The 132,417-nt window shown below is 43.5% G+C and overlaps 4 protein-coding genes across 6 annotated transcripts; 2 read left to right on the plus strand and 2 right to left on the minus strand.

Annotated features, from left to right (window-relative positions):
• The first annotated feature begins 1,801 nt into the window (after positions 1–1,801).
• NIPSNAP1 (nipsnap homolog 1) lies at positions 1,802–28,444 on the plus strand. Of its 2 annotated transcripts, none has more exons than XM_066603798.1 (10): positions 1,802–1,950; positions 7,603–7,733; positions 10,040–10,085; positions 12,242–12,336; positions 12,404–12,474; positions 12,660–12,800; positions 18,482–18,513; positions 19,806–19,900; positions 22,350–22,433; positions 27,742–28,444. In XM_066603798.1, exons 1-10 carry the CDS (start codon positions 1,868–1,870, stop codon positions 27,804–27,806), a joined length of 843 nt encoding a protein of 280 aa, XP_066459895.1. In that variant the 5' UTR covers positions 1,802–1,867; the 3' UTR covers positions 27,807–28,444. The 2 variants fall into 2 exon arrangements, with proteins under 2 accessions (XP_066459895.1, XP_066459896.1); XM_066603799.1 differs by having other exon boundaries at positions 1,806–1,950; positions 7,606–7,733.
• Positions 28,445–33,939: 5,495 nt separating this feature from the next.
• Positions 33,940–58,516, plus strand: THOC5 (THO complex subunit 5). Of its 2 annotated transcripts, XM_066603802.1 has the most exons (21): positions 33,940–34,029; positions 34,185–34,283; positions 36,437–36,580; positions 37,306–37,419; positions 39,916–40,013; positions 40,507–40,653; positions 40,812–40,926; positions 41,963–42,095; positions 43,034–43,069; positions 43,555–43,632; positions 44,026–44,066; positions 49,869–49,968; positions 50,076–50,184; positions 50,273–50,374; positions 51,061–51,157; positions 51,241–51,355; positions 51,433–51,536; positions 54,760–54,847; positions 56,186–56,301; positions 56,776–56,966; positions 58,277–58,516. In XM_066603802.1, exons 2-21 carry the CDS (start codon positions 34,206–34,208, stop codon positions 58,338–58,340), a joined length of 2,070 nt encoding a protein of 689 aa, XP_066459899.1. In that variant the 5' UTR covers positions 33,940–34,029; positions 34,185–34,205; the 3' UTR covers positions 58,341–58,516. The 2 variants fall into 2 exon arrangements, with proteins under 2 accessions (XP_066459899.1, XP_066459900.1); XM_066603803.1 differs by lacking the exon at positions 43,034–43,069.
• Positions 58,517–62,103: 3,587 nt separating this feature from the next.
• NEFH (neurofilament heavy chain) lies at positions 62,104–77,898 on the minus strand. The gene is made up of 6 exons (XM_066603801.1): positions 77,127–77,898; positions 75,836–76,035; positions 68,039–68,163; positions 65,493–65,844; positions 65,022–65,276; positions 62,104–64,400 (listed from the first exon to the last, which is right to left on the minus strand). The coding sequence occupies exons 1-6, from the start codon at positions 77,896–77,898 to the stop codon at positions 63,396–63,398; spliced, it is 2,709 nt and encodes a 902-aa protein (XP_066459898.1). The 3' UTR covers positions 62,104–63,395.
• LOC136627199 (nucleolar protein 58-like) lies at positions 64,407–64,906 on the minus strand (the record flags this gene model as incomplete). The annotated part of the gene is made up of 2 exons (XM_066602130.1): positions 64,838–64,906; positions 64,407–64,781 (listed from the first exon to the last, which is right to left on the minus strand). Coding segments are annotated over exons 1-2 (444 nt in total), but the record flags the coding sequence as incomplete, so codon positions are not given.
• Positions 77,899–132,417: the final 54,519 nt, after the last annotated feature.

Raw genomic sequence — 132,417 nt, forward strand, 5'->3', positions numbered from 1 at the left:
TTGATTTATGCTTTGATCGCTCCTGCAGTATGATGTAATGCTATAGCATTACGTCATACTGCCATTTAACAGGCAGTCTATCAAGCCACCCCATGGGGTTGACCTTTCAGAAGGCCCCCGGCTGCCATGACACCTGCACGCATATTTGTAGTTTACGCTTAGGTTAAGCAGCGCTGCTGATTAGAGCCACCTGATTGGCTCTTCGGCACCACGTGACTACACAGCGTGCACGCGCATTGCCTTCAGCAGCCGTGCACTACACACTACACTTAAGCAGCACGGGGTTAGGGTTTAGGGTTAGGTGTAGGGTTAGTTTTAGTGTTTACGGTTAGTGTTTAGGGTTAGGTTTAGGGTTAGGGTTGGGGTTAGGGTTAGGTTTAGGTAATCCTAACCCTAAACCTAACCGTAAACCTAACCCTAAACCTAACCCCGTGCTGCTTAAAGGGGTTGTCCCGCGAAAGCAAGTGGGGGTATACACTTCTGTATGGCCATATTAATGCACTTTGTAATCTCCATTGTGCATTAATTCTGAGCCATACAGAAGTTATTCACTTACCTGTTCCGTTGCTAGCGTCCTCTTTTCCATGGAGCCGTCTAATTTTCAGCGCCTAATCGCCGGATTAGACGCGCTTGCGCAGTCCGGTCTTCTTCTTTTCTGAATGGGGCCGCTCGTGCCGGAGAGCGGCTCCTCGTAGCTCCGCCCCGTCACGTGCTGATTCCAGCCAATCAGGAGGCTGAGATCGGCAATGGACCGCACAGAAGCCCTGCGGTCCACCGAGGGTGAAGATCCCGGTGGCCATCTTCACCAGGTAAGTAAGAAGTCACCGGAGCGCGGGGATTCAGGTAAGCACTCTCCGGTTTTCTTTTTTAACCCCTGCATCGGGTTTGTCTCGCGCCGAACGGGGGGGCTATTGAAAAAAAAACCCGTTTCGGCGCGGGACAACCCCTTTAAGTGTAGTGTGTAGTGCACGTCTGCTTAACTGTAGTGTGTAGTGCACGTCTGCTTAACTGTAGTGTGTAGTGCACGGCTGCTGAAGGCAATGCGCGTGCACGCTGTGTAGTCACGTGGTGCCGAAGAGCCAATCAGGTGGCTCTAATCAGCAGCGCTGCTTAACCTAAGCGGAAACTACAAATATGCCACCTGCACGGCTCTCCTGATCTCACCGCGCGGGGGGGGGGGGGGCCGTGCTGTTAGAATTGACAGCGGCATTTAAATGGTTAATAGCCGCAATAGGCCGAACGGCGGATAGCGGCTATTGCCTGCGGGTGTCCGCTGTAACAAACAGCAGACGCCCGCACTGTATGAAGAGAGGTTGCCCCGCGACCTCTCTTCATACATACCCCGATGCTCCAGGACGTACCGGTACGTCATGGAGAGGGAAGGGGTTAATCTTTTAAATGCCGCTGTCACATACCGCATACACACGGCCACATGCTTGTACACCACACATACAGCATACACACGATCACACCACATGTACTGTATACCAACACAACACATACACGCAAACTACATACAGCCATGCCCACATGCTAGCACACCACCACGCAGTAGTCTACACACATACCTGCATACACACATATCTGCATACACACATATCTGCATACACACATACCTGCATACACACATATCCACACACTAATACGCGCTCCGATTACTGACGGCTCAGCACGAGCTCCTCGTGCACATCTCTGTAACTCTATCCTCGTGCACATCCAGCCAACCCGAACAACCAATCAGGTGGCTGGAATTACTGATTAGGGCAGAAGTGGGGTGGAAGAAGTTAATCAGCCTCCGGGGACGCGGTCAGTGGGCGCGCACGTACACAACCCACCTGAGCTCCATCCTTCGTGTCACACTGAGGACATGCTGCCACGGAGGTACCTGATCCCCGGGCTGAGCCGCAGCCATGGGCTCCGAGGAGAAGGCATGGCCGGGCTAACCCGCTGGTAAGGACAGCTGGCTGCTTCTCTACGGGACGTCATCATAAGCTGACATAGCTGCAGTCACCCTGCTGTTACATACACTGCAGGACTTACCGGAGTGCATTAACCCCTTGTGCTCCGGTGCAGGCATTGGTTGGGGGTGAAAAGTGGGACTTTTATTGTGTGCTAGTAGCAGGATTATTGGGGGGGTGTGATCTGCCGCTGTGCGGAGGGGAGCGTTAATAGGGGTGACAGCAGAACTTTATGGGGATCAGTTAGGAATAATCAATGGATTTTTTTTTATTTTTTTTATTTTTTTACATAATTGCACAAAAATAAGTCCTGCTTTGAGAGGGAAAAATTGCTCCTTTTAAATACACCTGTTCAAAGTGAGTTCTTTTCACGTGCGACTTCCATGCCTCTGGCAGCGCACACCTGTAGTCCGGTCTAGCACCACTGGATTTAAATGGCAGATTCTGCGATCCGCGGATGATCCGGGTAAAACACGGGCATTGAAAGGCATGCATTTTCCTTCCCACTTGAAGATACGAATTGTGTATCCCGCAAGCAGAAGAAAAATCACAGCATGCTCTCTTTCACCGTGCAGACTGCTTCCATTGACATCGATGCAGGTGTGCAACCCGCAGCCCATACGCAATTAACATTACATATGGGCTCTGGGCACCCGCGTCTTAAGTGACGGCACAGGAAAAACAAACCTGTACTTGCACATGACCGCCTGCGAACCTACGGTCATACGCAATACAGCAAAGTACTGTACGCAGGGTCACTGGTCGGGCTCACAGCCGGAATCCAATTGGCATGTGAGCCCAGCCTTAGTGTGGCATCAGACACATCGTGTGTTTCCAGCAGATCTCACCCTGGAGGCTCAGCGCTGCCATGGGGCAAAGTCTGTTCTTCTTGGATCATTTGCGGCGCACAACTTGGATGCCGCGCCTCATTTTTATTGATCCCTTTTCAAGTGTAAACATAAATGGCGCAGTCTGAGCTCATTCTTTTCAGTGCAAAACCCCCCATACTTGTATTGCTGAGCCCCCTGGGGGTGCACAATGGGTTCAGATGTCTTGGGGTAACGCCAGAGCCGTGCCGCTGGTTGTCCCTATACTACTTGCCACCTCGTCTACAAGAGTGTGTGATGTCTCTGATGTTGGTGAGGGGTTGTGCACAATATTGCATAATTCATTTACAGGGGCCGGCAGTACTGTGTGCCGTGTTGTGCAACCGTCGTCACGTGTCCCCTCAGCAGTGCGCACGCTGCGAGGCCTGGGGATGAGGAGGGTAAAGGTTGTCTGTTTTACGGCCTGGGAGACATTATTTCGCTATCGTCACACTGTGTAAACAAGTTCAGCTGTTTGTCTTTCTGCCCTTATTTTGTGATTTTCAGCAGCACAGTGTATCAGTATCCCGAAGACTAGTGAGCGCAGCTCCGAGGGCACAAACACACGGGTGCATGCATTAATACGCTTGCCACTACAGAGCTTTTGTTTTGTTTTTTGGATTACACAAAGTCCGCGCTATTGCGCGCAATTTTGAAAAGGGGAAAAAATGGGGGTGGGAGTGGCTCCTGTCTTATCTTTCTCACACGTAGGAAAACTACATGCAAGAAAGATAGGGCAAGTCCTGTCTTTTCTCGCACGCAGTAACGTGCGAGAATCCCGATAGTGAAAACAAAACCATTGAAATCGATGGTCTTGCTCCGTCCTGTTTTGCGGCTGCGACTGTCACGGCCGCAAAACAGGACAAAATGCACCAGGACTAGGCTGTTTTGTACCTTAAGGCTACTTGCAGACGGCCGGATTAGCATTGCGGAATCCGTGGCAGGTGTCTGCCTCCGGATTCCGCAGCAAATACCGCCCCAGCATGCTATGGAAAATCAATTTCTCTCGCGGGGGAAAAATCGCAGCACGCTCTGTTTGAAGGCGAATTCCATGCAGACGGATTCCATTGAATCGTCATTGCAGAAAGGTCGCGGGATCCACATCATAGTGTACCGGCGGTGCAGCATAGTCTATACACTTCATGTGCACTGGCACATCCACAGTACAGAAAAGAAGAACCCGCACAGGCACATGGGGATCACCGGCCGGGCACAGCGTCGGATTGAGCTGCGGCTTATGGACCAAACATTTTTTAGGAGTTTTAGCCATGTGGTGGTTTTGCTGCACTGTTTTTTTTTGGTTTTTTTTTTTCCTTCAGCTACCAAAATTATTTCTGCTGCGTTTTTTTTATTTTTTTTCCCTTGACATATAGGGCTATTTTTTTTTAAATATCTTTTTTTTTTTTTTTTTTTTGGGGTAAAAGTCTGAATTAAAATTATTTTTTCAAAACATTTATAGTTCTGTTTTTTTTTTTTGTTTTTTAGTTAATATATTTACGCTAAAATTAAAGGGGTTGTCCCGAGGCAGCAAGTGGGTCTATACACTTCTGTTTGGCAATAATAATGCACTTTGTAATATACATTGTGCATTAATTATGAGCCATACAGAAGTTATAAAAAGTTTTTTACTTACCTGCTCCGTTGCTGGCGTCCTCGTTCCCATGGAGCCGACTAATTTTCGCCCTCCGATGGCCAAATTAGCCGCGCTTGCGCAGTCCGGGTCTTCTGCAGTCTTCTATGGAGCCGCTCGTGCAGAATGCAGGCTCCGTGTAGCTCCGCTTCGTCACGTGCCGATTCCAGCCAATCAGGAGGCTGGAATCGGCATTGGACCGCACAGAAGAGCTGCGGTCCACGGAGACAGAGGATCCCGGCGGCCATCTTCAGCGGTAAGTATTGAAGTCACCGGAGCGCGGGGATTAAGGTAAGCGCTCCGGTAAGCTTTCTTTACCTCCCTGCATCGGGGTTGTCTCGCGCCGACCGGGGGGGGGGGGGGGGGTTGAAAAAAAAAAAAACCCGTTTCGGCGCGGGACAACCCCTTTAAGTATGGGAACGTGTTCCTCATTTTGTTTGACACTTTGATATGTAATATATATGGTTTCGCATTACAGGGCGCATACAGCGACGGCTCTGGTCATTTTCTTTTCTATGTATATTTTTTAATTCTATTTAATTTTATTCTTATTTATTTTTGTAACTATTTTTTTTACCATCTATGTCCCACATGACGTCATATAAGACATCTGGGGGTCATTTACATTGGCTTGTTTTTTTATTTAACACATTGGAGCCTCCCCCTGTAGTGACAATGGCCACTGGCAGAGCTGATCAAGGTCTGTAGGACCCTGCAGCTGTGCTATTACAGGGGGACCTGGAGGTCACGTGATCGCTGGGTCACGTAGTGGAAGAAACCCTTTCACTTTTTAGTACATAGCACTCATTGAGTGCTATGTACCTGGGAAAGAAGAAGACAGAAGTGGTTAAAAACTGTTTCTCCCTTCTCCTCCCTGTCCTCTGCTGTGACTAACAGCTGAGAACCCGATCTGCTCCTGCAGGAGCAGGGGCTTTAGTCCCGCACCGTATTTCTGCAATCGGGCGGGATTAACCCCTTAAGGACATGGCTTAAGGACGCAACGATTTTTGGCGGATTTTCATCTTCATTTTTCAAAAGCCATAACTTTTTGACTTTTCCTTCGACGCGGCCGTATGAGGGCTTATTTTTTGCGTGGAGAACTGTAGTTTTTATCGGTGCCATTTTTGGGTACATAGACTAAAACTTTTATTCATATTTTTTATGATAGCAGAGAGGGAAAAAACATAAATTCTGCCATAGATTTTTTGGGGGGTTTTATTTACAGCGCAAATCATACAGCATAAATGACACAATAGATTTTTGTTTTTCCTGTGGGTCAGTACGATTACAACGATACCAAAATTCTTATTTTTTTATTTTTTTTTAGGTTTTTCCACTTTTCTGCAATAAGAACCCTTGTTTCGGAAATCTTTTTTTTTTCTTCTAAATTGATGCTTTCAAAGTCCTATAACTTTTATTTTTCCATGAACGGAGCTTGAAGAGGGCTTATTTTTTGCGAGACAAGCTGTAGTTTTTATTGGTACCATTTTGGGGTACATATGGCTTTTTTGATCCCTTTTTTATTGCGTTTTTTGAGAGGTAAAATGCTAAAAATCAGCATTTTGCCTCAGTTTTTTAGCGTTTTACGCTTTTTGCTGTGCAGGATAAAAACTGTGTTCAGCTTATTGTACGTGTTCTTACGGACATGACAATACCAAATATGTGAGATCTTATTTTATTTTTTTATGCTAATATGAGAAAAAAAGCACAAAAAGAGTTTTTTGTTTATTGTTTTGTTTTTTTCTTTTTACATTTTTCTTTCTTGTACATTATTTTTTTTTACACCATTTGTATCCCTCTGGGGGGCTTGCATAATGGCACCGATGATCTCTATAATATGGCATTGCAGGACTTCTCTCCTGCAATGCCTTATCGCTTGTTATAGCGACCATAGGCAGTGGTAATGCAGGATACCTGTAGGTGGCATCCTGTTACCATGGCAACCAGCCGGGCTCTCTGCAATTACATCGCTCCCTCTGTGAACCCCTCCCATGCCGCGATCTACACAGATTGCGCAAGGGAAGGGGTTAACAGCAGGGGTTGCATATCCAAATCCCCCCCCCCCCTTCCCGATCTTGCGCTATCTACAGGATGTGAGGGTACGTCCAGTTGCTAGAAGTACCCCGCTGCCAGGAGGTTCCCTTATGTCCCGTGGAGGGAAGGGGTTAAAGCCCAGGAATTTGCAGTGCTTGGTCCTTAAAGGTTAAGCTCTGAGGCTGCCTTCACATTGGCGAGAAAATCGTGTGAGATTTGTGCATTGCGAGACGCACAAATGTGAAGCCCATTCTTTTGAATGGGGTCATACACATTAGTGATGTTTTTCCACATGGCACTGCGATGTAATGCGGGAAACCCATCACTGTACGTCCTATCCTTCTGCAAGATCGCCCATTAATTTCAGTGGGTCCAGCGGCAGCCCCATTGAAAGCAAAGGGAGAACTCCGTGAGGCTGTTTTTATATGGAAACGCCTTGCATCCAAGGGGCTTTCACATGGTGGCAAGTGTGATATCGGGCCGTGAATCACAGTGTGATACAGAATAATGCAGGCACAGCTGGAGCGCCCTCTTCTGCTATGCTGGTAGCTGAAGACGGATTTCCTTAGTAACTTCCTTGCAATGTCTTTACCGAGCTGCATAGCAAAGGGGATATTGATAGACATGGATCATGTCTCCTAAGTTGTCCATAATCCCTTCAGTTATTGAGAAATTTTTCTTTAAAAATGAAAATCCCCATCATAGTTTAAGGACAGCATAGTATTGGACCACCCACTGGACAATGCCATGACCCGGACCTAACGAGAGCCTGTTCAGAAACACAAAAATGAAGTCCGTGGAGTGGCAGCTGCTGAGCTATGCAGCTAGCCCCACCACATTTATCACATGGGTTCTTTCATGTATAAGCATATATGCAGGGGGTTGGAGATCTGTTTCGTACCTCAAAAAAAAAGCTGTCCGCTATGAAGATGGATCAAGAAAATAATCGTGCATTCTTGAATCCACTGACGTTCAAACCCAAAATGAGATGGTGTTCGTGTTGGCACTCGCCAATATCATACCTTTGCTAATGTGATGGCACCATTGTACTGGTTTTCTGCGTTGCGCAGCTGCCTAATGGCGTATCCTAACCTTTCATCCATCCTTCTCCCAGCAGGTACTCGTCTGACTCCAAGGAAAGCAGCTGGCTGCGCTCCCTCTTTGTACGGAAGGTGGATCCACGCAAAGATGCTCATTCTAATTTGCTATCCAAAAAGGAGACTAGTAGCCTGTACAAAATACAATGTAAGAGCACAACTTAAAGATTTATGAAGATTCTGCTGAATTGTCTGTTTTAGAGAATCCCCTTTAACTTATCACGTAGGTGCCATATCCGGTAACCTTATTAGCTCTGAGGACCACAGCACCCATGGACATTGATCTCCACGATGACTGTCTAGCAGGATGATGTGATCGGCATGTTTAAAGTGGGCGTCCCACAAAAAGAACTTATCTCCTTTCTACAGGCTAGGGAATGACTATCTGAACAGTGGATGTCCTAGTGGACTTAGGTGTGTGAATCTGGGGGAGGGGGAGAGCATCTTGGATGTTGGTCAGTAGTAGCTGAAATGCATTGTGAACCCTAAGGCTGGGGTCACACGGGTCGTATTCTTGGTGGAAATCTCGCGGTTTTCCCATGGCACTTAGCCGTGGGTTTTGGAGCGGCTTTGCCACATGCTTTTCTGTTGCGGCCGGCTCTCCCATAGAGAGGAGTGCGGTCACAGCAGAAAAAAAAAAAGAATTGCTATGCTGCATCCCGGGAATCCACACCGTGGCATCGTTCACATGGCTGGCTAATCCCGGGACTAGCGGCCGCAGGCAGATTTGCTGAGTGAAATCCGCTCCATGTGACCCCAGCCTTAAAGGGGTTGTCCCGAGGCAGCAAGTGGGTCTATACACTTCTGTATGGCCATAATAATGCACTTTGTAATGTACATTGTGCATTAATTATGAGCCATACAGAAGTTATAAAAAGTTTTATACTTACCTGCTCCGTTGCTAGCGTCCTCGTCTCCATGGTGCCGACTAATTTTCGCCCTCCGATGGCCAAATTAGCCGCGCTTGCGCAGTCCGGGTCTTCTCCTCTTCTCTATGGGGCTCCGTGTAGCTCCGTGTAGCTCCGCCCCGTCACGTGCCGATTCCAGCCAATCAGGAGGCTGGAATCGGCAATGGACCGCACAGAAGCCCTGCGGTCCATGGAGACAGAGGATCCCGGCGGCCATCTTCAGCAGGTGAGTATGAAGACGCCGGACCGCCGGGATTCAGGTAAGCGCTGTGGGGGTTGTTTTTTTAACCCCTGCATCGGGGTTGTCTCGCGCCGAACGGGGGGGGGGGGTTTAAAAAAAAAAAAAAACCCGTTTCGGCGCGGGACAACCCCTTTAAGGATTTCTCATCCCCGTCTTCACCCAGCTGCATAGCAGAAGAAGGGTTTTGTAAGAAAATTGTACAGAATAGCCTGATAAAACTTACTGCAATAAATTAGCTGCTTAGCATTACCTGCTGTATACATTTAAAAAAAAAGTGCAGGTACTCTTTAAGGCTGGGTTCACACAGGTCAGATTTGCCGCGGAAATTCCGCTGGGGCAGGTCCGCCAGCGGCCGCTAATCCAGGTATTAGCCAGCCATGTGGACGAGATTTGTGGAAAATCTCGTCCACCCGGGATGGCCAATCCGTCGCGGCAAAATCGGCAGAAGCCGGCGCTGTGGCACGGATTCCCCGGCCGCAGCATGTCTATTTTTTAAATTTTTTTTCCCCGTTGCGACTGTGCTCTCCTCTATGGGAGTGCCAGCCGCAACAAAAAAAGCGTGCTAAGTGTCGTGGGTTTTGAAGCAGCGCTTCCCCGGCAGAAATCTTGCTGTTTTTCACTGTGGCCAATCCCCAAGATTTCCGCCGGGAATACTTCCTGTCAGTAGAAATAGGAAAGTCCCGCAGCACACCTAACACATGCACTTCAGTGCAGAGGTTCCAGTCTGTATATGCCAAGCCACCTGTGGGGTCATGAACCAAACCCCAAATAAATGCAATGGTATCCAAGGAGGCGGCAGCATCAACGGTGTAGAGATTATAAAAAAAGGGTTTTATTGCTCCATAAAATGGCGACGTTTCGACTTAATCTAAGTTTAAAGACTTAGATTAAGTCGAAACGTCGACATTTTATGGAGCAATAAAACCCTTTTCTTATAATCTCTACACCGTTGATGCTGCCGCCTCCGGGAATACTTCCTGTGTGACCCAAGCCTAAGGGGGAGTTCACACGCAGCGAAATTGCTGCAGAGTGCAATTGGTGAAGTGATTGGTGCAATTTTTTTGTAATGCATAATGTTATGGCTAATTCTTTGTGATTTGGCACATTGGTATTGGATAACTGTTGATTACTGTACCTGACAAGAAGGACAACTCGCATCTAGTTGGCCACCCCTGTTCTGTTAGCTTGTATTATGCATAAACATTAAGTAGATTGAACCAGAGCAAGCTTGATCCGAATGTGTTCTAATCTAAAGATCAAACCACCACTAAAGGTTCTTGTTTTTTCTTTTTCCTTCCGCTGCAGTTCATAACGTGAAGCCAGAATGCCTGGAGTCTTATAACAAATTAACGTGAGTGCCATCTATATATTTACTATTTAAGTGGGCGCAGTTCTTGTGCTTCTCTTTGTATACACACACAGCCTAAGGCCCCATGTCCATGAGGAAATATCCACAGCGGATCAACTGCACGCGTGATCCGCGCCCCATAGGGATCCATTGGACACCCGCAGGTAATTAAATACCTGCGGATGTCATTTTCCCCTGAGGCGTGGATTTCATGTGTGGGAAAACAACTGGAGCATGCTCCACTTTAGTGCGGGTCTCCCGTACGGACGGCTCCTGCAGGCTCGTATGGAAGCTGTCCGGATCCACGGCACACCCGCAGCTGCCAGGATGCCTATGAATGCAGCCCACATTGGCCAGCCACTGCGATTCATTATACAGTGGGCCGGCCGCTATCACTGGCAACTTAAATACATGCGGCCAGCCCTGAGTATAAGAAGCGTGGTGGCCTGCTTGCCCAACTACTACTTTGTGTGACCTGAAGTAACGGTGGCATGCAAGGGGGAGGAGCCTGTCCATGGATACTTACAGTTCAGCCGCTGCTGCTTATTCTGCTCCAAGTTGTAGAAGAATTGCTGCAGAGAGAGAAAAGCCAATAGGAAGCCGTGCTGGCCGAGTCTAAGCCAGCGAGCCGCTTCATTGGTCCAGTGCTTAGTTGTCCCGCCTCTATGGGCATGCTGATCATGTGGCACACTGCCGGCCTAGAGCCATTATCAGCTCTGCTTCTTCCTACCCCTTCTCCAGTTATTTCTCGGGCTGCAGTAGGCAGCACCCAGTAGCAGTACTATGAGTAAACCTGTGTGAGTTAATGAGCGGCTAGCCCAATGCAGGCAGTAGTTGGTAGACTAGCAGGTCGGCCACCCCAGCTGCATTCACTCACAAGTCATCGGGTCACTGCTGCCTGCCTGTGTGTCTTAGGTGGGTTTTGATTATCTGAACCCTAAGGGCTCATGTCCACGGGGAAAATAGGATTTAGGATCCGCAGCGGATTTCCTGCATGCGGATCCGCACCCCATAGGGATGCATTGACCACCCGCGGGTACATAAATACCCGCGGATCGTCAATAAAAGTGATTTAAAAAAAAATGGAGCATGAAAAAATCTGGACCATGCTCCATTTTCATGCGGGTCTCCCGCGGGGACGGCTCCCGCGGGCTTCTATTGAAGCCTATGGAAGCCGTCCGGATCCGCGGGACACAAAAATCATATTTTACTTACCCGCTCCGTTTCTTCTCTTCGGCGCCGCGCCATCTTCTCTCAGCCGCGGCCGGATAATTTTGCTTCGGACCGGCGCATGCGCGGGGCACGTCACCGACGTCATCGTGCACATCCGCCGGGCCGAAGAATGAAGATCCGGCCGCGACGAGAGAAGATGACGCCGCCGCGAAGAGCAGAAACGGAGCGGATCGGAGGTGAGTTTATTCTCATTTATTCTCCTTTTCGGCGCTCATGTCCGCGGGGCAGGAGGGACCCGCTGCAGATTCTACATGGAGAATCCGTAGCGGGCCCGATTTTCCCCGTGGACATGAGGCCTAAGGATACATTCACACGGCAGAATTTTACTGAAAAGATTTGGGTGCCGGCGGGGGAGAGCGGGGAGGAACGGGGGGAGATCTCTCACTCTTCTCTCTCTCCCCCCCCCCCCCCCTCTCACTACCGCAACTCACCGCTCCCCGCCGGCACCCGACTCTTTTGAGACGAGCGGGCAGGTACTCGCATAAGGTACTACTCGCTTGAGTAGTTTGCCTTAGTGGAGATGAGCAAGCGTACCCACTAACGAAACATGTCAAGGCAGTTTTTAGAGGTGGAATTCATCTCCTCTCTATTCGTTAGTGTTTGTGTATTCAATGTGTGTTCTTAGACATTTCTTCTATCTATATGGTCCAGAGGCACCGAAAGGTTGTGGACCCCCCAGCTTTACACGTTTGTCTCGTTAGAAAGTTAGAAATGCCATTTTTCAAATTTTCATGCATTTTACAATACTAATTCAGCAGCTCTCCAATTCTGGTTCATATAGGTGTGTAACATACAGAATATACCCTTCCTCTATGATATCCATATGATGTATTAGGGCTTATGCAAAAGGGGTGCTTCAAGAGACCACTCCTATAACGTACATGACTTTCTAATATGCTTATCTCTTACTTTGTATATCTGTGTAGAGAAGAAGTGCTGCCTAAATTGCACCAGGACCCAGATTACCCATGTGACTTGGTGGGTAATTGGAATACGTGGTATGGGGAGCAGGACCAAGCAGGTGGGTACAAACCTTTCTCAGCAGGGTATCTGCACTTTTGCTGGTTAAATGCTGGTTTTTATTTCAGTTCATCTATGGCGATTCTCGGGGGGATATCCCGCACTCATGGACAGTATGAATAAGTTGAGAAATAACAAGGTAATGAGGAAAGACAATGCTACAAAGTAATCTAGTAGACGTACTATTTACAGCGCAGTTTTCATTTACTTTAGGCAGTCATTTATTTATTTTTTCTTCCACACCAAGTATAGTTTTTCGCATAAAGAAGAATGCATACCACTTGCGGGTTCTACTAGTACAGCATATCCTCCCTTCTTCCGCAGGAATACATGGCTTTCCGCGAGGAGCGCAGTCGCATGTTGCTCTCCCGTAGAAACCAACTGCTTCTAGAGTTCAGCTTTTGGAATGAACCAGCACCACGCGAAGGTCCTAACATCTATGAATTGCGTACATACAGATTAAAGGTCTGTACTAAACCAGAATTCCTGATTACAGTCTGTACATATCTATATCACAACTGTGTAAAGTCTTATAATTAACTGTTCACAAAAAGGTTTACATGAGTAGATCCACACCTAATGATAAAAGCCATCAGGTGATACGTTTGCCAACAGGTGTTTGAGTCCACAGGATTTTCTGCATGTCATTCAAACAAGTAGTCTTGTAGAAATCTTAGGCCGTATACATACTGCAGATATTCTCACACAAGTTCTGCCCAAGTCTGAGATGGACTGAACTCGCATGGAAAATTAACCCGTTCATGTGAAAAGGTTTATTCACACGAGCAGGTTTTTTGTTTTGTTTCTCACTCAAACCAATGATCCAAGTTTGAAAAATCATTGTTCTTATTTCATGCAAATTTCACACAAAAATGGGACATATAATGTTCAATGTGTGGGACACTGCACATCACACGGATGGGGTATCGAAGTGCTGTGTGATGTAAGTTGTAGCCAAGAAGCGTAAAAAGAGGTCCATTACACACAAGTAGCCCCTGAGAACCTTTTTATTGGCCAAGAATGGAACCACTTTTAGGGCTACAAGCAGCAAGACCGTTCATTTAATCACCCCACAACTCTAATTCTCTGCATATCTGCCTGAGATGGAACTGTATGCTGAGTTTTGCTACAAATTGACTAGAGAGTGCATATAACTTATTAGAAACTCGTATACGTAAAGACTTTGATAAAGCCTCATCCAAGTGCAAAGGGGGATCTCCCTAACCTTCATGATGTCTTTTTGGAAGAAGACTCTGGGTCAGGTGCTGCTGGTGCCAGTGTAGTGTTTGTTTTTTGTTCTTCTTTCTCTGTAGTATTCTTATTATGTTTCTATAGTGAGACCATATTTACTGTAGCGGTTGTGTTCGCTCTCCCAGCGTATGGATAACTCTATTCAGACCAATTGCCAAATGTATCTTAGACTCTGATTTGTCTGCCACTTGACTGGCAGTTTGTGAGTCGTCTTGTCACTCTGTACTGAACAGTCTTGTGTCTTGTTAATTTGCTTATTGAAAATCAAAAATAAAGCTTTTTAAAAACTTTCATTACTGCTCCCTGGAATTGTTCAATATGATAATGTGGCGCTCAGGCCAGGAAAGGTTGTGCGGTATTACCTTGTCACCACCAGAATAATGGGTGGAGATCTAAAGTGACAGCTTAATGCTAGGATACGCCCTCAAAGGTCCTGATTGGCCGCCTTTAGGAAGGTCCTAGCGGCGTGGGGAGTGAGTTTTGCCTTGGATGGAGGGTTAGGGTGAGGGTGAGGGTTTGTTTAGGTGTTAGGCTTACATTATTAGCTGTAAATGGTCCAAAATGGAAGCATTTACAGCTAGTAATTGAACCATAACACTTAAACAAACCCTAACCCTCCATCCAAGCCAAAGTTCAGTCCCCATGCTGCTAGGACTTGCAATGTGTCTGCTAGTTGCTGTCAGTCTCTGACAGTGTCCCCGCCGGCGGCCTCACAGCGGTGTTGCAGGGAAAAATCATCTGTCAGCGCTGATGTGAGGTCGGCACTGGGGAACTGCACAGTGGTGGAGCAGAGAGGGGAGAAGGCAGACCACCCAACAAGTGAAAGCAGCAGGCATAGAGACGGAGAGTGGAAGAGCGGGCAGCAAGCGAAGCAGCGGAGGAGGTGAGCTTCGGGCTGGGAAAAGGGAGACTGACAGGGAGAGGCAGGGTCAGTGATAGCAGGGAGCTTACTGGGAAAAGGGAGACTGACGGGAGAGCAAAGGACAGTGACAGCAGCAGTGGGGAGGTTACATCAGAACCTGGGAAGTCATGAACAGCGGTGAGGTGAAATTGGGTCTGGGAGCAGAGAATCAGTGCAGCGCTGAGTGACAGCGCAGGGAGACCGTGGGAAGGTTAGTGGGTTGCCAGGACCTGCACGGGAGCCAGCTCTGTAGCCAATCAGTAACGGGGCGTCACCGGCCTGTCAATCTGGTCTCCACCACTACTTTATGATGGTGACATGATACAAGAGTACCAGGTTGTGCGTCCCAGACTAAAGTTTTGCCACAGGAATTTTCTCTTAAATCACCTCTTTGCTAATTAGGATAGACATGTATTATGTTACATATTTGCCTTTGTGGGGGTGCTTTTCTTTCTACTAAAGTGGTGAGATGATGAGCAGTGATGTGAATGTTTACTGGCATCTGGATTGCAGAATTTTATATTTTCTTCCTTCATCTTTGGTGACTTTGTAAACTTAAGTGTAATAAAAGGCATAAGTGGGAAGTACGAATTCTGCACATCTTTTATTTTTAGAAGATGGAGTAGTCTAAGGGTATGTTCACAGGAAATGCTGCAAAAACTGTGTCAAAAGCCACACCAACTTATTCGGCCGATTTCAGCCTGCACATGACAGCGCTTCTCTCGCCTACGAGTACTGAGTGCTCACTGCTCATCTAAGTCGGCGTCTTGGCAACCCCTACCTTGCACCACCATGTTTCCCTGGTGACTGGCAGCCCACTTCGGTGCTCAGTAGTGGTTTTCGGGTGACTGTGTGTGCTGTGCACTTGGTGCTGGCGGTGAGTGCTTAGTATTCGGAGGTGAGAGCAGCGTCATTAAGTGCAGCCTGATATCTGTTGCGGATCTGCAGCTGATAAGAGTCAAAATCTGCACTAATGGAGCCGATGTGGACATTGCAGAAAATGGGCAGCATTTCTGCTTCGTGTGAACCTTTAGCCTTGGGTAATCTGTGAACCGCAAGCATTAATTTTAAAGCTCTTTACTTTTTTAAAAGCTGTTACTCTTTGATGCAAAGTGTCCATGAGTGTAAAGTGCTGGGTGGCTAATTTCAGGAAAATGAGTTTGGGGGTAATATGTTCACACATGACTGCACCAGTGAGAAGTGCAGGACAGCAAGCCTAGAGCAAATAAAAAGTCAACACTAACTTCTTCCTTCAGTGGTTTCCCTGGGGCAGGCGTCTTGTACAGCCACATGGATCTCCTTTTTATAGTGGACTGATCAGCTTTGTGTCGCAGTGCAGAGTCTCTATTATAGGCCCAAGCGCAAAGTCTGGTGAGACCAGTAAGGGCCCAGTCATTCCTCCTAGTAGGAGTCGTAAGACTGGCTGTGTGTGTGTGTGTGTGTGTGTGTGTGTGTGTGTGTGTGTGTGTGTGTGTGTGTGTGTGTGTGTGTACACAAAAAAGCCACTTGTTTCTCCATCAGACATAGTCGGTAAAGGTTGTCTCTGGGCAAACGTTTTAGGTAAGACTGTTCCGATTATCACATAAAGAATGGAATGGGGAAGCCATGAGGTGCGATTTCAGGGCTGGTGCTCGAATACCGCGGAGTAAGACCATTTAACTGGAAAAAGGCTGCTTAATAGCTACCCGAGTTGCTTGTCGAAGAAGTGGTGCCCTTATACTTAGAAAGACATTAAACCTAACTAAGTTGATATATATAGGTGGCTAATTTGCAGATCTAACTGCCAGTTTAAGTTCCAAATATCAACTTTCTTGTTAGCCTTATTTTTTAGATCCAAACAAGTTTTTAATTCTATAGTCTGTCTTACAACATTAAAGTGCTCCTTAAAGGGGTTTTCCAGGCAGCACCAACTGTCAGTGCCTGGATACACTGGGGTCGGGGTGGAAGCGGCTGCCACCATCCCCGTGTAGTGGCTGGTGCTCATAATTTCAGGCGCAGCCCTCATTGACTTTCAGGCCTCGGGCGTCACACGGGCATTTTTTCGCACGATTTGCGGACCGCATAACGGATGCGCATCCGCAAATCGCGTAACCCGAGGCCAACGGTTCGCCGAAAAATCTGCACCTAGCAGCGTTTTCAGTGAAATGGCCCGATCAAACGAGTGCTGCCCGCTATCCTCTGCCACATCTGTGGCACAGCTGTGGCAGAGGAGAAAGATGTTCGCCCATTGAATTCAATGGAGCCGGCAATACAGCCGGTTCCATTGAAGGCAATGGGCTGCCGGCAAGCGCTGTATGAATTTTTGGGGAAGGGCTTAAAATATAAGCCCTTCCCTGAAAAGTATCCTGAAAATGTGTTAAAAAAAAAAAAAAAATTTATACTCACCTTTTTACTGCAGCCGGAGTTCAGCCGCGTCCGTCTGGCAGTTTTCCTGACCTGCTTTCTGTAGTATTCAGCAGCTATCATTCAATAGCTGAGAGCTGCCTCTGATTGGTCCCTGCGCTCAGCCAATCAGAGGCAGCACTCACTCACCCATTCATGAATTCACACTACAGAATACTACAGAAAGCAGTTCATGAGAGCTGCAGGCCGGACGTGGCTGAACTCCAGCTGCAGCATTATATTTTAAGCCCTTCCCCGAAAATTCATACAGCGCTTGCCGGCAGCCCATTGCTTTCAATGGAGCCGGCTGTATTGCCGGCTCCATTGAATTCAATGGGCGAACATCGTTCTTCTCTGCCACAGCTGTTACAGCTGTGGCTGAGGAGAACGATCTTTAGTATATGTTCTCAATGGGGTCGGCGCTGCTGCCGCTGGCCCCATTGAGCGCATATATAGAACACCGATTTGCACAGAACGCAGATAGGCGCGTTCTGCGAATCGTTGCGTCCTATAATTTAATCACACATTCGCATACAAAACGCACATGTGCCCGCTCCCATTGCAATGCATTGGGTCTATATATCTGCAGATCGCAAGCGCGTCTGCAGATCGGACCAAAAAACGTCCGTGTGACCGAGGCCTCAATGAGCACTTTGCCTGCAATTACAACCGCCGGCCACTGCACTGCTTGGAATAGTGGCTTTTGCCCTGACCCCAATGTATCCCGGCAGGCGCTGGCAGAAAAACTCCTTCAATGCACTAACCAGGTCCTTGGTTGAACAGCTGATGAAGGACCAGCTCACATCTGTGTCAGAGGTTTCATTCGGTAATAAATTCATGCCTCAGCACTCGTACACACTTACTATCTGCATAAAAATGCACAGCTAACCCCATTCTTAGTTCCCCTTTTTTATGTATTGCATTTGTGCAGGAGTGGCCCCTACAAGTGTTGTGCACTGTTTAGCCATATGTCCCGGGTGGGTCAGTGAGAGTATACAGCCAGGTGTCTACGTTTCCTATTCGTATGGAGGCTTTTTATCCCAAAAAGAGGTGTCTTTAGAACTAGGTACCCATTCATTAAAGCGAAGCAGTGGGCGACCAGTACTGATGAGTTTAGCCTAGTTAATTATTTACATTAAATTCGTTATACACAAAGCCCTTCAGTAATTTGACTTTGAAGCACCCATGACGGCACCCCTCATTCCCTTCCTCGGGTTGTAGATGGTTATGGGGATTTTCTGTCTTAATGCGGTGCACTCAGACAAAAACATAATTTGTGTGTGTGTGTGTGTGTGTGTGTTACACACACACACACATATATAATGTGTACGCACGGCCCTGGGATTCCCTGAAGGAGGAAGTAGTTGTTCCCTTTTTATTTGCTGTAGGCTTCCTGTCCGGCTGTAGAGAATATAAAGTCCAGTATATGCTTAGTATGTTTTTTTGGGGGTTTTTTTCACATAATGTTGCAGAAATAAAAATCTGCATGTCAAGTGGGAAAATTATCCTGGTAGTGAAAGGGTTGATAACGTTCAAATATAACTTAATTGCACACTCATTTGAATTTTGATTGCAGTTTAAGATAATACTAATGTAAGGTATTTCCTTCCAGCCAGGAACCATGATTGAATGGGGAAATAACTGGTAAGTTAGAAGGATTTTGTAAGCCAACCGATTCTAGAGCATTTTTTTACGTGTGTGTGCACTCAAATATTGTGCAAAACTTTTAGGCAGGTGAGGAAAAATGCTGCAAAGTAAGAATGTCTTTAAAAACAAAAGCGTTCGGTTTTTCTGTCAATGAACAAAATGCAAAGCGAATGAACAAAAGGGAAATGTAAATCAAATCAATATTTGATGCGAGCACACTTTGCCTTTAAAACAGTATCCATTCTTCCAAGTACTCTTGCACACAGTTTTTGAAGGAACTCTGCAGAGAAGTTGTTTCAAACATTTTGGAGAACTAACCACAGATCTTCTATGACTGTAGGCTTGCTCAAATCTGTCTCCATGTAGTGTCAGAGAGACTCGATGTTGAGATCAGGGCTCTGTGGGGGCTATATCATCACTTACAGGACTTCCCCTATTCTTTACCACTAATGACATTGGCTGGATATTTGGGGTTGTTCTACTAACGGAAAATATTTTGAAGTCAGTCACTTCCTGTTTTTGAAGTAAAATCTCACTTTGCAGCATTTTCTCACAACTGCCTAAAACTATTGCGCAGTGCGTGTGTGTGTGTGTGTGTGTGTGCGTGTGTGCGTGTGCGCGTGTATAAAAATCTCTTAAAATGATATGTGGCACTACAGACGCACTAAACAGCGCCTGATTGCCTATATGACTTTCTTCTGTTGTAGCACAGCTACTTGACTGTTTTTTAGGCCTCTTTCACATGGGCAACAGCGATATAACCACGAGAAAATCGCAACAATATCGCATTTGTCTTCTGTGCAATTTTGCTACTTTTTCTCGCAGCGATATCACGGTTTTTGTAGCGCTCTTTTGCCTGGATTTTTTGGGGAGGCTTGAAATATAAGCCCTACCCCGAAACTAAGCCCTGGCTACATTAAAAAAAAAACAAAACATCACCTAACAGCCGCTGTCAGGTCCGCCGCACGTCTCCTCTTCAGCTCCGGCAGACTTGCTTGTAATTTTTAGCAAGCGTTTCCTGGTTTGGAGGTTCAAAATCTCCGCCTCCAGGAAGCGCTGGCTGTGATTGGTTCTCGGGCACCACGGCTCAGCTGATCAGAGCCAGTGCTCGATGAACCAATCACAGCCATTCAGTGTATTTCAGCACTTGTGAAATGTTAAATTTCCCAAATTTTTTCAAAGTTATTTTGGAATGTTTCATTGAGAAGCTTGTACTGTATGTTCTCATTCTGCTTGGTTAATTTTACAGCAAGACTGTTACCTCCATAACTGTTTATCATTGCATTAAGGGCTCGTGCGATCAAGTATCGCCAGGAGAATCAGGAAGCCGTGGGAGGATTTTTTTCTCAGATTGGAGAGCTCTATGTAGTGCATCACCTATGGGGTAAGGATTTTGGAACATTATGAGCACATGCTTCCACTAACGTGGATTTTACATTGACAGCGATGAAAATCGATGGAAGCCGTCCGTGCGGTTCCTGCACGCATATGGAGCATGCTGCGATTTTTCTTCCACTTGCAGAAACCGCACTTGGTTTCCACAAGTGTGCAGGAAGAATAGATTTCCCATAGCATGCTATGGGTGGCATTTGCTGCAGATCCACGGTGCGGGCGTTCGCCGCAGATTCCACGGCAAATATCCGTCCGTGGGCAGGAGCCATAACTGTTATCGTGCAAACCGCTAGTTAGCTTGAACTGTTTGCATGGTGATCGTGCCCGTGTAAAAAAAAAAAACAAAAAAACCTGGTATGATAGAAAGGGCTAACTGGGCACAAAGCAGCCAATATATCAAGTCACAATTGTTTCAGAGCGCTTTGTTTTTATGTGTCTGATAGCTTGTAAAACAGCGGTGTATTAGTGTGGCAGTGTAACCATGCCCAGGGGAGGTTTATTGTACATCATTAATCCAGCCGCGGTGTACCAGTAAGTGGAGCGATAACTGTGTCTGCTAACAGCCCGTGCCTGATTCATGGGGCCGTTCCTCAGCTGGTGACCTTATCTTGCGGTTGTCACAAACAAACAAGTACAAATCATTTGTTAAACCTTCAGTGGCAAATTACCTCCTTTAATCATGTGTCTGATGGTTGGCAGAACTGTCAGCGCCAATGCTACTACTGAGGCTGCGGGTACCCGGGTTCTGTACCTTTCTGTAATTGCTGTTAATTAAGAGAAAACATGGCCAGGGATGGATGATTTTAAAAGAGTTAATGAAAGTCTGATTTGGGCTACTCACTAGCCGTAAGTGCATCTTGTGCCCACTAGACTAGGGCACACTCACGTTGACCAGTACGCAGTCACCAGTCTATGTGCTGTTCAATATACCCAGACAGGCATTGGCATGTCCTACTTCTTGCCCATGAAACTGACAGCTATAGTACTTGTAGTAAGTTTTTTTTGTATGTGGACCATGTGAAAAGAATTTCCATGTGTTTCCCCTCATAGGCTATAATTGGGCTGTGTGCTGTCCGTGGAATTACACCAACAGTACACAGCCCCAAAGTACTCTAACGTGCCAGAGGACCTCTAGAAGATATTCCATGCAGTCAAGCGTCAGAACAATCAACGTTGGTTATTTTAATATTTGAAATAAGGCATTAAACAGATCTTTTTAAATGTTTATTACTCAGAACCTTTATACAGTAATGCCAATCTGCACATACTTATTATTCTTGTTGTTATACCGTGTTTCCCCCAAAATAAAACACTGTCTTATAGTAATTTTTGCCCCAAAAGAGTCAGTGTCTTATTTTCAGGGGGAGGCTTATACTCACCTGGTCCACGGCATCCCGGTGCCTCGCGCTGCTGCAGGCTGCAGTGTCCTCCGCGTTGAGATACCCTCTTCTTTCTGGTGACAGGGCTTTGAATATCCCACCTCCAGCAAAGCGAGTGCTGTGATTGGGTCGAGCGCCAGCCGATAGGGGCCAGCGCTCGATGAACCAATCACAGCCATTCAGTGATGTCATCAATCACAGCGCTTTCTTTGCTGGAGGTGGGGTAATTAAAGCCCTGTCACCAGAAAGAAGAGGATATCTCAGCGCGGAGGACATGGCAGTTTGCCGCAGCGTCGGGGGACCATCGCGAGGGATTCAGATGCCGCGGTCCAGGTGAGTATTGATGTTTTGTTTTTTTTCATGTACTTTAGCTAGGGCTTCTATTTCAAGCCTCCCACCAGGGTAGGGCTTACTTTCAGGGGAAAACGGTACTCTTATTTTAGGTCAGACAATATAACTGAACCTTAAGGCTGGGTTCACACAGGGCTGATTTCCAGCAGAATGTCTGCAGCAGGCAGTCTACTGCAGATCAGCCGCGGGATGCCTGCCTCCACTCCTGTACCATCTGGTGTGGGTTTTGAAGCAGGTTTCATCACGAATTCCTGATCAGAATTCACCCCCTTTATTGAGAGGGGGTGAGTTTCGCAGCGGAGACGGCGTCATAATTGTTTTCCACGCCGCAAGAAAGTTTCCATAGGGAATCATTGGGGAAAGGGATAGGGGGGGAGGAATAGTTCAGTCCCTGTATATACTCGCTTGTCATTCATTCGCTGCTTTGTTTAGACCGAAAGATTATTGTTCACTTTTGCACGAACGATAATTCGTTCCGTTTAGACGCGGCTTTACTGTGTTGCTTCTCTAAAATAAGACAGACCATGATTACCAGTTTGGGAAGATATAGAGAGGAGGAGTACAAATGGTTTACAGCGATGCTGCACATAAAGATCTGAGGGCACTGACCGTCTTTACGTTACTGCAGGCAGACGTTGAAGAATGTTATATACTGTTTTACATGGGGTCTAATTAATATACATCCCTGAATAACCATATTAATTTTGTCAGCTTACAGAGATCTACAGGCCAGAGAAGAAACTAGGAAATCTGCCTGGAGCAAAAGAGGCTGGGATGAAAATGTTTATTACACAGGTACTGTAAGTCAGTAGTATCTCAGCTACTCCTTTCTGATGCTACCTTACACCTTTAGAGAGATACTAATAATGTATAAAATAGAGAGCCATGCCATTTTAATGAGTTGAACTCTTGGTTATATACACTGCTGTCCAAAATTGTGAAAACCCTGTACATATACACTGTCCTATACACATGTACTATCAATAACTACCTCGTAGATGTCTGGACGTATCGTACACTGTCCTATACACATGTGCTATCAATAACTACCTCGTAGATGTCTGGACGTATCGTACACTGTCCTATACACATGTGCTATCAATAACTACCTCGTATGTCTGTACATATCGTACACTGTCCTATACACATGTACTATCAATAACTACCTCGTATATGTCTGTACATATCGTACACTGTCCTATACACATGTACTATCAATAACTACCTCGTATATGTCTGTACATATCGTACACTGTCCTATACACATGTACTATCAATAACTACCTCCTATATGTCTGTACATATCGTACACTGTCCTATACACATGTACTATCAATAACTACCTCGTATATGTCTGTACGTATCGTACACTGTCCTATACACATGTGCTATCAATAACTACCTCGTAGATGTCTGGACGTATCGTACACTGTCCTATACACATGTGCTATCAATAACTACCTCGTAGATGTCTGGACGTATCGTACACTGTCCTATACACATGTGCTATCAATAACTACCTCGTAGATGTCTGGACGTATCGTACACTGTCCTATACACATGTGCTATCAATAACTACCTCGTAGATGTCTGGACGTATCGTACACTGTCCTATACACATGTGCTATCAATAACTACCTCGTAGATGTCTGGACGTATCGTACACTGTCCTATACACATGTGCTATCAATAACTACCTCGTAGATGTCTGGACGTATCGTACACTGTCCTATACACATGTGCTATCAATAACTACCTCGTAGATGTCTGGACGTATCGTACACTGTCCTATACACATGTGCTATCAATAACTACCTCGTAGATGTCTGGACGTATCGTACACTGTCCTATACACATGTGCTATCAATAACTACCTCGTAGATGTCTGGACGTATCGTACACTGTCCTATACACATGTGCTATCAATAACTACCTCGTAGATGTCTGGACGTATCGTACACTGTCCTATACACATGTGCTATTAACCCTTTCCAATCCACTGTCTGACCTCTGAAGACCTCATGATTTAAGGCTGTACAGGTCCGATGTTGGAAGACATCCGTCGGGGTTCTCTTACTGTATATTGCCAGCCTCTCTGCTGTCAGAGCCTATCCAATGTGTCACCTCATGCAGTACTGGCTTTAGCCAGCATATAGCGCCATTGTTAACGGCAGAAAAAGAGTAAGCCCTCTAGGAAAACCAGGATACAAATTGGATTGGAAAGGGTTAAAAAACTACCTCATATACACAGTGCTTGGGAGCTTGAGTCTGGAGCTCTGAGGTAGGCCCGGCTGTAGCCTCGGGGATGATCATTCGTCAGCTCGGAGGTGGGCGCAGCTGTATCGCTCTGGATAAAACAAGATGGCGGCAAGAGGCAGCAAGAACAGGCTCCTGGAGAAAGTAATGGGGACTTAGGCAGGGTATTAGGGAGTGAAGGGAGGATGGGAATATAATCTTCAGTTCACCACAGGGGCTGCAGTCACAGTTAACCCCTGATGGACTACAGAGGAGGATGCTTTGCACCAGGTGTACCCCTCAAAGGGGCTGACGGGAGGAGCAGGCTCGTACAAGCTGCTCGGAGGTGGGTGTAACCTCGGGCATGATCACAGGGGGCAGCAGTCAGTTAACCCCTGATAAACCAGGGAGGAGGGTGCTCTGCACCAGATGTCCCCCTCAAAGGGGCTGACAGGAGGAGGTGGATGTGGCTGTATCGCTCGGCAGCTTAGAGCTCTGTGAAGGTGTGGCAGAGCTCTGTGAAGGTGTGCGGAAGCCAATCAGGAGCTTTGGGCGTGACCAGGACGCTGCCTCCAACTGAGCCCGGCGAAACCCATACTTCTGGTGGAGACATGCTAAACTAGTACCTTAGTGTGTTTTGGCAAGGAGTCAACGAGGTCACAGTAGCATTTAGCTCTCAAGGTCATATATTAGAGATGACTGTAAAACATCTGTCTTTGCATTGTGCAATTATGAAGTTGGTGTTTTTTTGTTTTCCTTTATGGTGAGACTTGTAGAAATGAGTAAAATTGGTACTTGTGGGTTATCTATCACCAGTTTTTTTTTAATGCATACCATTCGCCACTATCTTGCAGGCTATTGCCATGTTTATACCAACTAAATAATATTATAAATCTTTGTTTTGGAGCAATAAAGAGGTTAAGAAATGAAGTGTTTTGGAATTTTTTTTTTTACACATATGTATTGGTGAAACATTTGTGAAATTAATTATAAAAGTGGTGACCGATAACCAACAAGTACCAACAAGTAAATCAATAAAGCAGTGAAAACGGTGACTGGCCATCCAGAAAGCAATATAATAATTGTGCGTGATCAAGGCTACATTTATAATTAAATTAGAAGAAAAATCGGTAATACCTTCACTAAAGGAGGCATTTTAAAACTTGAAGAGGTCTGAGAAGACTCAGTTACTGCAAATCCAGACTGATGAAGGCAGGAAAAGGTGCACAAGAGCAGGTGGTGATAGAATTAAAGGATTGTGTCTAGGTAAGGGAATACAATCACCAGAAGGTGAACTGCCTCAATGTAGCATGAAGCTAAGTCCAAGGATTATTTTGCACTTAGACCAAATTCTTTCAGTCTGTGCCAGAATTTCATGAAAAAAGCCACAATTATCGTTCAAACAAAAAATGAAAATGTTACAGTAGGCAGTGGAACAATAGGACAGAATCTCACTGGTAAGTAGTGATGGCATAAAGTAAATAAGGAGAAGAATTGGAGAAGATCTGCATCCTGACAGCCCTTTAGCTTCCATGCAGCACCCAGTTAAGGCCTTTTGCACACAAATTCTTGGCAAAAAGTGAGCGAAAATTGTTACATGTAAACGCGGGCAGTCGTGCACTAGTCATTCACTTGTCATTTAGCACTGGTTTTTATCCAGCATAAAAATATTCTTCAGGCCATTCAAAATTTGCTCAATTTGAATGGAAATCCTTCAGTATTTTGAGCGGTTTGATGACTTGACAATATACTCATTGGGTATGCATTGCATACACCATGAGTACATTGTTTACTCTGCCAGGAGAAGACAGTGGAATCCCGCAGGCCAGATAATCCCTCGCATAAAGGAACGCCCACCTGAGCAAACAACTTGTTCTTCTACAAAGTTGGTTTACCTAATAAGGGAAATAGAGCCATTATCTTTGTGTACCTTTATGCAAAAATGTCAATTTGTTCAGTCATTTTGCCTTTTCAGCGATTATCTTTGCGTTTAAAAGGGCTCTTAGTGTTATGATCTGGGGATCTATGGCATTAAAAATTGTGGGCAGAATTGGTGTTTTTAATGGGACTGTAAATGCCCTCAATACATAAGGAAGACTGGAGTCCACACTGAAGCCTTCTGCTTTTCATAATTTCCAAGATATTGAAGCCTTATTTCATATATATTTCAGCAGGGTTTCGCTCCATGTCATGTTGATGCTGTGTACAAAAAGTGGTTTCGGAATAATATTACACTGTTAGAATGGCGTGGAAATAGCCCTGATCTTATCTCCATCACAAATGTATGGAGCCAATTAAAGAACCATGTTACTCAGAAGCAGCCAGGGAATAAAACACAATTAACAGAAGCAATAATACAATCTTGGTTTCACATTAGAATGCATGAAGAACTAAAAAAACTTACATAGCAAGCTGTTGTAAGGCCATAACTGGGGTTAAATGTTTCCCAGCTAAATACTAACTGACATACTGAGGAGTTTTGAATACTAGTTTTTTTTTTTTCTGTTTCACTTTTCTTGTCCATCTCTGCTCATATTCACCTAGGAATTCTGTCATAAAATGTGCTGCATTACATTCTACATCAAATTATCTTTTCATTGATCTTTTATGGTGGTTTCCAAAAAACAAACTGGTGTTGTGAACCATCAAACATCCAAAATGCACTGTTTACAAAAGATTTCCACAATTTTGGCCACTAGTGAAGTGTTCTTATTAGTTCTGTGTAGTGCATCTGTAGGATCGCTAAGTAGAGCTAAACATGGTGTTGCATAAGCAACATGCAATAAAACTTGCCGGTCTAATGCAAGGATATAAAAGATGTATGTGAGCAGTATTTGAATCTAATTGTGTAATTGCATGTATCTCCTTTTTATCTATTAAAAGTCATGTACGGTAGTTTTTAACACTCTCTTTTTGCATTTTATAAACTCAGTTTTGACAATTCCCCCCCCCCCCCTTTTTGATGAACCAAGTACACCAATTCTTTTATATGTTAACACAAAAAAGTTTTGTTCATGCCAGATAAGTGAGACGGAATAATACCTCCACAGCGCCACCTATTGGAAGGCAGCATTCCTTCAAGCCAAAGTCAGACTCTTTATACAAGCCTTGTAACAATGACTGGGAATTAAAAGCCGGACTTCATGTAAATCTCCCCTATTTGCATATTACCCAGAGAAGCATGAATGGCCTTTTTTGAGTCTCCTCACTCAGTCTAGGTGCTCTCCCTAAGGAGAAAAGCTAGCGTTCATGCCAGAGTAACAGTCTGCAAGTCTCAAATTTTAAAAATAACACAATCCATATAATATTTTTGAGTGAATTCATGAAATACTTCATTAACTTCTATCATTTTCATGTATGAACTGGTCTCGTGCGCCTCATTACAACTCTGTTTTGCACGGAGTTGTAATAGGGCATTTATATGGAGGTATGGTGCCTTTTACTGTACTTTTGTACGCTCTTGATGCCGGATTCCGCACACATCTAACGGAACACAGTGGCATGTTCCAAACGATGCTGTATGTTAGAGCCATTGTCTGTATTACATCTAGAGGAGAATAGGTATGGCCCCCTGATGGCGCATGATACAGTGGCACTGCCTGTGCCTTCATAGTATGATTCTGACGTCTACATGACATCTGTGGTTGAGAAGCCAGATAACTATAGATGTTAAAGGTTTATTAAATGTGTAAGACATGTAAAACCTAGGTGGTGGTGGTAATTTTTCTTTAATTACTAATTAAACCTCACCCCCTTGTATATTTCAGGGGGGTAAGAGTCATCAACTAAGAACTATAAATCTTTAACTACTACCATAACATGATGTCTTTTTAATGACGTTCTTTTTCTTTCCTCTTTCCCCTTGCAGTACCTCTTGTCCGGGACATGGAGTCCCGCATCATGATTCCTTTAAAGATTTCTCCTCTTCAATGAGGCAACTGCCATCACTTCAAGGAAACCGTTTCTGTTTTCAGCTGTTGGTAGATTCTGCTCCTTCACTAGTGATCTGTCAGCAAGGCCAGATCTCTGTCGGGTGTAGCAGGCTTAGACAAATCATATTGGAGGTGTGAAATAACTGTTCTTGGGATCTGTTAGTATAGAGACCTAAATGTCTTGTATAGACTAACTCGGACTAAAAGCTTTCGTTTTAGCGTAAGTCCACCTTCATTGAGAGTTGCCACCAGAGGTTCAAAGACTATGGAAAGCTGCCATCTTATCACTGTGGGGCAGACTTGGGGAATCTCATTTTTCAATTGTTATAGGCATCAGCTTTTTTTTTTTTTCTGCATAGACCATCTTTTAGATCTCCCCCATTATGTTATGTGTTGTGAGCGGCAATTTGTAGTCTTCAAAGATGATTAGACGTCTCAAAGTAGCCCAAAATACACCAGGCAAAGTGTTAGTAAATTGTACTCAGGGAAACGTTGTATTACAGCTTTTTAATTGGGTGGTGTTAAAGCAAAATCGTGATTTGTGGACATGTAGCACCAAAATTAGGTAATGCTCTATAAGCTTCTGCCAATGTCTTATGGTACAATACAATGTAAAATGCAATAAATCTCATCTGAATACATGTTGTCTGTGTTCTCTAGCATCTTATGGGTATTTAGCTTGCATTATTTGTACAATACTGAAGCAGAATTTACTACAAATAGGATGCTGATGGCAAATTAATTGTTTTAAATATGCGCTGTCCAGTGGTATATTAGTACTAAAAGTAGTCACACCGGTGTTCATGATTTAATAAAGCAACCCTTCAGTTTTGGGACAAAATTCTGCCCTGGGATCGGAGGAAGGGGAGTATATTAACTGTAGCTTTTCTTCTGTGCTGGCCCTCCAATCTGCTGGTTGCAGATCCTATCTTCAGCAATACAAGATGGCCACTGCTATTTCCCAACTACCTAATACATACTGCTCTGATTGGCCAGCACTGATCACGTGAGTGACCCTGGCCAATCAGAGCAGGTATAGTGTTGACACGCCCAATGCACTATTGGATTAGGTACAGTAGTCTTAAGATTGTCTCAGCCAGCTTGAAACAGGACCCAGAACTGGTGGATCGGAGGGTTGGCAGAAAAAAACTAGTGGATGTGGGAAAACTTGAAGTTTCATTCACTAACAGGAATACCACTTTTAAAGGTGTTTTCTGGGCAAAATGTATTGAAGACCTAGCCTCAGGATAGGCTTAAATAATTAATCACTGTGGACTTGGCACTTGGGATCCCTGGGGATTAGCTGATCATCCCACTCACTGTATCTTCAGTGGGGTCAGAGGCGCGCTGTCAGAGGGCTTCACTCCTGGCAACAAGGTTGTATTCAGAAGTGTAGTAGGAGGAAGCGCTCCCATTCATTTCAATAGGCGTGAAGCCCTCTGACACTTCCGCCTTTGACCCGATGACTAAGTTTGGCCATGCTGCATTGATACCTGGCTGGATGATCAGCTGGTCACTGGTGATCCTGAGTGGCAGGCCCCCAGCAACTGTATATTCTGAGGATAGGACCATCAATAGAATGTGTTCAAAAAGCCCCTTTTAGGTAACCATAGGTACATCATGGTAATAACACAGGCATGTGCTATTGACAGTCTGGCTCCTGCTGTAATGCCCAAGATTGGAGATGACTGATCTGGTCCCATTTCATACTTTAAATGCCCTGGTCAAAAAAAATCTGTAGGGCTTGAGAGGCCATATTAAGGCATTGCCTCTCATTCCTGGAGTTGAGAGGCAACTGTACAGTATCACAAAAGGTTTACAGATTTTACGGTGAATAGAAGATGGCTGAACTAAAAGGTAAGCCTTGTTTGTAGGGTGTTTTTTATCTTGCAGGGATGATAGGGGGTTGAGAATTCTAGACTAGTGAAGTGTTATCCAGGATAAGTCCTGGAATATCTGTAGGGGGTTTCCCTAAAATTCGATATTGAGTAGATCCCTAGCTTTGGTCAGAATTTCCTCTACTGGAGTATATTCGCATGTTGTAGAAATGCCACAGATTTTCTGCAACAGAAAATATGCACTAGTTCCACATCAAAAACCATTGTTGTTGATTTTTACTCCGATTCAGCTGCAGATCCACCGCTGATTTCTGCCTGCATCTGCTACTAAGTGCTGCCATCTTTTCCCCGATGACATAGCCCACTTGCTATTCAGCTGACCGGTGACTGTGCTCAGTAGCGGGCGATGATGGTAGTAGGGCACTGCAGGGAGTGCTTGGTATTCAGAAGTGATGCTGCAGCTTGGGGTTGGAGGGCTCTGAGTCTTTATAGTTGCAGGATGCTTTGGGGGGTGTCCCGGAGTTTTAAGACTCAGAGAAGCTTGGACATTCTGGTCATCATTCTGATATTCTCCAACAAAATCAAACCAGTTCCCCCTTTATGCAGTACTCCTGGTGCACAGTTTGGCCATGACTTGAGACGTTGAAGCCACACACAAACTTGTTGAAACATCGCCCAGAATACGCTAGTTTAAAATGTCTCTTTTTGGAAAAAATGTTGGAGATTTCAGTGCGAGGAGCATTGCAGATTTTTGCTATGAGTGACTTGAAATTCTTTAGTTGGAAGTTTGCGGACATGATCTTGCCATTGTGAAGCGTTGGGGGAGCTTTGTCTGAGGAGGCTTCTGACAGGGCCAAGGCAGAGGCACCCCAGTGCCTGGGGCCAGTCATTGAAAGGAGAAAATTTTGGTGTCAGGTGCTGTAGTAATCTTGTGTGGAGCAGGCTTACGAAGCCCAATGGGGGAGGTGGAGCTGAAATTGAATTGACATCTGTGTGAGGGTGCATTCACACATGTGAGAATATCTTGCGCATTCTGTAGATTGCAAGACACAGAACTCACGCAAAAATACAACCCATTATTTGCAATGACTGTATTTACATGGGCGATTTTTTTTTTTTTTTTTTTTTTTTTTTTTTAAATTTTTTTTAAATTCTTTTAGATTTATTTTTATGACAAAACAGCCTTGCATTGTTTCGGGGATGCAGGTATCCTCCGGCGCAGCTGTCATAGTCACAGCAGAGGATCACAAAGTTTCTCTCATTGCTTTCAATGGGGTCAACGATGCTATCGCTAGCCCCATTTAAAACAATGGGCACTGCGATATCACGCAGGAAGATAGAACATGCCGCGATTTGTTTCCTGCATAGCATTGCATCGCAATGCCATGCAGGAAAACATCTCGTGTATGACCATGTTCAGAAGAATGGGGTTCATATTTGTGCGTCTTGCAATGCACAAATCTTGCGTGATTTTCTCCTCCTTGTGAAGCTGGCGTTAGGAGATGTTGATACCAGTGGATATGTGAGGGCACACAGACAAGGCGATCGGGCTCCGGATGCCCTCAACAGACAAGCAGTAGAGAAGATCATCTGGTTGTCCTAGATAGAGGCGGTACAATAGGGTACTAGAGTCTCCATGCGCATTCCGTATCACATCTTGTATCCAAGCTGGAGGCGGTACAGCAGGGTACTAGAGCCTCCATCCTTTCCTGTATCACATCATACATCCAAGCTGAAGGCGGTACAACAGGGTATTAGAGCCTCCATGCCAAACTGTATCACATCTTGTATCTAAGCTAAAGTCTGTGCTAGGGGCAGTACAATAGGGTACTAGAGCCTCCATGCCCCCTGTATCACATCTTGTATTCAAGCTAGAGCCAGTACAACAGGGTACTAGAGCTTCCATGCCTGCCTGTATCACATCTTGTATCCAAGCTAGAGACGGTACAATAAGGTATTAAAGCCTCCATGCCCACCTATATCACATCTTATATCCAAGCTAGAGGCGGTACAACAGGATACTAGAGCCTCCATGCCCATCCGTATCACATCTTGTATCCAAGCTAGAGACGGTACAACGGGGTACTAGAGCCTCCATGCCTGCCTGTATCACGTCTTGTATACAATCTAGAGCCAGTGCAACAGGGTACTAGAGCCTCCATGCCCCCCCCTAATATCACATCATGTATCTAAGCTAGAGGCGGTACAACAGGGTACTAGAGCCTCCATGCCTGCCTGTATCACATCTTGTATCCAAGCTAGAGGCAGTACAACAGGGTACTAGAGTCCCCATGCCCACCTGTATCACGTCATGTATCCAAGCTAGAGACGGTACAACAGGGTACTAGAGTCTCCATACCCACTGTATCATATTTTGTATACAAGCTAGAGGCGGTACAACAGGGTACTAGAGCCTCCATGCCCATCCGTATCACATCTTGTATCCAAGCTAGAGACGGTACAACGGGGTACTAGAGCCTCCATGCCTGCCCGTATCACGTCTTGTATACAATCTAGAGCCAGTGCAACAGGGTACTAGAGCCTCCATGCCCCCCCCCCCTAATATCACATCATGTATCTAAGCTAGAGGCGGTACAACAGGGTACTAGAGCCTCCATGCCTGCCTGTATCACATCTTGTTTCCAAGCTAGAGGTGGTACAACAGGGTTCTAGAGCCTCCATGCCCATCCGCATCACATCCTGTATCCAAGCTAGAGGCAGTACAACAGGGTACTAGAGCCTCCATACCTGACCATATAACATCTTGTATACAAGCTAGAGGCGGTACAACAGGGTACTAGAGCCTCCATGTCCCCTGTATCAAATCTTGTATCTAAGCTAGAGGTGGTACAACAGGGTATTAGAGCCTCCATGCCTGCCCGTATAACATTTTGTATCCAATCTAGAGCCAGTAAAACAGAGTACTAGAACCTCCATGCCCGCCTATATCACATCTTGTATCTAAGCTAGAGGCGGTACAACAGGGTACTAGAGCCTCCATGCCCATCCGTATCAGATCTTGTATCCAAGCTAGAGGCGGTACAACAGGGTACTAGAGCCTCCATGCCCTCCTATATCACATCTTGTATCCAAGCTAGAGGCGGTACAACAGGGTATTAGAGCCTCCATGCCCATCCGTATCACATCTTGTATCCAAGCTAGAGGCGGTACAACAGGCTACTAGAACCTCCATGCCCGCCTATATCACATCTTGTATCCAAGCTAGAGGCGGTACAACAGGGTATTAGAGCCTCCATGCCCCCCTATATCACATCTTGTATCCAAGCTAGAGGCGGTACAACAGGGTATTAGAGCCTCCATGCCCATCCGTATCACATCTTGTATCCAAGCTAGAGGTGGTACAACAGGCTACTAGAACCTCCATGCCTGCCTGTATCACATCTTGTATATAAGCTAGAGGCAGTACACCAGGGTACTAGAGCCTCCATGCTTGCCTGTATCACATCTTGTATCCAAGCTAGAGGCGGTACAACAGAGTACTAGAGCCTCCATGTCTGCCTATATCACATCTTGTATCCAGGCTAGAGGCAGTACAACAGGGTACTAGAGCCTCCATGCCCACCTGTATCTCATCTTGTATCCAAGCCAGAGGCGGTACAACAGGGTACTAGTGTCTCTATGTCCGCCTGTATCACATCTTGTATTAAAGCTAGAGGCGGTACAACAGGGTACTTGAGCCTCCATGTCCACCTGTATCACATCTTGTATATAAGCTAGAGGCAGTACAACAGGGTACTAGAGCCTCCATGCCCCCCTATATCACATCTTGTATCCAAGCTAGAGGCAGTACAACAGGCTACTAGAGCCTCCATGCCCATCTGTATCACATCTTGTATCCAAGCCAGAGGCGGTACAACAGGGTACTGGAGCCTCTATGCCCATCTGTATAACATCTTGTATCCAAGCCAGAGGCGGTACAACAGGGTACTAGAGCCTGCATGTCCACCTGTATCACATCTTGTATTAAAGCCAGAGGCGGTACAACAGGGTACTAGAGCCTCCCTACAAGTGCTCAGTCGTCTGCATTAAATTCTCCCTTGGCTCTGATCCTGTAATCCCCTACTTATAATCAGTGTTACAATCACATGTAATGTTTCATTCCCTCCCGACTCCTTCTAGATGCTGTGTTTATATTGAGTGTAGCTCAGCACTGTGCACGCACTGCGCTGGCTGCAGTATCGCATACCCTGCTGTTATCATGGCGGCGTACAGAGGGCGCTCTGCCACTAGTGCCGCTTCTGAGCCAGACTCTCTGTCATACCCGCAGCTCTATGGTGCGGAGGTCAGAGGTCACGTTTCCTGGCGGCGCGGTAGTGTGAGGTTGTCGCGGCTCTTTGCTGACTACACTGAGGACTGACTAGTAATGTAAGCTCCCAGTAATCACCTGTAGCTCGCCGCCTGGTGACTGCAGCTGCCGCCAGCATGTATCCCCACCGCAGGCTCTTGTGTGCAGCTGGAACATGAGGACATTGCTGGTTGCTGTTTCTGTATAATTACATATTTGTGGTGATTTTTTGCAGCCTGGTAGAATTGTCCTCAGAATGTCCTCCGACTCCAAGAAGAGGAAGCCCAAAGTCATCCGGAGCGAAGAAGGGAAGCGGAGCCGCCATGAGGAGCAGGTAGCGTATGATAGCCGTAGGGCGGGTGGGGATGCCAGCTGCATGATTAGATGCAACGACTGCTGCCGGCATGTAATGTCTAGTGGGGAGCCCTCTGGCCGGCAGTGACCCCTCACTCCGCAGCCGCTATCACGGACTGTGACCCCCACCCCCCAGGTCTGTGTGCCTGCATGTAGGGGTCAGGGGTCATAGTTTATGATTATAGCGGCTGCCTAGCTAGTGGTTCAGATTAGATAGGACACAAAGAAGAGGTCCTGTTAACCTTGGGGCAATTAAGGGGGGGGGGGGGCACTATTACTAATGGAGCTGCTGATGGGGGCACTATTACTACTAGGCCATTAAGGGTGACACTTAATACTAGGGTCACCTAATGGGAACACTCTTAATACCGAGGGCACTGTCACTATTGGGGCCACTAAGGGACGCACTATCACTATGGGGGGCTCTAGAACGATGGAGTTAAAACATAGCGCTGCGGAATAAGTTGGCGCTATACAAATAAAGATTATTATTATTATTATACAGTGTGATAAGCCCCCAACCACATGCCCCTTTACCCTGTCCGTTTTTGTTTGGGATCATGTTGCCAATCCTAAGTTCATCATCTGCTACCACTTTTGTTCACCTTATCTGGAGCCTTGATTTGGGGTCCGTGGTGGCTATGCATTGCTATCGCCTCGCTGTATATGGATGCAGGAACTGCTGCTGACATATTTTCTTCTTTGACTATGGTTTTATCTCTAGTGCAGCCTAAAATGCATTTAAATCATGTTTTGTAAGAAGTTACTGTTTCATGTCTACAGCATCTGTGCAGACCGAAGTGTCTCCAAGGTTAGAGACTAGAAGCGGTTTAACCCCTTCATGACGCCGCCCTTTTTTTCCATTTTCATTTTTCCCTCCCCCCCCCCCCTTAAAAAAAATCGTAACACCTTTATTTATCCATCTACATCGCTGTATGAGGCTTGTTTTTTGCGGGACCAGTTGTATTTTTAACTGGTGCTATTAAATGTACCATATAATGTACTGAAAACTTTAAAAAAAATTCTAAGTGAAGTAAAATGAAAAAAAAATACGACATTTCACCATCTTTCAGTGCGTCTTGTTTCTACGGCGCACAAAGTGCAACAAAAACGGCATGATAACTTTATTCTATGGGTCAGTGCGATTACTACGATACCAAACTTGTATAGGATTTTTTTTTTTACTATACTACTTTTTATTTTTTTTATTCAAAGACATTACATTTTTTTCAATTAATTTCTGCGGTCATTTGTGCGCGCAATAACTTTTTTATTTTTCCGTCGACCTAGTTCAGCGAGGGCTTGTTTTTTGCAGGATGTCCTGTAGTTTCCGATAGTACCAATTCGGAAAACATACGACTTTTTTATCGCTTTTTATTGCATTTTTTCTGGGAGACGGTCACTGAAAAAGTGCATTTCTGTCGTTTCTTTTTTTTGGGGGGGGGGATGACGTTCAGCATGCGGGAAAAATAATGCTCTACTTTGATAGATCGGACTTTTACGGATGCAGAGATTTCAAATCTGTATTTTTATTTTATGATTTAGATTTTTTAATAATAGATATGGCAAAAGGGAGTGACTTAAACTTTTATAACTTTTTTTTTTACAATTAATAAAACTTAAATGATTTTTTTTTTTCTTACTTTATCTTAAAGTCCCCCCGGGGGACTACAGCCAGCGATGCTTTGATTGCTCCTGCAGTATGACGTAATGCTATAGCATTACGTCATACTGCCATTTGACAGGCAGTCTATCAAGCCACCCCACGGGCCCCCGGCTGCCATGATACCTGCACGGCACCCCTGATCTCACCGCGGGGAGGCTGTGCAGGACCCCCGAACATTGTTCAGGGGATTTAAATCGGCATTTAAAGGGTTAATAGCTGCAAATGGCCAATCGCGGCTATGACCCACGGGTGTCAGCTGTAATAAACTTAGCTCCGCCCCCGCCTTCTCTCATTGAAAATAGTGCAAAGGGGCGGAGAGGGGGCGGGAGCTCAGTGCACTGCTCCCGTCTCTTCCAGCCTCCTCCCCCTGCAGAGAGGGATGCCATATATCAGCTGGGCGTGAATATCCGGCCGATGTACGGTCGTCTGAATGCGCCCTATAACTGTATTTTTTTTTCGGTGTATAGGAGGGAAGATATTACAGTGAGGAAGCAGAGGTAGATTTGCGGGACCCAAAAAATGACTACCAGCTTTACAAAGAAACTTGTGAAGATCTGCAGAAACTTATGGCTGAAATTCAGGATCTTAAAAGCAAGGGCAGCAAAGATGTGGTAGGTATTTGCTGAGAAAGAAACCGTTTACCCCTTAGCCCCAGACTCTGTTCTCATCTGGATCAGATTGTTCGGAGCCTGCAATCAGGATGAAATGGATTGGAGCAGTGGCTATGCATGCGTGGCATCACTTCATTTATTTTACTAGGGCTCATGGATATAGCCAAATGCTAGTGCTCGGCTATCTCCAGCACCTCTCCATTCAATCTCCTCCTCACTGCGGGAGATTCAGTGAGCCCGCAGATAGGAGGAGAGGGGGGCACAAGACCCTTCTGTAGTTTTTGGTACAATTCTTTTAATGATAAATACAGTAAGAGAAAGCAAAATAGATCCGTATCATCTTATTATAGGACCAGAAATTACTGTTTTTATTCATTATTAGAGATGAGCCAACGTACTCGGTAAGGGCAATTTCGCAACCGAGCACCGCGATTTTCGAGTACTTCACTACTCGGGTGAAAAGTACTCGGGTGCGCTGTGGGGCGGGGGGTTGCAGAGGGGAGGGGAGTGGAGGGTAGCAGCGGGGACAAGGGGGCAGCCCTCTCCCTCTCCCCCCACTCCCCGCTGCAACCCCCCGCTCACCCACAGCGCACCCGAGTACTTTTCACCCGAGTAGTGAAGTACTCGAAAATCGCGGTGCTCGGTTGCGAAATCGCCCTTACCGAGTACGTTCGCTCATCTCTATTCATTATGTTTAACTTCCATTTAACTCTCTTCTACATCAGTCTGCAGAGATCGAGGAGAGACGTATTCAGAGTTGTGTCCATTTCATGACCCTGAAAAAACTGAATCGCCTGGCTCACATTCGACTAAAGAAAGCTAGAGATCAAACTCATGAGGTACATGCCTTCCACATGATATACTCCTGTATGTTAATTAAACGTTAGTCTTTTTAATATATTATTTAGTAGCTTCATAGAGGTTTATATCCAATAGCAGAAGCATTTCATAATGAGTTAGTTGGTAACGCAGCATTCAAGAAGTCTGTTTGCTTCGTTTTTTTTGTTGTTTTTTTTCTTCTCCTTTTTTATTAGTATTTTATCATCTGCTCAGTGAATTGGTGATTGTTAGAATGTTGCTGGCTTTACCCCTAGAGCTGCTTCAGTTATTTACACAGATTGTGTGAATTGGGCCATACGTACACATACTGTACTATTGCTTTATTAAACCCGTCCTCGCCACAGCCTGTAGGAACCCAGCTGTTATACCCCCACCAATCCGTGTATCATCTATCTTGTAAAAAGGTGATAAATGGTAAGGAGGTAGTGTAGTTTGAACAGATATTTTTGTTAGTGTCCCCAATGATAAACTGTTGAGTGAGTGTGTCACAGTTGTGCAGACCAGCAGCAATACTTAAAGGGGTTGTCCGGCCATAAACATTAGGTCTCATTACTTCTGTTTGCCCAATACAATGCACTTTGTAATATACATTGTGCATTGTAAATTAGGCAAACAGAAGTTATTCACTTACCTCTTGGGCTGCCCCCCCTGTGTTGCTCCTCGGTTGCCATTGGTTCCGACAAGTCTCTTGTCCTCTTCTTGTCGGGACGACGGGGACGCGCTTCTCCAGCACAGCTCTGCGCATGTGCAGAAGAACTTCAGCCGCTGGGAAGCTCAGCTCTGCCTGCAGGGGAGGCGTGGCTGCTGGCTCTTCATCTCCAAGGTAAGAATGAGTGGAGGGGCGGGCTCTCGTGAGGAGGGGGGAGGATGGATGGATGAGTGCAAGTGGTGTCTGGGGACCCAGCTGACAGAAGTCGCGGGGGGGGGCTGTCTGGCTTGTGCAGTGGTGTGTTAGTGCGCGCGTGTGTGTGTTAGTGCGCGCGTGTGTGTGTTAGTGCGCGCGTGTGTGTGTTAGTGCGCGCGTGTGTGTGTTAGTGCGCGCGTGTGTGTGTTAGTGCGCGCGTGTGTGTGTTAGTGCGCGCGTGTGTGTGTTAGTGCGTGTGTGTGGTGTCAGGAGACCCTGTGTACTTGTGTGTGGGCACTGTAAAGGGGGACTCTGGGGGAGGTCACAGGGGGGGCACTGTATAGGGACGCTGTGGATGGGGGGACTGTGGGGGGCATGTGGAGGCGGGCTACTTTGGAGTGCACTGGGGGGGTGGCATGTGTAGGGGGGGTACTGTGGAGGGCACTGTAGGGGGAATACTGGGGGGGGCACTGTTGAGGGGGGACTGTGGAGAATGATGTGGTTGGGGGGAATGAGGGGGGCTACTTTGGAGGGCACTGTAGGGGTGACACTGGGGGGCACTGTGGGGGGGCATATGTAGGGGGTACTGTAGAGGGCACTGTTTGTGGCACTGTAGGGGGGGGACTGTGGGGGATCATTAGGGGGGCACTGTGGGAGGGGCACTATGAGGGCATGTGTGTGTGGGGAAATGTTTTGTTTTACTTTACTTTAGCAGGGGGGGGGGGGCAGTAGGTAGCCTTGCCGTGGGGGGCTGCAGGAGAGTTCTCTCTCGGCTCTCCCCCGCCCCTCTCCATTCACTATACATAGTGCTGCTGTTTACACTCATGCCAGGATTTTATCCTGAACCAAGAGTGTATAACGCAGTCTCCCCTGGCCACACCCCCTCTGAGTATAGTATGCAGCAGGGGGCGGGGCCTGGGCGGGGAGAGACTGTAGAGCAGTTCAATAGAGGTGGGCGTGTCGTGGGCGGGGCTAGGACGTGAGCTGAGGGAGGCCATGAAATCATGCCTTTTCATGCCTCTTACTGCCATCGGGAGCGCGCACACAGAAGAGGGAGAGCACAGAGCATTGTGGGAAGGCAGCACAGAGGCGCCATCTTTGAAAGCTGCAGTCAAGATCAGATTCTAAGGTAAGAAACTGACATTCCAGCTGATCTGCCTGCCAGTTTGAGCCCCTGTATGCTGTGTGTTACTATCCTTACTGAAAGGGAAGCAGCAGCATTCTAAAAAAAATTTTACCCTGTGTGGCCGGACAACTCCTTTAATTCCCCTGCAATGCCAATTGAGAGAGCAGTAAGCTGAGTTCAGTGGGTTAGCCATAGAATGCTCCAATTCGTCTAATAGGATATAGAGACATTGGTTGTCTTCATGATATGGGGTTGTAAGTGAGAAAGGAAGGAACGCTTGACTGCATGCTATTGCAGCTCAGCCCCATTTTTGCCTGCTATTTTATGTCTAGAACACCTATTTCTTTCTACAAACTGCAAACAAGCCCTGTGTAGTCTGATCCTGCGGATATCTTACTCTATTCCATCCGTCTACCATATCTTGCGACAGACTACTGACCAATAAGATTCATTATTGGATTTACATAACCTTTCTTTCTTGTGTCCACAACTTAGTTTATTTTAATACGTTTTTTTTTATTCCAGGCTAAGCAGAAGGTGGATGCATACCATTTGCAGCTGCAGAATTTGTTGTATGAAGTTATGCACCTTCAGAAGGAGATCACCAAGTGTCTGGAGTTTAAGTAATACTGAAAGGCATTTTTTATGTGCTTAAAGGGTTTGTGCCAAATTATAAAGTTATACCCGATCCACAGGATAGAGGATAGCTTTAAGATCGGTGGGGGTCTGACACTGGGACCCCCACCAATATCGAGACTGGGGGCCCCGAAGATCCCGGCATGAATAGAGTAGAGGCTGCGCATGGCATGTATACTGTGGCTCACTATATTTCTGTTACAGCGCCGGAGATGGCCAAATGCTCGTACTCTGCAATTGCCATCTCTCCCATTGGCCTCCAATCCATTCATGTGGGGATCTTCGGCACTCCTGTTCTCCGGATCAGTGGGGTGCCAGTGCACAGAGCTCTACCTGTCATAAAGTTATCCCCTAGTTTGTGAATAGGGAATAGCGTTTTAGAACTTTGCACAACCTCTGTAATACTTATTCAGTAGAAATACAAATCCTTTCGTTTTTGGGGTCTTCATATAATGATTTGTAACTCTGTCTCTTATACAGGTCAAAACATGAAGAAATAGAACTTGTTAGTGTGGATGAATTTTATCAAGAGGCTCCTCCGGGAATCAGCAAATCAGAGATTACATCTAATGACCCACATCAGCAAACATTGGCCCGTCTGGACTGGGAACTTGAGCAGAGGAAAAGGTTAGAAATGGCTGTCCTGCATTGATTGTATTGTATACCACTGATAGAATTGGTCATTTTATTTTGTTTGTCCATAACCTATTCTTACCCATTTCTTTCTTCTAAATGATCACAGTATTTTGTGAAAGAATTGCCTTATGTTTCTTGTCTCCTCTAAGGTTGGCAGAGAAGTATAAGGAGAGTTTGGCTAGTAAGGAGAAGATTCTGAAGGAGATTGAAGTTAAGAAGGAATATCTGAACAGTCTCCAGCCACAGCTGCAAAGCATTATGCAGGTTAATTACTTTAAGATTTGCTTCCCGTAAAAGTGCTGATTATTTGTCTTAATAGACTGTGCCACTTTCCACAATGGCTTGAGTAACCACTTTTCTGCTCCTCCACTTTTGGCATTTTTTTCATGCCGCACCACCACCCCCCTATCTTTTTGTTGATAGACTTTACTATCTCCTTTGATCCTTATACTTGACCTCCTCAATGCTGAGCACAGTTCTGACAAATGAAGAGGCCTTCCGTTGTCACTAGTTTGCCAGTCCCAGCATTAGATTACTGGGTCTGATGGTTTTACATGTATAGTCCAGGACCAAACATCCTTCAAGGCTGTCCAGAAATAGTGCAGTTCAGGGCCTACCTAAAAGATATCTTATATCTACATGAAGGAATATGAACACTTACACCTAACATAGTATTTTAGGCTGAAAAATGAATTGTGTCCATGCAGCTCAGCCTATTTTCCTGCATTGTAGATCCAGAGGAAAGCAAAAAAAATTCCTAATGAGGTAGAAGCCAATTTTCCTCATTTTGGGGGGAAAAAAAACCTTCCGGACTCAGTCTGGCAGTCAGAATAACTCCCTTGATCAGCAACCCTTCTGACCCCTGATATAAACACTCATTGTACAAAAAAAAAAATCAAGCACCTAGAAGTTGTCGGAATGGAATAAAACTTTCTCTGTGTGGTTGTAACGTTGGGAAGTGATTACAATATCAGATAAAAAGAAGGATTGATTGCAGAAAAATGAACGCTTGAAGAGAGGTTCTAGTACCCTGTTGGGCTACCTCTAGCTTGGTTACAAGAGGCGATACCGGTGGACATGGAAGCTTCCATATGGTATTCTGTAGCATTTTGGTCCACATTTGCTGTAACTGAGCCTCTAGATCATGCAAACTTGTAGGCTGTTGAATTTGTTGTCCCATTGACCACACAATAGCATGGGCAGCACTTCACCTTTCTCTATTGGTGCCAGTATTGACATGATCCTGGATTTTCCCACAAATTTTCTTTGCAAAGTTAAAATGTTTAGCTTCTCTCCTCAGGCTTCTCTGCCGGTACAGGAATACCTATCGATGCCATTTGATTGTATGCACAAAGAGTATGAGACAGCACGACATTTACCTGCACCTCTGTATGTGCTCTTTGTTCAGGCTAGTGCCTACAGCCAGGCTTGTGGTGAGTTATTTTTTTTCCAAAAGACTTGCTTGATCTCACCCAGTTCAGATGACACTTCAGAAGTATTTTTGCACCAGTTTTGCATCATACACTTGATTGATGTTACATGTGTTTAAATATGTATTATGAGTTGGTATATATAATATCTAAAACATCCAAAGAAAAGAATAGCACGGTGTATACACTTGAATGGCCAGTGTGCCTGCAATCCTATCCCCTGCCCTGTTTCACCATATATCATACAAGGAATATGCAGTACCAGGGCTTGAAAGAAAACCCACTAAGTGCGCTGAAACGCTGTGTTGGATGAATCCTAAGAAAAACACTGGTATTTATGTCCTTGAGATTACTGCACAGTTCTTGTAACTATATATTCTTTCAGAAGCAGTTATATTTGATTAGTTGTGCGTTTACCTAACTCGGAGATCTTAACATTAAACCATCCAGTCCCAGCAATCAACCTTGCGGCTTTGATGATATGATATGTTTGCTTGTTACTTTACCATGTAACAGTGTTCAGTCACAGATTTCTCATTTTTCAGTTGACACTAAAGGTAAGGTAAAGTAAGAGCCTCCGACAGTGCACATAGCAGTATGACAGGGTCTTCTTTTCGGAGAAACACGGTATAACCAATAACTATATTTTTCTTTTTATGGGGATTCATATATATATTTTTTTTTTTGGGGGGGGGGGGGGGTTGTCTTGTATATCTTTTTGGCACTTTTACATTATTTTTAACACCGAATTGAAAGGTGTGTTTCACGGTAATCCCCTTTGTTCAGTGCATCACTACATGCTTTGTTCCACCTACTGGTCAGGGCGTCAATGTCACCACACTTTTCCCCTTGCTACTTCTACGACCTCTGACCTCTTCCACTCTCAATTTATGTCTTACTTTCTCTGCCTCCGTTTTTTTTCTCCCTTTTCCTGACGTCAGCCCACATGAAGAGTTGCTCCCAGCCCTCTAGACAGGGTGAGTACACATCTTCTGCCACGTTACACCTGTGTGGTATATATCAGACACACAGAATTTTTCTTCAGGCATTGAGAAGGCTGCTGGGTGTGATTACAAATAGGAAGGGTGTTAATGGCTAATGCCTGCAGGTTTCATGGCCGTGATTCTTTTTTTTTTTTCTTTTTTATGCTTTTGCTTTTAAATGTGCTTTGCGGTTTGGGGCTTGAAGCAGTGGTGTTTGCATAGATCATGCATGAGAAAATGCTGTTAGAATTATATATATGTTTTCTGAAAAGCCATATTGTTGCGTAACTATGGCGTCATGATATTTTAGTGCATCTGCATTACAATTGTAATATCTTGCTCTAAACGCTGCTTATTTGTAAATGCATGTAGAATTGCGTACAAAATAAACTTCCTATTTACATGTTGTGAAAAGACACAGCACTTTTTTTAAATGTGCGTATAATGATATTGATGAATTCATCAATCTTGTGTTGTAGACAAGAAGCTTGTGGTCAGCATTGAAGGAAGTGTTGAAGAAGCAAAAGCCTTATTTAAACCACCAGAGGATTCTCAAGGTATAGAATGAAGTATGGATTTGTGAAACCCCCCCCCCCCCCCCCCCACGCCCTTCCTCTCCATTTCTCGATTTTTAGCAGTACCTTTTCTAATGTATTCCGCTGGGGTTGCATGAAATTACTTGTGTACTTGGGATTTCATGTTATAGGGATATTGCACTTACTGATTTAATTTTTCTAGTAACTGCTAATATTCCAAAAAAATCAAGATGTAGTTATCACATGCAGTTCTAGAGTGAATACATATGAGCCAGCCTTATTTATAAGAGAGATTCTGTAAGACGAATCGCAGAACTCGTGTCTTGTTCTTTAAATATGTCTTATTGTATTTGATATCCGAAAAACAATGTCTGTCAATCTAGGAACCTTTTAATTGCTCATTTCTTTTTGTAGATGATGAAAGTGATTCTGATGCAGAGGAGGAGCAAACTACGGTGAGGGAAATTGTGTTGTGTTTTTTGACTTTCTATTAACAGGATGGAGTTGATTTAACATTTATAATAGCTTAGACCTAAAAAGAATTTGGAGGAAGTGGCCTTTCCAAAACTTCCCTCCACTGCTATCTCAGGTATGTGAGTGGTTGCTTGATCCTGGACACCCAGTCCATGAACTTCCTGAACAGTTCTTCAATGTGCTGATGCTGCTTCCTGAGAGCTGGAGTGAAAATTCATGAGGACAGATGACAAAACATATTTCCACATTGCAATAACAACTATGTAACACTGCTGACCTGGTTGGCTCTGGCAGGGCAGAAGTTTGCCATATTTGCCGGTTAAAACAACTATTTTATTAGCGGTCCATGTTTAATGACCCTTAGGCTCTTCAGTGGGCAACACTTTCTATTCCTTATGTTTTTCTTCAGTGAATGCATGATTACTTGGTAATGGTTCTCTTTGCAGAGAAACAGCGGGTAGGGAGTCTTTAGGCCAATGTTCTTTGGGAAAAAGTATGCAAAAGTCCTCTTTCAAGCTTTTTTAATGAGGGTTGTCCAAGGAGACATGGCTGCTTTCTTCAAGAGACTGTGCCACATCAGTCCACAAAGTTGTGCGTGCTATTGGCGCTCAGCTCCATTCACTTCATTGGAGCTGAGTTGCAATACTACAGACAACGCAGGGGCAAGGTGTAACACTATTTATGGGAAAAAGCAGCCGTGTTTTTTTTTCTAATCCTTGACAGTTCTCCTGGATGATGCCTATTTTGCATGCTATACTTTTGGTATCTGTAAGCAATAGCTGAAATGGGCTAATCAAGTTACTAGAAAAGGTGTTAACATACTTTGGTTATGTGTTGCATGTACAACACTGTGCTAAAGTTTTAAGACAGACCTGGAAAAAAATGCTGCAAAGCAGAAGAAAAAAAAAAGGATTTAAAAAAAAAAAAAGTCAATAGCTTTTTTTTTTTTTTTTTTTTTTTTTTAATCCATGAACAAAATGCCAAACAAATGAACAAAAGAAAAATCTAAGTCAAATCAATATTTGTGTGACCATTCTTTGTTTTCATAACCGCGTCAGTTCTTTCTGAAACACTTTCACAAAGTCAGGAATTTGGTAGGATCATAGTCAAATGTATGATTAAACAGGTGGGAGTGATCATCATTTCTCGTCGGTGTCATTGTGGAACACAGCAAGATCTTGGGTATAACTCCTGCCACTAGGAGGCGGAGCCTGAGCACAACAGAGTGTTACTTCCTCCCACCTGCTATACTTCTCCTGCAGGCACAGAGCTAAATCCATCACTTTTAGCTTGGTGTCCATAGGGGGCAGACCTCTTACAGGTCTTCTCTTACATTTCTTTTCCCCTCTTTTAGGTTGGGAATACAAGGTTGGCACCAGATCACCCTGTTCCCCCACATAAGGAGGGAGAACAGAGTGGCTCTAACCTCTCTGCTGCCTGACCTACTTGCAGATAAAAAAGGGGCCTAACTTCTCTGTGGCCCACCATCTATAGGGTCCATCCTAATATGGTGAGCTCCTGGCCAAAGCACTCCCTCCCTCACCAAGGGTAGGGAAGTCAGGGGGGAGAAACTGCTGGCATGGCTCGTACTGTAGGTACCTTCTAGCCTACGGGTTTTCTCTGGCCCTTTATCTGAACTGTGATGTTTTTTTAGGAAGCCCCTTGCACACACAATCAACGACTCCCCTCCCACTCTAAAGGCATTTCATGTTCCAGTGCGCTGTTATATTGTCCTAATCTGGTTTCTGGCAGGGCTTACCCACAAAAGGCCAATGGAGTCACCACCTTTGGTAGATACCATTCTATTAGAGCGATGGCATTTCTTTGTCAATCAACAAGGGCTTCGGCTGCCATGCTAATAAGGACACTTCTAAGGCTTCTTATACCCCTGCAGAGGCCAGAGTTCTGGTGAAACATGTTAGGGGAGCTGGTCTTTTAGCACAGAGCCTCATGTAGTCTGTCCTGCTTAAGCTCATTTTAGTCTGTTTATCTGGCAGCATTTATCACACATGCTGGCAGTTTATGCAGAGATTCATCACCTGCTAAATCTTTAGTACATAGCAGTGTATTGCTACATGTTAGCGCACATCAGCTGCAGCAAGTGTTAGACCCCATTTACACTGACAGATGATCGCTCAAAAGTCACTCAAACGACAGCGATCGTCTTTTCATAGTCTATAGTAGCAACTAAAGAGCTATGCAGGCGGAGCGGGACACCGCCACTATCGCTTGGCAAACAATACGGCTGTTTTGCTTGAGCAAACAGCTGTATTGTTCTCCGATTACAGCAGGCGTCCCACTGTGAACTACCAGCGGTACGCAAGCTGTAAGAATCTTATCAGCACTGCCGACTGTGATAACAGCCTGCACCGCTGATAAGAGTTTATCGCTTAATTCTAGAAAACTAGAATTGAGCGATGATGGACTTGTGCACAAAAACTGCACGATATCCGTGCATTTAAACCCAACAATTCTCGCTCAAAAGACTGCTTTAAACAAGAATCATTGTGTCTAAGTGGGCCTTTAGTTGTGACCCTGATATTTGTGTATAATCACCAAGGTGGGATATTGTTTCTCTAGAGGCCCTTTTACACACAAAAATAATCTTTCAAACGACTGAATGATTGAAAGATTTAACCCCTTAAGGACCAGACACTTCTTAGGGATTTTACTACAGATTACCGAGCACACTCTGTTAAGGGAGTTACTCCAGCGAGCATCGCTCTTCTCGAGTAACTGCATACTGGTCCGAACAGATTCGGGGGGAGCAGCGGGGGGGGGGGGGAGGGGGGAGAGATCCTTCTCACTCTCTCCTCCGCCGCTGCTCCCTCCGAATCTGCTCAGACCAGTATGCAGTTACTCGAGAAGAGTGATGCTCGCTGGAGTAACTGCCTTAACCGAGCGTGCTCGCTCATCTCTAGATTTTACCCATGTGGCGGTTTTACTGCCCTATTTTTTCCCTTCAGCTACCAAAATTATTTTTGCTGCATTTTTTTTCCGTGACATATAGGACTATTTTCTTTAATATCTTTTTCACTGACTTTTTCCCCCCGTTTTTTTTACTTTTATTGGGGGTAAAAAAAAAAGCTTTTATTATTTTTGTAACACTTATAGTTTTTTCTTTTTAATTAGTATATTAACGCTAAAATAAAGTATGGGAACGGGTTCCTCATTTTGTTTCAGACGCTTTGATATAGAATATGTATGGTTTTTGTTTACAGGGCGCATACGGCGTCGGTTTATGTTGGCGTCGGCTTTGGGTTATTTTCTTTCCTATGTATATATTTTTGTTGCGTTCTCTAATTTTGTCTTACTTATTTATGTAATTATGTTTTTTACTATCTATGTTCACCCTGACGTCATATAAGACCTCCTTGGGGACATTTTACATTTTTCTTTTTTTTTTTTTTTAATTCAATTCAACATTTTCCCACTGTAGCTGTAGCATCAATAGGAGCCCCAATTACAGTTGAAACATCCCCTGTAGTGACAGTCACTGGCAGAGGTGATCAGGGTCTTCTGGGACCCTGTAGCTATGCTGTAGCAGGAAATCCTGGTGGTCATGTGACCCCCGGGCTCCCATAGTGGAAGTTACACTTCTGCTTTCACTTTTCAGTATTCAGGGAAGGTGCAGACCGAAAGGGTTAAAAACCCCTCCTGCCTTCTCCTCCAGGTTATCAGCTGTGACTAACAGCTGACAACCCGCCCTGCCTCTTATTGATTGCAGAGACAGGAGGCTTAACTCCCCGCTGTAATTTTACATACGGCTGGGCTTTAAGCCCGGAACCAGGCGCCATAAATTTACAGTGCCTGCTCCTAAACGGGTTAAAGTCCATTAAGACGCAACGATTATCGCTCAAAATTCGTTTAAGCGATCAGAAGTGAGCCATGGTTTAGCTTTTAAAGACGACTGTTTAAACTTAAGGATTATCATTGGAAAATGAACGAGGCGGCCGGGAATTTCAGTCGTTCTTTTATCGCCGTGTAGCGTTTACATTTAACGATAATTGAACGATTGTTTGAAAGGCGTATGCATCAGTGAAGGTAAAAAAAATGAGCATCTTTGCATTGGCTGTGAAAAACGTGGGTGTGATTAGCTTGAGTTCACAGGAGTAGATGGGCATGTAAAAATCGAAGCTTTGTACTCCCGACAGCCAATTGCTCTGCCTTTAGGCCTCATGTCCACTAGAAAAATACATTCTGTGCGGATTTGCTTTAGATGGTATTTTTTTTTCATGCGGATATCCGCACCTATTGATAGCAATGTGGCCGATCCGCGCGGAATCCACACTAAAATGGAGCATGTTGCGTTTTGTTTTCCGCGCTTGAAAAACACATCGATTAAAATGCCATCCGCGGGTGCAAGATTCAATTTAATTGACCTGCAGATGGCCAATGATTTCCTATGGGCAAAATTTCACCTGCGGAATCCGCAATTCAATTTTGCTAGTGGCCATGAGACCTTAGGCGTGTAAAATGTACGCCCCACCAAACGATGAACCGCTCCTCTCAAATTGCTAAACAACTAATCAATTTCATTTAAATCAAACGAAAAGCGAACTTCCAAACGATGGATTTTAAGCAGACTGAAAGACAACGATGAACAAATTACTAACAGCTGGGGTTCAAGATGTGCTTTTCAAGCACTTTTGAAGAAACACAAAGAAACAGGCAATGTTGAGGGTTGCAGACACAGTGGCCATCCACAGAGACTCAGTGAAGCAAGTGAAAGACACAAAATGCTTTGCTTCCCTTTGAAATCAGAAGATGTCTAGCAGTGCCATCGGCTCAGAACTGGCAGAAACTAGTGGGATACCGACAGTGTCATTAACAACTGTCTTTAGTGTAATGAAGAACAAGGAGTCCTAGAAGTGAGGATATGGACCCCACAGAGCTCTGATTGAAACATCATCAAGTCTGTCTGGGATTACATGGTGAGACAGAAGGATTTGAGCTAGCTACATCCACAGAAGTTCTGTGGTTGGTTCTCCTAGATGTTTGGAACAACCTCCCTTACCGAGTTCATTCCGTAACTTGGGACCTAGACAAATTGATGCCAAGTCAAAGGGCGATCACACCAAATACTGATTTGCTTTAGATTTCCCTTTGGTTCATTCACTTTGCGTTTTGTTAATTGACAAAAACTAGTAACACTTCTATGTTTGTAAGCATTCTTTGCAGCATTTTCCCACATCTGCCTAAAACCTGTATATAAAATGTAAACATTTTACTTTAAATACAAAAAGGTTGTTTCCTCTAGACATTCCCTCTCAAAATGCCATATTCACAGGGCTGTTGGTAAGCCAAACGTCCATTAACTCAATTTTTCCACCTCCTTAATAAATGACTCATGTATAGTAAGTTAGTGCTACAAATCCTTTTCGTAGTTAGCGGTAGCATCAGACTTAATATTATCTAATATTTATGTGGAGGTCGGTAGATTTCTTCCAACTCCATCCAAAACTGACTCAAACTCCACAGCCCTGCATATTGCGGTATAAGGACTTCATACAGTCGGGTCACCTCTTCAACCAGAACAGAGATCCACTATCAAGCAGGGTCTCTCACTTACATGGACTTATCGCATCCATACGTTAGGGGAAATGAGAGGCAACATCTGAGGCTTTCTTGAGGTGTGATAAGTTGACATACTTTAAACAACTAGTATAGGCTATCCTGAAAAATATAGTAGAAGTGTGCATCTGCCCATAATGATCTTCTCTTTTCACTGTTTAACAGTAACTACTCCTTTTTTTTATATGTTTTTGTGTTTTTTATTATAGAAGCGTCGACGTCCAACACTTGGTGTGCAGCTAGATGATAAACGGAAGGAGATGTTAAAAAGGCATCCGCTCTGTGTTTCTCTCATAGTGAAAAGCAAAGGTAATTTAATATTGACCTATGTGCAGTATATATCTGTAGAATATATTTAAGCTAGTAAAAAAAAAAGGTAAATTGTAATGTTTCCTTTTTTTCCCTCACACTTACAGATAACAGCTCTTTAAATCTAGCTTTCTACTTCCTTATGAACCTCAATATCCTCACTGTAAAGGCAGAAATCGTGCCAGCTTCTGAACTGGCGAGCTCAGTCATTGCTGGGTAAGTGGCCAAAAAGAAAAACCCCATAACATAGCTAAGTAAGTCTTCATCTCTAAATCATCACTTTCTGTCCTATCTTCTTTACTAGTGAGCTACTGAACCCCGACACAGTCCTCAACTGCCTCTTTCCTGGGGATGATGGAAAGAAAACTCCAAATCCCGCTAACCAGTATCAGTTTGATAAAGTTGGGTGAGTTCCACGTTATTACTGTAAAAGCCTTGCTAATTAAAGGGACGTGTCAGCAGCTCTTCCTGTCGTTCTTTGTATACCTTGGCGAAGTGTCTATTAGTTATGTTGATTAAGCAACGGCTTCCTTGTTGTTTCTGCCAGCTTCCAAGGGAGAGAGAAGTATGCTTAATATGTACTGCCCAGTCCCAGGGAGCTGGGCTAGGGCAGTATGTGGACTGAAACGGAACGACTAGTGACAACTGAGCAACTTCTCACTTGGTGCCCTGTCGCTGGCCGTATGTACGCAGGTTGACTGTCACAAAATCACTCGTTTTAGTGATTGTTCAGGCAATTATCAGCCAGTGTAAAGGTACTTTTACGTGGGACAACTGTCAGTCGAAAAATTGAACAAAAGAGTGATTTTTTGACTGATTAGTTGTCCCATGTAAATGCAGCAACCAGCAGCGCACTGAGCTAGAAATGGCTCGTTAGTCCCTTCATCTTTAAATGACTGCCTGTTTGCAGTCAGTGGGGGCGGATGACAGTAAGATCTTGGCACGCTCTGCTTCCATTCATTGGGCAGCTGGTACTCCTATGTAAAAGCACAGAATTTATAGTCCTTGGGACGACTGTCATGTGCTTCTGCACCCTACAGGTTATCCCTTGTAAAAGTACTCTAATTGACCACCTTCACGATATCCTTGCAGGATCTTGGATCTCGGTGACTATATATCAGAACTCGGCCACCCCTACCTGTGGGTACAAACAATGGGAGGACTGCATTTTCCTGCAGATCAACCACCGGTAAAGACTATACTTCATAAATAAATAGCTAGATGCCTACCCAGCCATACTTGTAAAAACGTAATCAAGATGCTCTTCTACAGACATCATTCGTAGCAGACAACACTCTCAGCGCCAGTCACATGGAGAAGACTATTAAGTTATTGAGGTCCCGACTAGTGTCTCGATTATCCCTGCACAAACAATTTGCTTCTTTGGGTAAGTGGTCCTGTCCTCCTGCATCTCTGGCCTCTAGACGTTATGCTTCATTTTATACATTTTGTTTCATTTTACAGAACACGGTATTATTCCAATTTCTGGAGAATGCCAGAACCTATTTCCTGCAAAGGTCGTGTCCCGCCTAACTAAATGGAGCATGATAACCTATGAAGATTATGTGGTGAGTTCAAGTTTATTTAAAATGTTTTCAGGATAATGGAAGCAATCACTATTTTGTTAAGAAATAACTCTTCATTTTGGTCAACAACTCATGGTTAAACACTTAACTAGAGACTATACTCGCTAAGGCTAACTACTGGAGTGAGTAGTGCCTTAGTCGAGTATCTGCCCACTCGTCTCTAAAGATTTGGCTGCCGGCGGCGGGCGGGGGAGAGCGGGGGGGAACAGAGGGAAGATCTCTGTCTCCCTCTCCCTCCCCTCTCCCCCCCCCCCCCTTCCGCACCCTCCCCCCCCCCTTCCGCTCCCCTCTGCTCACCGCCGCAACTCACCAGTCACCCGCGCCGGCAGCCGAATCTTTAGAGACGAGCGAGGAGACACTCGACTAAGGCACTACTCGCTCCAGTAGTTAGCCTTAGCGAGTATACTCGCTCATCTCTACTCTTAACTAATCCCCTCTTCTCCCACAATGCACTGCTCTCTGGAAGCAGGGACCCAGAAGAATTTTTCATGCTAAATATCTTCAAATACATTCAACATTTTCTGCAAATTTAGTTTGCGGAATCTTATAAATATGTTCAAGTTCTGAAATATCAAATCCGTCACTGTATAGTAAAGCCCTAACATCATCATCCACCTTTGGGTGTTTGTGCTGTGCTGCCACCCTAATCTATTCCATTATATGACATAATATAGAGAGTAATATGATACATCTCTAATTGGAATATTTGTGATATTGAGTTTATAGTACCATTATCCATACAATGGCACTAATACAGTTGGTATATTTTCTGTGCATAAAATGCTCGATAACTTTAAAGTGGCTCGGTGGTTAGCACTGTAGCCTTGCATCACTGGGGTGCTGAGTTTAAATCCCATTAGGGACAAAATCTGCATGGAGTTTGTAGGTTCTCCCTCTGTTTTCGTGGGGTTCAACCCAAACTCCAAAATACAGAGGTGAATATAGATTGTGAGCTCTGTTGGGGACAGAACCCAATATTAAGAGATGTAAACTGCTGCATAATATACATGTGCTGTGTAAATAAAGGTGATTATTAAGATTACAAGAGCTTCTTTCACTGAAACTCAACTATTAATTTACTCATAAAGGAATCTGTGTTTAGTGCAACATTTTAGGGCTTCAGACACTTAAGGCCCTTTTACACGCAACGATTATCGCTCAATGTCCGAAAGTGAGCGATAATCGTTACGCGTAAATGGGGGCAGTCGTGCACTATTCAGTTACTTGTCACTTACCACTGGTTTTTAGCCGGCGTAAAAATAGTCGTCAGGACGCTTAAAAGGCGTTCCATTTTAATGGAATTTGTCGAGTCTTTTGAGCAGTTAGGGGGGGGTGTTGTTTACCGTGCATACACAATGAGTGCATTGTTCACGAATGCCAGGAGAAGAGGATGGAATGCTGCCAGCCAGATAATCCCTCGCATAAACAAACGCCCACCTTAGCAAACAAATGAGTTTACTTTAGCAGATGAGGGAAATTGAGATCATTCAAGCCATTATCTGTATGTGTACTTTTCTGCAAAAATATTATTTTGTTTAGTCGTTTGGCCGTTTTAGCGATAATCGTTGCCTGTAAAAGGGCCTTTAGTTGCTTTTAGTAATCGAGTTTCCACTAGGACAAAATATAAATCCTATTTTTATAGATCTATATGCAGATAATAATCTGAGCATTTTAGGTAGAAATCTGGTCCAGATACATGTGAAAACAGATCAAGAGAGCAATTAGACCTTTACCAACTACTGTTCATCTGCTTGCTTTCATTTTAAATGGCACCAATGCAGGCGCAGACACGGACAACAGAAAGGCCCCACGTGCGAACCCTGTATGGGCCTCTTGCACTCCAACAGGTCTTAATAGAGCCCTTTTTTCATAACTTTCTATAACAAGCCTCCAGTAATTGTGAGCTGTATAAATCATTATTTTAGTTCTTTACATGTAGATTAACACGTTAAGAAGCTGGCAGCTGCCTTTCTGACGATGGTGGGACCCCTTACCATCTGAACCCTTGTGTAGCTACACAGGCTGTACACATGGTATGTTATATGTATGAATAAGGGTTTGCTCTGATTTATGATGAGAATGAAAATTTAAGACCCCCACAAAGAAGTTTGAAGGAGTATGGCTCCAATGATGATGTCATTGGACTCTCCGACCAGAAGTTTACAGGTATGTTCACATGTAGCAGAAACTGCATCAAGATCATTGGTGCTGTTTTTAACCGTTTTAGTTGTGGATTAGTTGAAAAGGATTAAGTTTGCTGCTGATCCCCAGGACCAGAAAATCTGCACCATTTCCGCTATGTATGAACATACCCTAAAACTGACAGCAGGAGAAACAGAGGTGAGCAGACAACCATGCAGTGCCAAAAGCCACAGGAAACCTTGTATTAAACTGACGCAGTTTTCCATCAAAATGATGAAACCTGATGGGTTTGGTAATGTGCCATGGTTTCCAGTATTGGCACAATAGGGTCTGCCTTGTTGGAGGGGTTCGCGAGTGTCAGAACCTTTCTATGATGTTCATGTACTTTAATGGGGTTATGGAAAGGTGTTTGGTGCATTTACACTAGTGATACCCCCCCTTCCCCGCACGACTTCTTTGCGTTGTGCGATGCACAGAAACCACACGTTAAAAGAGCCCATTGTTTTTAATGGGTGTATTTACATGTGCAATTTTTTGTTCGCAGCAATGCGAGAAGTGGTCATGCAAGTGAAAAATTGGGCTACTCTGTTTAGAAATCGCCCATTCTTCCCTATGGGACTTCAAGAAACAAACAAAACAAAAAAGCTTCACATGTAAATGCAAGCGCGATGTATTTTTGCTCCCATAAGAAATTTTTACGTACGTGAAAATTGCAAGTGATGTGATGCATTTTTCTAGCAAAAGTTTTTCTTGCATTACTGTCACAAAAAAACCCATTTTAGAAGTGAGATATCGCATGTGCCGCAACTCACCCATGTAAATGCACCCTTAATATTATCCCCATGGTCAAGGGCATTTTGGTTATGGATCCACACCTTCTAAATTTCTCTACAACGGTTAGACTAAATACCGTCTAACGAGGCAGCTCCTATATGCAGCAGTTTAGTTGGAAATAGTTACCTGATTTCCTGCATTGTATCTCGCAGTGTAATCATGAATGTTACGTATGCTTACACACTTTATGTATATTGGTATTCACTGTGATGGCTCTTCTCTCTTACAGGTGCTTCCCTACACGAAGGATGTTGTAGAGTGTGGATTAGCACAGGACACCCATCTTTATTACTCCCTTATGATTGAAAGGGGGACAGGTAAGAACTGATGTCGCTAATTGGATATTAGACTATTGGGCAGGATTTGTAAAATGTGTACAGTAAACTTGGTTATAATTGTTCCTCTGCCGTTCACTAGTAGGATGAGCTTTTTGAGGAAAAAGACAAACTAGTGCAAAAACAAGTCCTAATTTTATGTGAATTTATATAAAGTAAGTTGCAACGTTAAATAGTTACTACACTTTGAGAATTCTTGTGTTTAGTATTATAGCCATGTACTATAAAAACTACAAATCACTTAATTTAACTAATGTGATGGGGAAAATCTATGAATTGAGCTGCATCAGAATTTTCAAAAAAGTTGCCTATATATATATATATATATATATATATATATATATATATATATATATATATATATATAATATATGTGTGTGTGTGTATGAGTGTATGTATGTGTATGTATGTATGTATATATATATATATATATATATATATATATATATATAAGCTTATAGCTGGAATAGATTTATCTTTTTTGGTACAAGGGCAGCTAGTGATGCACCTAATATATTAGGAGAACTGCTCATTAAGATTGATATACAAAACCCTGCATGACCACCGCTCCATTCATGATTGAGGGAGATGGCCAAGCACTTCGTTTGCTAGAGATTGAATGACTCGGGGTGTGTCTGTGGATAGGTGATAAATGTTTTTGGTAGAATAATCCCTTTAGGCCGGCTGCACACAAACTGTTTAGATTCCACATGCCAGTGCCTGCAGCAGAATCCGACCCTGTGCCCGGCTGGCGTCTGTGCGCGCCTGTCCTTTTCTCTTCTTCATCTATATTGCAGATGGCTGTGGCGAGCCACCATCAGACATTCTCAGTCCAGTTTTTTTTTTTTTTTAAATGTTTATTTTCCCCATGCTAGCACTAGGTGATTACGCGGAATCCACGAACTTTCCACAATGTAGATTGCAGTAGGGCCGCAAGTCAGACTGCTTCAATGGAAGCCGTCCATGGGGAATCCGCACAAAAATAGAGCATGCTGCGGTTTAAAATTTTTCTTTTCCTTCACTCGTGGAAATCACAATAGATTCCATGGGTGTGCAGGAAAAAGTGATTTCTCCCCCCCCCCCCCCCCCCCCCATAGCATGCTATGAACGGCATTTACTGTGGATGCTGACCGTTGATTCCGCAATGCAAATCAGTTTATGTGCCAGCAGCCTAAATCTCACTGATGGTAATGTATGTTACCCGGCCTTTTTTGTGAACGAACGAGATAATGTTCATTTTTAGAGTTGTAAGTTTGGTGTTTTTTTTTTTTTTTTTTTTTAAAGCTTCATTTCTTAACTGGATTTGATTTGTATTTGCAGCCAAACTTCATGGGGCAGTAGTCCTTAATCCTGGTTATAGCTTGATTCCTTCATTGTTCAGTCTCTGCCTCAACTGGAAGGGTGAGCGTAGTTCCAGAAATGACGAAAACATCAGAGTAAGTAGATTTATCAGAAATATTGAGACTTATCATGTGATTATGGTACTTTAAATAAAGGTATATTATATGCTCATAAGCAGTAAAAACAGTGTTTTGTAGTGGTGCTACCTAGCCTTCCCCAAGTCATTGTGAAAATAAAAAAGTTTGGTACCATGCTAGCCAAACTTGTGACAAGAGCATGCAGGCATCTATCAAGGAGAGCCGTGACTGTCGGCACCACTGGTCGGAGTAGTACCGCTGACGTGACATCCATTGGCAATCCTCATGCACTGCCTGCTTCTCCTCTTCACGGTGTTGAGTGATATTCCCGAACTGTTGCATGGCGATTGCATTCTAAGAAACTTTTACATTTGGAGACTTACAGAGAAGTTTTGTATTGGATTTTAACATAAAGGAATCCCCGCTCTACATTGTTTCACTTTGGCTGCGGATGATGTTGTTTGACCACTGACTTCTTTATACTCTTTGAAGGTTATGGAAAGTGAGATCAATGTCTACTACAAGGAACTCATGGGTCCTTCTCCGGGGTTTCAGCTGCTGACCAATCAGCTGCAGCGGTTATGCATGTTGTTGGACGTTTATCTGGAGACTGAACGTCATGATAATAGTGTTGAAGGTCCTCATGAATTTCCACCAGAGAAGATATGTCTTCGTTTGGTCAGGTATGTAAGGGGAGAAAAAAAAACTTGTTCGAATTTACTGTTTGGATGCTTTTCCAGGAAACTGTTGATCGCAGTGCTCGGCTGTTATCGTCAGCACTATAGGCTTTGAATTGACGCAGAGCACAAGCATAATTGCTGCTCTAGTTGCGCTCTTGCAGCTAGGGGAAACAAGGGCCTTGGGATCCCGTGTTCTGGCAATCAGTGGGGATTCCAGCAATTGAACCCCCACAGATCTAGTATTTAGCATCCATCTGCTAAGTGATAGATATTTCAGGCTTGAATACCTCCTGTGACAACTTACCCAGTTGGGACGCCTTTTTGAGCGATACATTATTATGTTATAATCATTAATAACTTAAAAAGGGTCAGTGATCCTGGGATTATTCCAATTTCCCCCTGTAATGGCTTCTGCCTCATTTGTTTGGTTTTTTTGCCTTCCTTTGGATATACATTGGGGGTAATAGGTTGAACTGGATGGACATATGTCTTTTTTGGGTCTTGCGTACTATGTTACCACTTTAGGTAACTCTTTAGGGTCCATTTAGACACAATGGTTATTGCTCAAAATTCGTCCAAACGACTGCTTTTAAGCCATCATCTTTGCCTGTAAATGCGCGCCATTGTTCACTTACCTTGCACTCTTCGTATATTGCTAACTTTAAGCCAGCATAAAATCCGTTGTCCCTCATAGCTGGGGCTGCACACTGATTCTCCACGGGAGCGCTGATAACATTGTTTCAGCTGCTGTCCAGCTGGAGAACAATGGAGCTGTAAGCAGATAACAGACCTCCAGCTGTTATCTGCTTACAGCAAAGGGAGATCATTTGCACGCAAATTAAACTAAGTAGCTACTTAGTAGTTTACGCAAAACGATTGCTCAAAACTGTCATTCAAGCTATCTTTTGAGTGAATTTTGAGTGATCATCTTTGCGTGTAAATGGGGCTTTACGCCAGTGGGTAGAGGTGTAGGGAGCTGAACTTTTGCTGCGTTCCCTCAAGAATTGCAGCTGAGATCCCAGCACCAGGCACCCTGGGGGGATTTTTCAGGGATATTAATATAGCATGTTATTGATTTTTCTATGAGGAAAAATTCTATTGAAGGTTGACTGGTGATCAGGGTCTGCTTGCTTAGTACTGTGGCGGTCTGGGTGTTGCAGCCTTAATACAGCCATCTAGAACTAGTCGGTACTGCTAAATAAAGGAGGAAATAAATGAAGATTGCCTTATTTGTTACAGGAGAGTTCTGTAGGCAGTTTTCATTCTGCGTTCTTCACTTCTCATTTGCATCTTATTCTCTTTATTTACCACAGGGGACCGAGCCGGATGAAGCCTTTCAAGTATAATTACCCACAAGGATTTTTCAGCCACCGCTGAAACACGGATTCATTTATTTGTTTAGCAGTTTCCCCCCTAGGACCACATTATTGGAAGCTGACAGTGCAAGAGTTTGAAATAAAACCTTGTCCGAATGGATGTGTTCAGCCTGTCATTTCATAGTTTATTGTTAATTTTCCAGTTTTGTTGAAAAAATAAAATGATCCCAACTAGAACACGCTTTCTCCAGAGACACAATGCTGTGTTTTCCTCCAATTATTTGTGCCGTGTATTTAACCTTTATTAAAAAGAATACGCTCCGTTACCTGAATAGATATCTTTATCTCCTGCTGATTTAGGTGTATTCAGCCAAGAAAGAAAATTCGGCTGTGCTCCAATAACCTTGTCAATAACAATATGGAGTCTGGGGGGGGGAATTTATCTGTGTCTTTACAGCAGAATGCTGGTGGATAGAAGTCGTAGCTTTTAGTGCAGGCCGCCTTTGTGCAGAAATTGTGACTTTTTCATTTTCCTGTTGCTCTTAACGTTTTTCCCAGAAAAACAGAACAAAGACATCTACTTGGTATAAGCAGCAAAAACAGCATTTCTGTGATAAAAAAAAACATTTACGGGGGCTTCCTACAGCAATCCCTGGAACATAGGGAAATCCTGGAGGAAAACCTGCTGCAGTCTGCAGAAGAACTGCAAGTTGGAGGAAGATCTGTCTTCTAGTAAAACCATGACCTCAAACCAAAGCTACGCAGGACCAATTGAATAAAACGTTTCTGGAATTTTTTTTTAAATTCATGACTTTTCAAGATGGGTCATCAATAAAAGATTGGCCTGCTCCAGGACCTGCAGTACACCATAATTACCATAGGTCTGTACACAATGGTACCGCAGGTTTAGTCCCATTCTGGGCTGCTGCACAGTGACAGAGCTGTGCAAGTTCTAGCATGCAGTCGCTCCGGAAAAGCGCTAATTCTGGAAACCAGTTTTAAAAACGTTAATCTCCTGCAGTGGGCAATGCCATAGACCTTTTCACTTTCACATTAAACATTTTTCTTAAACGGTGATGCGGAAGGCCTTATAAAATCTACTTTGTTTTATTGAGTTACAGAAGTAGAGCAGTGACACATTTCAGATAGGCGCCACTTGCGTTTGACACATACCACTTAAATTAGATGCCAAGACTGAAGATATACCATAAACGTACCATGTTCACGTCGGATACACATTCCTCACATACTGGACACGTTCCGCTCACAACACACATATTGAGACGCATGCTGCTTGCACACACTGCTCACTATAGGACTTCTTCATAGAACCAGATGCGCAAATACACTCGCCTAATGCATAACTTATTTAGGAAGACAACAAGGTGGCTGTGCGCGTGTATCTGCACATAGTGCTGCACTTTATGCACACAGGGCATGTTCATATGCACGTACAAATCATTCCCATTCTGATTTAAGAGGCTATTTTAGCCGATTGAGTTCTAGATATGTTCTGTTTTTCACAGAATGGCGTGTGCATTTGTGCACCTCCCATAGACTTCTATGGGGTCCTTGGCTGCGCAGAAAGCTAAATCAGGTCCTACTTTTTTGCGTGTGCACGAAAAGCGCACACAAAACACAATGAGAACGAACCTATTAACCTCAACAGGTTCTATTCTCTGTGCAAATATGGTCATCTGAGGAAGTTGTACCTGGTCCCCATGGTCATTGTCCACTCTTCTCTGGCTTAGATGGGCCTCCCAGGCTCGGCTGTATCTTCAGTATGTAGTTTTGGTGGTAGAGTAGCCATAGCCGTTTTATACATTTTTACTTGCTATTGAAACTGTCAAGCGCAAATCATTTATTGTGTTCTTTCTATGGCTACACAGCAACTCGGGTTGCACGAAAGTAATTTGCTGACAAGTCATTTGACCAACTGGCTATCACTTAACTATTTTAGGCTTGTAATTTAGCTGTACAAAAACAGGCACGTTACAATCGGGTCAGATGCAACTTCGATTTGCAGTCTGACTTTTGGCCGAATTCCAACAGTTTCTAGATGTGGTTTCACAATTTTCATGTCATGTGACCCAAGTCGCCACTTACCCCTTGCCTTATACAGAGTATCTCGTTTGAGCTCATTGGTTTTCTTTGAGGCTTGAACTTTGGTATTAAGGAGTGACTGTTACATGCAGTGAAGTATACACCGTACCAGAATCATCTATTCTTAGTTTTTGAAGAATGACAAATACTTGGTAAATCTACTTTTCGAACAAACCAGATGATTTGAAGAATAATTTTATTAATATCTATATATTGCACAGTTCAATAAGCAAGATAATCAGGACTACAGTAGTGCATTGTTACTCGCTCCCACGCCATATGAGGCCATAGCATACAACTTGAACAACTTCATCTGCTTCTCGACGTCCTGCTTTTACTTTATCATTGTAGCAACCAGTACAGAAGTAGAGCCAAATGTCTCTCAAAACCTGAAAATTCAGGTGTTAACAACAATTAATGTCAACATCCCTCTTTTTCATGTGTCTTGTCGGAATTCAGAAAGCTGAGGCATGGGGAGTAGTTTGAAGAGTCTTCACAGTTCAGAGCTGCCTGCACCGGTGACATCTGTGATTTTCTTAGCTTTCCTAACAATTGCTCGGCGGGGTACATTTTTGTATGTATTTAGAAAGGGAATAGAAACTACAAAATAAAAACTGTCACCGGCACAACTAAACCAACTCAAGTGTGAGGAGTACAGCAACCATCCTCATATCTAAGGGCCCTTTTACACTTATCCTTCAGAATTGCGCTGGATCGTGTGAATCTGAATTGTTCTGCGTAAACAATGCCAGCGCCTGAACAGCGAACGATTGTTTCTTTATTGCTAATCATTCAGTTTACATATACAGGCCTAAAAATCAAACAAGGATCTGCCTGTGTAAACAGGTAATCGTTTATCTATGAACTGCCTGTTTACTGTGAACGGAGGTGGCGGCCAGAAGAGATCTCTGGCCCGCTCCACCTCCAATCATTAGGTGATCATTGCTCCTGTGTGAAAGGACAGGAGTAATAATCGCTGAGATTTGCAAAAGGACCCTAATAGTCCATTTACACATAATGATAATTGCTCAACATTCGTTCAAATGAACGGATTTGAGCAATATCATTCAGTGTAAATGTGAAAAAAATTGTTCACAGTTGGTTATCGCTGACCACCTCATTACGTGTAAATGTTCCCTGCTCAGCGCTTCACTTAGAAGGTGAAGCACTGAGCGAGAAGCCAGCAATCCAATGAGAAGTCTCAATTTAAGGCCTCATGTCCACGGGGAAAATCAGGCCCGCTACAGATTCTCCATGGAGAATCCGTAGCGGGTCCCTCCTGCCCCGCGGACCTGAGCGCTGAAAAGAAAAATAAATAAGAATAAACTTACCCGCAGCAGACCGGGAAGGTCTTCTCTTCTTCACGGCCAGATCTTCTTTCTTCGGCCGGCGGATGTACTCGGCACGTCGGCAGCGTGCCGCGCCGAAGCAAGAAGATCCGGTCGTGAAGAAGAGAAGACCTGCCCGGTCCGCTGCGGGTAAGTTATTCTTATTTTAGGTCTCCTGCGGATCCGGACGGCTTCCATAGAAGCCTGCGGGAGCCGTCCCCGCGGGAGACCCGCACGAAAATGGAGCATGTCACATTTTTTTCATGCTCCATTTTTTTAAATTCACTTTTATTGACCATCCGCGGTTATTTATCTACCCGCGGATGGTCAATGCATCCCTATGGGATGCGGATATGCATGCTGGTGATCCGCTGCGGATTTAAAATCCTATTTTGCCCGTGGACATGAGACCTAAACGCTCTACACGAGCGATGATGACCTTAGCAGTGACATCATCGCTCATGCAGTTGTTTAAACGACTGTCAGCCCATGTAAAAGTGCCCTAAGTTGTCTTTGAGTGCGACATGAACAAGAGTAGGATATTGAAGTTAATCAGGTAGGCCTAGTTTAAAATAAGTTGTATTAAAGACAAACGGGTGACTGTGGATCAGGTGAAATGGTCACATTGAAAGTTCTGTAGTAGTACTGTACCAATAGTTGATGAGCACAATACGTGCAAGTGGGTTTTTTTAAAGTGTCTTCTGAATGGTTACGTATGGCTGTTTGAATACACCCGTGTTACTTCCCTGAAGTTTTATGTCTCTACATTCATTATTTTTCTAAGAAGGCATCTTCAATTGGAAGAGTTTTCTGGCTCAGCTGTCTACAGGCAAGTTTGGTACTTAGAGGAACTAATAGTAAGGGATGTGACCTGTGGACTCTGAGCAGTTAAACATGGCTTCTATACATTGGATTGTGTCAACGATCAGTTAAACTTGCATCAGTATCATATTCCTTAGAATTATATAAGAGCAATTATTGCATGTGTTCCCTGACTCATTTCAACCTACCTGATTACATCTAGCAAGAATCTCGTCGTTTACAATATCTCATTATAACTTGCTAACTCTTCGGTGTCTTTACAAGAATGATATTCTCTGGAGTTCTCCAAGCGACCAATTGAGACCAATACTGGTCTCGTAAATCAAGAAGAGGTGGGATTGTCAAAGAGTGTTGGAAAGAGTCTAACCGGGATATATGATAGGAACTCCAAGTACTTCAATATTATCTGTAAATATTCTCTCGCTACACTAGCTTACCCATCATTCATTATACATTTCAGCCTCTATGTCCCATAAGATCAATCCTTTGTGAAGCGTATTCCTACTATATATTACCTTCAAGACTCTCTAATAGTAACTACAGTGGAACAAATAATGCATTTGCCATTTTGCTATTTACCCCTTTATGTGACTGTTGGGGTATACCTCTCGAGTGTATTCTACGTGTTCAGTAGTACTGTTTCTTAAGAGTGAAGCTGAACCACTGGACTAGAGGAACTGCAGAGCTGCTGTTGCCCCTGATCACCCTAGTAAGCGGCTGGCTTTTTCGTCATGTTCTGCTCAGCAGTACAGTGGGGTTCACCATATCAATGTAGTGTCTCTGAGATTGAGAGTTCCAGAGTGAGTTTCTTGGATCTTGTTTGACCTCTTTGGTGGTTCCAACCATCTGTGTGCGCTGGTGTTTTATAAGCTAGTTTGCTTTTCACTTTTCTTTGCTTCTTTGGAAGGTTCACTTGCTATCTGATCTGTACCAGAAGACTTCTCACTTTTCTCAGGCTTAGGTTTTGTACCTTGAGTACTACCTCCACTAGACTGTTTTGTAGTGCTGGTATCTTTGACCTTTTTTGACAGTTTTGGACTATCTCCCTTTTCCTTCTTTTCTTTAGTAGGTTGCTCTGTCACTGGGGTTTTGTCTTTTTTAGGCCCTTGGTCTGTTTTTACCTCACTTGTCTTTAGCGCCTTCTCTTCTGTCTTAGCTGGTCCCTTTACTTCTTTGACTAGCTGCTTTTCTGCCGTCTCGCTTGGCTTCTTTTCTTCTGATTTGGATGCTTTTTTATCTTCTCCCTTAACAGGCTGTTTTTCGTCTGTTTTATCTGGTTTCTTCTCCTCTGCCTTTGGTTTCTTGTCTTCTACCTTTGCCATCTTCTTTCCATTTTCCTTAACTGGCTGTTTTTCCTCCTCCTTAGTTAATTTATTCTCCTCTGCTTTTGGTTGCTTCTTTTCAGGTTCTTTCACTGCCTGTTTTTCCTCTGTCTTAACTGGTGGCTTTTCACTTATTTTAGATGACTTCTTATCGTCTTTCACTGGCTGTTTTTCATCTGTCTTAGTTGTTTTCTTCTCCTCTACTTTAGCTGGCTTCTTTTCCTCTTTCTCCACTGGCTGTTTTTCTTCTAGCTTAGTTGGTTTCTTCTCCTCTACCATAGTTGGCTTCTTTTCTTCTTCCTTTGCAGTTTGTTTTTCCTCTTTCTTAGTAGGTTTTTTGTCCTCTGCTTTAGGAGACTTTTTGTCCTCTTCCTTTACCTTCTGTTTTTCTTCTTTACTAGCTGGTTTCTTCTCTTCTTCCTTAGATGGCTTCTGTTTTACCTGCTTTTCGGTCTCCTCTTCTTTTGTTGGTTTTGTTTTCTCTTCCTTGTCTTTCTGCTTTATTTCTGTCTTTGCTGGCTTTTCTTCTTCTTCTTTTACTGTCTGCTTTTCCTCAAGCTGAGCTGGTTTCTTTTCCTCTACCTTAGATGGTTTCTTTTCATCCTTTGTCACTAGCTGCTTCTCAGCTACCTTAGATGCATCCTTCACAGGCTGCTTTTCCTTCTTCTCCTCTTTAGTTGCCTTCTTTTCCTCTTCCATTAATTTTGGCTTATCTTCAACTTCAGGTGTTTTCTTTTCTTCTACCTTAGGTGGCTTCTTTTCTTCTACCTTAGGTGGCTTCTTTTCATCAACCTTAGTTGGCTTCTCTTCCATAGGTGGCTTCTTGCCGTCTTCCTTCACAGGCTGCTTTTTCTCTTCCTTTTCTTGCTGCTTTTCCTCTGCCTTAGGTAGTTTCTTTTCCTCTACTTTAGGCGGCTTTTCATCTTCCTTTATACTTTTTATTTTTTCTTCAGTTTTAGCAGGTTTTTCTTCTTTTTCCTTACCTGGTTTCTGTGCTGCTTTAGTATCTTCTTTACTAGCTGGCTTTTTCTTTTCTTTCGTAGCAACGTCATCCTCTTCAGTTTTGGTGTCAATTGTCTTTTCTTCTGTTTTAATTGATTCTTCCTGTTTTGCTGACTTTGCAGGCTCTCCTTCCTTATCCCCTCCTTTCGCTTCCTTCTTGATAACCAATTGCTTATCTTCTTTTTTTCCCGAATCTTGTTTGCTTTTACCTTCTTTTTCATTACTGTCAGACTTCTCTTCTTGGTTGACCAGCTTTTTTTCCTCTTTCTTGCCTGATGCCTTTTCTTCATTCTTAGAAGGCTCATCTTTTTTTGCTGGTCCTGTTTTTACATCTTGCTTAGATGGTTTTTCATCGCCTTCAGTTTTTTTTTCTGTTTCTTTTTTTGCTTCCCCTCTTTCATCTTTGGCATCATCTTCTTGCTTTTTAATAGGTTTGCTCTCATCAGGCTTCTTTTCAAGCCCTTCATCATCAGTCTTGTCTGACTTTCCTTTCTCTGTGGATTTATCCTCATCTTTCTTAGTGGTATCCTTTACTTTTATTTTAATTTCACCCCCTTTGTCTATTATATTATTTGTTTCCTCTGTTCCTGGCTTTTCATCTACTTCTTTTTCTTCATCTTCAGTACTTTCTGTAACCTCATTTTCTTCATGTTCTTCTCCCTCTTCCTCCTTCCCTTCTGATTCTTCCTCTTCCTTTTCTCCATTCTCTTCTGATAACTCTACAGGTGTTCTCCCATCTTCTTCGGGTTCCTCTATTGGAGATGTGATCACTTCTTCTTCCTCTGTTATCTCTTCAGTAACATGAGTTTCTTCTGTCTGCTTCTCCACAATTACAGTTTCTTTGTCTGACTTCTCCACAATCTTAATTTTTTCTTCTTTTTTCACTTTAATGTGCTTTGGTGTACTTGGTATTCTTGGGCTTCTTGCATCAAATGGAAAATGGTCAAAACCACCTCCAATACGACATTCTTCTCCCTCAAGTAGCTTTCTAAGAACAAAAAGTAGTAAAACACTTTTAATTATCCAGCAATGATGTTCTTAAAAATTACATTTTTTTTGTTTCAACCTTTAAAAATACAAGAGCAACTAGAAATACTTCACTGCCTTCATTATGTATTATTATTAGAGATGAGCGAGCGTACTCGCTAAGGCAAACTACTCGAGCGAGTAGTGCCTTATGCGAGTACCTGCCTGCTCGTCTCAAAAGATTCGGGTGCCGGCGGGGGAGAGCGGTGAGTTGCGGGAGTGAGCAGGGGGGAGAGAGTAAGAGAGAGATCTCCCCCCCCCCCCATTCCTCCCCGCTCCCCCGACCCCCGCTGGCAACCGAATCTTTAGAGACGAGCGGACAGGTACTCGCATAAGGCACTACTCGCTCGAGTAGTTTGCCTTAGCGAGTATGCTCGCTGATTTCTTATTAGTATGTGTTCTGCATTTAATCTGTAAGTGAGCAGTCCGATAGAGAGGAATGAAGTGTCAGCGCCCATGCTTCGTCCAGCACTCCATAGACAGGGCCCCTGTTTTTATGATCCACCCCAGTAATCAGACCCTCCCCGATCATACATTTTTCCTCTAACCTGTGGATAAGCTTAGATCTGGGGATGACCCCTTTAAGATTATGTAAAAATGTGAAACAAGCTTTCATGAATGCGTTTCAGTGTAAATTCAATTAGAATGAGAAAATTGGGAGATAAATGGGGAAAAATGGGAGAATGTCAAGAATCGTTCTGATGAACGGGTGCTGCACGGTCAAGCAAATTGCAGCCAAATACAACACTGGTGCTTCAACTAACGTGTCCAAACACACAACTCTTGGTTTGTTAGTATGGATGGTTATAACAGCAGGGGACTCCGGTGCACAAAACAGTGCAAAATCAGATCAGTAAGCAGTGGGATAACTATTGCCTAGTCAGATGACCCTCCCATTCTTATGGGAGGGTCAAAATTCCGGCAGAACAATTTCAACACCTAGTCTCTATTGAAGTGGCCATTTAGTGTATATTTATTGCATTTGCATGCTCACAACGCTTGTAACGCTGTACAATGCCTCTATTCATTTCAATGGGGCTTCACAGATCAGCAATTAAACATGACGTCTCTAACACCGCAATCTTCTAGTGCTGTCTGTTCTATTTTCATGCATTTAAGCGACTTTTTTATCGCGCCTCATCACCCATTACAATGATGGGGTGCGCTAAAACCGCTGTTGAACAGAGTACAATGTGTTTTAAAACGCCGCTTGAAATTGCCGTCAAACGTGGCGTTTTACTAACAGTGTGCGTGAGAGTGGCCTAAGGGGTCTGCTTTTCAATCTCTATCAACCAGTGCTGACAATGTAGGGATACACTAAATTAATAAAGGGAATGGCGAAGCCAAGTTTAATTATAAGTCCAAACGAACAGCCTCTCCATGGATAATGCGCAATACTTACAAGGTCCTGCAGTCCTTATTATAACTCCATTCATAACAATCGCAAGTAGTATGGACTACAAACCTTTCGCTTGGGTGGTTATATGAGTATATCTGTATTCTATAGCAGCTATTTAAATGCAATGGTGCTTGCATTTTTTTTTATGAATGAAACCCAGTTGTCAAAATATTGATACATGTGCAGGAGCAATAGCAGAGGAATTGAGTCCAAAACTCCCATATTCTGTACTTCAGTAGGCACCTACTACCTTCCTTCCACATATTGATATTTACTTGGAACCCCACTCTATGAACCAAAGCAGACAGGCATTAACACTTTCCTTGGCGATATCAGCTGAATGCTGGGGTGTATGAGGCACAATAATCCGCTAATCAAGGGCAGGACAAGCTCTATTGGGGCCCAAGGTGGTGTTTTCAGAATGCACCCTGCTCACGGGCCTTCAAAATTAACCTGATAGTTGTTGGATAGACAATTGCTCATTTAATTGCCCGGTTTTACAGTTCTCCAACTATCGTCGTAAGGTCTATTCTTTTTGTCTCACCCTTGCAGCTAATCAACAGGCCTTCATCAATTCCGAAAGGGACTGTCTTATGAGAATACATAGAATGTATATAAAACAATGCATTTAATGTCATTCTTTAATAAATAGTCCTGTCCTTTTTTTTTCTTTCTTATAAATGACTTTAGTAGAAATGTTTAAGCTCTCATATATAATGGGTTATAGATTCAAGTTTATAGCCAACACCACTCCTACCTATAGGCAGCAATCTCTATATCCAGGGCCATCTTGACGTTCAGCAAGTCTTGGTACTCTCGTATCTGAGCAGCCATTTCCCACTTGGTGTTCCTTAGCTCATTATCCAACTGGTGCAGAGTTTCCTGAATACAATAAATGTCTTAATTAGAACATTATTAAAAATAACACATGGTTTAAGTTATTTAAGTTCCATTGTTAATTTTCATGGATGTCTTGCTTGTAGCAGAAGATAATTGTGACTCCTCTCTGATATTTTGTTATGTGGATCAGGTCACACGTTGCTGATATAGTATGGTTAACAAAGGCAACCATCAGTATTCCCCAACTCCAGTCCTCACGACTCCCCAACAGGTCATGTTTTCTGGATTTCCTCAGTATTGTACAGGTGATGTAATTATGGTCAGTGCCTCAGACATTGTCACGGGTGTTCTCTCTGTGGGATATCCTCAAATCACGACCTGCTGGGGGTCGTGAGGACTGGAGTTTGGGAAAAAATGGCAACCATGAAGAACAAAATGAAAACCTTGATCTGCAATGAATAATTTTGTGGCTAATTAAAAGCTAATTGTGAGCCATATATGTCCCTAATACTACAACAGTACAATATGGACCAAAAATGGGGCCATGAATTTTAGTGATGGTTGGGTAATTTTTAACAAATGAACAAAGACATACATGTCAGCTGTTAGATCTTTTACCAGATAGGACTGAATTTTTGATCTACTCCTTAGACAAGTGCCTCAACAGAGAAATCAACTAAATTGAAGAAAAAGCTAGATATGTGTTTAGTAAATAAGTTAAGTAACTATTTTAATGCAATTTTTTAGAATTAAATTTTGATTTATATTCACTGGCTAAATATAAGAAGCAACTACCCGCTAGAATTACCATCACTCAAAGACAAGTTTAAGAATTAACTCTTATTTAATGCAATTAAATGAACTGACAAAGACATACAGCTATGGCAGGCTGGAATAGCATCTATTTTGTTGTCAACCTTAGGCTGCATTCCCACGAACGTATATCGGCTTGGTTTTCACGCCAAGCCGATATACGTCGTCCTCATCTGCAGGGGGGGAGGATGGAAGAGCCAGGAGCAGAAACTGAGCTCCCGCCCCCTCTCTGCCTCCTCTTCGCCCCTGTGCACTATTTGCAATGGGGAGAGGCGGGACAGGGTGGGGCTAAGTGGTAAGAATTAGCCCCGCCCCTGTTCCACCTCTCCCCATTGCAAATAGTGCAGAGGGGTGGAGAGGAGGCAGAGAGGGGGCGGGAGCTCAGTTCCTACTCCTGGCTTTTCGATCCTCCCCCCCTGCAGATGAGGACGACGTATATCGGCTCGGCGTGAAAACCGAGCCGATATACGTTTGTGGGAATGCAGCCTTAAACTGATATGGACCCTCAAGAGTACAAAATACAATCACAATTATCACCATAGGTCACCATCAAAATATTATCAAAGATAAGCAAAAACAATCCACCAAGGCAATATGGGTCAGGACCTATTATATTCAGATGGACCACATAAAGGCTTAAATGCTGTCCTAGGCCTGTGCGGACTAACTGTTTTGAGAATGGTGGCTCCATGCTGGAACCTTTCCCTTCAACGTCGTATTATAGCCTAAACATCAGGGCAGAGCCATCAATGAAGTATTCCTCTGGTGCAAGATAAAATAATCAAGTGTCCATCAACTGTTGTAAATTCTCAAACAGGGCAAATAGATAAACATTCTCTAGTTATTGGTCATGGAATTATAGCACCTCCAACTACAGTACATCAAAACATAGATACTTAAATAGTGTGACCAGTATAACCATTACTCCCTATTCCACTTCTACTTGTGTATACATTTATTGTCAACAAAAAAAAATCAAGCCCCTAGAAAAAGTTGTCTTTTTGATGCAAAACTCGGCATGCAGTTACATCTCAGGCAGATATGCAAATGATTAGAGTTATGGGGTGATTAGATGAACGGTCTTGCCACCTGAGGCCCTAAAAGTGGTTCCCTTGGACTATAGAAAAGCTCTTAAGATACTTGTGTATAGTGGATCTTTTTCCACCTGTGTGGAGCTTGTTGACCACTAGACGCCTCTACAATGCAATCTAAGAGATTTCATTCAATTAACAGAATGTGAGAGGGGACGAATTATTAGAATGCCTGGATAATCGTATCAATGACTTGCCCACCACCAGGGCCATTCTATCCAGACTGTTTGGAGGCGTTGGGACCAGTGGATGCGTGAGGACGTGTACACAAGGGCACTGGGCTCAGGATGCCCTTAACAGACCACCAGTAGAGAGGATCATCTGATCATCCTACAAGCACAAACAGCTCTAACTGTTTCATTTCCCACCATTCAGAGACAGATAGCACCATCATTACACCCCTGTGTCTATTGGAACCATTTCAAGGCTCTTGGCTGAAGGACATTTGGTCTCACAGTGCCCATTATGTGTACTGAATTGACACCCACCTACCATCTCCTCCATTTGCAGTGATGTCATGAAAGAGAAAACTGGATTACTACGGGGTGCAACAGAGTTGTCTTCAGTGACAAATCCAGGTTTAATTTGGGTACTGATCATGGCCACGTTCATGTCTGGAGACCTAGGGGTGAACGCCTCAATCCTGCCTTTGCTGTGGAGTGGCACGCTGCCCCCACTGCTGGTGTGATGGTCCAGAGGTTATTACATATAACAGTTGGTCACCCCTTATAGTGGTACAAGGGACAATAACAGCTCAGTGGTATATATAGGACATCCTGCAGCCACATGTCTTCCTCTCATGGCCGTTTCCAAGAGGTGTTTTCCAACAGGATAATGCTCGGCCGCACACAAGGGGTCACAGGAATGTCTCCACAGCATTGTCACACTTTTATGGCTTCCCAGTTGCCGGATTTATTGCTAATAGAACATGTATGAGACCATCTGGGATGCCAATTTTGACAGCCAATGAGTTTGCATAATCTAGAGGCTCAGTTACACCAAATGTGGACCGATATGCTGCAGGATATTTTATGGAACCTCTATGCCTTCATGTCCGCCTGTATCACATCTTGTATCCAAGCTGGAGGCGGTATAACAGGGTACTAGAGTCTCCATGCCCATCTGCATCACATCTTGTATCCAAGCTAGAGGTGGTACAACAGAGTACTAGAGCCTCCATGCCCACCTGTATCACATCTTGTATCCAAGCTAAAGGCGGTACAACAGAGTACTTGAGCCTCCATGCCCACCTGCATTACATCTTGTATCCAAGCTAGAGGCAGTACAACAGGATACTAGAGCCTCCATGCCTGCCTGTATCACATCTTGTATATAAACTAGAGGTGGTACAACAGGGTACTAGAGTCTCCTTGCCTGCCTGTATCACATCTTGTATCCAAGCTAGAGGCAGTACAACAGGGTACTAGAGCCTCCTTGCCTGCCTGTATCACATCTTGTATCCAAGCTAGAGGCGGTACAACAGGGCACTAGAGCCTCCATGCCCACCTGTATTACATCTTGTATCCAAGCTAGAGGCAGTACAACAGAGTACTCGAGCCTCCATTCCTACCCGTATCGCTTCTTGCATTCAAGCTAGAGGCTGAACAGCAGGGTACTAGAGCCTCCATGTCCATCCATATCAAACCCTCTTGTATCCAAGCTAGAGACCGTACAATAGGGTACTGGGTCCTCTATTCAAAGGGTCAGTTTTCTGAAATAAATAATCCTTTTGCTTTGATATTGTAACCACTTACTAATATTATCGTTACAATCACACATAGAAAGTTTCATTCCAACAACTCTTTCTAGGTGCGTGATATATATTTTTTAGAATAAGTGTATATCCACACTAAAACAGGAGTGATTATATATATGAAATCACAAAATACCTGCACATAGGCATACAGATCGGGAAAAGAACATATAGAATCAATGCATCTATGTATAGCCAGTTTCATTATCTCATTACACATCACCACTGACATGTTTCCCTGTGCCAGAGTTCATCAGGAGCTAATAAGGCACATGGCTGAAAACAATAGATAAATACTGGGAGAGGACTAAAATAAATTCAACATCACCCCATAGCTCCCCGTGGGATGATGACACCACTTTAATGCGCCTTTAAAAAAAAACAAAACTGCAGTAGTTTGAGGGCTGGGTCTGTCATACGTCACCTCCAGCTGACTGAGCTGACCGACCGCACATCACGCAGCACAGAATCGCAGCACATTACCATATTGTGATGTGGCGCATGCATTCGGGAATCTTCTGACCCCAAAAATCAATGGGCTGCGCATGTGCCTTCATGCCACATTAGATTACTAGATTACAGTTTACTAGAAGACTAGATACAAGACACAATGGATCACTTTCTCCCAGGAAAGATGCCAGATTACATGCATTCCATGGGATAAATTACATGGGATGATACCACTAGATCAACCTGTGCATGCTTAAAATGTTAATACTTATAATATTCCGGAGAAGCATCCATTCTCCTTAATGTAAAATACTGGCAACTAGCTCAGACCGGGAAAACTAATCGCCAAAGAGTGCTATAAATACCAAGGACAAGGCCTGGCTAAGACCATATGGCTGTACAGAGTTGACCCAGTAGATCCACTGTGCTACTATTTAGCAGAGTCTTTATTTTTAGTCTCCTTTCCTCAGTGATGGATATACTACCTCCAATGCAGTAAAACGTGTGGAGCTGATTTCTCCTTTATGACACTAATTAACATGTCATGCTACCAGACTTTTTTTGTTATTCTCTATATCATTGACATATTCACCAATGCCTCAACAAACTTCCTAAAACGTTGGGATAGTCTAATTGGCAGAAATACATCAATCCTGCTGTACAACAATTGACAATCTCTCAGAAAGAAAGTAGCTCCAGTAGAGGAACTCGTATTCTTGTGGTACCTTTCATAGAGGTGCAGGCTATTACTTACTCTCCGCAGATAGCGCTCTTGTCTATGCTACCTGGTTTAGCGTCTACCATCAAAAAAGATCTACTAGGTTTCTTTATAATAGCCGCACACAGTCATACCTAGACATTGGAAAATACAACAGACTCGGGTCGAGGTTGAATGGATACAAGAGGTTAACGAGTTGATGTCTATGGAGGAGTTGGTAGCGGAGGAGAGAGACAGTCAAGAGACGTTTATACGCATTTGGAGTCCCTGGATACACTTCCAGAGATCTCTGGAATGTCAGAGATTGATTGGAAATTCGTAGGCATTCTATGAGGATGGGTACAGTGTTTATTGGGGAGCGATAATTCCACATGGTCGTAGATTCATACCTTTTCCTCTACTCATCCTTATATTATGTATCACTCCTTTCCCACTGAAGTGAGTAAGATATGTGGATGGGGTTGTTTTTTTTTCTTTTCTTTTACTCCCTGGTTGGACATTTTATTTGGGTAATCGTACTAAGGAAAGCTTAGAGTTGGGTTTAGACAAGTACAATCCTGGGCTCATTGAATGGAGGGCAACATTGATTGAGATTTAGTAGTCTAACGAGAAACCTATCACCTCCGGAATCTGACCACTGGATTGGGTGCCCACCCCGAGCAGCATGCGGGTGGGCAGCAGGGGGCGGCGGGTGGATGCTGGGGGAGAGTGAGAGAGATCCTCCCCCCCCCCCCCGCTGGCCCCTGCCGCCCCCCCACATGCTGCTTGGGCGAGGACACAGTTACTCGATAAGACTGTTACTTGATCAAGTAGCAGCCTTAAATGAGCATGCTCGCTCATCTCTACTGTGAATCAATCTGTCACATAGACTGTCCCTTGCTATATGTGACTGTTGGATGACTAGAAATAATATCCCATATGTCGAAGTGAGCCTGTAAAATGTTCCAATGTCTCTTAAGAATGTCAAAAATTTGTGCCGAGGCCTGGTCATGAGTACCTGTCACCCTCACCATTTTTTGGACAGAGAGCACTTGATTAGGGAACAACGGTTCTCACCTAATTTTGATCCTTGCATGCTTAAACGCTTGATTCAAAGCTGTGGTTGGATGCCTCTGCATATGAATCTATGCTTCAAAAATCTAGCTTCAGTGAAAAAAATCTTGCAAAGCCTCAAATATTACCCTTAGGAATAACCCTATGTAAGCTCCTTGGATAGTAACTGGTCCAATGTAGGAGATTGTTAGTCGCTGTCAGCTTCCTAATCAAGGGACTTGACAAACCACCATTTTCACTTTTCCAGCATCCCAAATCCATAACTGAAATAGTGTGCTGATTGAGTGACAAGTTCAGAGAAGAGTTACCAAGATGGTGAGCGGTCTGCAAATCATGTCCTATGAGGAATAGTTAAAGGATCTGGGAATGTTTAGCTTACAAAAAAGAAGGCTGAGGAGACTTAATAGCTGTCTACAAATATCTGAAGGGCTGTCACAGTGCAGAGGGATCAGCCCTATTCTCATTTACACAAGAAGCAATGGGATGAAACTGAAAGGGAGGAAACACAGATTAGATATTAGACAGTGAGGGTGATTAATGAGTAGAACAGGTTGCCACACGAGGTGGTGAGTTCTCTATGCAGACCTCTATATTTTTTAATGTTGTCACAAAGTGCACATTCACACAGTGTAACTAAGTAGTGAGGGCCCCACGGAAAACATTACCAGACTTCATTACCTAATTTCTCCCATCTAGCTTAATTTGACTTATTTTACAACATTTTCTATTCATCTATATGCACATATCCTATGATCTATTATGTTTTTACACTATTTTAATTATAAGGCATGTGGATACTGTACCATACCATGCACATAGAGTCTTATAGTACCATTCTGAGAGTAGTAGTGAGCTGCCCAATAGTTTAGTATTATTTATTTTAACTACACTTTTATTTTTCTTCCTCCCTTCTTTTTCTTCCCACACTTTTCTCCCTGTTGCGGTCTTTCCTGAGTATCTCTTATGACGTTGCATTCATTATGATGGTTCTTTAACTTGGATGCAGTCTATGTGCTTGTGATTTTATGATCCTGTTTACTGTTTTTTTTACAGGCCCTGATATTTTCAGGCTCCTTCCTGTCACTCATCTTTCCCTCCTTTCCATTTCTCATAATAAACACGATGAAAACCTTTTTTAAAATAAATAGTTAAAAATGTTGCAAATTAGTGTTGTGAATGCATTGTCTGCACATAGCAGGTAGAAATGTCAAATTTAAACAGACAATTCCAAGTGCACCAGATGTATTAAGACATGCGCCGATTTCTCTCTCTAATTTCTCCGATGCAATTATTCAGCGGCTTGTCTGAGATGGAACCAATTTGCGGAAATAAAATAACAAAATAAATATTACTTACTTGTTGTCTCCCCTGTCACTCTAGCGCCACCTATCTACTGTTCCATGATGGTGTTTCCTTACAGTGCTGCAGCGGTGGCATCACATTAAAAATGCGTAACCACTTCAGCCAATCACATTGGTCAGCGATTGGCTGCAGTGGTCACATGTTGTTAACATCATATCACTGCTGCATCCTTGCAAAGAAAGCCCAGGAGATAGGGGGCGCTGGAGTAGCAGGAGATTCAACATGTATTCTGTTATTTTATACCATTCCTTTGCCCCAATTTTTCTGATTTCAGACAACTCCTTTAGTAAATGGAGGCCATTGAATTGCTGAAGTCTTTCCCGACCCGTTTCACAGCCATGTCCCCGCTGGTAACCCCCAATAAAAATTCATCAGTATAGCCTACGAGTCTAAGACAATAATCTTTACACAGTCTTGCAGTAAGCTTGTTATTAGTAAGGATTTCATAGTCCTAGTCACGATGACAGATATTACCTGGTAAGATGCTAATTCTGCCTGGTGACGATCCTCTAGATCCATGCACTGTCTCTCCAAAGACTGCTGGGATCCTTTCAGAACTTCTAGCTGGGTGATCTGACTCTGAAGCTGATGTCGATAGCTGGTTATTTCATCGCTAGCAGAGCGAATGGCCTGTGTATTCACATGTGAAGCCTCATTTAGTTTCTCCAGCTGAACTGTTAATAAAAATGAAGAAAATATATGTATAAAAGTATATAACAGAGAAGTCTAAGATAACCCAGGAGCTTCCATACTGTATTGATGGCTGTGCAAGGGACAAGCAAAAACGATGGCTCATTGTCCCTATTGCATATGAGCATTGCATAATGAAGTTGGGGCTCTTTGAGCATAAATCGCTATGCAGAATTAAAGGGGTTGTTGAATTTAGCAAACCCATTTTCATATACCCCATTAGGGAATTCTGGGTTAATAGAGGGGATACTCTGTCCAGGATTCTTACCTCTCGGTCAGAGTAGAAATCCATTATAGAGAATGTCTCTTTTTTTCTGGAGGATTTCTCCTGCTTTGCCTTACAAAGGCAATCTATTGATTTGAATGGGCACTATGTCATGCACTGATCACTGGGGGTCACTTTTGTCGAAGGACCATTCTAACAAGTAGGGATTATCCAAAGCAGAGAAGCCCTTTAAGTGCAAGTGTAATTTTTTTTTTCATCTTGAAATATATCATTTTTGTACATGTAGAGAATCATGGACAACTATTTTTCAGATGGTGCTATTATATAACGCACAGACTAAAATTCATGGAAATACCAAAAAATACCCACTAGGAACAAGAACATGTTCTCAATTATTAAAATATCTATGTTATTAAATATTTCCATTCAGGATAGAGTTGACGATTGAGAATAAGCATCAATGTGGTTGATTGCAGCACAAGAAAGGACGGAGGTAGAGAGACGCGCAGAGACTAATATAGAAACCAAACATGACTCAGGAATTTCATGTGCTAGGATGTAACCTCTTCCTAGCCGGAAGGTAAAATCACATCTCCTGGATCACTTTACAAGCCACAGACTAATCTGCAGATCAGATAAGTAAATATATAAGTTGTGTAATATTTTTTTTTCTATGCAATATTCAATATAGAATGCAAATCTTAATTAGATATATAGAAATAGCATAGCATAATAGCAATGATAAATAATATTGATACATGGTTTTTGTATCAGTTGATGCAGCCAACTTTGAGGAAAATGAATGTCAGATTGCTGTAGATGACTTGCTGATGCTTTGCACTTACTCACCTTGGAACCATTCTTGGGTCTGCATGGTATTTCTTCCTATATGGCCCTCTAGCTGTCCCCTGATTTCTTTCAGAGCTGATGCCAGTTCCAACCCAGGCATTTCTCCAAACTGCTGTAATGTCACTTGGCTGCCTTGTATCTGCATAACCATTTCTTCCACATCATCTTGGTGGCCTTTGCACAGGTGGGTTACTTCATCCTGTAGAGCCTGGACCTTCCTTCCAATTTGCTCACTTTCTAAGGTACAGTCTTGTAGGTACTGCCGAAGTGCTCTCTCAGCAGACACAGCCTCTTCCTTAAGTCTCTCTTCGTCTTGGGTCTTCAGCCTCAATAATTCAATGTCCTCATTAAGTCGGTTTGCTTCTAGCTGTTCTTGACTATTTTCAGAGTTGATTTTCAGGAGCTGGTTCCGAATGTCTTGTATCTCTCTTTCATACAACTGACCAATAGCAGAGATGCCAGCCTGCTGCTTCCTTAAGGCTATTGCTTCTTGTTGTAAACTCTGATTCTGTTCTTCCAGCCTCCATACCTTTTCTATGTAGCCAGCAAACCTCTCGTTCAGACCTTGCAAGGCCTCCTTTTCATCCCTTGGTCCATTGGAGGGCTCAGGACTTTCACTGTAAGATGGGGCGCTTCTACGACTCCGAGTTTGGGATTGGAAACTACTGCTGCCACTGTGGGTGAGGGAAATAGAGCTAGATCTAAGGTAGCTCTCTGCAGGTCTTCTGTAGGTAACAGGACCTACTGAGCGATCCATGCTGAAGCTGAACATAATGAAAGTGCTGAATCAGGTAGCTGGAAGTTAGAAGAAATGCAAAGAGTCAAAAATGTCACATGCAAGAAGTGAAAAAAAAAGATGTTGAAATGGAAGTAGATAAAGCAGGCAATGGAATCTCAAAGAGAAAAGTGGTGAATCATGAAGAGAAAGACAAGATAGATGTAAGGAGCTGTCCGGGGCCTGGAGTCCTGAAGCACACAGTAGGAGAGAGATGCAGGGCACTGCGGCAGATAGAGGACAGCATCAGCCTTTATACTGCAGCAGAGTTCTCAACTCAGCAAAGCAGAGACACCACCCCTGCATCACACTCATCATCTTACACGCTGACTCTGAGCGAGCAGAGCTTTCCACACTGTCACTACAGTACAGCTTTATTTCCTTATATGCAGCATTGTGCAGGTAGACCTGTGTACAAATGTACATTTCACATTGCCACAGTATAGGGGGGTTTCACACCTGCATTGGGGTTTCGCTTTCCTGCTCCATTCAGGGAGCAGGAAAGGGGAATCCCCTTCGACTTAGAACGGAACCAAACAGCGCTGAGCAGACCCCATTATCTGTAATGGGGTCTGTTCGCTCTTCGCTCAGCTGCCCGGCTTTTAGCACCTTTCAGTACTGTATGTATTTGTGAAAGATGCAAACAAATTGGTCCATGGAAGATTGAAAATGTTGTTCTAGTTGCAAAATTTTTAGGCAGGTATGGAAAAAATGCTGCAAAGTAAGAATGCTCTCAAAAATAGAATTAGCAACATGCAAAGTGAATGAACAAAAGAGAAATGTAAATCAAATCCATATTTGGTGTGACCATACTTTGCCTTCAAAACAGCATCAATTCTTCTAGTCACACTTGCACAAAGTCAGGGATTTTGTAGGATTATAGTTAGGCCAAAGAGGTGATAATGATCCTCATTTTCATATGTAGGTTGAAACACAGTTGTTAACTGAAGCAGAAACAGCTGTGTAGGAGGCTTAAAAGTCAGTGAAGTAGAGCCAAACCCTACCACAAACGTGAGGTTGTGGAAAACAGTTTCATGTCACAGGTCATACAGGAATGAGCACAGCAGCAAGACACAAGATAGTTCTACTGCAGCAGCAAAGTCTTTCCCAGGAAAGGATTTCAAAGCAGAGGGGCATTTCAAGATGTGCTGTTCATGTTCTTTTGAAGATGCACAAAGAGACATCCAAAGTTGATGACTGTAGACGCAGTGTTCAGGAATCTCAGTGCAGCCGATGGAAGGCACAACATGCTTACTTCCCTTCAAAATCGCAAGATGTCCATCAGTGTCATCACCTCAGAATTGGCAGATACCAGTGGGGCCAAGGGACACTGATCTACTCTTCGAAGACGTCTGGCAAGAAGTGGTCTTCATGGAAAAATTGTGAACAAAAATTGTGGGCAAAAAAACAATGCCTTCGATGTAGTAACAAGGCCAAGTAACTCAACTATGCACAAAAACATAGGAACTGGGGTGCGGAAAAATGGCAGCAGGTGTTCTGGACTGATGAGTCAAAATTTGAAATATTTGGCTGCAACAGAAGCCAGTTTGTTTGCCGAAGGGCTGGCGAGCGGTATAATGATGAGTGTCTGCAGGCAGCAGTGAAGCATGGTGGAGAGCAGTACAATAATGAGTGTCTGCAACCAGCAGTGCAGCATGGTGGAGAGTGGTACAATAATGAGTGCCTGCATGCAGCAGTGCAGCATGGTGGAGAGTGGTACAATAATGAGTGTCTGCAGCCAGCAGTGCTGCATGGTGGAGAGTGGTACAATAATGAGTGTCTGCAGCCAGCAGTGCAGCATGGTGGAGAGTGGTACAATAATGAGTGTCTGCAGCCAGCAGTGCAGCATGGTGGAGAGTGGTACAATAATGAGTGTCTGCAGCCAGCAGTGCAGCATGGTGGAGAGTGGTACAATAATGAGTGTCTGCAGGCAGCAGTGAAGCATGGTGGAGAGCAGTACAATAATGAGTGTCTGCAGCCAGCAGTGCAGCATGGTGGAGAGTGGTACAATAATGAGTGTCTGCAGGCAGCAGTGAAGCGTGATGGAGAGTGGTACAATAATGAGTGTCTGCAGGCAGCAGTGAAGTATGGTGGAGGGTCCTTGTAAGTTTGCAGCTGCATATCAGCAAATTGAGTTGGGGATTTGGTCAGGATTAATGGTGTTCTCAATGCTGAGAAATACAAGCAGATACTTGTCCATCATGCACTACCATCAGGGAGGCGTCTGATTGGCTCCAAATTTATTCTGCAGCAGGACACCCCAACATTCAGCCAATGTCATTAAGAACTATCTTCAGCGTATTGAAGAACAAGGAGTCCTGGAAGTTTTGATATGGACCACACAGAGCCCTAATCTCAACATCATCAAGTCTGTCTGGGTTTACATGAAGAGACAGAGGGATTTGAGCAAACCTACATCCACAGAAGATCTGTGGTTAGCTTTCCATGATGTTTGGAACAACCTCCCTGACGAATTCCTTCAAAAACTGTGTGCAAGTATACTAGAAGAATTGATGCTGTTTTGAAAGGAAAAGGCGGTCACACCAAATTTTGATTTGATTTACATTTCTCTTTTGTTCATTCACTTTGTATTTTGTTTATTGACAAAAATAAATATTAACGCTTCTATCTTTGGAAGCTTTCTTACTTTGCAGCATTTTTTGCACACCTGCCTAAAACCTTTGCACAGTGCTGTATGTAAAACCCGTAAATAGGACATTACTTACAGAGGTTAAAAAAGGGGGTCTGGTGCCAGGTCTTATGAAATAAGTCAAACTAGAAAGCCCCAATAAAAAACAATAGTTATTCACAACCCTAAAATTAAGCTCCTTTTACAAGTCATTTGCTTTTAAATATCCATTTGCACGCACAGATAATCGTTTACATCTTTTAGCAATTTTAACCCCTTAAGGACATGGACTATTTAGGCCATAAGGATGCAACGATTTTTTGGGGAAATTTCATCTCCACTTTTCAAAATGCCATAACTTTCTATTTTCCCCTCAACATGGCCATGTGAGGGGTTGGTTGCTTCATGCATGGCGAACTGTATTTTTTAGGTACATTTAATGTATTATAAAACTTATACATTTTTTTAGAGGTCAGGGAGAGAAAACGCATCAATTCTGCTATTGTTTTCTTGTTTTTTTTAGCAGCACGACCGGATTTGAATTGCGGATTCCGCGATCAGTGTCTGCGTGGACGATCTGTGGTAAAACGCGGGAATCAATAGGCATGTATTCATGAATTTTCCTTCACACTCGCGATACGAATGGAATATTCCGTGAGCAAAAGAAAAATCACAGCATGCTCTATTTGATCGTGGAATCTACACGGACTCCCTCTATTGATGGCAATGGAGGTGTGCTACCTACAGCCCACATGCAATTAACATTGTGTATGGGCTGCGGGTATCCAGGTCATCTCTAAGTGATGGTGCGGGAAATACAAACAAAAAAAAAAAACCTGTACTGTGCATGACCGCCAGTGAGCCTCTGCAGTCATATTTAATACAGTAAAGTGCCGTACACTGGATCAATGGCTGGGCTCACAGCCGGAATCTGCTGTGGGTTGGTATGATCACAATACCAAAATTATAAAATTTTTTGGTAGGTTTTTCCACTTTTTCACAATAAAACATTGTATGGTGCAGAGTGTTAAGACAGCAGAAATGCAGTCCTAACCTCTCACTCATGACCTGAAGGTTGCAGGTTCAATACCTGCGTGGTTCAGGTAGTTGACTCATCCTTCTGAGGTTGGTAAAATTAGCACCGAGCTTGGTGGGGGGTAATAAATAAATTACTTGAAATTGATGTGGAATAAGTTGACACTATACAAATATCAAGATTAATTTTTTGGAAAATTATTATATTTTTTTACAGTGTAAAAAGTCCCATAACTTTTAAATTTTTGCATGGATGGAGCTCTGTGATGGCCTATTTATTGCGTGAAGAGCTGTAGTTTTTATTGCTACCATTTTGGGGTAATTACGACTTTTTTGATCACTTTTGTGGGGGGGTTTGGAGGCAAAATTAACAAAATCAGCATTTTGCCACTGTTTTTCAGGGTTTTTTTGCCTTTATTGTAATTTATTGTACAGATCATTACAGATATGATGATATGAAATATGTGGGTTTTTTTTCAATTTTTCTTTTTCTTTTATACAAATGGGAAAGTGTGCAAAAAAGGGGTTTTATTTTTTTACGTTTTTTTTTTTAACACAATTTTTTTTCTACATTCTTTATGTCCCTGTAGGGCAGAAAAGATTCCTAAATTATATGTACAACTTACCAAAAGGTACTTATTAAAATATAACCTTTATTAAAATTGGCGTGTCTATGTGTATTACTAATTATGTGACCCCAAGTCACTGATTGTGATAGAGAATAATCGGTCTGAATTATTAGGGGACTTCAACCATAAAAGTGCTGATCACTATGATAATGCGTTGTAGTTAGAGATGAGTGAGCCAACTCGGCCACGCCCCTTTTTCGCCCGAGTACCGCGATTTCGAGTACTTCCGTACTCGGGCGAAAAGATTCGGGGGGCGCCGTGGGTGAGTGGGGGGTTGCAGCGGGGAGTGGGGGGGAGAAGGAGGGAGAGGGCTCCCCCTGTTCCCCACTGCTACCCCCCGCTCCGTCACGCCTCCCTCCGCCCCCCGGCGCCCCCCGAATCTTTGCACCCGAGTACTGAAGTACTCGAAAATCGCGGTGCTCGATCGAGTAATTACTCGAAACAAGTAGGTTCGCTCATCTCTAGTTGTAGTACTTCTGAACTGCATAGCATTATCACTCACAATAGGTCTTGACACCAGTGTATTGCATCAGCCCTCTGCAATGTAGTTGCGGAGGGCCAATGATGTTACCAAGGGAGCATGCTCCCTCTGTGAATCCTTTACATGACGCCATGTAGATTGATCATGGCATGTAAGATGTTAAGAGCAGGGTACGGTGTTCTCATCAATCCCTGCTGTTGCAGAAGGCGTGCCGGCTATCAGACACAGCCACCTCCCGCTACAGGATGGCGCAAGCTCACTTCTGAGCCCGCACCATCCACAGGATATAAGTTTATGTCCTGTTGCATTAACTACCACCCTGCCAGGACGTAAACTTGAGTCCTGTAGCATTAAGAGGTCAAATTAATTGTTGGTCTGTCAGGGGAGTAATATTGCATCCTGGCTCTGCAAACAATCACTTTTTACACAAAACACCTGACAAACAATGAACACTGATTTTTATGCCTGAACGATAAGTGGACAAATTATCATTCATTGTTCAATCACTGGGCGTGTTTACACTGAACAATTTTCGTTCAATTTTTCATGATCCAACAATTAATTGAACGATATTCATTCTGCGTAAAAGGGACCTTAGAAATAGTGTAAAACAAAATGCACAATTGCAAGAATGGGAAAGCATAGACCGTACATCCACGCATTATCTATTGCTTCTCAGCATTAGTTTAAAAATGAGCATGAGGTTCTTAGTTACATTTTTATCAAATTGTGCAAGCCCACTAGCCACGTCATGACGACCTCTTAAAGACCCACTTAAAGAGGTTGCTGTGATATAACTATAATTTGATCAAAGTGTAAGTAAGAACTTCATTCTCATGTTTAAAATAAAGTTGAGAAGCCATAAATCATTGTACAATATGTGATTGCACGGTCCATGTTTTTTTCGTATGAGCCTTACTTAGTGTTTGGCGAAGTGACAAGATTTTTTTAGTTGTCATATCTTACATTAGGGAAACCAAATACTTTACGGTAGAACACAAAAATAAATGTCTATTTGGATAAAGATCTGCATTGTGCCTTTTTTCTCTTCCATCGGTGGCTGTAGATTTCTGCACGGCAGCAGTTTTCATGATTCGCGACGTGGAACGTCTTTGAGAACCGCACTCTGTTTGAACGGTATTTCAACCCACTCCTTTATCTTGTCACACAGTATTTATTGTTTCCAATCTCACTGATTGGTATCTAAGGCTGCCCAAAATATGAATTCATACAGTATTCTGCACAATGCATATCTCTATTGTATCAGTGCAGTTTAAAAGTAGCAAATCCCAGAGTGGGAAGATTTGATTAACTGCACCTATTGTTTAGTTTTTTATTTTTTTTAATGCAGCCACGCAATGCAGAACTTTCGTTAGAGGAATCTATATTGAGTTCAGTGAGTTCTGTATAAGGGTGCGTTCACAATCCTCTGATTTGCTGCAGATTTTGGTGCAGAACTGCAGCATATTTCACCCCTTCAGGGCTCGGTCACACAAGCGTTTTTTGGTCCGATTGGCAGACGCGCTTGCGATCTGCAAATCTATAGACCCAATGCATCCCAATGGGAGCAGGCACATGTCCGTTTTTTATGCTGATGTGCGATAAATTATAGGACACACGATTCGCAGAACGCGCCTATCTGCATTCTGCGAATCGTTGTGTTCTATATATGCGCTCAATGGGGCTGGCGGCAGCAGTGCCGACCCCATTGAAAACATATACTAAGATTGTTCTCCTCTGCCACAGCTGTGCCACAGCTGTGCAACAACTGTGGCAGAGAAGAACAATGGTCTCCCATTGAAGCAATGGGCTGCCGGCAAGCGCTGGATGAATTTTCGGGAAAGGGCTTAAAATATAAGCCCTTCCCTGAAAACCATCCTGAAAATGTGTAGAAATAAAAAAAAAGTATACTCACTTTTTTCCTGCAGCCGGAGTTCAGCCACGTCCGGCCGGCAGTTCTCCTGAACTGCTCTCTGTAGTATTCAGCAGGCGGGGATTTAAAATTAAATGACAGCTGAGAGCTGCCTCTGATTGGTCCCTGCACTCAGCCAATCAGAGGCAGCACTCACTCACCCATTCATGAATTCATGAATGGGTGAGTGAGAGCTGCCTCTGATTGGTGAGGGCTGTGACCAATCAGAGGCAGCCCATTTAACAGGCGGGGATTTTAAATCCCCACCTGCTGAATACTACAGAGAGCAGTTCAGGAGAACTGCCGGCCGGACGCGGCTGAACTCCGGCTGCAGGAAAAAGGTGAGTATACTTTTTTTTTTTTTTTTACACATTCTCAGGATGGTTTTCAGGGAAGGGCTTATATTTTAAGCCCTTTCCCGAAAATTCATCCAGCGCTTGCCGGCAGCCCATTGCTTTCAATGGGTGAACATCGTTCTTCTCTGCCACAGCTGTGCCAGAGGATAGCGGGCAGCGCTGGGCCGTTTAGCTGAAAACGCTGCTAGGTGCAGATTTTTCAGTGAATCGTCGGCGCCGGTCACGCGATTTGCGGATGCGCATCCGTTATGCGATCTGCAAATCGCGCGAAAAAACGCCCGTGTGACTGAGGCCTCAATTTGAATTCAAAGTGTTAGGTGCACAACTGTGTTTAGAAAAAAAAAAGTCCATGTTATGTCCACAAAAAGCTTACTTCGTTGTATACTTCGCAGCTCTGTATGGACTCTGTATTCGGTCTGCATGTTAGGTTTTTGGGTTTTTTTCTGTATACCATGAGTTTTTCACATCCATAAAAAAAAGCCTAATTCTTTATTTATCTTTAAAACAAAACAAAAAAAAGGACAGCATGGTGGACTGCACACGGATGGCATTCATGTGCTGTCCATTTTTTAGCTCTGCATTGGCTTGAATGGACGAGTCTCATCCATAAAAAGGTATCGGAATAGTGCATGCAATTAATTTTTTCACGCGGTCTGGGTTTGCGTTAAAAAATTTGGTAGTGGGTTGGTGTGTAGTCCATCTTTTTAACGGGCTACATGGGAATTAATATAACTCTAGTGTGTTGGAGGCTCAATGGTCTATTTATACAGAACGAGCTGCAGGACAAAACGATGTCTGGCAGCTTATCCCAGTGATGCTCGCTCCTTACAGGAGTTTTACAGGAGCGACATCGCTAACAATGCTCAAAGCCCCGCCAGATTGGAGGCGGTGCAGCCGGGGAGCATTCTTCCTCCACCTGCCTCCATTCACAGTAAACAGGAAGTTGTTCAGAACTGAACGGCTGTTGTTTACTCAGAACAGCACGTCGTTCTGTTTTCTACATGCAGAAACTGAATGACTGTACAACTCTTGTTCTGCTGTTCAGTCGCTGCATGCATTTACATGGGACGTTTATTGTTCAAATTCCCACAGGAATTTGAACAAATTCGAACGATGATCATCCCGTGTAAAAGGGCCATTACGGTATTGTGACAGTACTGCCACTGTAGTGACAAGTTAGAGCCACTAGAGGACCATAGAGTCAGAAAAAGCTCAATAGAGAAGGATTCTGTGTTCTGGAGCAGCCACATTATACTCTACCTGGCTCCACTCTGACTGTAGTGAGGCTCGCTGATGTAAAGTTATGAGATGCTAAGCCTAACTTTAGAGAAGGCACTGCAAGTGTATAGTTAAAGGTCAGCTGGCCAGGATTTGTTTTGATTCCTGTGCACTGTATACAGTGGGGGGGGGGGGGAGTATTTAGTCAGATACCAATTGTACAATTTCTCACACTTAAAAAGATGAGAGAGGCCTGTGATTGACATCATAGGTAGATCTCAACTATGAGATACAACATGAGAAAACACATCCAGAAAATCACATTGTCTGATTTTTAGCGATTTTATTTGCAAATTATGGAGGAAAATAAGTATAAGTCACCTACAAGCGAGCAAGATTTCTGGGTCTCACAGAGCTGTAACTTCTTTAAGAGGCTCCTCTGTCCTCCACTTATTACCTGTAGTAATGGCACATGTTTGAACTTGTTATCAGCATAAAAGACACCTGTCCATAACCTCAAGCATTCACACTGCAAACTCCACTATGGTGAAGACCAAAGAGCTGTCGAAGGACACCAGAAACAAAATTGTAGGCCTGCACCAGACTGAGAAGACTGAATCTGCAATAGGCAAGCAGCTTGGTGGGAAGAAATCAACTGTGGGAGCAATAATTAGAAAATGGAAGAGATACAAGACCACTGATAATCTCCCTAGATCTGGGGCTCCACGCAAGATCTCACCCCGTGGGGTCAAAATGATCACAAGGACGGTGAGCAAAAATCCCAGAACCACACAGGGGAACCTAGTGAATGACTTGCAGAGAGCTGGGACCAACATAACAAAGGCTACCATCAGTAACACACTACGCCGCCAGGGACTCAGATCCTGCAGTGCCAGATGTGTTCCCCTGCTTAAGTCAGTACATGTCCGGGGCCGACTGAAGTTTGCTAGAGAGCATTTAGATGATCCAGAATAGTATTGGGAGAATGTCATATGGTCAGATGAAACCAAAGTTGAACTGTTTGGCAGAAACACAACTCGTCGTGTTTGGAGGAAAAAGAATGCTGAGTTGCATCCAAAGAACACCATATCTACTGTGAAGCATGGGGGTGGCAACATCATGCTTTGGGTCTGTTTCTCTGTAAAGGGACCAGGACGACTGGTCCATATAAATGAAAGAATGAATGGGGCCATATATCGTGAGATTTTGAGTGCAAACCTCCTTCCATCAGCAAGGGCACTGAAGATGAAACGTGGCTGGGTCTTTCAGCATGAGAATGATCCCAAGCACACCACCAGGGCAACGAAGGAGTGGCTTCGTAAGAAGCATTTCAAGGTCCTGGAGTGGCCAAGCCAGTCTCCACATCTCAACCTTATAGAAAACCTTTACAGGGAGTTGAAAGTCTGGGTTGCCCAGAGACAGCCCCAAAACATCACTGCTATTGAGGAGATCTGCATGGAGGAATGGGCCAACATACCAGTAACAGTGTGTGCCAACCTTGTGAGGACTTGCAGAAAACGTTTGACCTCTGTCATTGCCAATAAAGGATATATAACAAAGTATTGAGATGAACTTTTGTTATTGACCAAATACCTATTTTCCACCATTATTTGCAAATAAATTCGTTAAAAAATAAGACAATGTGATTTTCTGGATGTGTTTTTTCATGTTGTCACTCATAGTTGAAATCTACCTATGATGTCAATTAGAGGCTTCTCTCATCTTTTAAAGTGGGAGAACTTGTACAATTGGTATCTGACTAAATACTTTTTTTCCCCACTGTATGTGTGAAGTATCTTGTGAAGATGCAATAAACCTGGCAGAAACCAGCTTTAAAGAAAGTTGCTGGTATTGGACTGACTTTCTGAATGTATGCCAATCATCTTATGGTGGATGATAGTAATCCTAAGAGAGTGATAAATCCCCTTATGTGTGTAAACTGCAATTTTCTGCTACGAGTGCAGAATTTAAAGGCCCAGAAGACTGTCTGAAGTTTGTCATGTGCAAATTCCACAAACTGATGGTGCAGCCGACTGTTGAGTGCCAAATGCCAAACTAAAGGAGGATAACAAAAAAGTTCCTGGCACAAATTAAAGCTGTGCAAGAGGATGTGCTAGAAAGGCATAAGTGAAGATGTCCAAGCCGATGTATGTGGCACAAAAGCTCAAGAAGCTTTATTGTCAGGAGGACATGGGGAAAAACCTGAGAATGCTGTTGCTGTTACCAACAAGTTGGATCTATGTTGGGGATGTTTACAAGTGGACTTTTGAATGTACGGGTGTCCAGTTGCAAAGAGGCAAAGTAATCCCTGCAGTAGGTTGCTGTATTCTAAAGAGCGAAGTGGCCTGAAATGGTCTGTTGTGATTGCCAAAGGTAACCAACGTCAATAGCAGGAGGCTTTCACTATTGATTAAGCTATATTGGAGGTGCCATAGAGAGGATCGTTGTACATCTGATTGCCTTCTGTTCAAGAGCCCAGAGAAATTGTTGAAGAGAATCCCTGAGCTGATGCGGGTAGAGTCTCAGATTTGAGAAGTCTGAACTACTACCAGGAAATGTTATTAGTGTGTCCAGAGAGGCTGACAAACAAGGAGAAGAGTCCAAGGAGTCGTGAGAGCATTGTAATGACTGTTGAAACTGCGCAGTATGGACAAGAGAAATCTGATGTGCTTACAAAGTCTGATGAACTACATGATGAAAATATTTAGCATGATGTGTCTTGTACAACGATACCTGATGAAGATGTAACTGTCAGCCAGGCAGACGTGGATCCGCCTTTCCACACACCAGTTTGGCTGTGGACTAAGTGAGGTGTAAGGCCATGTACTGTATAGAACATGCCTTTGTTGCAACAATATGTAGCTCAGTCTACGTATTGTGAATTGGCTCCTAAACAAAATTGAGCCAAAACACGTGAGGAAATAGCAGTTCCACAGAAGAGTGATAAAGAATTGTGTATTGTTGCAGAAACCATGAGTGTTAGGTCTACTGTGATTACTGGCAAACCAAAGAGTAGTGTTGCTAGTCCAATTTCTTGTGAAACTAATGTAACTGCTAGTAGCAACCAAATATCTACTGCACTGAGGTGTAATAAATGTGGGATAGTGAAAATATATAGGTTACCAAAGTATACTGAAAGTGTTAATTTTTACTGTCCTGACTGTGATACAGCTAATGCAAGTGAGAATGAGTGGGCAACTGAGGTGAAGGCAACCTTGGGTAGATAGGAGAATGAAATTAGAGAAAAGTATTGTGTCCTTAGGACTCTGTTGTAGTAGATCAATAGTATGAGCAAAATTGAAGCTATTTATGACAGGATTGAGAAGATGACACTGGACTGACAGAAGAATCTGCCAGCTGCATGCTTGCGCAGAAGAGACCATGAGGCAACTGTCATTGGCAGAAGAAGAAGCTGCCAAGTTGTGTTCATTCGCAGAAGAGCTGAGAGGCAAAGGTTATTGGCAGAGGAAGAAGCCATATGACAGATGGCAGAAGAAGGAAGGTTCCTGAGTGAAAAGTTGGCCACTATTAATGAAGTCACATGGTTGAAGACAGAGGCTGACATAGCCTTGAAAGATAAAGTACAAGTTTACAATGAGCACTTCAGAAGATCAGCCAAAAGTGAAGCTGGCCTGAGAAAAGTACTGGAAGGGCAGTACAAGCAAGATTGCGAAGAGAAAATCGTGCAGTTGAAACAAACCTTGGAAAGTGAGAGGGAAAGGCAAAAGGAGATAGTGGCTGAATCCCTGAAGCGAAAGAAAGAAATGGAAGATGAGTTGTTTCAGGTGAAAATAGAGATGTAAGAGGCTTTTCAAGTGATTAGAAAAGCTCAACAAGCAGTTGTGCACTGGGATGGAAGTCTTGGTGAGTTTCAAAGATGATGCTGAAAAGAAGGTTCAGGGACTAGAAAAGTCCAAGACAGCATTCAAACAGCAAGTGGAGGAAATGAAAACTCAGCTTGGAGGAACGTAAAGATGACTTACAAGGCGCAAAGACTGCCAAGTTGCACTTAGAAGGTAACCTGCAAATTGTGGGGAAACAGTTTGAGGTGAATCAAAAAGGTCTTAGATGGAGAAGTTGTCTCTGTAATCGAGGACAGAGAAGAAGACATCCAACAACTGCATGAATTGCAACCACAGATGAAAGATTGTTAAAAACCATCCTGAGATGACATTTTGTCTCAGGTCAAAGAAGGTGAAAAGAAACTGAGACGTCTGCAAGCAGAGATGATCCATATGCAGAGGGAGAATAAACTTTCTGTAGAGATGTGCACTGTACATGTATGAAAATTGTGTGAAGATGCAATAAACCTGGCTGAAGCCAGCTTTAACCCCTTAAGGACATGGCCTATTTTGGGCATAAGGACGCAACGATTTTTTTGGGGGGATTGTCATCTCCACTTTTCAAAAGCCATAACTTTTTTATTTTTCTGTCGACATGGCTGTTTGAGGGTTTGTTTCTTTGTGTGGTGAACTGTAGTTTTTATTGGTGCCATAAATGACACAATACATTTTTTCCTGCGGGTCGATACAATTGCAACGACACCACAATTATTTTTGGGGGGTTTTTCCACTTATCCACAATAAAACCCCCCTTTTTTTTAATTATTTGTTTTTCTAAATCGCTGCTTTCAAAATCCTATAACTTTTTTATTTTTCCATGACTGAAGCTCTATGAGAGCTTGTTTTTTTGCATGACGAGCTGTAGTTTTTATGTGTAGCATTTTGGGGTACATACGGCTATTTTGATCACTTTTATTGTTTTTTTTGGGAGGCAAAATAAAAAAAAATAAACAAACAATTTGCCTCAGTTTTTTAGGGTTTTTTTAAACGTTTTTTTCCATGCAGAAAAAAATGTGTGTTCAATTTGTTGTACGAGTCGTTACGGATACAACAATACCAAATATGTGGAATTTTTTTTTTTTACACTATTTATGTCCCTGTAGGGGACACATACCATAACACCTATGACCACTATGATAAAGCATTGCAGGACAGAAGTCCTGCAATGCCTTATCTCTTCTAATAACGATCATAGGCAATGGCAAAGCAGAACGCCTGTTTCTGGCATACTATTGCCATGGCAACCCATCGGCCCTCCATGATTACATGGCGGGGGTCCGATGACGTCACAGAGGGAGCGCGCTTCCTCTGTGAACCCTTTACATGCCGCGATCTACATAAATTACGGCAGGGAGGGGGTTAACAGCAGGGGTTGCTGTCCCGATGCACCCTCCGCTGTTGCAGTGGGAGGCCGACTATAGGTGACAGCCGGCTCCCACTGCCAGATAGCGTGGGATCTCTCCTGATCTCGCACTATCCAAAGAATGTAAGTGTACACCCTGTTGCATTAAGTCCCCCAAAGCCAGAACATACACTTACGCCCTGTAGTATTAAGGGGTTAAAGAATGTTGCTGGCATTGGACTGACTTTCTGAACTTGTGCCAACTGTCTTATAGTCTTTGAGTATTATCCAAATTAAGGGTATATAAACACTGCACATCCGGATTCCGGCTACCTGTCATACCTGCGTACCTGTCATTATCTGGCTTCTCTGTACTCCAGATGGTCCATATGGCTCACCATCGGACAAGCGCAGTACTTTTTTTTTTTTTAACTCCTGCTTTTCCCGCTAGGCGATGACGCGGAATCCGGTGACCAATGTCAATTGCAGAAGGGCCATGGATCAGACAGCTTCCATTGACTTAAATGGAAGCTGCCCATGTGGAATCCATGGAAAAATGGAGCATGCTGCGATTTGTCATCCACGAGCGAAAACCGCAATTGGTTTCCGCTTGTGTGCATGAGGAATCACTTTCCCTTAGTATGCTATGGGCGGTATTTGCCGCAGTTTCCGCAATTCAAATCCGCCCATGAGCATGAGGCCTAAACCACATACTCTAAACAGGCAAAAGCAGGAAATGGATGCTATATGTAAAGCTGGCTACCTATCAGGGAGATCACAGGGTTTAAAGCCCATTTTAGACAGGATGAATGTCAGACAAACGATACCCCCGACACTTGTCCCCGCACATCTTGCTCTCATGCTGCTGCACAGGAGCTAGTATCATTAGCTCTCAGCGAGAAGGCTGGAGGAGAGTTCTCTCCTCGTGCTCCCCTGCCCCTCTCCATTGACTTAACATAGTGGTCGTTCAATTCTGAATGGCCGCTATTTACACTGAACGATGAGCGATCAGCTCATCATCCATCGTTTATGCAGCATAAACAATGGACGATTAGCTGAATGCTGATCGTTCAGTGTAAATAGCGTCCGTTCAGTATTGAACCGCCGCTACGTAAAGTCAATGGAGAGGGGCGGGGGGAGAGCGATGAGAGAAATCTCCTGCAGCCTCCCCGCCCCCCTGCTGGCCGCTCTGTGAGTGAGCCAGCACTACTAGTACCCATGTGACAGCACGGGAGCGAGGACATGCGGGAACGAGTGTCGGTCATCGTTTGCCTGACACTCGTCCCATCTAAATGGACCCTAAGTCAGAGACTAAGATAGCCTTGAAGAAGGTAGCAGAGAATGAACACCTCCAGAGATTAGTAAAATATTAAACTGCTCAACAAAAAGCAATGGAAGCGCACACTGCGTAATACAAGCAACATATGGAAGAGAAAATCCAGCTGTTGAAATAGACCTTAAAAAATGAAAAGAAAGGTAAAAGAAGATGATGGATGAGTCCTTTAAGCAAAAGCGACTGATGGAAGATGAGTTGTTCCAAGTGAAAATACAGAAGTAAGGGGCCCTTGAAAAGAAGGGTTAATTAAAGAAAGGCTTCAACAAGCAGTTGTACATTGAAATGAAAAACTTGGTTAGCTCCAAGGATGATGTTGGAAAGAATGTCCATGAACTATAAAATCCTAAGAGAGCATTGGAACGGCAAGCAGAAGAAATGAACACATTTGGAGGAACTTGAAAGTGAATTAGAAGATACAGAAAGTATAACCTGTAGTTAACCTGTAAACTATGAGGTCTCAGTTTGAGAGAGATATAGAGATATGATGACCAGAGTGAAGACAAGAATAAATAACTTGTCAAACAGGTAAAACAAGTAGAAGCAGAGCTGGATGATGGAGGGAAGCAATATTTCTTGGTTGTAGCAGTCAGAATGCAGCTTGAGATGGATCTAAAACACTTATAGGGACAAGTTGACTCTGCAAGCAAAAGCAGAGATAAGCCTTCACACAAATGTGCAAATTGCAAGCATGAAATGTGCATCATCATAGTGTGATTGCAGCACTGAGAAGCATGTCACGACGCACAGAGTCATGTGGTAGCAGCTCCACAATCCATAGCTGGCAACACACACAGATTTGGATGCTCCAATATTGGTGATGACAGTTTCTCAAAGATTGGCTAAGGCAGTTCTGTGGTCAAGCCATCCATTGTAAGGACTGCCCCTCACATCACATCATCATCATGAACTATTGCAGTGGTGTCGTTTCAGAGCCATCCGCTTTGATGAATGGCACCATGTGCTACACAATGGCAAGTGGAGATTCTGTCTGAGCAATGATGAGCACCAAGTATCTGGAGGCGATGTGGCAATCAGGCTGATCCTTCTGTCATTTTGGAGGAATCACACAGCTCCTCAACGTGGAGCCATGGTTAGAGGTGCTATCAGCATCAACAGCCGATCACCTCTAGTACTCATAAAGGAAATATTGGTGACATGCCATTATGCTGATGAAATGTCGCAGTCCATTATGCGTGACAAAGACCAGATTATGGTCGAAATGTTGTTTGTGCTATTTTAATGGATTCAAAAAAGTTTATACTTTTTATACGCAACGGATCTACTACTGAGTCCTTGAGTGTGGCACCTATCTACTTTACTTTTGGATGTTTGACTGAAGGCTATTGGGTCAGAGGCCTTCCACCTGGAGCCTGCACCACGATTGAGGTCTCTCCCTTAAGTGGCTATTACTGGAGGGCTGTGGACTTACTTTCTATTCCGCAGTCCATCGCACATCATATCTTCAGGGCATACCCAATGCCATTTTCCAGTAGGAAGATGCATGGACCCATAAAGCGAATATCAGCAGGTATACTTTGCGAGGTGTCCAGGTGATTCATTGGCCAGCACATGACTGGATGTTGAGTGAATGTTCTCCCAACAGCCTTGTAATGAAGATGAACTGTGGACTGTGGTCTACACCAGTGGTCCCCAACCTTTTTGGCACCAGGGACCGGCTTCAAGCAAGAACATTTTTACAAGGCCTGGCAGGGTTGGCCGGGACATGGGCGGGGCTTTGGTTATATGGCAGGGTTATGAAGGAGGTTGGAGTTTAGTGCATACTTATTCAATTATGACATTTAGAATGTCCTGGCAGTACACACATAGGGGAGTATAATATATCCCCCCTTACCCCCCGCCTGGCAGCACACACATAGGGCAGTATATAATCTATTTCCCACCCCCCCAGCACACACATAGGGCAGCATATAATTTATCTCCCCCCCCCAGTAATAGACAGCCCCCCCAGTAATTAGCAGCCCCTCCCCAGTAATTAGCAGCCCTCCGAGTAATAAGCAGCACCCCCGCAGTAATAAGCAGCCCCCCCAGTAACAGGCAGCCCCCCAGTAGTAAGCAGCCCCCCCCCGTAACAAGCAGCCCCCCCCAGTAATAAGCAGCTCCCCCCCCAGTAACAGGCAGCCGCCACCCCAGTAATAAGCAGCCCCCCCCAGTAACAGGCAGCCCCCCCAGTAATAAGCAGCCCCCCCAGTAACAGGCAGCCCCCCAGTAGTAAGCAGCCCCCCCCCCCAGTAACAGGCAGCCCCCCAGTAGTAAGCAGCCCCCCCTCAGTAACAGGCAGCCCCCCAGTAGTAAGCAGCCCCCCCCAGTAATAAGCAGCCTACCCCCAGTAACAGGCAGCCCCCCCAGTAATAAGCAGCTCCCCCCTCCGTAACAGGCAGCCCCCCCAGTAATAAGCAGCCCCCCAGTAACAGGCAGCCCCCCCAGTAATAAGCAGCCCCCCCCCCAGTAACAAGCAGCCCCCCCAGTAACAGGTAGCCCCCCCAGTAACAGGCAGCCCCCCAGTAGTAAGCAGCCCCCCCCTTAACAGGCAGCCCCCCCAGTAACAGGCAGCCCCCCCCAGTAATAAGCAGCCCCCCAGTAGTAAGCAGCCGCCACCCCTCAGTAATAACCAGCCCCCCTCCCAGTAACAGGCAGCCCCCACCCCTCAGTAATAACCAGCCCCCCCCAGTAACAGGCAGCCCCCACCCCTCAGTAATAACCAGCCCCCCCAGAAATAAACAGCGCCCCCAACCCCCCAGAAATAAACAGCTCCCCCAACCCATATACTTACCTCCTCCCTGCTGTCAGCGTCGCTCTCTCTCTGCTTGCCCTGACGTCAGGGTGCAGCCCGGAACGCTTCCTCCCCGAGTCCTCTCCTGCAGAACTAATGAGCAGGGGACTCGGGGAGGAGAATCCTGGTTGCACACAGACCTCAGTGTGCGCCGGGATCAGCGCGATTACCAGCGGGGAGCTGCAGCGCCCCCGCTGGTAATCGCTTCAGTGGTGAGCGGCGTCGGCACGCCGCGGGACACATAACACAAGGCAGCGCCCTGGATTCGGCCCGTGGGCCTTGTGTTTAGAAGAAAAGTTCCGGCGGTGCCGCGGAGCGGCGCTAACCACCTAGCGGCCCAGTGGTTGGGGACCCCTGGTCTACACTACCCCAGGACAGTATTTGTGTACTCATTGAAACAATGCCATAATTGTACAACCCAAACATGGTGACCCCCACAACTTACTAATTCTGTTTATTGGGTCACAGGAGATATGTAATTGTTTGCAATTAATTGTTTGACTATGTGTTGACTTGTCTTGTTTCGAGCATTTCTTCATGATGTGGCATTTTCTCACGCACTTATTACAAAATATTAAAACTTGTTCACACTTCTATGAAGACTTCTATCAAAGCTTTTTGTGCCATCACAGGGGCAGAAAGAGAAAAATAACCCCACTAAGGCCGACGTCTCACAGCTATATATGTGTTGACCAAGAAACTCACATCTAACAGCACCTCTTTGTGTGCTGTCTAATCTCCATTGACCCTACACATTGCACGGCCTATTCGTGTCTGTGAAAAACAGTCAAGAATAGCACACAGATGAGGTTAGTCTAAATAGCCTCATAAGCTACTATGAGGCCATGTGCTGTCCGTAGCATATATGGGCAGCAAATGACTCCAAAATACGGCCATGTCAATGGGCCCTTACAATGGGCTTTGTCTACATTCTGTCATGGGTTCCGCTATTTTACCTGGAAAAATCACAGCGTCTTATACAAACATACATACATACAGTACATATATACACTCATTTTAGGGATATTACAGGAGATTTTTTTAAATAATGTAATTACTTATGAGGCAGCTGCATTATACATACTGTGTATCTGCCTTCCATTCTCATTGTCAGCAAATGTTTGTAACTAGTGGTAATAAATTGTCATTTGCAGGTGTTATCGGCTGTTCTGCTAACATTACATCCATCTCAACGGCCAGCGGTCCTGCCTCTGTCCACTGACACATTGTAGGAGTGAACAAGGATAGGACCGGAAGTCACTGCCGATTTCCCTGTTTTCTCTCGACTGGCAACCTCTCATCAGTTTTGAAAATGCAAATCATGTTATGGCTACTTTTATTTTTGATGATGTGATAGGCAATTGCTTGACTGTCAGCCACTCAACTTTTTGTAAATACAAATTCTTGTTACTGCTGCTTTTACTTCAGATAATGCTCTATTATACAATTGCTCAACTAGCAACCACTCTACTGTTTGAAAAATTACCTTTGTTTTAGCAAGGATGGAAATCTATCACCGGCGCCTCATCTCTTCCCTCGGGGATGTTTCATTTTCATATTTGTTGTATTTGGATCAGATGGAAGAGATTTAGACACAAATCTCAAGGAAGTCTGAGCTGGGGTTATTGATCTATATCAGGGCGGTGCGCAGTGGACAAGGGAAATGAGCGTCACATGTACGGTAGCTTATGAATGACTAGGTGATATACCTGTGTGTTGCATGGTGATTTTATGAATATCAGTCCTGGAATATACAAAGTGGGGCACAAAGCATGAGCCCAGCACCACACTCTGATGAAAGCTGTCCAAAAGGAAATCTGTGTTGCCCATAGCAACCAATCACAGCGTAGTTTTCATTTTATCTCAGCAGCATAAGAAATAGCAACCAATCACAGTACAGCTTTCATTTTATCTCAGCTGCGTAAGAAGAAGATTGTTGGGATTAGCCAGGTCTAGCTGCTCGGAGGACTTCGCCAGATCAGAGATCGGAGCTGCAGGGAGTTAATCTGCATATTCCCAGTGCATTCTGGGAAGAGCAAAGAATCACTGTAAGCGGGAAGATTGTCAGGATTAGCCGGGTCTAGCTGCTCGGAGGACATCGCCAGACTGATATTAGTAGTAACTTCACTACAATTCTTGACTTTAGAAGTTTGAAAGTGGACACCATTTGACAACATGGAAAAGGAGAGGAGTCATATGGTGAGCTGCAATGTATGCTATATGTTTACAGACCTACCAGAGGAAAAGCCAAACTACACGCTGCCAAAAATGCAAGCTTGTGTCTCTATGAGAGGAAAAGGTGCATAGTCTTCAGGAGAGAATAGCTACATTGAAGCTCATTAAGGAAGGTGAGGATTTCCTTGACAGAGTAGAAGAAAGTCCAAAATGTTGAAGGAAAAAAAACGTCCAGTGTACCTGCAGAAGCAGAGGAATGGAAGCATGTGACCCACAGACGCAGGAGGATCAGGAATCAGCCAGCACCCATACTGCTCGGGAACTAGTACCAGGTTCTCACACAGGGGGACCTGGTACTGGTTCCTAAGCAGAAGGAGAAAGAGTTACAGAAATGACTCTACCCACAAAGATCAGAGCATAGGAGAAGCAGGTACAGCAAGAAATGACTCTACCCACAAAAAACAGAGCAAAGGAGAAAGGGGTATAGCAAAAAATGACTCTACCCACAAAAAACAGAGCAGGGGAGAAAGAGGTACAGCAAGAAATGACTCTACCCATAAAGAACAGAGCAAAGGAGAAAGGGGTATAGCAAGAAATGACTCTACCCACAAAGAACAGAGCAGGGGAGAAAGAGGTACAGCAAGAAATGACTCTACCCACAAAGAACAGAGCAGAGGAGAAAGAGATACAGCAAGAAATGACTTTACCCACAAAGAACTGTGTAGTTAGTACACAGAATCCTCTTGAATGGAGAAAAAGAAGTGCTGTTGTGAGGAAGAAAAGGAGAGTGGTGGTTGTGGGGGATTCCCTATTGAGAGGAACAGAGGCCACTGTCTGCAGACCTGCCACCTCACAAGAGGTGTTCTGTCTTCCAGGTGCACAAATCAAAGATGTGTCTGATAGGCTGTCAAGACTCTTCAGTCCTACAGAACACCACCCATTCCCACTAATACATGTGGGGACAAATGACACTGCAAAAAAGAACCTGCAACATCTGCAGAGACTTTAAAGACCTCGGAAAGAAGGTGAAGGAACTAGGAGCACAGGTGGTCTTCTCATCCATCCTCCCAGTGGATGGCCATGGAATAAGAAGATGGAACAGGATTCTAGGGATGAACAACTGGCTACGTCTATAGTGACGCCAGCAAAGACTTGGATTTCTAGACCACAGAGTGAATTACCTATATGATGGACTGCTTGCTAGAGATGGTTTGCACTTTACAAAAGCAGGTAAGCATATGTCTGGTGGGCACTTTGCTTCAATCATTAGGAGAGCTTTAAACTAGAACAATATGGGAAGGGAAGTGAAAGGCCAGGTAAATATATACAGTTCATTAATACATTTGAGAACCTTGCTATTAGAAGTGGAAAGAAAGAACAAAGACAAAAAATTCTGAAGGAAAGTAGAGGAGCAAGACACCAATCACAAACTATAATGTTTTTATACAAATGCACAGAGCATGGGAAACAAACAAGGTGCTCCTAACACAAAGAGAGAAATATGTCATAGGCATCACGGAAACTTGGTGGAATGATACATATGATTCGAATACAAGGCTTGAAGGATACAATTTATATATACAAAACCAGACCTTGAAAAAGGGCAGGAGGTATTGCGCTGTATGTTAGGAAAACATTCATCTCCACAGAGATTCAAGCTTCAGAGCATGGGAGTTCTGTAGAAACTGTTTGGGTAAGAATACAAGGAGAGAACAACAGAAAGGACACCATTGTCGGCATTTACTATAGACCGCCTGGACAAGCAGAAAATATTGATGAACTCTTTCTACATCAGATGGCCAAGCTTTCAAAAAAGCATGACATAGTGATTATGGGAGATTTTACCTATCCAGACATTTGTTGGGAATCTCACTCAGGTAAAAGTAATGGATCCAACAAATTCTTATCCACTCTTAGAATAAGTCAGAGACGCGCCCGGTGATAAAAGAAGACAATAAAACGTTAATGAGCCAATGTTAACTCACCTGGTGCCTGACGGGGAAATCAGCCTGATAAACCCCGTCGGCACCGATGTCCAGAAAGGCCTTGAACAAGTTCTTTTATTCCCACATCCGCAGCACGACGGAGAGCAGCAAAAGTATATACAGCACACAAGCACCTAACCGGCGCTTGTTAGACGGCAATACTAAAGAAAAAAAGCTGCTTTTGCGCTCGTCGGGATAAAAGATGAGAAAAATGTAAATATATTAATTTTATTTACATAAATACGAGCAACGCGTTTCGACGAGTACAATCGTCTTTTTCAAGCTCAAAAAAACTTACATACAAATGTTACACAGCACGTCTATAAATAGCACTACTCACATGCTGATTGCCAGTCTGAAAGCATATGGAGCATGTGAGTAGTGCTATTTATAGACGTGCTGTGTAACATTTGTATGTAAGTTTTTTTGAGCTTGAAAAAGACGATTGTACTCGTCGAAACGCGTTGCTCGTATTTATGTAAATAAAATTAATATATTTACATTTTTCTCATCTTTTATCCCGACGAGCGCAAAAGCAGCTTTTTTTCTTTAGTATTGCCGTCTTATCCACTCTTGCTGACAACTTTATCTTCCAAAAGGTAGAAGAGAAAACAAGGGGATCTGCTATCTTGGACTTAATTCTTAAGGCCCTTTTAGACACAACGATTTTTGCTCAAAAATCTCTCAAAGCCGTCTTTTGAGCTATAATCTTTGTGTCTAACTGCACTGACATCGTGCAGTTTTCATTACGCCATCGCTGATCTTTCACTATGGGTTATCAGGAATTCACAGCAGGATACAGCTGATACTATTGTTTCAGCTGTATTCCGCTCCCTGATGAGAGGCTGGGTGTGAAGAACAGAGCGGTCCAGCTCTGTTCTCCATACCCCGCTCGGAGTGCTCGGATGTGTAACAGCCGGGCACTGCAAGCGGGGAACACCTGGATGCAGAAGACAAGCGGAAACACCCCCCTTGTCTTCTGTATCCTCCGCCCAGAGCACCCAGCTGTATAACAGCTGGGCGCTGTGAGTGGGAAACCGCGTCTAAACCAGCCTTAAATAACAGGGAGGTAATGGTTGAGGAAGTAAAAGTGGCTGGGACCTTAGGAGGCAGTGATTATGCTATCCTTGAATTGTGGATAAAAAGAGGAGGAAGACCTGAGAAGACTCAGACCTTAAGGCTGGATTTCAGACAGGCAGATTTTAATGAACTCAGAAAGATGATAGGAATAATCCAATGGCTGGATGTTCTTAAGGACAGAAATGTCCAAGAAGGTTGGGAAATATTGTGAAACGAAATTCTCAAAGCACAATCGTTAACAATACCTAAAAGAAGGAAGAATAGGAAGCATTTAAAGAGACCAGGATGGATGAACACAGAACTTCCACACATGTTAAAAACAAAGAAAAATATATTTATCAAATGGAAAGAGGGGGGAATACCTAAAGAAGAATATACTTCAGAAACTGTAGGGCAAGTGTCAGAAAAGCTAAAGCTAATAATGAATTGAGGCTTGCAACAGAGGCCAAAAGCAATAAAAAGGATTTTGGGGGTATGTCAAAAGCAAAAGAAAAGTCAAAGATGCTATTGGATGCTTACAGGATGAAAATGGTGAATTAGTTAAGAATGACGTTAAGAAAGCCGAACTTTTAAATTTTCTATTTTGTATCTGTTTTCTCTCAGAAAGTAGATGTAACATCACCTGATCTTCCCTGTGCTGTTGGGGGAATAAAAGAATGCAGGCTATCTATAAGCAGAGAGATGGTGAGGGAACACATAGCTAACAAATGAATTCAAGTCTCAAGGTCCAGAGGAATTATATCCTAGGATACTTAAGAAATCAGCTGAGATAATTGCTGAACCACTTGCCATAATCTTTGAAAATTCCTGGAGAACAGGAGAAGTCCCAGGAGATTAAAAAAGGGCAAATGTTGTCCCTATCTTCAAAAAAGGGAAGAAGGTGGATCCAGAAAACTACAGGCCTGTGAGCCTGACTTCTATACCGGGAAAGATCTTTGAACAAATTATTAAAAAGCATGTATGCAAGTACTTGGATAAAAATGGAGTAATTAACCAGAGCCAGCATGGATTTGTAACAAACAAGTCATGCCAGACAAATCTAATTTCCTTCTATGACAGAATCACCGACTGGGTTGATCAGGGAAATGCGGAGGATATACTATATCTTGACTTTAGTAAAGTATTTGATAAAGTATCTCATACCATTCTTATTGAAAAAATGACCAAATATGGGATTGAAAAGGATGTGGAAAAATACTGGTATAGAGGTGCAACCCTCTAAGCTACTAGAAGATGAAGATAAAGGTCCAATATGTGATGGTGAAAACACTTCTTTTTTATTATATCACAAAATAAAAACCAGCAATTGAAAACACGTTTCGTGTGGTTGCTTTCAGCTGACCAGAATGACTACAGAATTAAAATGCATGTACAGCCCATTGGGAAACATGATATAATTGCTACACCCAAGGGGGTGCATAAATAAGTGTGTATGCATATACGTGTGAAAATGAGAAAAAATACATCTATTCAGAATTATTCAGAAAGCTACTTAAGAATTGTGTGCATTTACAGCACATGGTGTGGGATCAAGTTAGAAAGAGAAAAAAAACCACACCTTTTTGTAACCAAGAAAGATGAGAATAAAACTAATTAGAACTTGAATAAAAAGGGGCTCACCAACAGGATGCCTGGGGGTGACACAATTCCAAAGGTGTTTTGGATGTGTCAGAGGTCCTGAAAATGAAAATTTGTAGTAGCTTTCCAATAGATGTCTTTTTTTTCTCATTTTCACATGCATATGCATACACATTTATTTATGCACCCCTTTGGGTGTAACAAATATATCATGTTCCCCCATAGGCTGTACATGCATTTTAATTCTGTAGTCATTCTGGTCAGCTGAAAGCAACCACACGATTTTCAGTCCATCTGCTTTCATATTGGCATTTTTAAGATTGGTATTTAACTCAGGATTGTCTTCATCCTATTTTAACAGATATTTGTTTTGTATAAATGTCATGTTATTTTACATATACGGATGTTCATATTCTCTTTTAGATTAATGTTTTTCTTTTTTGTCTCATATATATTTTATCACTATTCAGATCGATGTTTCTATTATATATTTATCGTTTTTATTGACACATTTGTGATATTTCATTATGTATATGAGTTTTGTTTATTTTTTCCCCTCCCCTCTTCCCCCTTTTTTGCCTTCCCTTTCTTTGTTAATCACGCCTCCATTATCTATTTGTACTTATCACTCAGTCCTATCCAGCCGAACTGACGATTGGGTTCGTCCCCGAAACGCGTTTTCAATTGCTGGTTTTTATTTTGTGAAATAATAAAAAAAGAAGTGTTTTCACCATCACATATTGGACCTTTATCTTCATCTTCTAGTAGCTTAGAGGGTTGCGCCTCCATACCAGTATTTTTCCATATCCTTTTCGCTACACTCACGCCCACACTGGTGGAGCGTCAGCTGGTTGGCAGCACCTCCACCACTCGAAATACTCCATCATTGGAAACACTTTGTACTCCAGAAATATTCCACCACCCTCCCTGGGTCTTGTTAGGTGGATTCACAACTGGCTGAGTGATCGTACTTAAAGAGTAATCATAAATGGCTGCACATCCAAGTGGAAGAATGTATCAAGTGGGGTACCACAAGGATAAGCCAAAAAAAGAGAGATATGGGCTCACCTCATCAGCAGTAACTTTCAGTGTTGCAGGAAGGTCTGAAATCCAACAGGAGCTCCATTCTCAAGTAGCCTACGGCAAACGGCCAGATTCCATATGAGCAGAAAATAGAGATGGAGGGGAGCTACTACCGTTAAAAATTTTCTTCTTTATTGAATAAAACAAAGCATACAGCTCACAGGTACACGCTGAACGCGTTTCGGCAAAAAGCCTTTTTGCCGAAACGCGTTCAGCGTGTACCTGTGAGCTGTATGCTTTGTTTTATTCAATAAAGAAGAAAATTTTTAACGGTAGTAGCTCCCCTCCATCTCTATTTTCTGCTCATAGGGTACCACAAGGCTCTGTCCTAGGCGCAGTGGTGTTCAACATTTTTATAAATGATCTGGAGGAAAGAATTAATAGGAAAATGATCAAATTTGCCGACAACACAAAGGTAGGGGGGATAGCTAACACTAGGGAAGAGAGAGACAGAGTATTCAAAAGCTTGAACAGTGGGCGGCGACTAACAGAATAGAATTTAACAAGGAGAAATGCAAAGTCCTACATCTGGGCAAGAAAAATGAAAAAAGCACATACAGAATGGGAGGAATTGGGCTAAGCAGCAGCACATGTGAAAAAGACTTGGGTATACTAATAGACCATAGACTGAACATGAGTCAACAATATGATGCAGCAGCCAAAAAGGCAAACACAATTCTGGGATGCATTCAGAGAAGCATAGAGTCTAGTCATGTGAGGTCACTATCTCCCTCTACTCTTCCTTAGTCAGATCTCATCTGGAATACTGTCTCCAGTTCTGGGCACCACACTTAAAAAAAAAAGACAGACAAACTGGACCAAGTTTAGAGAAGAGTTACCAAGATGGTGAGCAGTCTGCAAATCATGTCCTATAAGGAACAGTTAAAGGATCTGGGAATGTTTAGCTTACAAAAAGAAGGTTGAGAGGAGACTTAACAACTGTCTACAAATATCTGAAGGGCTGTCACAGTGCAGAGGGATCGGCCCTATTCTCATTTGCACAAGGAAAGCCTAGAAGCAATGAGATGAAACTGAAAGGGAGGAGACACAAATTAGATATTAGCAAAAACTTTTTGTCAGTGAGGGTGATCAATGAGTGAAACAGGTTACCACGGGAGGTGGTGAGTTCTCCTTCAATGGAAGTGTTCAAACAAAGGCTGAACAAACATCTGTCTGGGATGATATAGTAAATCCTGCACTGAGCAGGGGGTTGGATCTGATGACCCTGGAGGTCCCTTCCAACTTTACCATTCTATGATATTAAAACTGAGCTATAGCAACCAATTACAGCACAGCTTTTATTTTACCCCATAAGAAATGAAAGCTCATGCAAAATTTTACTTAAATCGGACCAGATCTGTGGATTTGTAGATGACACAAACAAACCGATTTTGCGTTTTATATATAAGATGTCACATAACACCCCAAATAGCTTCAACTGATTTTACACTGGGAATTAACCATCTCAATATAGAAACATACTGCTGACAGGACTGCAGCTGTCATCACTCTCATAAACTACATTGGAAGACCAATGAGGTCGCCTTCACCTGGGCGAGAAAAATCGCACAATTTTTGAGTGACGCGAGAAAATGCAGAATTAAGTAACCCATAATTTTCAATTGCTTCATTCCCATTTGCAGTGTTGCTAGATTTGGAAATCGATGCATGCCCTATCTCTCAGTGTTTTGCTATTTTTTCTCGCCCACGTTTATCAATGGAGCCTCTGATTTATCGCAACACACGAACTTGTGATGTACACGCAATGTGTTTTTAACATTAGCAACACCTGTTGTAGTCTAGAAAATCGCAGGTAGCAACGGTGTGATGGAAGGTTATTTTCCAAGAAAAAGATTTGATTATGCTCAGACATCGCATGAATAAATATGCCATATTGCCGCATATTTGTCGTTGCGATATCACGCTCGCCGGTGTGAAGTAAACCATAATTGTAAGTGGACAGCACTTCGAGATGAGCAGAATAAGCAACACCACAGGGGGACTCAGCTGGTGTGGCAGACATCCTTAACAGGCCACCACACCTATGGTCTGGATTTGCAAAGCAGCAGAACACATTGTCACCACTTAGTGAAACCAGCAGGAAGGGACCTTTTAGGCCCAATGTCCACAGGCAGATCTGATTTGCGGGTCACCCAAGCAGAAGATCTGCAAATCAAGCCACCCATAGGGAAGCATGAGTGTCTGCGAATGAAATAAAGCATGCAGATTTGATTTGCGGACCTTTTGGCTTGGGAAAAAAAAATTGCAGCATGCTCCATTTCAGTGTGGATCCCACATTTATTGAAGTCAATGGATGGCGTCCGATCCGTGGCCTGTCTGCAATTGAATTGCAGACGGTCCACAGATTTAGCGGGAAAGCAGGAGTTAAAAGAAAACAAACTCCACTGTGCATGTGTGACGGCATGTCGTCAGCGCTTCCGCACACATCCGCAGAGAAGAAAATGAAGACCTAGACGGATAGATAGAAGACCTGCAGGGTCCTCGGCTGCAGACAGGGTTGAATTCCACTGCGGGCTCCCGCATGCGCAATCCAAATCGCCCGTAGACATGAGGCCTTACATGGAGCAATTAACCCCTTAAGGACATGGCCTATTTTGGCGTTGAGGACCAAACGATTTTTGATATTTTTTCATCTCCATTTTTCAAAAGCCATAGCTTTTTTATTTTTCCGTCGACGCGGCCATATAAGGGCTTGTTTTTTGCGTGGCGAACTGTAGTATTTATTGGTACCATTTTTGGTTACATAGACTACATTGTAAAACTTTTATAATTTTTTTTTATGATCGTAGGGAGAGAAACCGCATCAATTCTGCCATAGATTTTTTTGGTTTTTTTTAAGCGTTAATCATGCAGCATAAATGACACAATACCTTTTTTTCTGCGGGTCGGTACGGTTACAACGATACCAAATTTCTTATATTTTTTTTTCGGTTTTTCCACTTTTCCACAATAAAACCCCTTTTTTTTTTTAAATTATTATTTTTTTCTAAACTCACTGCATTCAAAGTGCTATAGCTTTTTTATTTTTCCGTTGACGCGGCCGTATAAGGGCTTGCTTTTCGCGTGGCAAACTGTAGTTTTTACTGGTACCATTTTTGGGTACATTTACTATATTGTAAAACTTTTAGTATTTTTTTATGATCGTAGGGAGAGAAAACGCATTAATTCTGCCATAGTTTTTTTTTAAGTGTTAATTATGCAGCATAAATGATACACTTCATTTTTTTCTGCGGGTCGATACGGTTACAACAATACCAAAATTCTTATTTTTTTTTAAAGTTTTTCCACTTTTCTACAATAAAAACCCTTTTTTTGGAAATTATTATTTTTTTCTAAAATCGCTGCATTTAAAGTCCTATAACTTTTTTATTTTTCTGTGGACGGAGCTCTCTGAGGGCTTATTTTTTGCGAGACGAGCTGTAGTTTTTATTTGTACCATTTTGGGGTACATACGTTTTTTCTGATCACTTTTATTGCGTTTTTTGGGAGGCAAAATGCTAAAAATTAGCATTTTGCCTCCGTTTTTTAGTGTTTTTTTAACACTTTTTGCCATGCAGGATACAAAGCATGTTTAATTTATTCTACGCGTCGTTATGGACGCGTTGATACTAAATATGTGGGATTTTTTTATGCTAATATGAGAAAAAGCATAAAAAGGGTATTTTAACTTTTTATTTTACATTTACAGACATTTTATCAGTATAAGCGTATGCATGAGCTCCTTTAAATTGTATAAGAGAGAGAATAAAGGCAAGAGAAACTCTAAGGGCTCATTGAAAGCCTCTCGGCATTGTTAACTCAGTCTGAAACAATTAACGACACTACACACATGGAACATCGGACAACTAGACATAGATACGTTGGGAAGGATGGGGGAGTGGGGGATGTGAGGAGGGGGGGCGGGTGGTAGCTGGACCCGTACAGTCTAGTGAAGTAGAGAGTGAAGCCCGATACCATGTGTGTCCTCGGGCACTTATTCAGCTCATTAGAGCTGGCCTGTATCTGGCCTGAAGCCCAGAAAGAGACCCACACCTGCCACACTCCGTAGAATTCTTCAAGGGCTCCAATCCCGTCCGCTCTCATCTCGTCGAAGCGCATAAGTTCATTGAGCTCTTCAACCCACATTACCCTCGACAGTGGGGTGGTGGACCGCCACAGTCTTGGTATAATTCTCCTAGTTGCCATTATGAAAAAACGCAGAATACCCATCTCGGTCTTTTTAATAGAGCCTGGGAAGACTGAGAGCAGAGCCATTTCTATGGTTAATGTTACCTGTAGAGAGTAGATAACGTTGTAGATCTCCATCACTTCCCTCCACAAAGTGGCCACAGCCGGGCAGCTCCATCAAATGTGGGACATGTCACCTCTATCTGTATTACACCTCCAGCATGTGGGTGGTGTGAGAGGGAAAATTCTGTACAGGTGTTCCGGGGTCCTGTACCACCGGACAAAATCTTGAAATTTAGGTCTTGTAATTTGCATGCAGATGAAAGTTTATGACACATGACCCATGCCTTCTCCCAGTCTTCCCGTGGAAGGCTCCGACCTATTTCCCTCTCCCAATTGGTCACATAAGCAGGCATCTGGGACTCCGTCAACCGAGTCAGCAACATTCCGTAGATTCTGGAAATCATGTGTCTCTGGGTTACCAGTGACATGCACATCTGTTCAAATGCTGTGAGCGGGCTAGAAAGGTTCACCCGAGTAACCAGGGACCACACAAACCCCCTGAGCTGGACGTATTGCAACCATGAACCAGGTTGCGAACCTCGCTCCCCCAAGATCTCCGCCAGCGACTTCATCCCCGTGGGGTTCATCACGTCTTGGAGGTGAGGGATTGGAGAGATCGGCATCCCCAAGACTGGGGGTCCCCACATGGAGGTCCCGAATTGTGGGTTAGAGACTAAGGGAGTAAGCGGACCAGGCACTGTTACTAGGCCGCCACGTGGCGCGAACTTTGCCTATGTTCGAAGGAGCTGTTCCAAGAAAGGGGAGATATTGGTACCAACACATGCTCAGACTCTACCCAGAGCTTCGAACTCTCCCTCTTAAGTAGGTCCAATATACAGTTGGCAATACTAGCTTTATAGTGAAGGGCCAGGTTGGGTAGGCCCAACCCCCCATTACTCCTGGGCCTCGTGAGTAGGGAGTAGCGCATCCAAGGTTTCCTTCCTCTCCAAACAAATGCTGTGAGTATTGTTTTTTTAAGTAGAGGCTCGGGAGCTTTATTGGTATTGTCTGGGTAGAGAATCTGGATAGAGAATCCATCTTTAGGGCATGGATCCTCCCTACCCAAGAAAGGAGCAGGAATTTCCATTTATTTAACTCCCTCTCTAGGTTAGTGACAAATGCCAAAAAGGTTTGTTTTAACGCCTGGGAGGCATCTGCGGGTAGCTGTATACGCAAGTATTTTATTGCGGTGTATCTCCAGCGATAGGGGAACTGGGCTTCTAGGTGTGACAACTCAGTCCCCGACAGCGAGACATTGAGTATTTCTGATTTTTGGGAATTAACTTTATAATTACTCAGCCTACCAAACCGTTTAAATTCTTGGTGTACCGCTGGAAGTCCAATGCGTGGGTTGGATAGGTAGAGAAGGAGGTCGTCTGCTAAAAGGTCCATCTTGTGCTCCGTGTCCCCAATATATCCCGATATAGAACCATTTTGGCAAATTGCATTCGCCAGAGCCTCCATAGTGAGAACATACAGGGACGGGGGACAGAGTGCAACCCTGTCTAGTTCCGTTCTAGATTTGGAAGGCGTCCGACAGGGCCCCGTTGACTCGGACTCTGGCAGAGGGACCCCTGTAAAGGGACATAATCTTTTCACGCATTTGTTGGCTGACTCCAACCTTGGCCAGGGTGGCAGCTAGGAAGTTCCAGCTGACCCTGTCGAATGCCTTCTCAGCATCAGCCGTCAAAAGCACAGGGGGCAGTTAGCTTGTTTAGCTCTGGCTATTAGGGACAGTGATTTAATTGTGTTGCCCCTAGCCTCTCTGCCCAGGACGAAACCGACCTGTTCTTTGTGAATCAAACATGGAATGGTGTCTTGTAATCGTGTTGCGATTAGTTTTCAAATAATTTATCATCTATGTTGAGAAGGGAGATTGGTCTATAGTTGCCACAAACCGAGGCGTCCTTTCCTGGTTTGGGGATGACCGAAATATGAGCCATAAGTGCCTGGGCTGGGAATGGGCATTCCCTTCCCACCACGTTAAATGCCTTCAGCAGCATAGGAGAAATCTCCTCTCTGAACATTTTGTAAAATCTGCCTGTGAAACCATCAGGGCTCGGACTCTTATTTACCTTTAAATTTTTTATGACTTCCGTGAGTTTGGAAGAGGAAAAATCCGTCTCTAAGTCCTCAGATTCTTCAGAGGTCTTAAACTCCTCTAAAATGTCTGAGGTGGCGTGGACCAACCCTCCCCTCCCTGACTGAATTTTGGGAATGTGTGTTAATGGTGTCTTAGGGTGAAGAGTCTTCGCCAACCAACTCCCGCATTTGTCACCATATTCAAAGGCACCCCGACGTAGTTTGTCCCTTGAGGCTAGAGACCGCTGGTCAAGGATACTCAAAATTTGTTGCCTTAATGTGGAGAGTTCTGCTTTGAGGACTTCCTGTTGCAATCTTTTATTAGCTGCTTCCTTGGATTGTAGGTTTTGTATTAACTTACATAAATTTTGCAGAGTTTTCTTTTTTAAGTCTTGATCCATGAGAGATCAGGACCCCCCTAAGTATGCACTTCAGGGCTTCTCACTGAATAGGGGATCCCGAATTATCATTCTGGTGGATTTCTATGAACTCTGCTATTGTTTTTTTAATGTCTAGTACACATAGGGAGTCTTTAAGTAAATTGTCGTTAAGTCTCCAGGAGAAACCCCTCTGGCGGCCGCCCCAACCTGAGAATCCTCTCATCACTGGCGCGTGATCAGACCAAATAGTAGGGTTACTTTTTAGGGTGGGAAGGGCACAGCCGTGAAATTGCAGGAAGGGAAATACCTGAGAATTTTTTTTTAAATGGACACCCAGGGTTTCTTCTTTGCATTCCAACATGAGTCTAGAACTCTGACTAAATGAGAAGCCAAGTGAAGTCTGGGAAACCTATACCCCGCCATCTTTGGGTCCATTGAGAAGAGAACATTTAATTTTGGCAGGTTTATTTGCCCAAATAAAAGTACTTTGCATAGAAGCCAAGGACTTTAAGAAGGAGGCTGGAATTTTAATGGATAGGGCTTGGAGAAGGTAAAGGATCCTGGGTTAAATATACATTATATTCATCTTTTGTGCAGACTTAAATGGATCTCTATGACCCAGTGCAAGGAGGTTCCACAAGAAGACAGTAGATGGCACAAGTGCTTCTGGTAGTGTGGGGCGGTTTGTGACTGTGGTTTTTGTGCTGTTTAAGTTAGTGGCTGGTGAATGTAACACAAACAGTAACTGATAAGCTAAATGACCTGCAAAGAGACTGTAACCATTAAACTGTATGGTCAGAGTGATAGACTGTTTCTTGTTATTTACCCAGCCAAGCTTAATGCCCTTTAGAGATTGTAACTGCTAGACATTTCACAATTGCTGTAACCATCAAGCTCGTTGCCTTATATAGACTCTTTAACCAACAACTTTGTACCCATTATGACTGTAGTAGCCACATTTACGCCTCCTGTAGTATAAAATATTCTTAAATTTATCCGGAGGTCTCCAATCTATGTTTCAGAGGATGTACCGACACGGGCTCTCAACACCATATCTGGTGGACATGCCCAACAGCACAAGCTTTTTGGAAAAGGGTCTCCCACCTCATAGCCTCAGTGACCGGGACAAGTCCTGGACTTAGTCCCTTTATCCTACTCTTAGGAAATAAACCCACAGGAATGCGCAACACTCCTTTCAAATTACTTCAATATATTACCATGGCAGCCCGAATCCTGATTGCACAGCAATGGCGGAAACCATCACTCCCATTTGAATCCCTTATATCCTGCATAAATAAAACTCTCCTGAATGAAAAACTCATAGCTATACGCCAAGATAAAATCCTGCAATTTGATATGATTTGGAGCCCCTGGATAACCTATACCAATATCCCTCATTTACATTATTTTGTAGGATTATAAATGGAAGACGACCAAATAATTTATCAGTTGACCAAATAAGGCCCCTAAGCGCCCCTACACTCTTGTATTCTACCCTTCCGTATATACTGGCGTATAAGACGACTTTTGAACCCCGAAAAATCTGCTCTGAAGTCGGGGGTCGTCTTATACGCCGGTAATACAAAAAAAAGAAAGTGTCAAAAAAAAAAATCATTACTCACCTCCCCCGGGGTTCTGCGGTGCTGCTGCAGGCTGTCGCTCCCTCCTGGTCCCCGGCAGAGCATTGCTTTCTGGACGCAGGGCTTGAAATCCCTTGTAAAATGTCTATTGATTTGTACTAAACTAGATGTATTACGCAGCTGTAGTGACTTTAACTCTTAGAGGCTAATGACTGCATAATTTCATTATAGTAATTGCTGGACAATGGCATGGTGAAAAGATGTGTGTTTTGTGACTTCAGCCTAATGTGGAACTCTGCTGCATAAGGAAAGAGTTAAATCACAGTGTTATATGTTATTGCTTGTGTTCATCTTGAGTGTTTTCCCAGTCCTTCCCCATCCCCCACACAGAATCTTCTTCAACAAAGAAATACTTACTTTTAGTTTCAGTTTTGGCCACATGTTAAGACAAAGGCTCCTACTTGAGAGAGGTGGGGAGAGGGGGATGCGGGGGATTCTATATGATCCGACAAATGAGAATCCTATATGTTACTGATGTAATCTGTTGCACGCCCATTAAAGGGCAGGTGTTATGCTTTACAATAAAAGGGGCTGTCTGGGTGTTTCTGCCCAGAGAGCCATTTTGGATATGAGACTGATAAATTGTGTCCGATTTGGTCGATGATGTGTGCACACTATACAATTTGGAAGCTACAGAATACCCCGAAACCTGCTGGAGAAAACCATATTCCAGCTCAGTGGCGTTCCTGGGTGCGCGGGTGGATCTGTGAAGTCAGAGCCTGGAACGTATAGAGACCGGCAGATAGCACGCAGAACTCAGGGGCCCAAAAATCTACAGAACACAGTAAGATTACTTTATTTTAATCTACCTGTGTAAAGCTGATTTCCAACTGCTAATCTGCCTGTATCTGATCCAGACTAGACCTTCACTGAAAGGCAGGTAATAACTCTAGTTCTGTCCACCCGATTACCACCATGTTACCTGTCTAGGGGTATTTTGTATGCTGTGGCTGTTGTGTCTGAGACGGTTAAAGATTGTGTATACAAGACCAAGAGACAAATTCTGTGAGGGTTAATGTGTCAGAAGGGCGGACTTGGCTGTTTAAGTCTGAGGGAGCACGCCAGAGACACTTACTCCTAGGTAACTAGTGTGAGGTTAGGAAAGGTAGGCGAGCCATATACCTTGAGCCGTTGTGGGTATTCTCCAGTAATCCCGTCTGTACCGTCTGTTCGGTGTTATAGAATTAATGTGCATTGTGATCTGAGTGGGAGAGAGGGGTTATATTGGAAGGATTTGAAGAAAGCAGATTTTACAAGAGGAACACTACTGTGTCCAGAAACTTTGGATAGGATAGACTTGGTGGATAGAATCGAGTTGAGCAGATTGAGAAGGTTAGGCATAGACGCAGGTTGTTTAGAGAATGGGGAGCAAAGTGAGCAAGGACAAAGGCCATAGAGCTTGTGATTTGGTTGCTGAAAGGGAGGGAGCAGAGTTTGCTGAACAATGGAAAAGGATCAGGAAAAGTTGCAGAAAGAAATGTCGGGTTATGGACAGATAAGCAGAAAGAAAGGTGTATTAGATTGCTAGGAGAAGGTATAATGTAGGAAAGAGATTCAAGATGAGAATCATGAACAATGTAATGCCTTTGTGTTGACTACAGCCCCTCCCTATAATGGCGGCCGCACTTGCAATGCTTCTGCAGCAAGTGTGGTGAGCTCTGCCCCCACCCTGAAATTACTTCCCCCCATGTGCTCACTTTCAGGGTGTGTGATGTTACTTCCGGCCATTCCAGTCTGGGATAGGACTAAGCCCCGCCCCTTCCTCCTCCAGCAGCCATCTTGCCTCACCTGGGAAATTTGTAGCCCCGCCCCTTTCTGCCTCTGGCGGCCATTTTGCTGCACTTGGGAGGCCTATATTCCCCAATGCCACTGTATCCAGTGCTAACCTCATGATTGTCTGAAGTAAGGTTTTGTTTGACCGGACTTTGTTACACTCCAAGATGTGGCCACTTTGGATGTGTGATAGGTTCAGGGAAACAAACCTTTGTGAAGATGCAGCTTGGGACATAGTAGATGACTAAGCTGGTTTACAGTGTATGGAAGATTGGAGTTGATGCATGGGGGACAGAGGCCAGGAATCCATGACAGGGGACGCTCTCTCATGTTCCCAGGGGCTCTGTTTTCCACTGCCTGCTTCTCCAATGGATGTTCAGACAGATGATGTTACGGAAAGCTCCTACAGATGGAATAATTTCCCTATAGTCACCCAGCAAACTTTTTCACGCAATTTGATGAAGTAATTTTATTTTTTATGTGAGAAAGAGGGACTAAATTGCCCAGAGTAGGATGTTAATTCATACGTATTCTTTAGTTTTTCCTTAAGTCTTTTGTATATTCTAGTGTCAGTCTACACTGAAGCTATAATTATATTCCGACAGGAGAGTGAAAGTTAAACGCTGGACATTCCCTGAAATACTATTACACTGGGTGATGTAAAATTTTACTTGTGTTGCGCCCCCTTGTGTTAAAAAATGCTAACTGCGACCTGAAAAAAAAACATTTTAAGGAGATTTTCGCTCAGACTTCGCTGCGTACAATGTCACCTTGACCTATGAAGTGCTTGTTTTTGTGCCTCTTGGTTTCCTTTTTCAACGTTGTACTAGTTTGAATGCCTTTACTCTTTTTTCCATTGAGTATTCTGGTTCAAAAAGGGGGAGGCATAGGTGATCTGGGTCATAGATGATCTAGGTGTTGTAGATCAGCTATTGGGTTTAAAAAATAAAAAATAAATAAATAAATGATTTTGTGCTACAAGATTCCGAGCCATGTGAAATAGAATATAAACACGATTATTTAGTACTAATACAGTAAGAAACTGCAGGTATGCAAACAGTTACCGGAACCTCTGTTGATAATGCATATGTTGAGCTTTTTGCAGATGGTAACAGGGTGAGGATTGACGACTCCACATCGGATATGCAGTGGTCACACAACAAGATGTCCTAGAAGCAGAAGCTCTGCCTCCGCATGTCTCAGCACAAGAAGCGGAACTGAAGGCCCTCACTGAGGCGTGTAGAGTGGCGAGAGGTAAGACGGCAACCATTTACACTGACTCCTGGTATGCATTTGGCATAGCTCATGATTACGGCCCAATATGGAAGGCCAGACAGTTTTTACCTTAGCAGGACAACCAATTGAGAATGGTGCAGCGGTGCAGAGTCTCATGGAGGCCCTACTTCTACCTGACAAAGTTGAGAGTTCGCACCAATTCCTACACTGGAGAAGCCAGAGACGACACCCTCGCCAACAGCACAGCAAAAGCAGCGGCCGTCAAGCCATGGAAGAAAGAAGAAAGATACTGACAGCATGAGTCAGTGGTAAAAACTTTGGACATTGACAAAATTTGGACTTTGATATGCAAAAGACTTTTACAGTTACAAGCCAGCAAGGAAGGAAAGAATAAATGGACTAATATGGGAGCAGCAGAAACAGGACAGAGTATGGTGAACAGTCAACAGCACTTGCCCACCACAGTTCCTGTATCCCATGATGGCCCAGCTGATGGACAGAAAGACCCACCTAGTAAAACAGCAATGACGACGACGCTTGAAAGAGGATGGGCGACTTCTGGGTTCTCTGTAGCTGCTGCATCATTTGTCCAGTTTAGCATGATCTATGCCATAGGTGAGTCAGGGCAGAAGTAAATTTGCCACAACACACTTGCCGGGACCACTCTACCCATTTCAGGGATTGCAAATTGACTACATTCAGCTCCCACTTGTTGGGAAGTATGAATATGTGCTTGTTGTTGTTGATGTCTTTGCAGGTTGGAGGTCGACCCTGTTACCAAGGCAAACAAGTAGGTAACCACAAAGAAGCTCATGAACGAGGTAAACTGTGAATATGGGGTACCAGAAGTGATTCAGAGTCAGACAGAGGTATAAACTTCGCAGGTGAATGTAACATGTCATGTCTGCTCTAGGTGTATCCCAGGCCTTTTACATACTCTACCACCTTTAGAGTAGTGGAAAGGTGGAGAGACGTAGTGGCATGCTAAAAAGTAAGATACTTAAAAATGACGCCACTCTGGAAAGACTGTCATTCAATAGCCCTATTCACTGTTAGATATGAACCCAGGGGGGATCATGCATTATCTCCCTACGAGATTGTTTGGGCTAGCCCCAAGGCTAGGTTGCTACTATCCTCAGTAGTTACAATTACAATCTGATGTGTTGACTAAGTATGTGATTTCCGTTGTTAAAGCACTAATCAAAGCCTATGCACAGGTGTTCTCTTCCAGACTCAGAGGCAGACACTGGGACACATATCTTGCAGCCTGGGGATTGGGTGTGCGTCAAGACGTTCCTCAGGAAACACCCTCTTGAGCCCCGATTTAATGGCCCCTACCAGGTGCTTCTGACTACTGCCACAGCTGTGAAACTAGCCGAAAGACATACATGGATCCATGCTTTATACTGTAAGAAAGCTTTAGATCCGGGAGACCAGTCTTAGTTGTGCCAAGGAGATTACTCTGGTTAGGGCTAGTGAGAGAGGAGGGTGGCAACTGGAATCCTTAGTCGGAAGAATATGAGGGTATGGTTACCTTCTGGTATAACTCGTCCAATGCACAAGTAGCCGCATATTCCTTCGATTATTGTACTGTGGTCCCGTGTCTAGGTGCAAGATCTCACCGCAGGCCAGTTTTAGCCCAGTCCGGCTGGTTATATGACTTATATACCCGGGGAATACAATATGTTTGCGCCACTGATAACGTCTGGGGAGAAGACTGCCGTTATTGGGGATTAGTGGGATGGAACGCAGGAACAGACTAGTCCTATAAACCGCGAAGTGCCTTAAATAAGAAAGATAAGAGCGGGAAATCTCTAATTAGTCATATAACCCTCCTTGAGAATAATAAGGACAGCAGGTATTGGAAGGCTGAACTTAGTATGTTGCTTGGTTTTAATGCGGTTTTTACATTAACCATGGGAGATCCAAGCCCGGGGGACGGGGGGACTTACAGTCTGGGGACATACCGGTACGGGAGGACAGATCCCTTAGGGAAGTTTAAAATAAGGGATACGGTAGATGCACCCGAATGGAAGCCACACTTAGTCCCGTGCCCATAATTAACCCCCTCCGCCGTAAGATAAAGACCTTGACGAACATGATGATCATAGTCAACCCTACCTTTGAGGACACCTTGACAATAGCGACTGGCTACTCTGACCAGAATCTCTGGTTGGAGTTGATGAGGTACAATGCTAACAGGAGCAACAAGTCTAACTGTTGCGTGTGCGGTAGTGCCCGACTACACTCGGGGATGGTCCCCCGAAATCTCCCTGTAGATGCTGAAGAGTGGTTTCTTAGTCTCTTCACGAACATTTCCGCTAATAACACTGTCCATGAGAAGTGGAAGAAGGAATACTCTATAACTACTTAAGTGTTTTGCACCAGAGAGAGTATTACTGACTACCCTGGAAACTACACCTGCCAGGCAAATGGGCAGGGTGGAGGGAGATTTTTGGGGAACTCACTAACGGGTATTGCTCCTCCTACGGTACGATAGGAGGGGAATGGATGCAGAATCAGGCCCAGTCCTTAGGAGACGTTTACTGGTTTTGTGGAGACATGAGGTAGAGGACCCGCCTGGAGGGTAATTGGACAGGGGAGTGTGCCTTAGTAAAGCCCTTATGCTCCTCCACATCCTGTCAGACAGCATTGAGGATAATGAGGTTACCCCCAATAGTTACTTTATCTCGATCCAACTCTGCTGTGTTCTGTAGTTATCCTGTCATGTTGGTCTATCCTTGTTTTCCGCATAGGTACGGCGGTTCCTTCCAGTCTTGTCACTAGGTAGTGTAGGGTCAGTGTCGGCGGCCTGGACGTGTCCACCTTCGGGGCTATCTCCAGGAGGGATATGGTGTGGGTGAAGATTAGGGAGTCCCACGCCGTGCGTACCTGTGCACACTACTAGTATTGTAACATTATACTAGAGCGAGAAGAGAGACTCCTGGTGGTAGTTTTGATCTACACGTGTACATTGACGTCATAGGGTAGCCAAGGGGGGTTCCTGACGAGTTTTAAAATTAGAGACCAAGTTAAAACTAGATTCGAGTCCATTTTCCTGATCATTAGGGTAAATAAAATGTTGACTGGATTAATTATGTTTATTATAATTAGCAGCGGTTTATAAATTATACTAGAGACGCCTAGGGACTAGTCGACCAATAGGACCTACCTCGACTATGACTTTTCAAAATAGAATGGCCTTAGATACGATTTTAGCTAAAAAGGGGACTGTCTGTAAGATGATTGGGATGTAGGTACAAGTCTCCCCTGACGACACGTGACCCGCGGGTAAAGACACAGTTGCCATTAAAGAAGTTGACCGCACTAACTAAAAAGAGCTAACCTTTGGGACCAGCACTCGCCATGGATGAGCTGGTGGTAAAGGATCCTGGCACAGATGGGCGTCGCTGTTGTATGTGAACTGATTATCTTTTTCGTTCTAGTCTGCTGTGTTATCCCCTGTGTCAGAGAGACCTGTGAAACTGATGCCGGAAAAGCCGCTCCCACAATGAGTTTGCTGGATGCATCCCCAGAAGGAGTGGACAAGTCCTACACCCCCTTGAAGACCCTAAATCGAACCTTCAACGCGCTCCGATTATAGGCTCACACGCAGAGAACTGTGAAAATTTGACGGGAAGAGTTAGAGGATAGGCATTTTAAGGGGGGATTGTGATAGACATGATGATTAGTCAGTGTAAAATGTCTATTGATTTGTACTAAACTAGATGTATTACGCAGCTGTAGTGACTTTAACTCTTAGAGGCTAATGACTGCATAATTTCATTATAGTAATTGCTGGACAATGGCATGGTGAAAAGATGTGTGTTTTGTGACTTCAGCCTAATGTGGAACTCTGCTGCATAAGGAAAGAGTTAAATCACAGTGTTATATGTTATTGCTTGTGTTCATCTTGAGTGTTTTCCCAGTCCTTCCCCATCCCCCACACAGAATCTTCTTCAACAAAGAGATACTTACTTTCAGTTTCAGTTTTGGCCACATGTTAAGACAAAGGCTCCTACTTGAGAGAGGTGGGGAGAGGGGGAGGCGGGGGATTCTATATGATCCGACAAATGAGAATCCTATATGTTACTGATGTAATCTGTTGCACGCCCATTAAAGGGCAGGTGTTATGCTTTACAATAAAAGGGGCTGTCTGGGTGTTTCTGCCCAGAGAGCCATTTTGGATATGAGACTGATAACTTGTGTCTGATCTGGTCGATGATGTGTGCACACTATACAATTTGGAAGCTACAGAATACCCTGAAACCTGCTGGAGAAAACCATATTCCAGCTCAATGGATTTTTCCAAGTGATGGCGACAGCATCCACTGCTACTAGCTGACCTGCAATCTCTAGAGAGCAAAAACTTCTCAGTTACGCTTGCTGGTGATTAACCCCCCCCCCCCCCCCCCCAACAGTCACGTTAAAATTAGAAAAACCTTCTAAAAATGTCATTTTTTTAATTGTAGATTTTGAATGCATGCCTCATGTAAATATATTTGACACAGAACTCGTGTCACACAGAGCCAGTAAATCGCTTCACATTTTTGTTCTCCAATGTGTTTAACTTTATTTTTTTTGTCAGTGCAGCTGTATGACACCTTGTATTTTGCAGGACGGGTTTTAGTCTTTATAGGAATCCATTTTGAGTACATATAATGTATTAAATACCTTTTAGTAATTTGTTTTGGTTGCAGAGCAATGGAAAAAAAGAAAGCTATTAGAGATGAGCAAGCGTACTCGGAAAAGCACTACTCGCTCGAGTAATTTGCTTTATCCGAGTATCGCTGTGCTCGGGTCTGAAGATTCGGGTGCCGCTGCGGCTGACAGGTGAGTCGCAGCGGGGAGCAGGGGAGAGCGGGCGGGAAAGAGGGAGAGAAAGATCTTACCTCCGTTCCTCCCCGCTCTCCCCTGCAGCTCCCCGCTCCGTGCCGGCACCCGAATCTTCAGACCCGAGCACAGCGATACTCGGATAAAGCAAATTACTCGAGCGAGTAGTGCTTTTCCGAGTACGCTCGCTCATCTCTAAAAGTTATCTCACCATTGTTTTTTTACAATGTATTTTATGGCGTTCAACAAGCGGCATACTTACTAATGTTACCTTTATTCTACAGGTCATTACAATTATAACAATACCAAACTTGTAGAGGTTTTACTATATTTTACCACTTTTGCACCAAACACTTTTTTGGCTTTTTTTTCCCTCTTTCTTTTACAGATTTTACCATTTTGGATAAATAATGTAATATTTTGTAATACAGGTTCTTATAGATGTGGAGATACCATTTATGTCTGTGTACTTTTTTTCCAATATTTAAAGGCTTGTGTAAGGGGGAAAGTTAAAAAAAAAAACTTTTCAGTAAAAATGTGTAGGTGGCACAGTCAGCAATGACTGCAGCATCTGTGGGGTTAAACAGTGTAGAGGAGTGATTGGATAAACAAGTCCTCATCATTTCAGTCCTTTTCTGGGCAAAACCCTAATGCGGCAATTGAAGAGCAAATATGCTCTGACTAATGTGGGGGTGAATACATGAACAAAAATTAATGTTCCCCCTCCCCTAGAACAGGTAAATATACAGGAGAATCGCAGATGTTCTCTGCTGCCCCTGGTCTCCCCTCCTCCTTTCCTGCACTGCACAGTAAAAAATGACAGCTGTAAATGCAATATTCCAGACTCCATTTCAAACAGTTGAAGCTCTGGTTCTCTATGGGCTAGTGAAAGACCTTCGGTGTCATTTTAAATCCAAGTATCTTAGCTTTAAAACGACACCAAAATCATGTTGATAACCCTGATAGATCTGGAGCTACTGTGGTTTGAAATAGAATTAACTCTGTTCTTCCAAAACTTTACTGTCCGTTCCCTGCAGAACGACCAGAGCTTTTCCAAAACTGCTAGGGGTGGAGGGGGTTAAATTCATTTCTGAAATTCGCCATCTCTCTCTGATCTGATGAAAATACTTTGGGTTTTGTTGCCATTCTGCAGCTTCAGAATTTTCTGATTGAGAAGATCAACTTGTGTATTAATATATTCTTTGATGCTCTGCTTTGAGATCAGATACAAAGCACTCCGTCCAAGTCACAATTCTCTTGCACTAAATATAGACTTGAGTTGCAGTTCTTAAGTGAGTGACTCCTTAATGAATCGTAGCAATTTTTTTCTAGCAGTAAGAAACGAGTTAGAGAGGTTGAATAGATAATGAAACCGAGAAAAGGTTTTCTTGCTGCCAGAACAATCATGGATTTCTTTTGCAGTTTATAATGAAATCCCATCTTGGAGCAAATGAGTTGTCTTCAGAAGCTGGATCTGCGGATTATCAGCTGATGGAGCTATTAATAGCCGTTCTCTAAGTACTGTATCACTTGAATGCTCTGGAGGCGGAAAGCTGCTGGCACCACCATTACCACTTTTGTAAAGACCCTTGAGGCCGGAGACAAGTCAAATGAGAGAGTTCTCAACTGAAGATCACAAATTACTTCTTGAAGCTGGATTTATTGGAAGGTACAGGAACACATCTGTAAGGACCCTTTTAGACAACGTTATCGTTTGAACGAGCGAGTGACGTCCTCATTAGCGCGTTCGCTCCTGTTTAGACATGCAGATATAGCGATAGCTCATTCAACTGAGAATCTTCAGTCTTTCACATTCACTGTATAAGTGAATGAGGAGGATTGAATGAGTGCTTTTTAAAGCGAACAAGCTGACAATTTTTATGCCTGCAACAAATGAACGACATACAATAAGTGAATGATTACACTGCGGAACACAGTTTTTGGTGACTGAGCTGTTAGAGCTTTTTGGGGGTATTTTGGAGTCACAGAGTCTGAAAATGACATTCGTTTTTCTCCATCAGCTCTGCTTATCAAGAAAATACATACAAGTCCATAAAAATGTATACATGTAAACATATTGTATTATACATGTAATGAATGGCAATTAAAAGCTGAAGGAACAAAGATAAATCCCATGAAGCCTAGAACACAAATAAAACAAGAGTTTTTTCATTGAGATGTCCATAAAACTATATTTTTGTGATTTCCTACCATGAGATATCCCTGGACATTCGCCCTGGATGTTTCACCAGTAGTCCACCATCATATGTGTATCCCATCGTCCGCAGTCTTGTTCTTCCATGGTCCTTATTCCCTGGTGAGATCATTCACCCAGTTCATCACTTACATCACTCAGACAATCTGGAAGTCCATCCAAAATGACTGCAGGTCCTGCAATCTGATGTTCATGTTACAGCCAAGTGTTCAACAACAGAAGTGCGCATATTCTCCACAAGTTCATTGTAGTTTGTGGCCTTATAGTTCCCAAGGAAATGCTTTACAACCCTACAAAACCACGACCACACACGCGTCTCAAGGTTGTCCACTGAATTTCTGGTCTCTCATGAGTTCCCAGATTTGTGGTCCATCGAATTCATCTGCTTTTAGCTTCTCCATGCTCATCGCAGGGGATTTCTACATTTGTAGCCGAAATGCATTCTATTTCTCTTCAACATCTTTAGACATTGTATCATCCAACCAGTGGTGGCGATAATTATCATATGTACTAATAGTAAGCAAATGCTGGCAGGAAAATAAACTAAATATAACAAATATAGATAATGACACTTTAGGAATATCTCAAAGACTACAGATCCTAGAACGAAATGGATGGTACATATTTTCAGAATCAGCGGACTAAAAAAACCCCACACAAAATAAGGTCTAAAATGCCAAGTACCATGAAAACATTTTGTTTTTGTTCCCCAGTGTTCTTGTTCATCGTTGGCTTATGTTTAGACCAAATTATCATCATCATTTGAACGATAATCATTGTGTCTAAAAGCACCTTAACCAATGACAAGAAATCAAAGCAACCGTTACCCACTAATGGTAAGATGATGATAGGGAACAAAGCTACATAGCCAGCTATGGTTTAAATCACAGCCAGCACAAGTGTAATGTCTAAAATTACCAGTGGTTAACTACTCATATCTATATGGATATCAGGGAAACCTCATGGCTCAGAATAATAATAAGAGCCAGGGATGCACCCCCCTGCCATAGGGCAAACATTACCAGAGACACACTCCATGGCATAGTGAAAGAAGGTGCTGGGGACAACCTGACTAGATTGCAGATAAAATAAAACTTGTATCAGCTCTTGCAGAGGGATCTTAGAGTACCAGTAATTAAGCATGCTCATTTTTGCTTTATCATTCAACGTGCGCTTGTCCTAGGGTGGAGTCCGGTCAACAAAATATCCCTTTAGGACTGCCAGAACATCATGAGGAAAAGTCAAATTACTTGTGGATATTTAATGCAGGCAAAGAACACTTATTATACCAAGTTATTAGTACTTGATGGTATTAAGCTCTGTAAATATCAATATTACATTTAGAAGTTATATGCTATCAGCATCTATGCACTTTGAGTACTATTAGCTCCATTCTCAGAGCTCCAAGCATAGACTCACCTAGGACTCCAGACTTTGCTACTGGCAGAGAAGCTTATATTATTACTATGTACGGTAATCCTATAAAGCTTCTCTGTCACTGGGACCCCACCGATTCAAGAATGGGCGATTGGAGAGTTCAGTAATGAATGCAGCACCGGATGTGCATGCAAGTCATTGCTCTATTCATTTCAGTGGGAACTCCATGTGGCAGCATTCACGTACGACTGCTGCTACATTCATTACTGAACATCCCGATACCCATTCTTGGGAGCAATAGGGGTCCAGCCATTGGGACCATCACCAATCAGCAAGTTATCCCCCATCCTTTAAATACTGGATAACTTGCTATTCTGAGAAAACCCCTTTAACCTAAAGCTTCTAGGCTCCAATGCAAAATCTGTAACCCCATCTACCATGTGCCATTTATAAAACTGGTGTTCTCTTACATGGCAGGTGATCCTTTGGGCTTCTCAGCCATGTAGGAATACTATTCTGCATGCTCTATAACTTTGTCCTGGGCCTTCCTACTGGTTCATGCTAATATACCTTTCTCTCACCATAATGAGACACGATGGCTCGATTTGCTACCTTCTCTCTCGTAAGCCGCCCAACAGTCTTGCTTAGTAGCGTTATACTGTTTTTGAAAATGCATGAGTGAATTTACAAAGACTATCTGGAACACAATTGATTAAAGCTGTGCTGAGACTTGACTCACTCTCTATAAATCCCTGAAATGAACTGCATGGGCGGCCTGTACGCCCTTGACTAGTGGACAAGCAAGGTTATATACGTGTAATGTGATTACCTTTCAATGCTAGTTGTTAGAAATTTGCAATCTGTCCAGTAATAAAATAATTCACATTTCAAGTCCCTTTAACTTGTCACATGCAAACTCTAATTAGCAATGCTTGCTCAGTTAATCATTTTTTTGTGACTATGCAAAGTCAGTCAATGATTTCCAAGGCACATGGTGTCGTTTCCAAGTGAATAACAATTCTTGGCATGGTTCTATTTTAAGATTCTTGTATCTACCTAATCCATTCACATACCCTGACTTCTAAGGTGCTGTGATGCATAATACACGCCGTCCTCCTCCCCTAATCTTGCAGCTGTACTGCTCTCTGCATCACCACTGCAGCATTCTCATCACATACACACCCTTACCGCCTCCCGGCTTCTCCTCTCATAGGAGCTTTTCTTCTAACTCATCAAAAGACGGCTTGTGGCACGTCAGACTTTTATCGCTAATGTAAAAAAAAAACCTTCTTGTAAAGCGCAAGGATAGATCTCTTAGTTATGCAATATTCTAATGTCTTCCTACTGAACACAAAAGTTCTTGTCTTATTTTTTCAGATTAACCCCCTCACTGCAGATTTGTTTATGGAAATATTTCATATAGTAGAAAGTAAGTTTTGGATGGCCATTTATTATGAGGTAGGGTATAAGTTTGAAGTTGGACATTTTCCATGTCATTGTCAATTTGGGTGACATTGCACCAAAAAGCTGCATATCTTGTAGAATATACTAAATCAAAGTGTCACACTTGATTTTTGTTGGGGCTTTCGCCTAAACTGACATCTACCACATATAGATAATTCAGCAACGCGATGCGATTGGTTAAGTGACGTTGGATATGAGAACGAACCTCTTGACTACGGATTTTCCCTTGTCATTCTGACTGGTTGATGGGGAGGTTGTAGAATAAGACGGCTCTAGGAAATCACGTATGGTGGAGCAGATGTCTGTCGGGTATGGCATAAAGGTACAAAAGGATTCAAGTTTATGTAACTGAAAATACTTTTTATAAAATACTTAATACAAAACTGGAGCAAGAAAGAGACATTTTGTAAAGCTAAACTTACAGCTGCAAGAAAAAGTAAGTGAACCCTTTGGAATTACCTGGATTTCGGCACTGTATACTAATACAATATGGTTCTGCTTCTTATCCAAATCACAATTACAGACAGACAATGTAACTAAACTGATAACACACAAACAATCGTACTGTTGTGTTCTCAGGTCTTTTATTGAGCACATTGAATAAACAGCCACAGTTTAGGGAGAAAAAGTAAGTGAACCTCTACATTAAATGGGTTAGTGACCTTATATATACAAGTGCCTGGCAGTAGATATTGTGCATGTTGGCAGATTACTAATAAAATATAATTTGTGGGTCTCTGCCATTCTCTTGTTTTATGAAGCTACGTCCCCTTGCCACAGAAGTCTTCCTCCTAACTGTGCTGCTACGCTGTCCTCCAATAGAGGGGTGTGTGATGTGCACCGGTCTGCCTAAACACGTCATTAACCCGCGCCCGCTACGTTTCACTGCTTGGTGACCATTTGCAGCCCTTCATGGATGTCATGTACCCCCTTAATGATGGGATATTCCAGCAGGATGATACACCGTGCCATCGGGCCCAAGTTGTCCAGAACTGGTTCGAGAAGTATTCTGGGGTTTATACAAATGTGCATCCTGCATGTTCACCCGACATGGGCCCAATCAAGCATTTATGGGATGTGGTTGGGAGGTCTATTCCCACCCTAGATCCTGTACCAACAGATACCACGGGGTTATGGGTGGCTATTCAGACGGCATGTCTCAACATCCCTCCAGACGTCTTCCATCTACTTGTGGAATCAATGCCATGTCAAGTTGCTTCATGTCGTCAGGTTAGTGGGGGTCCTACACGATATTAGTCCTTGTCCCATGACTTTTGGCACAGCAGTGAATTACTGTAGTAAGCTGCCAACACATAAAATATGTATTGCCCTGCATTTATTATATATAAGATGGCCAACCCCTTCATTCACTACTTCAAGAGTTAATTGGCAAAAGGTGTTTCCATCAAGGTGATAAGATTGGAAGTGCTTTACACATTAGAGTTGTGCCACAAAAATATTGTTTCTAGTTAAATCCAGTCCACTATTCTAAACATTTTTTCTATTTACATGCATTAAAAATGTTTCTACCCCCAGATATTCCAGATGTAATATTAGAATAGTTCCATCTTCTGTTTGTGTTGAAGAGCCCTACTGTGTTTAGTCCCCTCAGTAAATTTTCCAAGATGGTCACAGCTACTCGGTCTTCTCTTCCGTAATGCAGTCTCACTCTATTATCATTTACTCAGTACCTCTTCTGACATCAGAGAGGACCCAGCAGCTTCAGAAGCAGCCGCTCGCCCCACCAGGGTTCCCTCCACATACACGCAATATGAGAAGTATTCCCATTTTCTTTTCTTGCAATCAGAATAATTTAACATAAAAAATACTTTCTACCATAAACTTCCTTGCATGGAAATAATGTGTATTTGCATTCGAGCACTCCTACTTTTCAATTTCCAGCACCATCACTGAAACGGATGGAGTTGCGACACACGTGTATAACCGCAGCTTAATTCATGTGGAGAGCATCAGGAACCCCCGTTCTCAGGATCGGTGGTGGTCCAACCATAGTTACACCCTATCCTGTGGAAAGGGGATAACGTTTGATTTTGGTACAATCCCTTTAACTAAGGGGTCATTCACACTCGCATTTGACAGTTCTGTTGTACAACTCTGTACTGGGAGCTGAACAACGGCAAAAGCGAAAGTGCCACATCCGGCACCGAACAGAACCTATTGAGTATAATTGGTTCTTTTTGGCGCCGTTCTCCTCTCCAGCATTTTTACAGACTAAATAGTGCAGCATCCAGCATTATTTTGTGCGATTTTTGCAGAAATCGGCGATGGAGGCTGATGTGAATGAAGCCTGAGCTCTAGGATTGTAAGGTCCGCAAGTACTGAGAACATTTTTAGCAGGATTGCTAAAAGCTCCAAAAACAGAGCAAATCAGTCAAAACTGATTACTTTTTCTATCATACACATAACAATTATCATTAGCAACCATAAACCATAATCATACTGGCTAAATTCTGGGAGACTCCCTGAAAAAAGGGGGACTTCTTGGACTCAACAGCGGACAAATCTCCTGGAGGTAGGTCTGAGGTGGGAAGGAGTGCAGGAACAGGGAGAGGGTAGAATTCGTATGTCTGATATAGGGTCTGAGGGGTATCTGTATTTACTTAAAGCAGATTTGTCACATCAATTTTAATTTTGTAAGGCCTGCATTTGTGGTTTCCACCACGATAGGCTTGTTCCATGGTGCATATTTCATGTGTTATAAGTTATAACCCTCTGTAGCTTACCCTGTAGCTGTTCACCGGGGCTGCGTCTTGTTTACATGCATTGTAATGGCACCGCCCTGCTCCCGTTTTGGCCAGGGTGGTCATTTTCCAGAAGGAGTAGCACTGGCTTCTATACCTTTGGCTCCTCAGTGAAGTGAAAATACGGGCAGTGCAACAATGTCACTAGTGGCGTGGCGCTGACTGCCCCGGCCAGAAGTACGAGCCAGGAATCAAGGTGACGTCAGTGGACCCAGCGAAACTGCTCTGAATGCCAGAATGGAGCAGAAAACAGATGCACATAAATGGAGAAATTGGTGGCAGTGGGGCTTAAGGTGCAGGTGACACTATTGTATTGTAATGGTCAAACCCCTTTGAGACTGCTTTGACACAGCTGAGAAAATCGCGCAAGATTTGTGTGATGCGAGAAGCACAAGTCTTGCACGAATATGAACCCCATTCTTTTGAATGGGTCATAAACATGAAAGATTTTTTCCCACATCACCATGCAGGAAAAAATTGCGGCATGTCCTATCTTTGGACGTTCCCTCGGAAGGCAATGCCCATTGTTTGCCATCGGGCAGACAAGGGCATCGCACAGCGTGCAAAGTGCACGCAGGTGCGATGTGAGACTTCCCATTAAAAGCAATGGGAAACACTTGCCAATCCTGAAAGCCACGCCAGAGGATCGGTACTTCCACAAATGATGCGAGTTTAACAGCCGGATATCACAATTATCCATGTGAAATTAGCCTAAAGGTTTAGCTTTCATTTTGGGTATGCAGAAAGGGGTTACATGTATGACTGGTGAATCAAATGTTATAGTTTGGAGGCTTGTTCTATCTAAATGGAGGGTGAAGAAAAGCAAAAATATTGCTTCAAACACTTTTCGGGGTGTCTTCTCAGCCCATGCAACAGCTTCTCTATGTAAGGGTTTCAAAACTGCAAAACCTTCCCCGTGTGTGACAGACTGCTGGACTCATATACACATATACACACTAGCTGATGTACCCGGCTTCGCCCGAGTTAATTTGGTGCTGGTGTTTATCTAATGTTCACACGGAAAATCTTATGAAGTCGTGGTTACTTTAGAGATACCGGAAAAACATATGTTCACCATTTTGCATAGTTCTCTGCGTTACCCAGGAAACACCGCGGGGAGGTAACCATGCGACGTTTCCTTTATATAAAATGACATCAGGAAGTGAGAGAATTAGATTTCATACATAAAATTTGGACACTAATTCTTTTGCGCATAGAATTAAATAATCGGGTTGGGACCCATTAACTTTTCCTATTTATGACAATCAATGCTCGTGCCAATTTTCACGTTTCTATGACACCGGGAAGTGAGAGAATTAGATTCCGTACGTAAAATTTGGCCGCTAATTCTTTTGCGCATAGAATTGAATAATGGAGTTGGGACCCATTAACTTTTCCTATTTATGACATATTCAATGCCCGTGCCAAATTTTAAGTTTCTATGTGAGAAAATTACATTCCGTACGTAAAATTTGGACGCTAATTCTTTTGCGCATAGAATTGAATAATCGAGATGGGACCCATTAGCTTTTCCTATTTATCACATAATCAATGCTCGTGCCAAATTTCACGTTTCTATGACACCGGAAAGTGAGAAAATTACATTCCGTACGTAAAATTTGGACGCTAATTCTTTTGCGCATAGAATTGAATAATCGAGATGGGACCCATTAGCTTTTCCTATTTATCACATAATCAATGCTCGTGCCAAATTTCACGTTTCTATGACACCGGAAAGTGAGAAAATTACATTCCGTAAGTAAAATTTGGACGCTAATTCTTTTGCGCATCGAATTGAATAATCGAGTTGGGACCTATTACCTTTTCCTATTTATGACATGATCAATGCTCGTGCCAAATTTCACGTTTCTATGACACCGGGAACTGAGAGAATTAGATTCCGTACGTAAAATTTGGACGCTAATTCTTTTGCGCATAGAATTGAATAATCGAGTTGGGACCTATTAACTTTTCCTATTTATGACATAATCAATGCGCGTGCCAAATTTTAAGTTTCTGTGACATTGGGAAGTGAGAGATTTAGATTCCGTACGCAAAATTTCAACGCCAATTATTTTGCGCTAGAATTGAATAATTGAGTTGGGACCCAATTACTTTTCCTATTTATGACATAATCAATGCCCCTGCCAAATTTCATGTTTCTACGACATCGGGAAGTTGGAGAACTTTTGGCGAGTCAGTCAGTGAGTCAGTCAGTCAGTCATAGATTGCTGGCAGCACAGCATAAACATGCACTGTATAATAATGGCAATGCAATAAGAAAACTAGCTCAGTATACACGGGTGTTATATAACACTGGGGGGTCAGTATACACGGGTGTTATATAACACTGGGGGGTCAGTATACACGGGTGTTATATAACACTGGGGGTCAGTATACACGGGTGTTATATAACACTGGGGGGTCAGTATACACGGGTGTTATATAACACTAGGGGGTCAGTATACACGGGTGTTATATAACACTAGGGGGTCAGTATACACGGGTGTTATATAACACTAGGGGGTCAGTATACACAGGTGTTATATAACACTAGGGGGTCAGTATACACGGGTGTTATATAACACTAGGGGGTCAGTATACACGGGTGTTATATAACACTGGGGGGTCAGTATACACGCACGGGTGTTACATAACACTGGGGGGTCAGTATACACGGGTGTTATATAACACTGGGGGATCAGTATACACGGGTGTTACATAACACTAGAAGTCAGTATACACGGGTATTACATAACACTGGGGGTCAGTATACACAGGTGTTATATAACATTAGGGGTCAGTATACACGGGTGTTATATAACACTGGGGGGTCAGTATACACGGGTGTTATATAACACTGGGGGGTCAGTATACACGGGTGTTATATAACATGGGGGGGTCAGTATACACGGGTATTACATAACATGGGGGGTCAGTATACACGGGTATTACATAACACTGTGGGCAGTATACACGGGTATTACATAACACTGGGGGTCTGTATACACAGGTGTTATATAACACTAGGGGTCAGTATACACAGGTGTTATATAACACTGGGGGGTCAGTATACACGGGTGTTATATAACATGGGGGGTCAGTATACACGGGTATTACATAACACTGGGAGCAGTATACACGGATGTTATATAAGACTAGGGGGTCAGTATACACGGATGTTATATAAGACTAGGGGGTCAGTATACACGGGTGTTATATAACACTGGCTGGTCAGTATACACGGGTGTTATATAACACTGGGGGGTCAGTATACACGGTGTTATATAACACTGGGGGGTCCGTATACACGGGTGTTATATAACACTGGGGGGTCAGTATACACGGGTGTTATATAACACTGGGGGGTCAGTATACACGGGTGTTATATAACACTGGGGGGTCAGTATACACGGGTATTACATAACACTGGGGGGCAGTATACACGGGTATTACATAACACTGGGGGGCAGTATACACGGGTATTACATAACACTGGGGGGCAGTATACACGGGTGTTATATAACACTGGGGGTCAGTATACACGGGTGTTATATAACACTGGGGGTCAGTATACACGGGTGTTATATAACACTGGGGGTCAGTATACACGGGTGTTATATAACACTGGGGGTCAGTATACACGGGTGTTATATAACACTGGGGGTCAGTATACACGGGTGTTATATAACACTGGGGGGTCAGTATACACGGGTGTTATATAACACTGGGGGGTCAGTATACAGGGGTATTACATAACACTGGGGGTCAGTATACACTGGTATTACATAACACTGGGGGCAGTATACACGGGTGTTACATAACACTGGGGGGTCAGTATACACAGGTATTACATAACACTGGGGGCAGTATACACGGGTGTTATATAACACTGGGGGTCAGTATACACGGGTGTTATATAACACTGGGGGTCAGTATACACGGGTGTTATATAACACTAGGGTTCAGTATACAGGGGTATTACATAACACTAGGGGTCAGTATACACGGGTGTTATATAACACTGGGGGTCAGTATACACGGGTGTTATATAACACTGGGGGGTCAGTATACACGGGTGTTATATAACACTGGGGGGTCAGTATACACGGGTGTTATATAACACTGGGGGGTCAGTATACACGGGTGTTATATAACACTGGGGGGTCAGTATACACGGGTGTTATATAACACTGGGGGGTCAGTATACACGGGTGTTATATAACACTAGGGGGTCAGTATACACGGGTGTTATATAACACTAGGGGGTCAGTATACACGGGTGTTATATAACACTAGGGGGTCAGTATACACGGGTGTTATATAACACTAGGGGGTCAGTATACACGGGTGTTATATAACACTAGGGGGTCAGTATACACGGGTGTTATATAACACTAGGGGGTCAGTATACACGGGTGTTATATAACACTAGGGGGTCAGTATACACGGGTGTTATATAACACTAGGGGGTCCGTATACACGGGTGTTATATAACACTAGGGGGTCAGTATACACGGGTGTTATATAACACTGGGGGTCAGTATACAAGGGTGTTATATAACACTGGGGGTCAGTATACAAGGGTGTTATATAACACTGGGGGTCAGTATACACGGGTGTTATATAACACTGGGGGGTCAGTATACACGGGTGTTATATAACACTGGGGGGTCAGTATACACGGGTGTTATATAAGACTAGGGGGTCAGTATACACGGGTGTTATATAACACTGGGGGGTCAGTATACACGGGTGTTATATAACACTGGGGGGTCAGTATACACGGGTGTTATATAACACTAGGGGGTCAGTATACACGGGTGTTATATAACACTGGGGGTCAGTATACACGGGTGTTATATAAGACTAGGGGGTCATTATACACGGGTGTTACATAACACTGGGGGTCAGTATACACGGGTATTATATAACACTGGGGGGTCAGTATACACGGGTATTATATAACACTGGGGGGTCAGTATACACGGGTGTTACATAACACTGGGGGTCAGTATACACAGGTATTAT

Source organism: Eleutherodactylus coqui, chromosome 5, assembly GCF_035609145.1.
Source record: "Eleutherodactylus coqui strain aEleCoq1 chromosome 5, aEleCoq1.hap1, whole genome shotgun sequence".
Classification (NCBI taxonomy): domain Eukaryota; kingdom Metazoa; phylum Chordata; class Amphibia; order Anura; family Eleutherodactylidae; genus Eleutherodactylus; species Eleutherodactylus coqui.

Excerpts from the sequence above, each read along its gene's own strand:
- NIPSNAP1 (XM_066603798.1), top strand. The coding sequence starts at position 1,868 with ATGCTGCCACGGAGGTACCTGATCCCCGGGCTGAGCCGCAGCCATGGG. Across the intron at positions 1,951-7,602 it reads ATGGCCGGGCTAACCCGCTG|CAGGTACTCGTCTGACTCCA; the intron begins GTAAGGACAGCT and ends TCCTTCTCCCAG. Across the intron at positions 12,801-18,481 it reads TGCGTACATACAGATTAAAG|CCAGGAACCATGATTGAATG; the intron begins GTCTGTACTAAA and ends ATTTCCTTCCAG.
- THOC5 (XM_066603802.1), top strand. The coding sequence starts at position 34,206 with ATGTCCTCCGACTCCAAGAAGAGGAAGCCCAAAGTCATCCGGAGCGAA. Across the intron at positions 40,927-41,962 it reads AGCTGCAAAGCATTATGCAG|GCTTCTCTGCCGGTACAGGA; the intron begins GTTAATTACTTT and ends TTCTCTCCTCAG. Across the intron at positions 49,969-50,075 it reads TCTCATAGTGAAAAGCAAAG|ATAACAGCTCTTTAAATCTA; the intron begins GTAATTTAATAT and ends TCACACTTACAG.
- NEFH (XM_066603801.1), bottom strand. The coding sequence starts at position 77,898 with ATGTTCAGCTTCAGCATGGATCGCTCAGTAGGTCCTGTTACCTACAGA. Across the intron at positions 76,036-77,126 it reads GACCCAAGAATGGTTCCAAG|TTCAGCTGGAGAAACTAAAT; the intron begins GTGAGTAAGTGC and ends TTTTATTAACAG. Across the intron at positions 68,164-75,835 it reads CAGAATTAGCATCTTACCAG|GAAACTCTGCACCAGTTGGA; the intron begins GTAATATCTGTC and ends TATTGTATTCAG.